Genomic DNA, 144,179 nt, shown 5'->3' on the forward strand with positions numbered 1-144,179 from the left:
AATGCATTTCTGAATGCAGGCGGCGCTGGGGCCGCCTACTATTATACCTATAACAACTATATTGAATGTATGTACGTAACTCAACTCAATTTCTACGTTTTTTCAAACACAAACACACACGAGCATGCTGAAAAACGAGAAATGTAGAAATCCATATACCAAAGTTATAAAGAAAATGTAAAACTAAATGATAAAAAAATATAAATAAAAGAGCATCATACTATGTTTATATGTAGATATATATATGTATTTAAACCAACGTAATATTATGCGTGTAACTTGTAGACGAAGTTTCGTTTTGTAAATTTCCCCCTCCCCCCTGAATTCAACTGTAGCAAGGCAATAGCAACAGAAATATACTACGAAATACTACCCAATAGTGACAACATTTGTGATTCCATTAAAAAGCGCAAAGAGAAATGTAGGGCAGACCAACAGCCAAGTGTGGTATTCAAAAAGATTGCACCATAGATTGGCGAGCGAAAATATAACTCAATCCAGATACGTAACTTTCGGCCTCATTCTGTAAGAAACTAAGCAATTAAGTTTCACAAAATAAAATAAAAATCCATCAAAAAAAATATGAAACAAAATTTATTGTAGAAATTCACGAAAAACAAAATTCATATACGTATACATATATATTCAAATAAAAAATATATATATGTATGTACTTAGAAGAGAAAAACGCACTCACGTACATTTCACGGCGAAATTTTTGAATGCAAAATTAAATGAAATGAAAAATGGAAAAATGCTAAATAATGTGTTGTAAATAAACCCTAAAATTAGTGTAAACAAGATGAGAGAAGAGCTGCAAAATGCAAATGCTAAAAACAAAAACTAAAAAAAAAAAGAAACAGAAACAGAAACCAGCAGAAAATGCATAAAATTATAATAAAATTACAAATGAGATTTTGTTTTTATTTGTAATATTTATAATAAAATATAGTATTTAAAAATTTAAGCAACGCTTGTATTTTTTATTTTTGTGGGGGAGCCTACATGATTTTTCTGCTTATATCCATAAATTATAGTTGGAACAAACTCTGGTGCCTATCACTTTTCGCAAAAGGTGCGTATTTTAATAAAACTTATTGTCTGAAGTTAACCTGACTTAATATTGCAGATTTCCATTCGAACTGCCTGCTTAGACTGTGACCACTCTATTTTCTTTAATCTGGTACGTATTTATATAGATATTTGATAAAACCAATTATTTAATTTGAATCTATTTTGCAGCCGTCTATTCCAATAGTTTTTTTGAGGCCGTTTGTGCTGAAGAGAATTCCGTGTCAGAGGTAAGCAAAAGTTGTTGCTTGTCGGATTCATGTGAATAACATGTTTGTCTTTTTTGGACGCTTTGCAGAGACCACAAAACGTGCCATTTGGAAAACGATCTTATTAATCTGACATCATAATAAGCCATTAATCAAGTGGCATTAACAAAACACTGACCAATGGCCACCTGAAACTGAGGCCAGACCCAGACACGACGCTCGGATCAACATTCGCCAGCAGCGATTGCGAATGCCACTGCGACTGCGACTGCGTCTGGAGCACATGAGACCATTGCCAACACACTTGGAGTTGGAGCTGAAGTTGGAGCTGGAGGCGGAGGCGTACTCGATCTCTGGCAGCAGCTTAAACAAATTGAATTCGCATTGTTCACATAATCGCTGGCCATTTGTAAACGGCGTACAGAATGTGCTCACGTTTATGTCACAAAATCAAATTAATAATTTGTGCGGCATTTTTCTCTGAATTGAGACGGCAAGCAAACTGTTCTCAACAAAACTGAACGTCTGGCACTTGCAGCAGGCGCGAGAAAAGGCCTCGAGCACATAAATCGTTTTTCCGCAAATGCTTAGAAATGTCAACATTTGATTGCACCACTTGCCCCACTCCCTCTCCCCACACACCAGCCTGCTGACTGGTTGCGCCTTAATGGCTGCTTGAAGTACATTTCACATGTATCCCAGCATTATGGCGCTGCACGTATTCCGTACTATTTAGAGATCCACTCGAAATAGTTCTTGAGCAGCTGCCAATTTCTCTCCGACCTCCACCAGTTCGGCAGCCAACGCGGATGCGTTCCCTACATCCATTCCCTTTCCTGGGGCGGGTGCTAGATTTTCTGCAAGAGCGCATCAAGTTTGAGATCTTATTTGTTTTTCGGTCTGTTGAAATTAATTAAAAACGTTCTTGTTTGCCCAAATGAAGCACCTCAAATATAATTTTAATTGAATTCGTTACCTAGGCCAAGCAGATTTCATCTTTTGGGTGTGATGTTCAGTTTTTATGCTATATTACTCAGATATATATAAGCATCTAAGAGATAATATTTATCTAATTTCACTAATTGACTGCAAATCGTCCAAAATATGAATATGATGTGACCTCATCTCAAGCCAAATAAGTATTCAAAACTTTAGAAGCAACACTGTTTTTGTATACATTCTTACTGAAATTCGTTAATCAAGAATATATTTTTTTAATATTATATATATAAGTACATTAAATAAAAATTGAGTTAGGCATTTTTCCAACTCAATTTAAAATTCTTTTGTAGTCTAGTTTTTATTTTATATTCCAACCCAGACTCATCAGAAACCTATATCGTACTTTAACAAATATCTCTTAACGTATATTTAAATATTAAATATCACCTAAAATTATGTAAATGTAATGTAAATTTTATATATTGAAGCTATAATTTCTATCCACCTCTATATATGTACATTAATAGTTCAGCTTAACATCAAATATTCAGGACAATCATTTTCTAGCTCAAAAATAAGAAATCTATTCTATAATTTTGTAATGTACAAATAGTATTTTGATTTTTAGTCATATTTAATATTTAAAACTCTGAAACGACTTCAACCAAATTTTTGCAAGCTTCAAATTATTAAACATTGAACTATTATTATTAAGGTAATATATAGATTTAGTAATTGTTTAATTGTGGCATTTGTTGAAAAATCCCTTAAAAAATGTATATTATTGTGAGAATATGTGCTTTTTAATCTTTTAATTGATTTGAATTATTTTTATTTTCTTACTGATAATATGATTATAAATATACTGTAGAAATATTGAAAATAATATAAAATGTAACAGAAATGAGCATGAGAAGCTCAACCAAGCCATATACCATCATATCAATATCCGTAAACGAGAAATAATGAATATTCGAAAGACCGTCGCCATATGGTATTAAGCAATTGGAGAAAAGTCGGGCGACTCATACGTCTATTGCTGCTCAATAAAATGACTTATCAAGAACTTATCCTCAAAGGAAGGATATAAGCATGTGTATAAATGTAATACACGAAAGTTCGGCGCCATTATTGATGGACCAGATCCTCTCTTCGGGTTGCATATATTGGAGTTCTACGCCAGTTGGAGACTGACACACGGAAAGAATCATTAATAATGAGTTCTATGGAATTGAGACAGCACTCGGCGAAACGTGAATAGATCATTAATAACGTACAAATTGAAATAGGCAGAAACATGAACGCCATAACGAAAAACAAAACAAGATGTCAGAAATCCACTCGAGGTACTCGTAATGATGAGGCTTAGACAAGTGCACGCTCATCTCGATGCCTCACTTCCCTCTGTCGCTGCCGGTTCACACAATCCATCAATCGATCGACGATCCATCAAGGTGATATTGAGGCTGGTTACCCGCTGGCCCCCTGGCGCAGCAAAGGCAAATGATAAATTTAAAATGGCCAAGACATAAATCATTGAATACGATAATTAGCAGATGCAGACGAAAAACAAAAAAAACAAATATAAATACATAAAAACACCGAAAAATAACTTAAATTGAGTTGTACAATCTATTAGAAAGAGCGCTAGAAGACAAGGAGTTAGTAGGGTATTTGAATGAATGCCAATGCCAAAGCCAATCGCCGTTCAACTGACCCGGCAGAATGTGAAACGGCAATCGCTGGAAAATTGCACTAGTCATAGCGAGTATCCATATCCTTGATGGCAATCACACAAATGAGCCTCTAATAGAATATTAACTCCCGAAAAGCATCGATGGCAGCCGCAGCCACGACGGCAGCAGGTAAGCCTCAGCTTGAGTTGGACTAGAACCAGTTCTGGGACGGCGGCAGCCTCTCCGAATGCCCGTACGGAAGGTGTGAGAGCATGCTCGAAATCCGGTTTGAGCCAAACTTCGAAAACCCACACACACCTAAGCCAATCGATATCGAAATTCGAAGATCTCGCCGGCACCAATACCAATGCATTTGCCACCAATACACTCTCAATTTGCGAAAGAGCGAGCGCTCGCAGCCCTCGACCTGCAACCATCGTAAGTTTCGAAATTCAGTTAGTTTTCGAACACAGACCGCTGCAGACCATGGCCAGAAATTCCGTAGCACAGCGCACGCGCAATGCGTCCACTCACAAGGGAGATGAAACATTTAACGCATTCGCTTTTACTGTCCTCTCGCTCGCACCCGCATGCGCTCTTGATGGCGCCGCTGACTCCGCCCACCATTTTCGAAATACTTGAATGATTTTCAATATGGCCGCCGTAGCTAGCCCTGTGGTTGTTGTTGTCGTTGCTGCTGTTCGCTTGACTGCCAGATGCGCCATGCGGAGCCACCGGCTACGGGACCCTACACATGTTTCGTTTATGATATCATGCCGGCGGTGGTTCTAATAAATATTTGTGCTTAATTTTAAATTATGGAAAAAATAGTAAAATGCTTTAAGTTTTTATTTGAATTTATATTTTATTTCATTTTATTAAGCGGGCTTTTTTTTATATATTTAAAAAGGTAATTATATTAAATTTATTTCATTTAAAGAACTACTAAGTAAATAAATATGTTTAAATGCAGTTTTATCTATCAGTTAATTGGTTGCCGACCTTTTTAATTCTCCGTTGCTAATTAACTTTGGAAAAACACAAGCTTGTTGTTGATTAGAAAAAATAAAATAAAACTATTTGAGAAAATGTTCAATCGGTGCTTATACGTATTATATATCAATCCAAAATATGAGCATCGTGAATGTAGCGTGCTTCAATGGTATAAATGAGTTCTAGTATACAAGAGACTTTGAATTTGCAATAAAGTCTATGCTTTTATTGTAAGGGATTTCTAGAAAGATCTATACTTTCTGAGAGCAATATAAATTTAATAGTTATATAAGTTTTTTTTAGTATAGAGTGAATGCTTTATAATCCCAACTTACAACATCCCAATCTTGAAATACTCTGTTTGTTGGCCAATTATTCAAATATATGTTCCCTATTTTCGGATGCTATAATAATGGTAATAGCTATCCAAATCCATTTAATTTTATATGTTGTCCATAAATCAAACTAATTTTATTACCGTTTAAAAGTCAAAGAGTTGTCAAAAATCATTTAGTTACTAAACATCTTAAGCTTCTGGGGTGTTATTGCCAGCCATCGAAATTAAGTAATTTGAAGACAAGCGGAAAAATATTGTCACAACATTTCAGTAATTACCCGTAATGCCTAGAGAACACGACGACAACTGCTCAGGGCCGCTAATGATCGAATCATTTCGGATAATGTGCCCAAGCAGCGAGAGGAGCAAGAGTCGCAGTAGCAGTAGCAACAGCAGTAGCAGTAGCTGTAACTGTAGCAGTAAGTGTGACCATAAGCAGACCCAAAGAAAACCAAAAGACCAAAACTCGAGGCAAAAGTCAAACTGAAAATTGAGCTGCAGATGTAAGTAAATCAAATAAAATCACGTGTCATTTGTCTCGGCGGTTCATTGAAAGATAAGATTCTGGCAGCAGCAGCGGCAACTGCAACCGCTCTGATATGAGTGCGACGAGTGTTGGCCATGACTTTGGGGCAGGTTAGTTAGCTTGGGACACATGAGTCTGAGACTGGGCTAAAAATGGGCTGCGTGGCAATCAATCACCAACGCTTTACTAAATTTAATATGCGGTTAAAAGTGCTAATGACGCTGGTCTGGCAATCGTTTAAGCCTGCCCCTCGCTCTCGTCCGCGTGTTCGTCCTGGTCAGGACCAGCTCTCTACGCCCACACAGCGACCGACAGTAACCAACAGGCCGACAGACGAAGCAGTACATAAAGTTTAATGAGAAACCACTTAACACTTTCAGAGCTTTTTACGTTTTGCTGTCATTAGAATGATTTTTGCCACTAACTACGATGCTCGACTGTCGCTCGTCCCAGCCCTCAACCGGCATCAGCCTCTACTCGCTGCCCCTGCGGCCTTTAGCCAGTGCACACATTTCCTTCCGAGTCGTCGTTGTCGTTCAGGCCGCTGCCGTTGTCGTCATTATCCGGCCATGTTCGCAATATTGCACTCTCTGCCCCGCCCACAAGGCAGCAACCTGGCACTGCCACCGCCCGCATGGGGCATGCGGCATGCGGCACGAGAGCCTCGCTTTCAGCTCGAGGGCAGCGCAGCGCAGCGCAGTGTTCCGCATTGGCGAAGGCGTCAAACTCAAAGGAGAGCGAGCGCGTGTATTTCCAAAACAAATCGGCAACAATTTCATTAAATGAGTATCATATTAAATTTAATGATGCAGCCGTATTTCAGTTTTCGTTTCGGTTTTTTGTGCACACCGAAGAGTTTTTGTTTTAGCCCCGACAAGACTGGCAGCGGGTGGGGGTAGCGGGATCGGTCCGGGAGTAGTCAACGGTAGCTGGCAGCAAATCTTCAACTCAACTGGGCAGCAGCCAGAACTTGAGCCTGTGCCCGTGTCCGTGTCCGTGCCTGTGCCCGTGCCCTAAGCACTAAAATTGAAGTGTGATGCACACTTGTCAGCTTGGAATTTCTATTCGAAAAGTTATCCATATTCCACTTTTCCTGCAACCTGGCCCAGGCCCTGGGCTGGCTCGTGTTGTGGAGTGTGCATGATGAAGAGGTCGTTGCAGAAGCAATGTCGAGTGACTGATTGACAGCGAAGCGTTCAGCGATTATGGATTGTAATACATCTTAAAAGTTGTATCCCCAACTGATGTTTATCTTTCGAGCGAGTGTTTCCCTATATTGACTTTTAATTATCCCCTGCCAGGCAATACATCAATTTACTGCTCAAAATAAACACATTAGCTATTGAGATTAGTAATTGGGAAGCGAAACATTGGGCACATATTTCCTGAAGAGACATATCTAAGCATAAATAAAACTGTGGCCCCAGACTGACTGATTGGTGATCAGCGCACAGTCAAACCGTTCCATCCGAATTCTACGCACTAAATATTTTCTTTGTATGTATATAAGTATATGTACGAGTGCTTGTTCTTTTATGCAGTTCAGTTCAGCGTACTACCTGCTGCGCTGCAAAGAAAAGGTAACGTTAAACATTGCCTTACTATGTGATTCTCAAGAATTTAAGTAGCACATAAAAGTTTCTATGCCCTTTTTATAAGTATTAAAAAAAGGTTTGTTGCCAATCAAATAAATTGTATCGTTTCCCATACTTCCACTCTAATTAGCACAGCTACACTCTTTATCTGCCTCTCTCCCACTCTCACTCTTTTATTCTCAGTTCTTCCTCTTTCTTACTTCAAGTTCTCTTACTAATTAAGTATGTATGGAAAAGACGGTCTCCATCTAACTAATATATGGAAATAAAACTGTTGTGTGTGTAAATTTGGTAATATAATATTAATAATAATAACAATACATTAGTGTTATTAATAACAATAATATTATTACCTTTGATTGAAATAATTACAATATTGAAAACAAAAACAACGAAACAAATAACAACGCAATAGAATTTAAGCCCACGAGGTCTTAACACATTTTTGGAATATATATGTTCTTAATGAAGATGACGACCTGCACATATCCCGATATATTAGATAGGATGACAATCAATTTTGTTATATCCATTGAGGGATTATATACAAATTTGCACTTATATGCTGAAGGTGAGAAATTAATATAAACTGTGACTGTAAGCAGCTGTCCAGATCAGTAGCTAATAAATGCAGGCGCATTAGCGGGGTTAATTTTTGCTAAACTTTGTCTAATGACCCGCATTGTACTAAAACAAGGTCATGCAACCATGTAAATGGCAAAAAGCATCTTAAAGTAGAAACATATAATTGCTAGAAAGTGTTAGTCAGGCTCCCTTCAAATAGGCTCATGACAAATACAATATATAAAAGTATTAACAATATGAAGTCTAGTTAACCCAAGTCGTCGCTAATAGAATCAGCAATTGTTGTTCTAATTTGTGTTTGTTTAATTTAATGGGCACTTTCAGCTGAAGACCGAAACAATTTTCTTAAAAAACCATAATGGAGCGGAAGCCAAGAGCGAAAACAGTGTGAGAATTGAGAGGACAAGGAAACTGGAGTAATGCATAAGCTCAGCCAAGTCCATTACCAGAGCCAGGCATCGATTGATGGCTGCACAACAATGGCTGGGGGAAATTAACCAATTTATCTTTGTTTTCTGCACAGAACACAGCACAACACACAGCCAAGAAAGAGCAGAGAAAAACGACAACAAAGAATCTCTCTCCCGAAAGGAAAAAGTTTATAATAAAAAGCAACGCTGAGGCGAACCAAACAACAATCCGCACGACAAAAGCAGCTCCAACGCGTAGGAGACATCAAGCAATGGCGACAATGAAGAAGCCGAAAGGAACCCAAAACAAAAAAAAAAAAAACTAAAAGAAACACCAAGTAAAACAACAGGCGGGGCAGGAGCTGCCCTGAAAGGATTCAGCCATTACATTTGAAAGCATCGTAGTGGATCAGGGGTGCAGGAGATGGGGACGGGGATGGGGATGGGATGGAGTGCGGATGCGGGTGTGGGCGCTTGTCGCCAACGTGTGACACATTTCTGCTTTTAAGGAGGATTGCATTTGTTACGCGTGCGTTGCTCCGTTACGGTTCAGCGGCAATCGATCAAGGGTAAACATTTCGGTTGGCGCTGTTCCCTGCCAGCGAAAGGTCTTCGAATTTAGTCAGTCTGAGTGAGTGCAGCCATATATTACACAAGTGTCTCAAAGCCGTACACTATTCGCTTTTTGCATTTGCCTCTTGCCACATGCGTGTGTGTGTGGCAACTCTTTGGTAATGGGAGGAACACGCATGCAAAATGCAAATGGAGCGATCTCCTGCAGTCTAACGGCACACTTCCCATTCTCTTATATACAATGGATTCCCCTCCTGCTGTTGTGCCACGCAATGTTGCATGAAATTTGCTCGGGTCAGGCTAGGCGCACTTTCACTTTTTCCCAGCAGCTATCCTGTTTAGGTAGCTTCTGCCTCTGCTGGCATTAGTCTAATGCTATTAGGTCGCTCGGTGGTCGCAGGGCCATTCTTCATTTTGTTGCAGATGTGCTGACAGGCTGCCTCGGCCGCAGTTGCTGCCATAACGAGAATGCAACCGGAATATTACGTGTCGCACTTCAAATTTCTCTACCATCCTTTTAGCATGGTTGCATTTGGTATGCGGCTGAGACTGGGTCTGTCTCCTCAGCATATCCCTGTACCGAGAGCTACTGTTGACACACTACACATATGCTAAACAGCGCCACCCACACCCAGATATTCAGCAATATGGGCTACTCTAGTCGGATGCACAAATGGATTCGGCACGGCTCGACGCCTTGCATGGAGCAGGCAACAGCTCAGGAAATTAAAACCCATAAATCTTTCGTCGCTCATAAGTTCATGTCCTGAGGGCGCGCCCGGCCGCGAACTTTACTATCTGGTTGAATTGTATCTCAGCTGGCAAAACACAAACATAGCTAAGCCTGGGCTGTGTGTGCTTTTTAATATCATAAGTGAGGCTGCCAAGCAACAGGTGTTGGAACTTTAGATGAGATCGGAAATGCGTGCAAGTAACAGGAAATAGTTTGAAGGTCTTTAAAATAGGGGAAGCCAATCGGACGAAACTTAACATATTACTCATAAAACCTTTGAGTCCTACTTTCTTTTGAAGAGGGTTAGATTTTTCGAGAAGTGTGAAACGAGACTCAAATGAGTTTTCATTAAAAAATTAGGACAGAAAATTCGTCAGATTTATAAATATATTTAGGTGTATCTCTCGGTCCTTAGGGCTAAATCTCTCAAATATATTTTCACAATCATTATTTATATTAATGCATAAACATATTTAAGTTAATGTACATAAAGTTTGTTTACTGTGTTCTTAAGATTGTCTTTAATAACACTATCGTTTGATACGCGTTTGATCTCCCCTGGCACATCGGCACAGACCAAGACTCCAACGCGGCAGCTGCGTCGAAGACGGAGGCCTGATGGAGTCGGCAATGGTGCCAGCAATTTGGTGCCGCTGCCAGCGGCCATCATCATCATTAGAAACTGCGAAAAATCCTCCAAATACCTAACCGGTGGTGGCCTTAAGTTGTTTTTGATGTACGTCGCTAACAGCGCCAGCAAACGCCAAGGCGACCACTCGGACGGAGGCAGAGGCCATCAGCGAGGCAATTGCGACCCACCATATAAGTGAAGTAGAGGGAAACGGGGGCACAACTGCGGCTATGGCGAAATCAACAATAATAACAACAACAACAACGGATCTGGTGAATGCATGGAATGGTACTAGGCATTTGTTATCCACGCACTTTTGCGGCACCATTCGATGATCTGCAGGTGCCGATTAAGGCACCGACTGCAACTCCGAACCGTACTCGAATCGGGCTCCGTCTCCGGTTGAGTCTGTGTCTCTGGCAGGTAATGCAACTTTAATTGCTGATCAGTTGTTAATTGTGGCAAATTATAAAAGAAATTGCACAACAGACACCAAAGCTACGAAAAAGGCAGCTCTTAATTGGTCTAATTAATGGCAACGCTTTTGCGGGCCAAATATGGACCGTACACACATCTCGACTAATCATCTTGTACTAAATAATTGAAGAACAAAAACTTAAGTCGTGCTCAAAGTAGTTGATATGGAATTTGTATGTAGCACATAATTATTAAAAACATAATATAATTGCATTTTGACTGACCTGACGTTACCTTAAACTCTTTAAGAAATTCATATTTATCATTAAGCTGCTAAATCCAATAGCACATAGTATATATAATATTTGCAGAAAAGCAGACAAACATCTTTGTTAGAAACAGAAGAATCTATCTTTGTATAAGCTAGATGCGAGAATATATATTAAATTATCCGTGAAATTTAATAGCACATATAATTGTAAATATGCTATGATAAACAAAAGTAACCGACCCGCAAGGATATCTGTTATATAGATTCGAGTTCCTTACAGAATTTTCGTTAGACATGAACGTATCTATATAGATTATATACCGCATGAGTAAATGAGGGTTTCCCTTGTATCTGTGACATACAATCTCATATTTATAGAGATACAGACGGCTCGGTTAGGTATTAAAGTATTTATAAATATATAGATAAAAAATCGTAATCAAAATATCTTTTAGGAAACAATTAGCACTGAGATCCACTTATATCTGCGAGATACAATTGAGTTTGTGTGTGAGCAAATATCTGTAACATTCCATAAATTTAGGAGTTGAAGAGTATAGATACTAAGGAAGTAACTTTGGGTTCCACTTGTATCTTGGAGATACAATCTGATATTGGGTGATATCGAAGTTGCGGTTAGATACAAAGGATCTATAAATATTTAATAAAATATCATAATAAAAAGATCTATTAGATAGATAGACTCACTTGTATCTATTGATACCGACGTTTCGGTTAGATATAAAGGGTCTATAATTAAAGAATCTGTTAGATACAACAAAATATTTTTGAAATACATTTGTATCCGAGCAAACCATCGAACTGCGATCAAATATCCGCAAGACTTCGAAAAATTTATTGATTTTCAAATATAGTTATGAATCTTTGAAATAAGCTTATGTTTAATATTTATAATACATATAAATAGATATAGGCAACAGAACCTGAAAGATGATAGGAAAGATAAAAAACTGAACATATGGAAATATATAAAAATTAGAGTGCTCTACCAGAATCCCCTTAATGAAACACAATTTTCAGCAATCGGTTTTGTTTGATGTTCGGTTATCGAATTAATTTGCTCTTTTTGATTAAACTGCAATTTAATGCTCCTGATATCATAACTGTTTCGCATATCCCATGACCATGGCACACCTGTGCCTGGAAAGAGAGAGCCGCAAAGCCAAATGCGGACTCCAGCTTCGACTGGGCGTTTGTCCGGCACGCTGAATTTTAAAAGTCCATTAATATTTCAACGCGTACTTAGATGAGTGGAAAATTGCAACTGTGCTGTGTGTGTGAGTGTGTGGTTGGGTATGATTAACAAGAATGGTGGCAATTACAGGAAATTGTTTCCTTGCACCTTCCTTCCGCTCATGCGTGTGTGTGTGTTTTATTATGGCATGAAAAATGCGGCTGCACTTTTTACTTAATCACAAATTTGATGCATACAAAATGAAGACATTGCCGCAATCAGCTATCCCTCCCCGCTGCTTCTGCCGTTGCCCTGCCATACTAACCATAGGTGGAGAGTACCGCTCATTTTGCAATCACTTTAAAAGCCATAATAAGGGTGAAACTTTAATGACTTCATTATGGGGTTTTTGCGAGAGTCCGAGTCAGTACTAGAGACTGAGAAGGCGCGGAGGTTGTAGCCGTTGCGGCTGCCCTTTGCTGTTGACATTGCCATTAGCCATTGCCCGTTGCCTGGGCCGCTCCCGAAGCCCGTTTAGTGCGTGTTGGGCTTAATTCGCATGGACCGTCTCATGTTTTACAATATAATTATAAGAATTTTCTTTTAAGTGGTTCACAATTTTCGTGCCGCAGTCGCCTTGGCTGTGGCAAGTGGCAAGTGCATTAACCTATTTCCAGCCATGTGTCCAGTGCGCAGCGCCATTTTGAAATGCATCCGCAGTCGGGATTGGAACGGGAACGGTCGCATAATCAAAGAAAAATGCCTGTTTATCTTGGGTGCCATTAAGGTAGCCTCATCAATTGACAGGTAGAAAATTTATCGACTGCATTCTGGTGTGGGTCAATGCGGTGCGAGGCGCAGGGGATCAGAGGTCAAAACTGGTTCTCAGCTGCTCACCCACTGTGAGGTCAATGGCTGATTTGGGTTTTTTGTTTTCGGTCGAATTTAATTACAGCGCTTTACTGAAATCTGCATGATTTGAATAAAAGGTGTGCTTAATTTGTGTAACCTATAGAAAAATATTCAAATTTCAGTTTGTAGTAGGTACAAAAGTGTTGGCCCAATGTTGAATATGAAAATAATGTCCAAAATTCTAAAAGAGACAAGATCTTTTTGTATCTAAGATATTGCTATCATTATACGCCCGATATATATTTTTTGTATATACCAAACTACTTCTATATTCTATTACATATAAAACATATTCATGTTCTTTTCATCTATGATGAATTCTTACATCTCTGACGGTTTATTTTCTGGTAGACACCCATACATTTACATATAATAAACAAACATTAAATTATTTAAATGGGGTATGTTATTATGCGTTGTTGTACATATTTATAAAAATTAAAACCCTATTTTTATATACTGTTATAAATATTTTTGAAACACCAAATGACAGTTGTAATAAAAATATACGAGTAAAAGTCCACTAACTTAAAAATGCATTATATTTTGTCTCCCGAGAGTGTCAGGTGAATTGTAAAATTTAAATATAATTCGTTTTAAAACATTCTACGAAACAAAAAAAATATAAGCTAAAAAACATGCAATAAACTTTTCGCGAATACTGTACATACGGTTATTAAAATGTTCCCGAACTAATTGAGAGTAATTATTATGCTCATAATTAAAAGCAAATTAAATTTAAGCACAAGACTCACACTAATGAATATTTATTGATAATTACTATCATTATGCAAATGTGCAACATTTTCACGCAACGCGTCGCGATTCAACTCACAGCCACCCATCCCCCTCGCTCACATTAGTAATAATTGGCCTTTGGTTTTGGGGTGCCGTCTCGAAGCGAAAAACAAAGTGAATGCACTTGATTGACTGAATGACTGTCCAAATGACTTCCCATCGAAACTTCTACTGGCAAACTGTAAGACTTAACAATCTGAAAGGGCAGACAAATTTAATTGCAAAACTGTTCAGACCTTGAGGCGATTTGCATACAAGTATTCTGTATATACTTATATATATTGCTTAATATACCTACCTTAACCAACTGACTCTTCAGGTGGTTAATTTGCTGCATATAAGTCCCTTCTTAAATCAGCTGAAGCACAAACATTTAACGTTTGCTCAATACTTTAAGGTCCACTCTAACATTTGCTTTCCATTCTATTTGTTTTGCTTGCTGTGTCCTTGACATTTTCCGGGTGCGTAACGCTCTCGCATATGCAAATATTTGCACTACAATTGTTCGGCAATCCTTTGTAATCCTTGCCGTAGGTAGTCCGCGTCCGGGCTAGTCAATCGTCATCGATGACCGTCATAAAACTTCGCCTCTCGCTGTGTGGGTGTCTGTTTGTTTTGTGTTTTGACTTGTGACTTTTGACCATTTATCCTTTGTCTGGCGGCTCAGTTAACGTCTCTTGATTTATGACATCCGACTTTGGCGGCCAGTTAAGTCCATGTGCCATGTGTATTGGATTTGCTCTGCATCAGTTTCAGTTTCGATTTCCATCTTGACACAATCAGTTCATCATCTTCTACACACAGTCTGCACCAAATTTGCTGTGGCTTGAAATTTGAAAAATATTGCTGGAGCATAGACGGAAAAATGTGAGTAGCGTTGGCAACATTCTGAATACTCTAGAATTTAATTGAGTCTAGTCAAAATATGTCCAAGTATTACAAAAAAAGATATAGATTACGATATTTATAACAATTTCATTGTACATGAAAATTTCTCTTTAAGTATTTAAAATATTGTAACATTTCTGTTAACAAATTGGGTCCTGAGATGCTCCCTTTTAATGATAAAAAACATATTGAATTCCGTATTTCGAAAGAAATTCAATTAATTGAATATTATTAATTGAATTTGGCGTTGCGTGAGGCCATAGCTGAAACCGATTCCATTTCAATATAATACGCCTCAAATGGAACACAAGCGCCCAAAAACAATCAACTACGACACCACATTGAGCCGCATACTGCATTATATTTAATTATTTTTTCATATCCATAAACGAATTCTGTTAATGGAAGTTTTGCTCAGTTTAATTGACTTTGGGCCGCGCGTGACGATGATCGATTTGCGGCAAAATGCTGGCCAGGAGCAGCAGCAGCCACTGACAGGATGATCGTGTTGCGAATGGATCGAGCTTAGGCCAGAGTAGAGCCAATGCAACCACCGGCACCACACCTGTTTGCTACACATATTGCGGTGACTGCCTCTCGTTCCAATGGATTATTAATGGCTGGCGATCGATCGTGAGGCGATCGAGCGAATGCGCTTACAAAAATAGCCACAGATATTTTGTCTGGTAGCCGGCACGAGGCGAGGCGAGGCGTTTAGCGTTAACGTTAACTCAATCGACCTGTCATTTGCGTTTCAGTTGGCTCCTCGCATAATTGCCACCGTCACTTGAAGCTGTTCCCTGGCACATCATTTGTCAAGCGGTGCCCAGCAGCCACAGCGACGCGGCTCCGACTACTATTTATACGCCTGCTTTTTTTTAGTGGAGTAGAAGTCTTAAACTCCCAGTGCATAAGTTCGTGCTCGTGTTAGAGATGGTTGAGTGTTTGAGATATTTTATCATGCCACGATACGGTCACGATGCAGGCGTCGAAAAAAATGAGGTGTCTTTGGTGCAATAGAAACTTACAACTAGCTGTCGTCTTAGGGATGCCCGCGTGTTGGATTTGGAATATGCAATGCACTGCCACGAGCACGAATAGAAGTTTAAAGCTCTAAACTTTGGCTTCAATAAATGTCTGGTATGGAATGAGATATTGCAGATATTTATATATTTAAAAGTGTTTATTTTCGAATGAAAGTTCAAAGGCTTACTAACACGAAAAGTAAGTCGTAAAATTTGCCAACATGCACGACATCACTCATGTATATGATATACACACTATATATATCATTATGTTGAATATTTGTTATGCTGTTAGGGTTTTGTGAGCTCGTCAAGTGTTGAGTGCCATTGGACTTAAGGTGCGTCGTGTTGGGTCGTGTTTGCTCGTGTCTAAATTTAACACAAGTCCCATTCGAATACTAAAAAGTAAAGACTGAAAACTAAATTTGCATTGACTGTCGTTGTGGCAGCGTATTGAAAATCATTTATCAACATTTAATAGAAATTAATTACCACTCGGTCGGGTCTGTCTTTAATTCGATTTGTATGCGATATCTTTGGGTGTGAAACCACGTTTGGAATCGATTAATCATGCGCGCAGCTCCAACGAAAATGGATCAAACAATCGCAACGTGTATCCACAGCCACTCGTAGTGTCGACACGAAGTCTACTAGTCCCGATGCAGGATACGCTGTGTCTCTGCCAGTGCAGACAGTGCGGTTCCAGATCCAATAACAAAAACTGCCTTTGGAAATGGGTGGCCCCGCCCTTCGCCTGCCCCCGCTACTGGGCCAATTCGCTGCTCTGTCATCGGCACACTTTTCAATTGTTTATGCGTTTTGCCTTTGTTTTGGTTTACGGCTTTCTGTTTTCGGTTCTTGGGTTTGTTTTTAATTTGGGCATGCGTTTCAACAAAACTTCATTAATTTTCCCTATAACATGCAGGACAGCAGCACAAAAGTCCAATGCCCGGTGCACGGTGTCCATTCCCAGAGCCTGTTTCTGGGCTGGACGCGCGTTTAGCACATCTTCGAAGGCGTTATGCCTGCTCCCGCTTCTCCCTCTCTCTCTTGCTCTCTTCTTTTCTCTGGGCCAAAACGTGGCATTCATTAATTCAATTCCCGCAATTCCGTCTCCTCGTATTTTGTTATTAATGATGTTCAACAAAACGGCGGCTTGTTGCTGGGTTCATGTTGGGTTTCATTTGTGGCCATCGATGACACTCGGCCCACTGTTGATTTGCGGGTGGTTCCTGCTTATTTTGCCTTGTAGCTCATGATCATTGTACGTCTGAGCTGTTAGCTGTTACTTGGAACCCCTTACACGTTCCGCTCTTCATATTTTATAACAGTTCCCATTCGCAAGGGCTCGGAACTTGGCTCAGTGCTTATCATTACCGAATGTTGAATGATGTCGAGTGTTTGTTTTGACAACGAATGTTCTTAGGTGCTCGTTATTAAACATTTAAACGTTTGATTAATGGCTTTCCAATATGCGATGTTTATGCTCTTAACCTGTGGTCTGACAGAGGGCAGTTGTTGATGAGGATTAAGGATAATAGTTGTGCGCGTTTTGTGTACGTTGAATTTGCCGTGATTATCTTAAAAGAGTCATTAAGAAGTACAAATTGTTAGCTGGAAAATTTTTCTAGGCCCTTGTTCATTTCAAAATGATGAGAAAATATAATATAAATGATTAAAAGAATTTAGAAGCGGACTGTCTGAGGCGATCGAAACATATTGGTAGAAGTAAAAGTGATTGCGTTTGCACAAGAAACCGACCTTGAGCCAGCTGAAAACCCAGCTACATAATAAAAAACAATCAACAATTGAAATTACTCTTTAATTATTTTCTAAATATTATTGATGAAATATTTTCACGGATCTTTTGGCAAAAAAATATATAGAAAAATCCTATTTTAATATGCACTCTGTAAATACATTAATATTCATTATATTATTCTTGTTCTTATTCTTATTATTAATATTTTAAAGCATTTCAAAATTAATAGTGGACTAACCCGTTAACTGACTTGTCATATTTTCTGCACTTTCTGGATTGCATTTTTCTTGTAATTCGTGGCTTAAAAAAATACCATATTTCTAATTATTTATTTATAAATGTGTGAGAAAATAATTTATAACAATTGCCTAACTGTTTTTTTATAGACTGGCTGCAATTAATTTTTGCCAACTTGCTTTAATGAAAGAATGCCAAATCTAATCAAAATAGCCATGCCATTTCCAGATCAGTGCATCCACATCACTCAGTTAGTTAATATAGAAAAGCCAAGCCAATAAACGCCGCCCCTTTAGACAACACTCAGCTAATGGAGGGGCTTGACATGAATGCAAATATTTGTGAATCGAAAACACTTAACGCAAACACATTTAGTGATTCCCTTCAAACCTATTCGCATACAATACCCAAATGTGGGCAGAGGGGGAAAGCAGCAGAGGGTGCGGGTAATTTTGGTAGTAGCCACCCCAGCAGCGAGCAAGTGCCCCAAGGGGAACGGGGACGGACGCGCCCAAAAGCCAATTCTAATTCCGAGAAAATGCTTTTTATAAAAAAATGAGGAAAACAACGAAAATATTTGACATCAAATTCGTCAAACTCATGCGTTGGCCGCCTTCCGTGTCTTGTGGCACAGCCTGGAGCTGGCGACTGTGTGTGTAGGGGGAGGGTGCGGGGGGCAGTGGGCTGGTCGGCGCTAGAATTGTGGGCGTTTGCTGGCGAGGGCTGACTTTTTGGGCAAGTGACTTTAAGGGCAGCGCCAGGACTCGCTGTTCCTTTGCCCGGCACAGACAGGCGGCGCGCTCTCGCGCACTCGCTCCTGCCCTTTGAGGCTGAAATGGAAAACGAAAATGTCTGACATTGACAAATGTCATCCGTCATTGCGAACACAAGATTGATATAGATTGGAATGTGACACAAAAATACGCACAACTTCCACCACCACCACCACCATAACCATCAGCACCACCACCACCGCCAGCCCCTGTAGCAACCACTGCTGGGACAGGCAGCGGCGGCTCAAGCCAAAGACACAATGGCGGCAAGGGCCGTTTTTGTTTCCCGTAGCCATACGCGTCTGTATTCCCCCTCCACATCTCTGTCACAACGTTCCCATACGACGCACAATTGTGCGTAGCTGACGATGGCACAAGATGACGAGCGTTGATGAAAAACGTCGTCAGCGTCAGCTCCGTCGACGTCTGTCCGTCAAGTCACCCTCGTTTCGCTTGCTTCGCAAAAAAAAAAGAAAAAAGGAGCACAAAAACCAACAATGGATTCCTTTTTTGGGGATGAAAAGCTGCATTTTTTCACGCTTGTCTTTTAGGGCTGCTCAAAGCGTTTCCACTATTTTGAAATTCTTGTGGTTTCTGAGATAATTTTTTTAAATATGGAATCATTAGAGTGGAAAAGCTGTAATATTTAGAGAGTAACTAATTTACTTCTTCCAAAAACCTATACAATAATATGTATTAAAAATATAATAATTAACACATCAACATAATATGTATTCGGTTAAATAAAGATATTTCCAAAATGAATTGGTAAAATAAGTAAATATAATTTTAAGTCAATATATTTTTGGGCACGTTTACTACTAGTGAAAAATAAAAAACAAAAGCTGTTTGTATTTTTAATATATTTATATTATCTTCTATTATATTCAAATATTTAAAATATTATTATGGGATTATTCATTTTATCATTATTAATTTTATCAAATCGTATTCAAAGAAAACTTAAACTATAAATTGTTTTTTTTTTTTTTTTCTTTTTTTCTTATATTTTATAAATATATCTAAAAAATCTGAAAAGTTAGTATACCTGGATAGATCAACCCAGTTTCAAAGCCTTAAAAATGTTGATCAATTTTCGTATAATATCGTATAAACTTTTTAAACTTCCCCATGGCAGAGCAATATTTGTGTGTGTGTACATGTGCATGAGTGTGTGTGTTTTCTTTTGTAGCCCAAAGTTTTATGTGCGTGGCACATAATAATGGTGGATTTTCTTTGTTTGACGTTAATTTTTTATTCTTGTTGCTTTTGTCTCAGCTTCTGGCGCAGCGCCCTCCATTGCCCTCCACTGCCCGGCAGTGCCAACAACGCCCGGCAAGCTGCACTTAAGTTTATTAGAAGAAACAATGACGAACAGGACCGTGCGGAACGGGCTAGGCATCCCGCCAAGAACGTTAAAATTTGATTAATATATGTTTGCATTAATCTTGCGCTGCAACTATGTTAACAATTTGCATCCAGAACGTTCGTTATGCGGCTCCCTATGAGAGCAAGTCCCTCTCTGCGCCTCCTTTGGCTGCTGCTGAGAACGAGAAGGACCAAATCTGTTTTTAGATTGCAACGGAATAGTTGAGAAATTAAACCAATGTGTCCCCGGTTGCAACTTAAGCGAGTCAAGAAAGTTTCGGCCAAAGTTTTCCGTCCGTGCTGAGCGCTCCCCGAATAATAATCAAGTGTTAATTATTTTATGGTTTTCAAAAGTTAAAGTTTCGTCAAGCTCGCACCGCAAATCATCATTCGAGATACGCATCGATTTCAAGCTGCCTGGCAAGTGGGGGAGACTGTGTAAACTCTGAAGCGTGGGCAACTCCTCATTTCCTTCTGGCAACTGTAATGAAACTTCCGCTCCCAGTCTCCTCCTTACCCGTGTGCCCGTCCAGCAGCTGGCAAACTAATGCGCTGCCATCAGTTGACGATGGCATTCAGATTAAGCTGCTGGCAATGAATGAACTCGATGCGGTGATAAAAACATTTATCAAACAAAAAGACGAATAATCATTCGTGCCAAGCCACGCGGCACGAGCTGCTGCTGCTGCTGACTGCTGCTGGCGAAAACCCTTCCTAAGATGGAGCTCAATTCTGCGCTGAGCCAGCAGGCAGAAGGCAGGAAGCGGGGCACATCCTGTAAGTAGAGGCTCGACTGTGCCTGGGTCTAGCATGGCTACGTTCACAAGATTATGTAATTTGTACGGCACTTAAAAATCAATTAAAATATCTTCGAAAGGCTCCCATTACAAATAGTTAAATACACATAAGCAACAATATGGAAATTGAATTTGTAAAGCTAATCCGCTTGGAAATCTTACATTATTGCACACATTGCACTAAGCCCGTTCTAGATTTACAATAAAGATCACGTCTCTAACATCAGGGAGGACATAAATAGAATTGTAACTTGGGGATTGTATTTTTTAACAATAATAAAGCTGCGTCCTACTCCAGCAGACTGCTTCTTCTCAACCTTCCGTCGTTAACCAACCGTAGGACAATTCTCGGTGTTGTCCTTCTACATAAGTTGATTATTGGCGACATAGATTCTCCTTTTCTGCTAGGGCGTCTTCAATTCTCTATTCCGGCTAGACCAACCAGAAATTATCGCCCCTTTTTACTATCTACGTGCACAACAGACTACGCTATGCACAATCCTTTTCGCGTGCTATGTAAAAATTATAATAGTTTGCATCACGTTTTCTCTACCGAACTGTCTCTACCCCTAATAAAATCGTTGCTTTCAGGATACCTTCGGGAAGTCGCCGACCATTCCCAGCTATGAGCAGGGACATAGCTTGCCGGACAGGCTGAAAAATTGTCCACCACCGGTTCGGTGATTTCCCATTACTTTTCTCTTTGTCCTATCTACTTAACACTCTTTATCTAACTTACATTGCTTTACTTTATTAACAATCTTCTTACTTTCATTTTTCCTATTTATTGTATTTTCTTTATTAATATAGCAAATTAAGATTATTTTAATGTTACTTGAGAACACTTTTTTCCTACTTACAACCTTCTGCTTAGATGTAGGCTCTAATAGTGTCACTGACAAAATTAGCTGTGAAAAGGGGCACAGCTGGCCGGACTGGCAAATAAAACACCTCCATCGGTCGGTGATGCTATTTAGAAAATTGTATCCTTTAACTAGGCTTTTAGCATATAATTCTATTGTATAATCTATTGAATAATGAGGAAGACACTCGTTTTGTCGACCATTAATAAATAAATAAAATAAATAAAAACACAGTTAGGTATATTAGAAAGTATACAAATGTAAAGATGAGTGAATATTGAGGACCATGTATAACAGCCCACATAATTAAAATAAATTTAAAAATGTTAATGTGTTCATTAAAAAAAATATATATATAATATAATTATAATATATTCTTTTTTAACCATGTGCACAGGTTATTTTTATTTAAAAATTTGTATTAATATTTATTTTATTCAAAACACATGCAGCTAATCCCTACAAGACTCAGCTCCATCCTATACCAAAAACAAACTAACTTAACTCAAAGCAATACAAAAAAATCTTCCAAAATAAAAGAAAGACAAAGCATAAAATTGTATATTATAAATGCTTTGTCTAGAGGATTATAAGTTTAAAAGTTTACAAATCGGGTTGTCTCCAAACATGGACCGCTCATGGGCTCATATAGCGATGAGCAACAACAAAAAGATCAGACGCAGCCAAAACTAAAACCGAAACCGAAACTGAAACCTTTTGAAGAAAAAGACAAAATACATAATTCGGAACAAGATCTTCGCTTTAGCTTGTCATCGGAGACGGGGGTTAGCTGGGAAGCGGCTGTGATGGGCATTCGGTACCCGGTGCCCGGGAATTCTCGAGTCGAATGCCGCGTCCCACTGACAACGGTTATTAATCAGTTTCCGATAATGCAGCTGAGCGAGACAAGAGTTTTGAATAAAAACACTCGCGGACACCTTGCCGCGCCCCCGCAACGCCATCTCGCAGACGTCTCGCCATTGTCGATGATCTCAGAGAGGTGTTCGAAACAAAAGTGTATATGGGTATAAGTGCGAGCATGAGTACGACTTCCATCTGAGTGTCTGTTTCGCCGGGTATGTGTCATAGTCACACTTTTGTTGTTAATTAAACGTGGCAACTGCACGCCTGTGCATCTGGCGCAGGTCCATGTCGCGGTGGTTGGATCCCGCTAATGCCGGGATCTCATGATAAGTGGATTCATGTGTGAGTCTGAGAGCGCTCGTCGAACTATTCATAGCGACGTTGCCATTGGACCTTGCCATCGTTGCCAGCTCTTCCGGCAATTGATTAATTGCCGCGAGCGACGCACTTTTGACGCCTAAGTGGCAGGAACTTGAACTATCTGGTTGCACATTGCAGCCAGAGCCAGCAGAGGTGAGAGAAGTCCCAAATCCAATTCCAAACGCGGCTCAGTGGCTGTGGCTGAGGCTGTGGTAACAGTAATCGCTCTTGGCCATGCTCAGGAACAAATAAGCCAGAAGCCGGAAAGCAAAAACCCAGAGCGACGAGGGAAACAATGTAAAGAGAGATTCACAAAACTGTTAGCTGGCTGCTTCTGCTGAATTTTCGGTTGGTCGTCATGTCCATCGAGTGATTTGATGAATTGCTGTCATTAATCTATGACGTACGCAACTACCAAAGGAAATGCCATCATCATCAAAAGCAGCCCAGGCAGCAGCCGGGCTGAGGGCTCACGGCTGAGGGTTCAGTTCACAGAGCTCGGGGCTCGGGCTCAGATCTGGGCACAGGCAGCAGTGGCCCGCAGGGAGCCGGAGTCAGATACTGGGCAGAGGGGGCTGCACCAGGGCATTGGGAAATGCGTAGCAAGCCAATCCGATCCAGGGGCTTTCGCTGGCGCTGCTCGAGTGGTGAGCAAAATATAACATTTGGGAATTTCAGAAGGTTTCGCTTTCATTTTGCAATTTAAAGCTTTGCCCTCTGCCGGATACTTTAATAAAAAACTGGATGCAATAAGTTTCAGCCTTTCTTTAAATTACGATAATATGTGGAAGGCAGAAGATTCATATTTAATGTATATTTTTTCCATTTTCAGATTGTGATTCCAACAAATATTGCCAAATCGAATTTCCCAAAACAATTTGAAAAAATGTTATTACTATTGTTATTAATCTAATAATAACTCCTATTATTTTTATTAATGTACTCTTGATAGACTTCTATATGCATAGAAGCATATGTATACATAAATATGTATGTATATACGATATCTTTAAGAAAATTCGGTAAATCTCTATATGGAATATATCGTAGCTAGTATGGGAATGTTTGGTTTAAACTAGGGTGCTTCTATGGAACATTTTTGATCTTTCAAGATAACCTGAATCAAATCGGCATTTTCGATTTTCTTTTTTAGCTACTGCCATCATAATTATTTTCCTAACATATCGAAAATAATGCTTTAATATTATAGTATTTCTATATTTGATCATAAATACAAAATGTTTCTTCATGAAAATAGCTCTTATTGCAACTACAATATTGTTAATAAATTTACTATATTGAAGTTATTATATTAATAAATATTAAATCGTAGCTGCTTTCAATCTTATCTCTGATTAATCGCTGTGCAATTTTAATCTATTCATTCGTGACATTTTTTCATGCAATTCAAATGATTCCTACAACTGAATCACGCCCAGCCAATAATTTTCTAGTGCATTTTTCCACGGCGGCCGACCGGGTGCGGGGTTGGTTGCGCATATATTTTTACATTTCAACATAAATGCATTTCATGTTTACATTTTTCCAGTGACAAGTGTCTGAATCACACTGCAACGGGATGACATATTGAGGCAGGGGAAGCCAGCGACACTCAGCCGACAATCGATTAATCAGCGAAAAATAATAAGAAACATCTCCCAGGCAACTGGCACTGCTACGGGGGAAATGCTTGGAGGATGGAGAACTGGGATGCTGAACCGAGCCAACTTGAATGCGGAACTGACTCTGGAAAAATGAGCGACTTCAGCGTCTTGGCAGCCAAATAAATACGAAACATCAGACGACAGACAGAATTTCATATGTTTAGACGTTCAACTAAATTACAAAAATGAATAATAAAAAAAAAGAATATATATATATATATATTGTATTCGCTCTCCTTCCCACTGTATTTTTTATTTTCATTTATATTTCAAAAACCAATTCGAATTCGGTAAGTAACACAATCCCAGATACAAGGGAAGTCGTTTGCACTCGGAGAGAAAAAAAGTGTATAACAAAATTATTCGGAACGACCCTCGGAATAAAGACAACAATGAAATGTCAAAGCCAAATGACTGACCAAAACTCATTACAACAAAACTCAAAATTGCCCAAATTAATCTAATTTTCAGTTGATTGTTGTTATTGCTGTTGTTCTTGTCTTTATTCAATGTCAATGAGTTGCGCGCGTTGTCAGTTGTTTCATTCAAATCATTTCTTTTTGTTTATGTTTTTTTCGTCGATGTTTCTCGTTGTTGTTTCTCACACAATTCTCACATAATAGAAAATTGTGTATGCCATTTGTTAGCCTGTTCCTTTCAATCAAAGAACTCGAAATGAAAGCGTAAGAAATGCCGAAACTTAAGGCCATCAGTCAAAACCAACTTGATTTTTAGCGGCAAATATGTTAATTGTGCAGCTGATTCAATTGGACTTATAGATTAATTAGAAAGGGGTGCCACATTGGGGGAAACAAACTATATTTATAACTAAATGGTTAAACAGTTAGAATCCAATTAACAGTTGTAGATTAAACTGAGTGGTTTTATAAAATCATACGTTTTTTCTAATAAATAAATATGTTCATTTCTATATTTTTCTTTACGTTTTCAAGAAGCGTTTTTCTAAAAAGTTTATTTAAAATTTATATTAGATTATAAATATATTTATTAATAAATATTAATATTAATTAGACCCCAACAGTTTCTCATTTTAATTCCTTTTGCTCAACACTTTCTAAATATTAAATACCTAATTATTTCTGATTTGATTGAAGTTAACATAATTTGATTTCTCAGATTTCTTTTTGACATCTTATGACGAATCAAAATGGTCGAGCCCTGCAAATGTCGCGCCTTGGCCCGCAGAGTCAGTCAAATGAGGAGAGCGCAGTCAGTGCATTTTTTTGCTTGCCTCCCTTTGATCTGTGCAGCTGGAAATACGCGAGCATCTATGTATCTGTGTATCTTTGAGTTTGTATCTGCTGCAGAACTATGGCTGCGTCGCGTTGTCGACATTATTAATTTGCGCCTGCTTGCATTGCATTTCACATGGTGAATTTTTATACGCCTTTTGGTTTGGGCATATGGCGCGGTTTCATGGCGCTGCCACGGAGACGCGTCCCCCCTGTTGCGATCCCCACCCCATGTCGTTTCATTTTTATTTTTATTTTGGCATCACGTGCGCCTGCTGCTGCCACTGCTGCTGCTCCTGCTGCTGCTGCTGTTATATTTGACATATTGCCGACATTGATAGCATGAGACGTTGCAATGAAATTTGTTGTGCTCGTCAACGAGACTCGCGGCCATCACTCAAAAGGCTCAACAACGTTGCGTATTCGTTTACGCAGGGCTCTTTCTTAGGTGCTATAAAAGTGTTGCCAACCCGAAATAAGTAATTAAAGGTCCACTCTTAATACGCTGAAATTGCATTCGTTAGTGATTAAGAGAACAATATTTTCTTACCAAAGCTAAAAAATGTTCTAAAGCCCCCATCTGCTCTTGTACTCATTAGTTCAGTTGCTATATATATATATATATATATATATATATATATGTAGAAATTCTATTTTATATTACCAAGCCCAGTATTAACATTCACTTTGTAACATGTGCCCAATGAGCACAATTATTTGGGCGAACGTGGGTCGCATTTTCACTTTTCGATATACAAATAAGTGCGTAATTTCCTTATTGAAGCAGCCGGGCATAAAATGCAATTTTTCACTTTCCCTTTTTCACAGCGGCAACTTCACACACGCACACACAGAGAAAGATGGCAAGGGGGTGTTGGCTCATCGAACACTAATTACAAAGCAACATCAAAATAATTATGGCCACTTCGGGCATAATAACTAAAGAATTTATACCTGCCAGTGGCGGGCAGTTTGACTAGAGATTTGCTCAAATTGCTTTCACATTAAAAACACTCACACATTTCACCCACCAGCAGTAGCTGGTCACCACTGACACCACTGCCACCCTTGGCACCACCAACCTGTGCTGTTCTCTGTGTGGCTATTCCATTTCTCTAAGGCTGATCGGCCTACCTGGCTGCCGGCATTGGCAATTAATACCTTTCACTCTGGCGTCCCGTTTGATGTGCCCTGTCCAGCCTATGTCCAACTCCTAACGCCAGCTCTTGGCTCGACTCTGACTCCGCTCCTGGTCTGCCATTGACCGGCGGTCATTTGTTTATGTCAACGCTTGTGCGCTTGATGCTGCACGGATTAGAAAGTAATCAGTGCCGATAAGAAGCGTCGAGAGTCTCTGGAGACTGTGTGGGTGGCTCTGGTTCTGGAGGTGGCTGTCAGGGACATGCTCAAAACTGCGTGGACGCTCGCAATTTAAATTACAGTGGTGAGGCGGCTGCGACTGACCACCGCCCAGTCCCAGCGCCATTGCTAGCCACTCCTGGATCCCGGGCCAGGCATTGGGCATTTTGCAGTTCGGTTACAAATGTCCATTGGGACTTTGCTAATCTGTCATTCGCCATGATGTGTTCCCGAAGGCGGCCTTTCGTTTGGGGTTGTATAGTGCCGTTGCCCCGTCATACACATGTGCACATACACATACACATACAGCCCGTACACCCACACACCCACTAAGCAAGAGAGACACCAACTGGCAATGAAAAAGGACGAGTGTTCATATAAATGACCAAAATGCCACGCATTGACCCACGCAGAGCCGGAAAACCTCACTCATCCATGCCTTGTTCCCCACATCCTCGCCCGTGGCATCGACGACATGGCAGATAAAATGTTTCAATGTCCAATCGAGTTATTTGTCAAAATACTCGCACCGGATGGACATGGACATCCGCCTGGGCAGGGACACGAGCATTTTGATTTTGCTGCCAGGATGAAATGTTTTTAGCTTTTTGTTTTTGTTGCTGTCGTTGCATATACTATCTGTATGTACTCTGATCAGATTCGATCATATTCGACACAACGCACTATTTAGATTGGATAATAATTTCAATTAAAATTTCTGATTTTCAATCTAAAATATTGATGATAGTTTAATTACAATTTATATCGAAACAAAATGAAGAAAGAGAAAAGAAAGATTTTAGATACTTACTTTTTCATAGCTTAACTCATTTCCATATCTTCTGCAACGAGTTTTTAAAATTAAGTTATTTTTTATTATTATTTACTTAATATTAATTTATCCTAGTTATACTCAAATAATTACATCAAAATTAAATCGAAAATGCTATTTTATATACTCAACGATTTTGATTATTTATTTTTGATTTTCGAAGATTTTTATTTACTCTCATAATCGGTAAATTCTAATGGGAGTATCCCTAATGCTTGGATCTGCACACAAAATAGCTCTTATTTATTGGAATAGAATATGCACCAAGAAAAATATTTACAATATAAAATATAAAAATTTACGAAATTATAGCTTTATATAAATATTTTCTACAATTTATATATAATTTTAGTGATAATTAAATTGGAAATTTCTCAATAAAGCGCTTATTTTCGTCAAAGTTGTGTTAAAACGGGAATAAAAAAAATGTAATTCTTCTATAACTTATAGCTTTAATATAATATATATATAATTTGATCACGATTCGAATGAAGAACATGAATTTGAATTATAACCTTCTAGTGCTGAAAATGCTTTACTATTTCATATATTAATACATTTTAATTACACGCTTCGGTTGATGGGCTAGGCAAATTGCGGGGATATTTTAGATTTGTTCCACGCATCGCTACGTGTATAAAATATAATGAAAGTTTCAACGCCAATGATGACTAACGTCGGTCTGACAGCACTGACGGAATGCTGTCAGACGGTCCGACAGTCTCACTGTCAGTGCGACAGTGTGACAGTCGGATAGATAGAAAGATGGCTGTGAAGGGAGCAGGGCAGCAGGCGCAGCTTGACTGGCGGTCTGTCGGGCCGTCAGCCTGTTGGCCAGGCTGCCTGCAGCGTGCACACTCTGAGTATCCTTTTCGCTTGTTCCAGAGCCTCCCTTATGGGCGTACATGATAAATGGCGACGAATTCGTCAATGTCAAAATCAGACTGTTACAAACAGCGACGGCGACGGCGATGGCGATGGCAGCGCCAGTGCGCAATGTTGCGTAGAGGTAGAGCCCTGGAACTGGCTCTCAATGGGTCTGGGACCAGGACGCGCATCCAGGAATGTATTCAGAAACAGCACAATAACAACAGTTAGATTCATATATGAATACAAACGAACCGTCTGCTCTGTTCTGCTCCTCACGCGTTCCAATGACAATATTTCCTCCGATGCCAATGTCCTGAAGCTGCACGAATTGAAGTCACAGCGTTTTAATATTAATGCAAATTTCTTGTTCTAGTTTTTGCACATTTCGCAGTTTTCACTTATGCAAATTCGCATATTTGGCGTACAAATTTATCTCGCCCCCATTTGGCATTATGGAATATTATTGAGTGCAAATCTCGTTGACTAATTGTTCGACATTTGCCAACAGATCCAGGACGACACATATTAAGCATGCTAAAATTTGATTGATTTGCTTAGAACATTAAATAGTTATGCCAGATCGTTGATCTGATTGATCTTTGAGGCAACTTGCAACTTGTTTACTTATATTTAAAATCATTTTTTGAGTCTCCTGGTGGTCGTATATCAATATCACAAGATGTTCACATGTAAAGTTAAATTAAAATATGAATCCGGAAGATAACGAAGATTTACATTTTATGGTAAGCGCTTAATTTAATTTTGAAACAATTTAAATATAGTAGATAACCTATTAACCAAAATATTTAATTTATTTTTATGTCTACTTAAAAGCAAAGTCACCCGTTTTTTGTATATAAAATAATTGCAATGGAATCTGACCCTTGTCAGCGGATTCCTGAATGACAAAACTTAGAGTTTTTCCTCGAAATGAGGAACCAGTAAAACCTGTTAGCTCTTAGGGACTTTCTTGCAACTTAGGACATGCAAACGAGCCAAATATTAATTAGCTTGTCAACTTTAATTTTTCCCTTTCATTTCGTGGAGACTTACATTTAACAGCTCAATTAATTTGGAGCCAACGTCGCACATGTGAGCGGGACCCAAAGACCGGGCCCAGACTCTGATTTGAGTTATGCGATCCATTGACATTATCTGCGCCGCGCTCGCATGTGACAAGCGGCAACTGATTCATTCTGCGATCGAAGCTGGAGCTATAGCTGCGACTGGGCCAAGGAGGAGACTATCGGTTTCGGAGCCGATAAAGATCTCAAAAGGATCTTGCTGACTGTTTTGTTTTGTCGGCAACAAATGGGCGCCATTACAGCGCGACAACTTTTAGTTGTGGTGAAAACGACTTTAAGTCAGTTTTAAACTGAATAATATTAATTTGCCTGATACAGCGGGTGATCGCAGCCATTAATCAATTAATTAGTTTACCTCTTATACAAAAGGCGACTGTCTCTTTGTCGCCATTGCAATAAAGTGAGACAGTACTACAGAGAAAAAGAAAGATATAGAGAAGCCGAGTAACTGAAATATAATTGTCTTAGGAAGGGCGTAAACGTAAAATGCAAGCACAAACAAAAAAACACAGCAAAACAAATGTAATTAACGATATAAAAAAAAGGTAGGAAACGTTGCTTTGCGGCACTTTTATTAAATTTTTTTTTGTTTTGCTTTTTAATGGCCAGAGAACAAATAAAAGAAAAATGTCGTTCTGATTGACGAATTGCGTGCGTATAATTGTATCTTCCAGATACTTTGTTTACTTGCGCCATATTCGTACAGCGTTCAGTGTGTGGCTTTCGTTTGGTCTCCTCCGCTGGCTCACACTTTAATTGAGCCACAACTGTAGATACGCTCGCACACGAGTGCCACAAACTTTGCGGCTCACGCGACCCACAACAAAATGTCGGATATCTTTGAAGCTATACACAATGGTAAATATAAACTAACTATATATATATATAGATATATAGATACATTTATATTCATATCTATGAGTGTAATTATGCTTTGTATTGCGTGTAGCTGCGAAAACCCATTCATGCGTTGTAATTGAGAGCAAGACGAAAATGAATAAAGAGTGTAGAGATGACTTGTACTTGATTTGGAAAAATCTGCCTGAATCATTAAATTAATGTGTTTCTTGCAAAAAAAATATTATAACCACATCAAACAAACCTTAAGGTTAAAATATTTTTACTTCTGAGCAACCTTCAAGTCCCTTCTCTGGCTCATTTTATTACAGAGCATCATTTATTCTAAACGTAAAGCTATCAAAACTCCCCTATTTAGAAGGAAACATCTTTTGAAACACGGATGATTTTAATTTATAAAAAACTTTGAGCTTTTATATATTTAAACTATTTATAAATCGAATTATAAATTAAGGCACAATTTAAACATATAAAAACTAACATGTTCGGATAATGTTTACTTAACAAATACAAATACACCTACAACAACAGGAATATATAATTCCAATTTATTTAATCGATTTGTCTAAGACATACATTGTTTTGAACATTCATCCGAAAAATAATTTACTATTAAAAACAAATTTTCATTTGCAACGTATTTCATTACCGCCTTAAGCAGTGCACGGGGATATTAAGCAGTGTTCCCAAAAGGTTGCACTGCTTGCTGCCCAGGAAAGTTCTTTATCCGCTGTGGTTTCTGTCTCGGCTGAATGGGTACATAACTGCAAAATGGAATCATGTAAAAGCCGGAAAACGCGAGTTCCAATGGGAATATCTACCCAATTTGCAAAAAATATGCATTGAATGATTTTGATGCTTACCAAATTGGACGCCAGCTGGCGTTTGGTGTACCTATTTGCATGCATATATAAATTTCACATTTCTATATCCCAAATATTATGCCAAACCGAAATAACATCATGCAACGTAACGCTCAGTGCCCGGCATATGTTTTTGGCGGCCTCTTTGACGAGCTCTGTTGCCGCGTTGTGGCCTGTGGAAGATGGTCCGCTCTTGGTTCTGGCTGTGCCCTTAAATCATTTTATGCTGCGCTGATTTTATGTACATATGTTTGATTAAAAATTAAAATTATCATTTACGGCCCATTTAAACTAAACCGACCAGAGATTTTTCGCATGTCGTTCTCATTTTTGAACTAACCAAATATTCTGTGGCAACAGCATGAAACCAAAGCTAGAGGATGCCATATTGTTGTTGTTGCTGCGTGGACTACCTATTGTAAGAATTATTTCAAATGTGTGCTACTAGAAGTTTTATTAATAAACACAATAAGCATATGTATATTTAATAAGTATAACCTCTAAATTGGCCATGTGAATATGAATGAACGCTCTGTGCTTTAAGATAATATGTATTTTCTCATTCAAATGATATAAGGCTTTCTTCAAGTTGGTTTAAAATTGAAATAAGTTTGTTTTGTTTTATATTCATGGATTTCAATTAGCTTACAATTATCGTAGATCGTTCATATCTTCGTGTTTTTCTAATCGCATTTCATTACACACCAGGATTTAAGTCTGCCTTTGTTCCTTAATTTTACCAAATGTTGTCAAGTTATCTACGCCGCTGGACCTCCTATCCTCCTTGTCTTCGGGGAAACAGCGGAATAGTACCAAAAAAAAAAATAATAAGAAAACAAACAAAAATATTGTGACAGTTTTTGAATTCTAGGTCCAGACCTTGACTATCATAAAGTCAGTTTCTACAAAAATCCCTGTAAAAATACTGCTCAGCCCAGATCTGGAACAAACAAAAAATAAAGCACACAAAAAAATGTTTCAGTTCTAGTTTAATTTTGAGAAAACCTCTGTGACCGGAAAAACAAAAAAATGGTAACAGTAATATGCTTGTAGTATAATAAAAAAGATATGCAATAAAAATGTTTTAGAGCGAATTCGCTTTGTGTCGCGCATTTTTGCCATTGTTAAAAAATTGAGCATTTTTTTCGCCGGCGACCTCATTTTTTTCCTCTCATTTTCCATCTAAAATGCAGGGCAGACAAATGTTTTTACGGATTTATGAGTTTATCGCTTTACGACTACGTCTTAGGCCCAATAAAAGTTTATTGAGCTGCCTGACGGTCGCGGCTCGAGTGCTCGAGTTTCCGACCGTAGACCTTATTTGGTAGCCGCGAAAACTGTAGCAGGGCCATGGCCCACATTCCAGCCTCAGTGTGTGCACACAGGACTTGATCCTGATCCTTGGCCGTGCAGAACTCAGTGCGAATCTGTGAATACTCCGACTCAAGGACGTGCCCGGTTATGCAAGTCTATGCAACGGATGGGCTTGCATAATAAATGCAAATATTGGTTTTAAGCCGCCCGCCGAACCCAAATTGCTCTACTTCACATTGTTCAATTGTTTACATAGTTTACAATCAGCAACGCCCACGAGCCGAGTCAATAGAGCGCAGGTCCTTGCACTTCTCTTACACAATATTTCACAATATGCGCCTAAATCCGGGGATTAGTTGGCTGTCTTCCGCCAACAATGATGCCTGTCTGTCGACAGTCGATGCTCTAATTTAAATTACCAGGTCACACTCTCTCTCATCGTCTCTCTATCTCTTTTTCTCTATAGCTCCGAGTGTGCCCGTTCTATGGCTGCTTAAACATTTCCTAAAAACTTACCCAGTTTTTGCCGCAGACTTTTGTTTTGCTAGTTTCGTGCTCGAGTTTAGATATTTATGACACAGCTGAAAGTTCTGCGAATTTTTATTATCATTTAGTTTGCTGTGAATACCTATAGTTATTTTTGTTAAAGATTTGCCAAACCTACCCATGCAAAATAAATAAAAATGAACACCGCAGAGTTCTGGAAATCATCAAAAAGCGTGGCCTACTTCTAACAAAGGCTTTTCGATTCTGGGAATGATAATGTTAACGGGATTATTTTCTCAATCGGGTTGGTTTAATGGAAAATAACAGCAATAATACCTAACAAGAAAGACAAATCCTGACGGGTTTTCAAATATATATGGAGCTTAGTGAAGAAAACATGAAATTTTGTCATGCTAAATCCAATTTTTCGACCTATTCTTTCTATATAATATGCTTCATATGTATATAAACAAGATTTGATGAAGTTATCTCAAAACACAAACGAATTATTTATACAAGAACTTCCCTTTCAACTGATCGTTCTTATGACAGCTATATGATATAGTAGTCTGATCTGGCCCATCAGCAGACTACGACAAGTTTGCATAAAAACAGACAGAAGGACGATCCCATAAGGGAAATATATATTCTTGATCATGAAGAAGAGTTGATCTAGTCATGTTCATCTTTCCGTCTGTCGGTCTATCTCCATCTCGGAAACTACAAATCGTACAGACTTGAAAGTAAACGAGAAAGAAAGGCTATCTTCGGCACGCCGAAGATCTAATACCCTTGCAGACACAACCTTTTCATAATGCTTATAGTGCTTTGCCCGTATCTAAGAAGCACAGTGAAAATAGTTAATGCCGAGTTTAGGCAAGATATCTTGATAAGCAAAATGTCTTTTCATACAACAACTTAATTTTCGACCGATCGTTCCTATGGCAGCTATATGATATAGTGGTCCGATCCAGCTGGTTTTCGCATATGTGCTGCGTGCAACAGAAATAGAGACTTCTGCAAAAATTTCATTAAGATAGCTTTAAAACTGAGAGACTAGTTCGCATAGAAACAGACAGACGGACAGACGGACTTGGCTCTATCGACTGTTGATGCTGATCAAGAATATATATACTTTATGGGGTCGGAGATGTCTCCATCTATGCGTTACACATTTCACGACAAAATTAAAATACCCTCTGCAAGGGTATAATAAAACATATATTATCGTTAAACTTATTATTTATTTCCGCTCGGGTTTTTAAGCATAATTCGAAAGTTTTAAGAGCTAGACGCGTCAAACTTGGTATATAGGCTCTCGTGTAGTACATAGTATAGACATAAAATATTTATCATTATGCATACATATGTCTCCCATTCACTCCTAAATTGAAAAAACTCAACTTCATTTTGGTGTATGCACACTTTTTAATATATTTTATTTAAGCCCTTCAAATTGCATATCACGAACGTATTTATGCATCTGCATTATTTCAAAATTATATTTGTAATTATAATAGTTATAAAACGCAAAGAAACAGTCAGACCTAAAAAAAAATTGTTATATATGAATGAATTGTGGAGTAACTTCTTCTTCAAATACAAATATAATTTTCAATATTACATATTGAGGAGTATATTTAAGGTGAATTTCCTTTTTAGATAAGCTTTACCGGTAATATAAAAAGTATATTCTTTTTTTAGGTTAAACGGCTAAAAATGTGTACTATATTTATATCTTAAGCATTTAACATAGCGTTAGCGGGCGTAAAATGTGTATAGAGTATAAACAGAATCCGTTCGTCTTCGCCTGGTCCGACTGGTCAATCAAGGACTACCTGAGAGACGCGTGTGTCTCGTATTAAAATGATGTCTTGTTGACGGACCTCGAAGGACGAGGCTCGCGCGACTCGACTCGTCTGTTTATGGAATGTAAATGTACCGTGTCATGGGTCCTTAAACATCTTAATTGCGCACGTATCCTTCGCCAGCGACGCGCAATTGGTTTCCAAGGCGGAAATATTATTGCCACGTCGTAAAACTATAAAACTGTCCGCAGGGGGCGAGACGCAGTCCAAACTCAGATGCCCAGTAGAGTCTTCTAGGACACCGAGCCAGCTCTTCTGCAAATGGAACTTGCGATCACCATCAACGAATTCGCTGAATTCAGTCAACGCGCGCGACTCTTATTCCCGGGCGTACGACTCGTCGACGAAATTGCATTGATAACTTACAACGAACTCGTAGGTGGCTCATTGTATTCCATGGCACATTTTAAATAAAAACAATCCTTATTAGCTGTCGCTAGGTGCTGCGATACAAAACTCACACTACGTATTTCCCATTTTAGGCACATTTTAACTAAGGGAAATATTGAAAAATTACAGCCAGATATCAGCATTCTGCAATCTGATAAAAATGTCTGTAATCCTTTATAATTAAAAAAGAATTTTGTAGTTAGTTTAATTTTTCATATATTTTTGAGCGTTCCTCATATTTGTACCCTGAACCCATTAAAAATGCGTATAAGGGTATATTGTATTTGTGCAAAAGCCAAATGTATGTAACAGGCGGAAGGAAGCATCTCCGACCCCATAAAGTATATATATTCTTGATCAGCACCAATAGCCGAGTCGATCTAGCCATGTCCGTCTGTCTGTCCGTCCGTCCGTCCGTCCGTATGTATGAACGCAAGGATCTCAGAACCTATAAGAGCTAAAGACTTGAAATTTTAGATGTAGATGCTCCTAGTTCCCGCCCAGATCGAGTTTGTTAATCGATAACTTACTCCGTTTCCAAGCAATCGATAATCGATGTCGATATCGATATCCTGTTTTTTTTTTAGCAAAAAATAATAATAGATAAATGAAATTGTATAGTATTAATCGATACCTTCCGTGGTTGCTATATGACAACATTATCCAATACTGCGGAAGCATATGCATCTAGAAACGAGAAAAAAGAGCTATCTTTGGCACGCCGTAGATTTAATACCCTTGCAGAGCGAACCATTTCATTATGCTCATTATGTTTTGCTTATATCTAAGAAGCACAGGGAAAATAGTTAATGGCGACAATAGTTATGTTATCTAGAAAAGAAAAAAGTTTTCCATACAATAAAGTTTTTCAAAATTATAACACTCTTTCTATTTAAAGTTTCTTCGAGAGACAACGGACAGTTCATTCTAATCATGAAGGTCGAAAAAGTCCTCTTTCTATAAGCATTTTTATAATTCCAGGCAGGCAGTAGGGTAAAAACCCATCGAATTACATCTGCACTGACAGTATTTAAGTACACTTCACAAGAGTACGCCAATAATAATAAGTAATAAATATTATAAAGTAATTTAAAACTATAAATCTGTAATTTTTGCGCATATCAAGATGTTGCCATTACCACACAGAAGGTGTTATCACTGTCGATTGATTGTCACACAATTTATTTAGGGTCATAAAAAAGTACAAAGCGAGAGCTCACTGTAAATGCATAATTCATTCCATTGCAGCTACTTTACGAGGACCTCATTACGATGAGAGCGAAACAATGCGAATAAGTGTGACAGAAGCAATTAATGCGCTAAGGAAATGTCAACACGGAGGATGACATTGCAGGCAGGATGACATTGAGCGCAAATATCCTAACGACAGCCAAATAAAGAGAACAGAAGCCGGCGACGACGACGACGACGACAGCAACGATGAGCCAAGGACGCAAGCGACGCGTGACGCATTGAGAGAATGTTTGTACACACAGCATAATAAGGAGAACAGCCGAGAGGTCCTTGGCAGTTGCCTTGACTTTGATTGGTGCCGTGCTCCGATCGTGATTATCCAAGGCCAGCACACCCACGCTGGCTTTTCCTATTCGCTCATTCAGCATCGAAGCGAGTGACCTTGACAGGACTTTGGATCAAGGCCAGTGAAATTGTCCTGAAGCCGAATGAGGCATGCCAAATGTGGCAGCAGCCCAGGCAAACGAGTAGCCAAAGCTGAAAATTACTTCATCTGGCCAGGGAGCGTTGCTGGCCAACACCTGCAGCGCCTGGGCCTGGATATAAATGAATATTCACAACCCAAATCGAGACGTGTGCATCTTAATTGCTAAATCAAACAAATTTTAGGAAAACAATAATTTTGCCTCTCTTTTTACAAATTAGCCGTCGATTGAGGCAATCAAATTGATGGCATTTCAACGGGTTGGGATTGGTCCAAGTTTTTCGATTGGGGTTCGATTCGTTATACGGCGAAAAGCTCACGCTGTGCTCAGATTAGACGCTCTGACGCTTATACTATATATAAATCTGACTCCTAAAGTGTACAACACCTCAATATGCATGTACTTTAATACCCTTACATAGGGTATTTTCATAATATCACAAACTATCTAACGCTTTAAAGACAGCATCGGAGTAGCAGCAGTCTATACATAAATTTGTTATATTTAAAATACTTATTAAGTTAAACTTTGCACAGATCCTTCCTTTTGATGTTGGCAGTATCTATGCGGCCGAATTGGATATCTATATCATATAGTCCTAGGACTCCAGTCTGTAAAAAACATTTTTTATTATAGTGTATGTTGTTGATGAAATCTTAATTAAACTTTGCAATAAGAAATCGTGCTATTCCCAACTTTACATCTGTATACTAATTATGAGAATATCATAAAGCTCCCATAGAAGCAATCTGTTGAATACAAAGTTGTATGAAGAAATACTACATAGACAATCCATGCAGGCCTAAGTTCTAAATGATACGTCTGTAAGGGTATTACAGCTTCGGTAGCACGAAGATAGCTTTTTCTTCGTGTTGTTTGTTTTGTTGTTGCTGCTGATAATTTTTCTCAGCTATTTTCGTTTTATACGCAGCTTGACGCCGCATGTTTCGGTCTGATAATGAGTGGCGATGTTGTCGATTGTTGTAGTTGTTATTGTTGTTGTTATTGTTGCCGCACAATTAGCATTTGGGGACGGCGTAATGAGCACTGAACTATCTACGACTCCCAGAGGAGGGCCAAGCAGCAAAATTCAACTTCAAAGCCACAGCATGTGACCCTCGGCCGAGTAAACGAAGCCAGACAAATAAACAAACAAACAATCGCACGATTTGGAGTATCTTAAGCGATACTTATGTAATGCTCCAACAGAGAGGGGCGCAAACAGATTTCCAATTTGTAATATTATGTGAAATCCTTTGAAGTTTTTTTTTTCTAGAATTTGTGTGAACTTTTTATCGGAATTGTACACCTAAGAGCTAGATATATCTTCATTATCTGCAGTATTATATGATAATTATTAAAATATCCCTTGGCGCAGCTGATGATATTAACAGCTCATCGCTGGGTATTAACACATTCGCCTACTTCAGGCGCGTGCCTGTTTTACCTTTCCTTTACGTGTATATATACATTCAATGTCCAGATTATATGCCGCATCTCGACTGAGCTAACCCTCATGAAAGTGCAAGGAAAGGGGATGTGCCGTTGGACTGCAGCGGGCAGCGTTCAGGATGGGGTACATACACACACACACAATGGGATGGTCCCGATTCCACTGTCAAGGTAATTTATTAATTCGGCAATAAAAACGCGCGAAACGCTCGTCCCCTGGCTACGGGGTGTGTTGCGGTTGAAACACTCGCATGTGGGCCTTACAACTCAATTATTGTTGCCAAAAGTTGACTTCGGCTCGCAATCGGATTTAGCAGCATTTCGTTGCGTTATTCCAAGTATTTCATTGCGATTATCTAATCAGTTGTGTGATAAAAGTCAATCGCCCAGAAACGAAACGTTGAGTGTCTGCGGTGGCTACAAATTTAAACTGCACCTGATACGAAAATCCGATAAAATATGGGAAACGAACGAAGATTTGGTCAAGTCATTTGACAAACTGACGAATTGCTCAAAGAGATTTACTAAGCCCATATGTAAAGCTGGCAGATGGGCAAACTAAACTATGCAAAATCTTTTATATTTTACACACAGTTAATTTTAAATAAATTTTGATGATGCGAGCGCTTAAATTTAGGTTTTTATGTAAACTATATTAATTATATAGGTGATGAGATGAAGTATTTATAAATCAGAAAACGGTTATTAATCTGTCATCTTACTGTCACAGAATTATTTCCTGAGATAAATTTGAAAATTATATTACGCTTTAAAAAATATTTTACAAATATATAAACCATATTCACACTCTTTTTATACCCTGAACCCATCAAAAATGGGTATAAGGGTATTTTGTATTTGTGCAAAAGCCAAATGTATGTAATAGGCAGAAGGAAGCATCTCCGACCCCATTAGGTATATATATTCTTGATCAGTATTAATAGCCGAGTCGATCTAGCCATGTCCGTCTGTCCGTCCGTCCGTCCGTATGTATGAACGCAAGGATCTCAGAACCTTTAAGATCTAGAGACTTGAAATTAGATATAGATGCTCCTAGTTTCCGCGCAGATCGAGTTTGTTTCCGATAATCGATAACTTACTCCGTTTCCAAGCAATCGATAAAAATCAATATCGATATCCTGTTTTTTGGGCAATTTTGGTAAATAATTAGAGCTAGAGTCACCAAACTTGACATATAGCTTTTAAAATATTTAAAATAGAATATTATATGCATTTGATGTTGGAAGAAGAGGGTTCAGGGTATTCCCTAATCGGGAGCTCCCGTCTAGAACCTCTTACTTACTTTTACATTGTTTTTAAAAAAAAATCTTCAAAAAAATTTAATAATATATTTTATTAATTTACTTCCCTCAGATGAGAAGACTAGCTCAGGGATTCAAAACAGATCTTTTATTATTATTACCATGGCATAATAGTAAATTTCTTAGTTCGCTATTCAAGTTATCTTAAAAAGGTAAAAAAAGCTTTGTTTTTGACCAACAGTTTCTTTGAAATAGAAATTTGTTCCACACGACACCTACATTTGAGTATACCGCCTGAAGCAAAATATAGATTACGTCAAGTTTAATTAGATATAGATCAAATTTCTTAATCATCTTTCTGAAACGCTATCTAAAAAATGTAGTTGAAGATAAATGTAAGAAAATCAACATGGCTGATATATTCTTTACCAATGTCCTTTCGCAACACACATGAATACCGCGCGATTTATTCGAGTATTTGTTGCAAACATCGATGCCCTATCTATAGAGCCGAAAGTGTTTATAGCAGGGTCCTGTACGCTAGAAAGTGGGTTGTCGTGGGTCGTGGGTCGCGCTCGCCCGAGCAGCGGCCTGTCAAACTGAAAAACGCCATAAATTTTGGCCCGGCTGTCACCGAACGTGCGCTCTGCAGCAACAATAACAAAAGGAGAGGTAAAGCAAATGTCGAAGGCGAGCGGAGCGGAGCGTAGCTTGGGCAGGGACATGGGCAGGGGCCGGGGGTAGCCGCACAATTCGCACATGCACAAACTGCACACATATGCCATTCAATTTATAGATATCGGCTGATAAGGGTGCGGAGGGTGGGCCTTAGATCAGAGTCGGGGGTGGCTGTAGCTGCTCCGGCCACTGCCTGTGCTGATTGCACTGTTGCTGGCTAAGCGGATAACAAAGTCGAGTAAACTCGCCTTTTGGCCAGTCAATTTAGCTGAGCGGCTTACGGGTCAGCTATGCAAATATGCGCAAGAGTCCTCGAGGACACTTGCCTAGGCCGCAAGGAAACCCTCGCGAGCAAACAAAAAGCGCAACACGCGACGCAACAAAGGATCACTGAAGATGGCAACGGGCTGTCAGAATGGGATTGGAAATGGGTACGGAGCACGCGCAATATTATCCTTTCGCAGCCTTCCCGCCCTTGCCTTGATACACGCAACCAGTTCCAACTCTAAGGCTTCTATCAATCCATGCTATCCGCGCTGAAGCGAATACCTTGACGATTCCTAGAACGAATGGCAGCAGCTACGATACAGGCCGGAGAAATTTTTACGAATTTGCTGCTGCCGCGCGGCGACAATAAACGGGCCACAAGGAAAAGCCTTTTGTGCCAACCGTTTTAGCAAACGTTTACAGTTTACAGTTCTGTTTATGTCTTTATGATTATTGCAATTAGAGGAAAGCAGCAAAACATCACCCATCCCGCTCACCCACCTACCCGAGGCTCGACTTAATTATGCGCCCGTGGGACGTCCTGCGCACGTCTCAAGGCAACTCAAGGACACGGTCCGCGTAGGGGAAACGCTAGAGCGCGGATAACTTGCTGCAACTCGCGATGATAATGGGCGCGATGGGTAGGTAATAAGCTGCGCAGCAGGTAGGCCGGCCATGAGAATTCGCTACTCGGTCGGATAAAACGTTGCCCGGCCGGATAAGCGCTGCCCTACCCCTGCCAGCAATAAATCTGGCTAGGTCCTGGTCGGAGGGGTAGTGCACGCAGCATGTGTCAAAGTGTCATGCGCAGGGATATTTATGCGCTATGACGAGGAGCGCGTGTGCCGTCCGCAGTCCGCAGTTCCACGACTCTGGCTATATTAAGGCAGGATCAGAGCAGAGCAGCTCATTCGCAAACGCAGCAGCGCCGCGCACACATCGTTCATTCTGCTCAGAGGACATAAGACACAAACGCAATGGCAGCCACCAATACGCACAGCCACAGCTACTATGCCGATAGCATGTACAACATGTATCATCACGCCCTGCCACCCACATACTACAATAACACCAGCAGCGGTAGCAGCAGCTACTACCAGAGCAACTCCATGGCTGCCACAGCTAGCTGGCAGCCGGCGAGCTACCAGGCAGGCAGCTACGCACAGTACGGCCCGGAGAGCTACAGCGAGAGCTGCTACTACGCCAACTACCAGCAGACTGCCCTGCCACAGCCCGAACCCGCTGCAGTGCCTCATTACCAGCCGACAGCAGTCGCTGAGCCCTTAACCAAAGCCAACTCGCCCGCGCCTGTTAAGAGCCGCAAGCGCAAGGCAGAGGAATCCGCTGCCGATATCATTGCCGCCGTGGAGGAGCGTCCCAGCACACTGCGCGCCCTGCTCACCAATCCCGTGAAGAAACTGAAGTACACGCCCGATTATTTCTACACGACAATCGAGCCCGTTAAGAAGCCCAGCAAGAGCATCTCCGCCGGTGAGCTGTCGCCCTGCTATGAGCAGGACTATGCCGTACCCACGCCCTCCACACAGCAGACGCACATGTCGCCGCAGCGCAGCACCAGCGAGGATGTAGACTATCTGGACGTCTACTCGCCGCACAAGCAGGCCAAGCATGGCGACTTTGTTGCAACGCCGCCGGCTGCCACCACGCCCGCGACGCCCGCCTCCCTGGTCGATGGCATTGGCATCAGCACGCCACCCCAGTCGCCGGCCGAGAAGTCAAATGAAATCAATCATCGCATTGTGACAGCTGCCACGGGCAACAACGAATTTAATTGGTCGCACATTGAGGAGACTCTCGCATCAGGTAGGCATCGCACTCCCACCACCCTCTCTCTCTCTCTCTCAATCACTCTCTCAGTCACACACTCTCCCTCATTTACAACTCTCGTACTTACTTTCTGCTTTTTATCTCGGACTTTTTGCAGATTGTAAAGACTCTAAACGCACTAGGCAAACCTACTCCCGCTACCAGACGCTGGAGCTGGAGAAGGAGTTTCACTTCAATCGATATATCACACGCCGCCGCCGCATGGACATTGCACATGCGCTCAACCTGAGCGAGCGCCAGATCAAGATCTGGTTCCAGAATCGACGCATGAAATCCAAAAAGGATCGCACTCTGGAAGCCTCACCCGAGCACTGCACCAACGCCGGCTACGGTTCGCTGTTGCCGCCACTGGATGTTACCACTGTGCCGCCACAGCCACAGCCACAGTCGCATCCACAGGCTGCTGCCATGCCCTATGCCGCCTATCCCGCTTACTTGCCCGCCACACAGCAGAGCTATGATTACCCGCAGCAGTCGCCGCCGCTGCCACTACCGCCGCACTTTGGCCAACAGTACGACGCGCAGTACACACCGCAATATCATCAACAGACGCAGCAGCAGTGCAGCTACCAACAACAACAGCAACAGCAGGAGCTGAGCACCTCCAACCAGGCGCTGTATCATCTGCCGTTGCCCTAAGTTAGCCCGCACACACACACTGAAACACACACACTGAGACACACACACACAACCGGAACAAACGCGCCACAAATTCTCGACCATTTGCCGGTGACACGCAAATGTGTAACGAGATGCTGCGCAGTCGCAGTCGCTGCACCGCGCACTCCCTACGGTGCCCAGAACACAAGGATAGGACGAGTGCGCATGTGCATAGGCCGAGGCCGAAACCGAGACCGAGACCGAGGCCGAAGCAACTCCTCGATAACCTCTGATACCTCAAAACCCAGTGGCTGGCCATGGGTTACCCGTTGTCTGTTGCCTGGAGCGCTCGATTATCATCGAGCCCAGGGACTGTGGCCGGGCATCGATAATGCAACACATCCTCAACTTGGAGACTGATTAAAGTTTTGTTTCTATTGTACAGCTAATATATATAAATCGATTACATTAGTCATATTTATTAAAATATATATTCAAAGTACTTGTACTTGATCGAATTTATCAAAAAGACTGCGCGTTTTTCTTACGAGTTCTTTGATTCAAAATACTCAAATAGATGAATTAAGATTAAATAAATAATTAATTATTTGTCTTCAGAAAATATATGGAGATTATTTAATTATATTTCATTTATATAATTATATCTCATACCATTTGTGAAGCAAAAGGAAAAGATAAATTATGATTTAATAAATAATAGTTGATTTATTTAATTTTCATTTGTGTCTAAAGTGTGTAGGATTCAAATCCAAATTATATAGGAAATAAATAAAGATTATTTCAAAATAAATAAAATGTATTAAAAAAACGTTAGTTGTTAATATTTAATCTTACACTGTCCTTTATATCTAATATATTTTCGAAAGTTCCTAAAATTATTATTACCTGTTATATTCATTTTCTCAATTTCCGAAAATTCGTTAATACACAATTTAAAATTCGAAAAAATTGTATGCATACACTCGATTTTTAGGTATTTTGATTAAGCACCGATTTTTGTCGCTGGCTCCATTAATTGTTAGACAAATTTCTTTTTTGGAATTTTGGATCATTAAGAACCCTCCACAACCACCCAAAATTGTCACGCTTAAGCCAGTAGACAAACGTTTTTGATATCAACTCTAAATTTGAGCAGCTGCAATTTGATGCTCCCCTCGCCCTTTCGTTGACGACTTTTCTATAAAATGCACTATTTTCGCAATGGAAAAATGTCACATTTTGGTCGGTTTGGGTGTTTTTCAGTCAGGAATTGGCTGCCAACCACCACCGCCAGCAAGAGGAAGCGCCTTTCGCTGTTTGCTCATCTATTGAAGTGAGACATTGACTGGTCATTTTTCATTGCTCTCCTTGACAGTTATCGGTAACGCAACCGAGGAACCATGTGCCGTCGCAGTTGCCGGGCGGCATTTATACGACTCATTAGATGAAAGTGGACAGTGGATAGCAGCAACTATGGGTAGCTGGCAAGTTAGCCAGGGATAACTTTCCACAAGCGTTCAGATGTAGAATCGATCTACCAAAAACTGAACGAAAACGTTTTCCTCATTTACATCGGCTCAGCTGACAAAGGAGTTAGGAGCCTAAGCAAAATATTCAATATGAACTACAAATCCAGGTTTTTATCGGTTCGACATTAACGTTTATTTCATATATATGAAGTGAGAAGAAATGTTGCTCATATTGCATTAACTTTAGGCAGATAATTTCCTTGGCAGCTGAATAATTTGATGTAACATAGTATTCGAAGTACAAAAGCTTGGCAAAAGTGTTATTAGATGTGTTATTGAAGGTTGTGATTAGTGAGTTTACGTTGATTATACTTGAATTGAAATTTTAGTTTTTTAGAATGTTAGAACAACTAATTTTAGAAATCAATTCATGAAACAATATAAAATAAAAAATGCCCAAACTACCAACTTCATTTCTATGACAGTTGGACTATAGGTACTATAATAGGCTAATGTTAATAAGTTTTGGCAAAAGTGTTTTGATTTATCATACTTGAACTCGAATTTGTAGTTTTTGGCACTCTTATGTCGATGAGATTTTGCCTTTAAAGTTGATAAGAAATGGTAAATTTCTCTAAAACTGGGAATTAATTCCTCAAAAGAAACAAAAATAGTTAAAATAAATTAAAATCAATTTGGCTTTTTTAAGAATCTGTAGTGATCATAATACTCTCTTTAGGCACTTGAAATATAATTAGATATTAAATTCCCTTAGCATAACAAATCTTAAGCTAATTCCCTAGGATAGTTTATGCATCTTCTTAATTTCCATTTATGTTTTGCAAAACAGTTCTACGAGTTACTAAAAAAATTAAATATTTATTTAAATTCCTGTCTAAAATGAACAAAAAAAACATTTCCTAGATTCTTGTCTAACATTAAGTCTGAAGCTATTGTCTTAAAATTTTGTAGAAATTTGCCAAGAGTCAGTTTTGTGGATTGTTCAGATTTTTACAACTTCTTGGTGAGTGGTAAAAGGTTTACGTGCAAGTTGCGAAAGAGTTACGTTAACTCTTCGACGTCCTTCGGGGAAGTAGAGCCGTTTCATTTGCTTTTCGTTTTATTGAAAACCCAAAGGTCGCTTTTAACTCATTCGCGAACCATAAAACCCGCAGTCGGACGAATTGGCAAGGCGACCTAGGCAAGTATCTGAAGATTCGCGGAAAACTTCATTGTGGGCGTTAGCGTCTGACGATGCAGACGAGACTGCAGTCAAGGCTGCAAAGTCAATCCTTTAGCGTAATCCTTTAAATAGTCAAAATAAAGCCCGCCTTTGTCAAAACAATTGTGCAGAACTGGTCACTCCTTTGGCCATCGTCGGATTTGCAGTGCGAATAGGCGTTCTATTGTGTCCACTTAGCCGGACACGGTACCTGCCTCTGCGCGAATAACGATCGTAAAATTATCCTTTCGCAAGCACGAGCAAGCGCAGCCGCCTTAGGACGACCGTCTACTGGGCGAAGGAGTTACAAAGTCATAAAAACAAAACACCTTTGTCGCAGCATTGTCGGTTGGCGAATTATCCCTTCTGCGCCGCTGCCGTATCCTTAATCCGCATCCACCGTACGCTTGCAGCCAATCCGCAGACAGATTCGCAAATGACTGACGTACGGAGTAGAAGAGGTGCTGACCTCTTAGCTGGAAGGGATTAAATTACATTATCCTTATGTTTAAGATAAACACAAACAGCAGAACTCTCTGATCTCGGATGTGGCATGGCTTAAATTAACGTTCGCCATGACGATAAATTGGCCTGTTATAAAGTCAATGTTAATGGTCCCAAATCTGTGTCTGTTTACTAAACTACCTAATCGTATGTTTTCATTAAATTTTATGATTTACCTTAGAATTAAGTTAAGTTAAGGAGATTAGAAGTTACTTGTAGGCAAAGCTAACCTTCATTGGGCTTTCGAGGATTGGGCCCGCTAATCCATCTTAGGAGCTTAAAAAGTGCTGAAGCTTAAAATTGTGTAAAATTGTTGTATAAATTTGTGACGAAAGAAGGAAATACATTTATATAATATATCATGAAAGTTAGCTGCTCTTGTAAAAATTGTGGAATAAAAATAGTATTAATAGTATAAAGTCGTTTTCCTATTTACATAAATAATGAGAAAGTAAGGTTATCTTCGGCACGCCGAATATATTTCCCTTGTGCAGATATGCGAGAACAGTCATAAATGGTGAGCTAAATGAAAATATCTTGGAAAATTGAATAAGTTGCCTTACAAGACATTACTTGCTTAGCGATCGTTGCTATGACAGCTATATGATATAGTGACCAGACGGCTCCGACATATGTAATGCCCGCAACTGAATGCAAAGAAGGACCTAAGAAAAGTTTCATTACAAACAGACGGATGGATGATGCTATCGAAGTTCTTGTAGGGTCGAAGATGTCTTCTTCTAAACGTAACAAATTGCATGACAATTGTATAATAGCCTCTACAAGGGTATTAAAACGAGAAAATAAATATAATATTGTTGTTATTAAGTACAAACGAGTCTAGCCTGGGGCTCGAGCCTGAGCTCGAACTATCGAGAATAGTGAAAACTATCTTGGTCGGACAGCGTCCGTCGGTTGAATAATATAGTTTTATTAAAATTTCAGATTTTAAGCTTTTAAACGCATTTTTGTCTGCTCAAGAGGGGTGTCTGCTCGTTAAAGGGACAATGGTTGTTAAAGAAAATGATTTGTCCCCCAATAGGTGTATCTAATGGTAATGTTTCACTGTATTCTATATTTCAATAGACCAAAAATACAGTTCCTGAACAGTTATGCTTAGTTCCTGAGCTCTTGTACATGCGAAATGAATTTTACATTCCCACAGTCTATGTCAACATTTGCTACAGCAACAGGTTTCCTTAAGCCAAACACCGAGGCGATATGATAATTATCCGCACACCCGCTTGAATTAAGCGTGTGCCCGTGGGGAGGTCACAGCTGCGGCTGTGCCCTTTGTTGTGATTACCACGTTCGACGCTATATTTATGGCGCTCGAGAGCCAATTAATTGTGACCCAAATCAACAGTTTTTCGAATGGTTGGCAACACCAGTGCGCCAGCTCTCGGCCAGCTCTAATGGCCCGGCAAATGTGGCCGATCGCCATCAGGGCAAAGCGCAGAGCGTGTGAGCTGTTCAGGCACACAGGCGATGGCGCTGACTGCTCGAGCTACACATGAGTTATGGCCAAAGCGGACAAATGTCGCTTTAAATGCTCCATTGGCATGCATAAATTTCGATTTACAAGCCCCGTCGCGATGCGTTGTTCCACAGAATACCCGGCTCATCCCCCAGTGCCAGATGAAATCAGCGCCAAAAGCCTCCGATCTACGAGTAAGCGGTTCGGCGATTCAGCGATTCAAAGGTTCAACGAGTGGCCAACGCGTTGGCGGCTAGATCAGTACCCCAAAGCCGCCAACTACCGAGCCGATCCACCAACTAGCCAAAACATTAATATGTTAATGCGCGGATCGGGCCACGGCCGGGCGGCGGCGGGACGGTGGCTAACAACGACAACGACAACCGCCACCGTCCGTGGGGATTTATGGGTTCAACAAATGCTTTATGGCGTGTCGCTTTGACTAATTTATCTGAGGACTGTGGAGCGGGCGACTGTGTTGGCCACAAATTTATTCTTAATTTATGATTAAGCCGATTGTGCTCGAAATGGTTTCTGGACTCGTTTTCTGTTTTCTTTTTTATATACTTCTTTGCTATCCTTTCATAGACATTGCAATAAAAGTCGGCAACATCATTTGGTCATCTTCTTGTTTGCGTTGCAATAATCTCTATTCTTAATTCCAACTACTTTTCAAAATTATTAATAAATAATTTACCAAAACAGGTCGTTAAGATTAAAGATGTTTTTTTCAAAGATTAGCCTTAAAACATATTTTTTACAAAAACAAATTAATATTAATAAATGCGATACAAAACGACGATGCTTGAGAAACTTAACATTAATGAATAGCTTTGTCAAAGTACAGTTTGACAAAAATTAACAGTTAATAATTTCAAATATTAATATTAGAGGAATTTATATTTTAGAATATTTTGTGTTACATTTTATTTTCTTAGTAATATTTACTTATTTTTTATAATTTATATAATATTTGCGCTTGGTAACATTCGTTAATAGATTTCTTGTCGAGTCTTAAATGTTATCAACAAAAATTATATGAGGCTGTATTTTCCCACTACACATATCCAATCTCATAAAGTATTCACATACATTTATGTATATAGTCATTATCAGCACTAAGAGACAATCTAAAACAATCTACCCATTGATCTCATGTAGTCTAAGAGCTGGAGATAAATAATATGGTAAGTGGATTATTGAACACACAAACAGCTAGTCTATCGAATATATCAATCTCACTTTTTAGTCACTATACGTTATACAAATTACAATTAAAATTATATTTGTTGGTTTTTAGTTTGCAAAACTGGACTGTACATAAACCCCATATCTGATCCTATTCTATCTATCTGTACCTCTAACCACCCATCCGGCTGTTGCCCCATTTGATAGAACGTTTTGGTATATGGGCTGTTGTATACCCTGAGCAAGTCCAATTCATTTAAGATTGACTGGTCTTGAAGTCTGATATACCATTCAATTAAGTATATCTAACTACTTCATACAATCGGTTCTCCTGGCAACTATTTATTCCATAGTTTTGCATATTAGGTTGGGTTTTTGTTTTTAGAATTTCAACAGCCGCGTGCAATATGCGTTTTGCTTGGTGCTACAAAATTTTGAGCCACGATGTCGTTTATTAAAAGGCATAATTGAATTTCTTGCAAACAGTTGTTTGTTTGTGAAAGATGTGGCCCAAACATGCAAAAAAAGCCGACCCCAGCTCCGCAGTAGGGGTATCCGGCTGGCGCTGAAATTTCGAAAGTATGAAAAAAGCAATTAAAACTGAAATAATGAATTCTTTCTTTGCAGTTTGCCATGTTGCTGTCTGTTGTCTAAAGGCCTGGGCCTGCGGCTTTCATTTGGAGCGTGCGCTGCTTGGCTGCCATTGGGTGAAGGGATCGGTAATGGTATCGACCTCGGAGCTGGCGCTGGTAGCTGGTAGCTGCTTGGGCTGATTAGCATGAGGCGTAACAGTTTTTAATTGAAGCCACATTTGACGGCGCGTCGCAATATGCCAAAAAACAGCACTTATCTTGCCATCAGAAAGTTGAAAAACTTTTACCCCCCTATACAAACAATTTTTTTTAATAACAATCATAAAAGTTGTTGCACAAATGTTATCCATTTTGTTTGTCGCTCGGTGATTAGCTGAAAAAAGAGCAAAAAGAGAGATAACAAATTTGTGGTTTTGACAAGTTTGAGTTTGGGCTCGTAGGGCTTTTTACTAAATACTCTCATAGTAGTAAGTAAAATATATCTAAAAAAGGTATTTGAAGGCGTTCGGAGAATTAAGTACTTTTGAATATATAAAAAAAAAATTGTTACAGTTTTATTTATTAAGCCAGAAAACAAAATAAGCTAAGTTTAAATTGTTTTGCTTTCGGTTATTTATTTATTTCATTTATTTTTTGATTTGTTCTTGGTATAGATCCACATTGTTCTTCAAATATCTTTTTATATATATTAAGTATGTAAACAAAAATACATTTTAATTTATGCTACGTATAGCATATAGAAAATAGCACTCCTATTTGTTATTGCTTGCATTTGACCTATTTCCCGGCAGAATTCTTAGTCAATTATGCACACATATATATACATTTTTATGTGCATATGGCTTTGGGCCTCGACATAGGTGTGTGTGAGCGCCGGGTCATTAATTTTGATCATGCCCAAATATGTGTCAGTCAGCAGTCAGCCAGTCAGTCAGTTCGTCGGGCAAGTTGCCACCCAGCCAGTCCGTCGCCAGTCCACGTCAAAATTTCCATTTACATTCAACCCGGCCTACACACACACACACACACACACACTCGCACACATAGAATCTCGCACGCCTTTCTGGGTGCATACTATATTCAAATTAGGCAAGCCGCCAACCCCAACCCTAAACAGTCGTTTCCAACCCCATAGCCCTTGCCTCTTGCTCACCCGGAAGCAGAACTCACTTGCCGCAGCTGCTACGTTTGGGGCTGCACATGTGCCGAAGTGTGTGGCGGAATTTTCTAATTTATTTTTTAGCAAATGGTTCAAGGCCCTTCACGTTCTGGGGGCGACGTTTCAAGTTCGAGTTTGCCGGCGCCAAACAAATTGGTAATGGAAATTCACGCGTTTCGAATTATTGATTTTTGCTGCTGAGAAAAACTTACACTCCTCTCGACACACAATTGACATTTGAATTGTACAAATTTGACGTGAATGAGACGATGACGATTAATGGCCAAGGTCGCTGTTAGCTTTGACAGCTCATTGTGGGAATGTACGGAAATGTTGCTTAAATTTAGTTATTTTTGGGTCCACATTTAAACTCATTTAAATTGACTTGAAGGACTTCAAGGATTTCTTCTTTAAGGAGTACAGCAGCGACCTCTGGAAGGATCCGTTAGCGAACAAAATCAGATTGCCATCAGGCTTCCAGTTGGAGTTTTCTTGCAGAATTTGGCTAATTTTCCGATTAGCTGCAAATGCAACTGGAAAGTGCACTTTTCTCTGGACACAAACCAGAACGAATGCATTTTGCCTAGCTGGTTGGTAATGCAGTGCAACATGCACTGCTTGTTAATTTGGACAAAATGCACTGCTTGTCAAATTTGTGCTCCAGCTGCACTGACTAAAGTCTAAAAAGAATTTTAAAAAATTAAATAATTTATATTTTTTTGTCAATATCAAATTTTAAGACGACTAAGTGTCAGAATTTTTTGGTAAGCAATTAAAAATCAGGCAAATTTCAATGTTATTTGATATATGTAAATGTTCACTTAGCCCAGTGCTATAATGTTGAATACTATAATTAAAACTAAGTAGTATACACTAATTAATATATAAGTAACCAGTTTTAGCAATGGGAATGAGGCGCTCGCAAAATAATTATCTATGAGATCTAAAGGTCTTCAAAATATATTTAAAGAAATTAAATTTAATTAACGATGTTTTGTACGAACGGCAAATTAACTTTCTAGTTCAAATGTATCCTTAAAAATTAATAAATAAACATTTGCAATTATAATTTATTAAACTTTGGCTATCAGTTATATCCATATTGAGATGTGTTAAGATATTTTACTTAATAACATCGTGTATGAAAGGAAAAAGTGAAAAAATATGTATTTAATTAGGTTGTATACAAATAAATATCAACAAAAATTATGTTTTTTTAAGATACTTGAGAATGGAAAATGTCTCAAACTTAAAGAGCTTCAAAGCCTGCTTACATCTAGTATATTTATAAACGATTGTTCATTTAATACTAAGTTCCATAAAAACTGATCGAAGGCATTTCAGTTGACATAATTGAAGTGAACCTGTTACACACAGTATTTTAGCGACCGTGACTAAAGCATTTCGTGGCAAATTCAAATTCCGACTTTAATCCCAGTTACAATCACAGTCGTTTAATGTGGCCTTCATGAGGTGAACTAATTAAAGCGGCGCAACCAGTGGGAACCAGCCCAACTAGGAAATGTCCGCACAGACACATGCAGAGCTAACCCATATACAAGTGAATGCCACATTGTTCGCACGCATAATGTGGGCTAAAGGATTTGGCGGCGCGCCGCAGGACGATAATGAACACAAATGAGCCGAGCAAAAGGAGTTTTTGCAAGCGCTCACGAAATGGCAAACATTTGCCAAAAACGAAACATATAGAACCATGGGCAATGCCGGCGGACCTGTTGTTCCTCTTGCTGCAGAAGGACACGACCTTGGCGCAGTCTTTCAAGAGCAAAGCCAGTCGACAGTACGTCAGCCAGCCTGCCAGACAGCCAGTCAACCATTTATAGAATTTGGCTGAGTATCTTTTGTTGCAATCTGATTGATTGCTGTCATGCGGATGGGAAAATATATCAAAAGGAACCCCTATATGTGAGAGTTACGGCAGCAGCTGCCAAATGGCTTCCTCAGACTGCACTCGGCGACGCCATTTTAGATCTGCCTATTATAGTCCTGGTTTTTGCTGCAGAATTTAAAACCTTAAAGTGTCCTTTTTGCTGCAGCTTGTAGGTGGAGCCACTTTCCATTTTGCCGCCCTCCCCACCGCCCCACCCACTGGCAAATTAATCATACGGATAAGTACGCAGCTTGTGGCCCAGGACATGCGCAACAGTCGTCGTCCTCTGGCCAGCAGCCAAAGCGAGAGGCAAATAGCAGCAGAGCTTTCCGCAGCGAAAGCTTCGTTATCTGGCTGGCCACACGCTGTCTATATAATGTGTACATAATGGCATAGGGATATGTGTGGAAAGCAAATCAAAATGGCGTCACAGCCAGAATAATTTTTGAATGCCTCTAATGATGGATTCAGTAGCTCGCGTGTCGCTTTAGCTCAGCTGTTGTCCCTGCCGAAGCAGCAGCAGCAACAACAACAACAACAACAAAGAGCACGCCTAATGGCCTCCCAATTTTAGCTACAACTCCAGCTCGTGGGGCGCCATCTTGGCGGCTAAGTAGTTGATCGCCTGACAGCTGAGACGCGTTTATCATAATCAAATGTGGATGGACTCTGTGGCACAGGCAGTGACACTGACACTGACTGCGACTCCGACTTTGACTCTGACTCTGACTGCGTCGTCAACTGCGACAAAAAGGTTGGAAATTAATTTAAATTGCCTTTTGATGTAAATGCATTCCTCAATGCAGTGGCAGCAGCAGCAGCACAGCAGCACCAGCGGCGGAGGCAGCTCATCCTTGGAGTATGTGCTCCAGATTTGTCTGTTTGCAGTTATCATCGTTGGCTCTCTAAGTAGCTGCAACTTTTGCGCTGTGCGTGTGTTTGTCCTAAATGGCGCTTATTTATCAACTGCCAGGAGCAGCTACAACTGCAAACCCCCCCTCCCCTCCGCCTCCCTCACTTCGGTTCCCTACCCTCTGCAGCCTGCTGACCATTCACTAAGCTGGTTTTAGCTGCACTGCGTGAAGAACTCAAATGGCAGGGTATTAACGAATTGTCGTGAGTTGGTCCCCCGCCCTGCCACGCCCCGCTTGTAGCACTCTTGTGGCATTCGTATTGAACATTTTTCTTGGGTCGATGGCACTGTATTTAATTGAAAACTGCTGCAGTTCCGTTGAAGCGTGTTGCACAGTTGCATGTTGCATGTAGCACAGTTGCACAAGTTCTATGCCCACATTTAATTTGAAAATTCCTCTAGTTTTTTGTTGCTATGCAGCAGGCAAAAACAAAACTACAAACGCTGCTGATTGTTTCATATTAAAAGCGTGTGTGTAACAGCAGCAGCAACAACAACAACAACAACAACAACAACAACAACAACAAGAACAACAATATTAACAACATACGAGCGATGATGAAAAATCGCCAGCAACATGTTGGATGCTGCTGGGCAAAGCTGCCAGCCCGTAAGGCTGGGGCTGAGGCTGAGGCTGAGCTGCGGCTATGCGGCTCCCATCTCCGGCTGAACATTTTTACTGCCCGCTGGCAGCTCCGACATCAACTCCAATTACAGAAGTACACGCAGGCGTCTCTCTTATGATTCCTAGTTTTCTTCTCCTTTTTTTTACATTTTTAATATGGTTTCCCTCATGTCGTGCGGGCTAGAAAAGAAGAGTAGAAACCCAAACGAAACGGTTGCATGTCGTTATGGAATTGTTAACCATCTGGAAACCAAGTGCAAGCAATGACAACGCAGCCAATGAATGCAGATACATGTAAAAATTGTTTACTACAAGTAAGAAATTGATAAATAGCAATACAAGAGTAATTTTGATTCAACTCAAAAATGTTTGTTATCGCAATGAAATCTGAATATTATGCATTACATTTTAGTATTAATCAAATTATTTATACAAGTGCGCTTTTCCTTTTAAGTTTTTAATTTTGTGCGCCTATTAATACATTTTTTTAATACATTTATTTTTTTTTTTAAATAAACAATTTTGTCAAACATTAATGTTTCTTTCAGCATGTTTTAAATTGTGTCTAAAGAAACATGTCTTTTAGCGGGCATATACAATTTCTTGAATATATAGACATAGACAAAAATTGTTTTTTTAAGGGTTACTTATTTATTTAAGGTACAAATTCAATCATAACCAAGATTGATAAATTTAAAGACATACTTTATCGGAGTGTATTAAATTGCTTACAAAAATTCCATAATAATACTTGAAAATAATAAAATCATAAAAATACACGTATCTATGCATATTTATTTGATAATGGTCGATAAAAACGAGTGTCTTTCTAAATACTTAAAACATTAAATTATGAAAATAAAATGTTAAATGATAAAGTACTGAATTATACAGTCTTAATTCCGAAGCATGTATATCTGAAGAATTGCTTGAATTTATTCTCGAACATTATCGAAATTTAACAAAAAGAAATTTTATCATAATTTCGACAAAATATTGCTCTAACTTTGTTAAATTCATCTACACAAACAATAGTTGCATATTTATTAACGCAAATATTGATATACCCATTTTGAAAATATGTTAATTTATAACGAATAGAATATGGTCATAATTAGAGTTATGTCAGAAAGTTTCTTGAATATACTTGCATATGGAAGTATTAAGTTTTACTCTTGACATAAACAATTTATCTTAACGAATTCAAATGTAAATCTCAAACAAAAAAAAAAATGAATATATACTCGTTTGTGTATTTCTTGTTTTGCTCTTTTGGAATTTGGTAGCAGGTCCGAAATTGATTTTTAATTAAGGCATTTAACCAAACTTGATGCCAGAGCCAGACCCAGCCCAAAAGCTCGTAACCCGAAACCGAATGAATCATAAGAACCCCAAGACGTCGCCAGACAATGTGGCCAATAAATTTAAATTCCGATTCCAAATCAGATTCAAAACTCGAGTGCAAACGAGCTCATTTTAAAGAGATGCAAACAAACCAAACCTTGAAGCAAGGTAAAAAATAAAAATCTCATTTGTCGCTTGTTTTATTTTATTTTTATTTTTTTTAGTTTTCTGGAACATTTCGGTGGTAGAGGAGCGCTGTAAAATTTTGAACGCAGCCAATAAAAATGGAAATGATGGCGCACAGAACGAAACGTTTATAAAATAATAATGCGAAATAATAATGTGACGGTGATTTAGCGGAACAGCGCCACGATTGAATACAAATAAAGTGCCTGGACGCGCAGGAGGAGCTGGGGGCTAATGGTGGGCATAGGGATGGCAACTTTTGGGGTAGCGGGACGCACTAATCTAGGATGATTTCAGCCTAATCTGGAGCAAAAAACAACAAAGCTGCTGCCGAGCTCAAAGAGAGCGGTCGAATTGAAGAGGCGTGCGCGGGGTAGCTGACGTTAACGTTGACGTTGACGTTGACGTTGAGTGGCAGGCAATCATCTGCGTCGTCCAGCGTCCAACTACCTGTTTCTGTGCCGTTTCTGTTTGCCAGCTGTGGCTGGCGTGGAGCCGCCGCCGTCGCTGCTCCGCCATAGGCCGTTGGTCCAGGCCGTGCGGCACCCCTGAAGCATAAATCAAAGCGAGAGGCGTGGCTTAGCTGAGTGCGAGCGAGCGCGACTGATTTTCGAACATGCGCACACTGTGTGCAGCTCACTCGCACTCGCCGTGTGCAAGCTAAATGATTTACAGTTTTCGAATACTCATACAGTCGCATGCTCACTGGGACTCGGACTCCACTCCGGCATACACCGAAAGGCTCTGTCAAACGTGAATCGAACGTGGCGCACTCAAGTACGCCAGCTGCGCGCTCGGTACCCGGTTAAATTTAATCAAACTTCCATTTACACACTGGAAATATTCGTATTATTAGTCGCGAAGTACTACACGTAGCTTTCAGGCGTCGGCAAAATTGCACAAAACTTATGCTATCAATGGAATATTTCGCTTTAATCACAGTGAATCTAAGGGATAACTAAAAGGAACTCAGGCCTGAGGATATATGCAATACCAGAAATACTAATATTGGAATTTCCGTAGTTCTTATACAAGTGAAAAATTTTAAAATCTTTAAAAATGCCAATAAAATTGGAGAATGTCACGACAATTGCGTAGACTAAACAAGTCAAGTGTTTTAATGTATTCAATACATAAATATTTTTGAGTGTGCTACAAAAAAGCAAATACAATACATACTTTAAGTGAAGTGCTTAATAAAATTAAGTTTTCGAAGCAACAACACTCCCGATTGGATTTCAAAACTATAGGTAAGCAACAGTCCCAATATATAACAACTTGTATGGGGAAAACAATAGCAAGTGGATCAATAGATTGGCTATGTAGAATATGAATTCTGAAATTCATCAAAAATAAGGTATAAAACTGCGGGGGCGTTAGTCAATAAACTTCTTTAGAAAAAATTCATAATAATAACAAAAACAATTCAAGATAAACACGCAAAAAAATATTTATAAACAAACAATTTATTCTGCGAATCTTATCGAGCTGAACTGTTTATGTTTGATTCTCAAAAAAACCCTGAGAAAATATTCAATTTGTCCTTTAGTGCCTTTAAAATACATTTGTTTTGTTTGGCAATTCAACGCTGAAATGAACTTTAACTTTCTCGGCTGTTATCAAACTTTTTCGGCTGCACACACATACACACACTAGCCAGGTTGCCGAATTCGAAGTTCGAATTTCAAGCGATCCCTTCGTGTACGTGAGACACACGTACAGTGTACGTGAGATCAATAAGAATGTTCGTGAGCAAGTCGAAATAGAATGCTTTCGCACTCGAAGAGCGTAAATAAATTCGAACCGGCTCTCTTTCGAACTCACACACACACGCTCTCACTGTTGTTTGCGGCTACACATTTCTGCGTCCGCAAAGGTAACAACAGCAGACCAGCAGCAACGAGTGCGAATGAGACAGCAGCAACCGCATTTAATGCTGTCTGACTGCTCTAGCACGCATGACCCGTTCGAATTTAGTTTTTTTATACGCGACTGTTTAATGAATGCACTCGAATGAATGTGTGTTTGCCACTGCCATGGCATAGCAGTAACTGTGTATGTGTGTGTGTGTGATTGTGTGCGCCTCTACTTGCTCGTACTCGCAGCTACAATTGGCGGCGCTGGCGCTGCGCGTTGCATGAGTTTTTTATTGATGCTCAGATATTTGAATTATGCCCGAGCAGTCAAAGTGAGACATTGGCGCTTCGAGCACGTATTCGCGGATACATTCATCGAAATAGAAACAGAAACAGAAACCGAAAACTTTTGGCCGTGGCTAAACAATCCGTCAATCCGTCAAAGCATTCGCTAGCTCCGCGAATCGTGCGGCTCTCTGCCCAGCAAATACAATAACAAAGACGCGCATCCGTTGGATACAAGAACAGTCGCGGATACAGATACATTGCACGACGCGCAGCGCTGACTTTGAGCGATAATAACGGAAGATGGATGGGCAGCTAAGTGTTTTCAGTGCCAGTGTTTTCATCGATGACGTTTAAAATACATTCGCGCTGATGGATACCATAAATTCGGCGTGAACTACTCGCAGATACACTGCGAATCCTAATGAGATTTAACTACGCTCTTCAACCGGCCGCAGCCCAACTAGAACTGTGACAAATTACGTGCCTGCCCGCTGCGGCTAATTACGGTTTTAAAATCCGCCAAACGTCAAGTGCAAAAATAAACTCACAGAACTAACAGCAGGTAAAAGTAAAACCCCGCCAAACCTCGGTATGCAAACGGATTAACCTGAAACGATGCGGGCTTAATCGGTATTTGGCAATTAGCTAAAGGCCAAAAGTGATCGAACACGGAACTGTTTCCGCCCTTAACTGCAGTCATCGCAAATATTGTTAACAATTTTTCACAATTTGTGAGGTGAATAATATACAAATAAAAATTGCCTACACTTACGCCCCACTAAATGTTTAACGCCGTCGGATAAAAATTGTTGAAGTGAATGCACTTTATGAGACTAAAATTGATTCTACAATTTTAAGAAAGCAAAGGTAAAATTCACTTCCAAGTGTTTGAAAATGAATACTTTAACACATTTTATCAGCAGTTTTTTTTATTATTATTGAAACGAAGTGCAAAAAATGTATTTAGTAATAGTTTTGCCCACTAAGGAATCTGCCGTAAGGTCTGTTTAATAGTTTAACCTAAATATAATATATTTAAATTGATAGCTAAAGCAGAACTCAAAGCAGATATTTATTTTTCACGCAAAAATATAAGAATGTAAAATTCTAACAATTCTTTGAATGGTAGACGCCTATTTATCCAAAAATTGAACACTTAAAATAAAATTAGCCTTGAAAAAATATTAAACAATATAATATGTATATATTTAACATATGCATATTTCTTCGAATTAAAAGAAGGCATGCATATCTTTTTTACCTTAGTGCTTTTCAACTACTTTTAATGTCTGTCTAATAAAATTGGTTAGTTGAATGTAAGAAATAAAATATTATTTATTCCAATATAGTAAGGTGCAAATGCATCCGATTTAAAAAATCCAATGTACCCTATCTATTCCTTATGTAAAGTTTATTGGTTAACAACAAATATATATAGATTCTTCAAAACTTATTGGAATCAACTTTTTCTTCTTCAGAAGAAAACAAAGCACATCATTTGACAAATATCTTTATTGTGTGCGACAATCATTGCATCTGCTAATCTAAATTTATATTTTGCTGAATATTCTTGTGAATTAGAAATTTTACAGTCTATAGCTTTCTTCGGCAGTCATATTTAAATGATATATTTGAAACAAGAATATATATATTTATATATAAATAGCAGCATGTAAATGTGCATTACTATCGAATGGAGTCGCATCTTGTAATAAATTCTTTAATCTTTGAACAATTAGAACTAGTGAAAATATTTTTTTAATATCCCATTCTTGTATGAACTGAATTGAATCTTCAAATCGAATTGATGTATTAAATGGCATACAGTGGCAACCTTCAATTAAATTATGCTGGAAGCCCAAACAGAACTCCTCAGTGCTTGGTCTAATCCAATTTGCTGTTGTTCTGTTCCATTTTTGTTTTGGGTTGCGTGCGCGATATCAACGCAAAGAATTTTCACTTCATTAAAACGAATGCAGCCGTTTTTGAAATAATTAAGAGCTACAAAGGCGAAATGTCACAGCGAATGAAAAATGCCTAACAAGCAGCCACAAACTACCTACTATACCTATCACATATAAATATATATATATAAATATGTAGCTATATAATACATGATGTATATAGCTGTATGTATCTAAAATGTAAATAGTTTTTGGGAAACCACAGACGTTATACATAGGAATTGCGTGCCCAGCCATCACATGGCCGGGAAGTCATGCTGACCAGACCGAAACTCGAATTATGTTAAAATGTGACTCTGAGCTGCGCCCAAGAACACGTCTTCCTCTCACTAGACGCATTGATATGGAACGCTAACAGAGACCCATTGAGGGTGCCCACCGGGCGCCCATGGTGCGCCTAGGCCAATTTCGCTGCATGTGCACTTCTTTTAATCGCTCCGATCCCTGCCCTGATCCCTCACACATGGTAGCGGGCCAGTGAGAGTGGGTGAATCGTATTGCCACTTGATGTAGGTCACTTTCATTTGCATGCGCTCTCCCAGAGGGTGGTCGAGCAGATCTAAGTGCCCTCAATGGGCTGTTGCATAATGTGGACACAACACAAAGCCTGCTGCTGCTTGTGCTGCCCGGCGAGTTAATTGGCTGCCTAGTTGTGCACACACACTCATACTCACACACACACACACTGGGTCCAGGTCCAAGTCTGAATTTGTCTGAAGTTTTTGTTTGGCTTGTCAGCGCTTGAATTTATGCCATCATCATTCGCGTTTGGCCTGCGCCTGGAGCTCACATTCATCATGGTACTGGTCTGCGACTGGGACTGGGACTGGGCCATGACCCAACAGCGGGCTAAAATGTCATGATGATATTACAGCTTTACCTATTTATATTTATAAATCAAAATACCGACAAAAAATAAATGTATGAAACACGCAAACTTTGCCGCGACTACAGCCATAACAACAACAACAACAACACCAACGACAACAACAACGACAACAACAATGCCTGCATAGTTGTTGATGTTGTTGGGGAGTCGTTGATCTATTGGGGCGACGGCAGCCATTTGCTCAACTTTGTATTTGGATGTGTAGGTACAATAAGTGCCGGGACACATTTATTTTCGACGACTCCGGCAAACGGCAGAAGGAGACGTCAACTTTTCATCCTGGCTGATTTCTATGCCGTGCACCTTGATAACAAATTTGTGATTTACTTCTTCTTCTTGTTATGCATTCACAAAGCGATGAAATTTGTTTATCTAATATAAAATGTTGAAGGTATGAAAGCTAGAGTTCAATATAAAGCAACACTTGAAAAGGTAACCTAAGCCTTACCTAGATTACATTAGCTGGCTTACGAATCCAGATTTATATAATGCTTTGTATCGTATACCGATTATATTGAGCTCAAAAATATAACAAGAATGAAGGGAACGCAGATAAAATACCCTTGTAGACATAGTTTTGCAGATAAGTGTAGAGTTTGTTGAACATTTCCTAAAAAATTGATAAGCTTTTGCACGGATACAATAAGTGTAGTGAAACTAGAAAATGCTTTGTTTCGTCAAAAAATCTTGTAAAAAGTTTCATGACTATAGTCTAAAGACTAAAAGAGTATTGTTTTAGAATTGAAATACCTTTTGAATATTCATAGTTCCCACTCTTTAATTTCACGCCACACATTTTTTATTTACGGTATGATCTACATAATATATCAATCACATATATAAGTTTTAGAATATTGCTGCAGCTTTAGTAATCATCTCTCTAAGGTCGCATTGAGATTAAATGTAAGCGAGCAATATAATTAGAAGCTTTAATGAGCTTTCAAAGCTCGCTTTTAAAATAAAAGCTTTTCAAATAAAGTACGAGATTAATTTAAGTGCTAGCCATTTGTTATCCTCTTCTTACAACTCTCACTATTATTGTTCAATCCTGAACACCTAATTCAAATAAGTAATAAGCAGTAGCCAAACCAATTGGGTTGTCCTTGGCTCTCGGATAGAGGTCAATGTTTTGTTTAAGATACAACAATTACATAACCGATCGTAAATGATGTGTATAACGTTGAGTGCAAGGACACAAAAGGCAAACCGCAAACATGGGAGACGACGAGCACTTTTGAGTACGTGTCAAAAGGTCAACAATGGCCGCTTGCAGCGGGGATCGAGGCAGCTCGAAAAACAAATCAAAAACAACTCATAAAAATTATGAGTACCGCAACCGCAAAACAAAACACAGACGAGGGTTGAGGCGAGAAACTGTAACAATAACAACAACAACAGCAGACTGAGAGAAAAAGAGATGGATAGAAGTGAGCGAGAAAAAAACAAATAATAATATTTATGACTACTTTTATGAGGTGCTTACAAATTTTTATGAGTTTTTAATGGGCCCACTTGCATTCGTGTGCGTTTGTCGTTCCTTTTTGGCTCATTGTTATTGCTGTGCCATAGAGAATGAATGAAAGAGAGACAGAAAGAGAGAGACAGAGAGAGAGAGAGAGATAGGCAGACCGAGTTCGAGGCATGCCAATGAGTGTGACTGCGCGTGCGCAAATACCTTTTAGAATTGTGCGACTGCGACTGCGACCTCGTCCCGTCTCGCCTCGCCTCATCTCGTCTCTTGGGTCCCTACTCGGGCGCTGGCCTGTGGCACTTTTTAGAAGCGGCATGTTTACATATACACGAGCTACGCCCATGTTGACAACAAATATTAAAAATTATGATTTATGACCAGACCCGGCCGGGTACCAGAGTACCCCGGCCTACAAACAACAACCAAACAAGGCGCGCTCGAAATCTGTAATGGTGACGACGTTGGGCGACGACAACGGGCGACATTTGTAAAAGAAATAACTGCTTAAGGTTTTGTTCGTTTCATAATTAAGAGATGGCTGGGATATGGCCTGGCCGGGATGATGATGATGATGATGTACTTGCCAACGACTGCAAAGTGCCTAGAAATGGATGACAATCTAATAACTCATATAGAATGGCGTGTAAGAAATGTTAGATTCAAAAGAAAGATGAAGTACGCAACAGACTGGTTTTGACAGCATACAAAAGATTACCTTATTACAATATATATGAAAAAAATGCAAAAAATACTTTATATATTTGAAATAGTATATAGTATAGTGGCATATACTATATATTACGAACTATTCCTATCTTATATGGTATGGTATATATTACGAACTATTCCTATCTTATATGGTACGAACTATTCCATAAATTCCTTTACTAAAGGTGAAATATGCTATGTTAGATTGGTTTCTACTTTTAGCGTGAAATTAAATGCACTCTTCTTTTAATGTATATTTCAAAAAAAGTACTCAAAGGCAATCGTTAAATAGTATATTTTAAATAAAGCGAATCATTCCTTTAAATTAAAGATAAGGTATGATTGTTAGATTTGATTTTACTATGAAAAATTATTGATAAAATATCAAGCTGCAGCATCCTTATAAAATGAAATTAATTTATTTTAATCAATTCTCTCGCCTATACGAGTTAGACGAGTTAAAGTACGGAAAGGGCAATTAGGCAAATGTCAATCAAGTTTAATAAATCCCAAAACTAAAAATGTTCTATACAAAGTGTGAACAGTATCGTTTTATATCTCTCTTTTCTATCTTACACATCGATTATGCAAAAGTTAATCATCTTAATTACAATGGACAGCCCCGATCATAAGATCGGCACCTCGAAACGTCTGCCATTGTCCTGGAGTTTTCACGAAAAGTTCCCAAAACAAGAAACCCTTTTCAGCTGTCGCATTGGGCACAAATTGATTTATGGTGACATAGAGTCGATCTGGGGGAACGTCTAGAGCTGCGCATGTGCAACTCAATTGCTGTTTATTTACTCGTACCTTCCGCTTCTTCTTCTTCGTCTTCTTCTACTTCTGCATGTATGCAGCAGCATTTACCTGTGCCGATGTCGGGCCAACATTTGGAAAGGGAAATTCGTTCTGCGGTTTAAGTATCCGTACAAGAATTTCACTCCCGTTTCGTAGGCATATTAAAAATGTTTATACAAAGGTGGCCCCGGGGCAGGGCATGGGTATAAAGGAAAATGCCCAACCGCGACGCAGACGACGAGACAAAGGAAAGTCGCTCAGTTTTGCCCGGCTTGTTCGCTCCCTCGTCTCAAAAATGTCGCTGCCCGAAAGAATTGCCATAATTTATGGCTTTCTTATGAGGCGACAATCAGCCCAGCGACCGACGAATGAGCCAGACCAGCGCCAATCTATGTATCCACTTTTATATACATATCCATATGTGTGATAATTTTTTTTTTATTTTTGGAAAGCGCGGAGAGAACCCGCAAATTCGGTTTGCGTTTTCATTATTCATGGATTTAATTAACACCAATTGAACCGCTTGTCGCCCGACTCTTTGGAAAATAATTTCCAAACTTGTATAATTTATGGCCTTTATTTATTCGGAATTTTTAATTTGCCGTTAAGTGATCGAAAAAATAAACAACCGGCGCCGCCAGTTGGGTCAACACGCATTCAATTAATTGTAGATTTAAGATGGAACTTCCATTATCCATTATATTGCAGATAGAAGAGGTTCGATTATTCGCAGCCTAATCAACGGTCATTTTAGATTGATTATTTAGGTAACTTGCGATTTAATATGATGAAGATGAAGTGATCTGTGGTTTTCCTCACTTTCTTACTTACAATATTTCCATTTAATTTTTATTTAAGATTATTCATGTAATTCCGACTTTAATGTCTTCGATTTCATAACATTGAATCTTGCCTTCCAGTTCTTGGTTTGATTTGATCTCTAGCCCCATTCCTTGGAGCAACGTCTGCAAGTCGTAGGGTCAAAGAAGTTGCTTATCTAAGCGTATAATTTGGATAATCAAATTGTTTGTATGTCGTTGGGCTAAACAGCTTGTGCTGTTTCCCGAGGGCTAATCGAAAATCGAAACTTAAGCGAAATGCCGTTACAATTGCTTTAAACTCCATAATCTTCAAATACCCAGGGCCGTATGCGAATTTACAACGTTTTCGGGAACGCTGCTCATCAAATAAATCTCTGTCGAGCATTGGCCCAGGCCACCGGTTGCCCAGTTGTGGCCAGTTTTATCTGAGAACCCGCCAGGCCAAGCCGGGCCAGGCCTGGCCTGGGACAGGTATAGGACCGGGGCCAGAGCTCAAGTCGAGGCCCGTACGGCGATTTAATTTAAAGCTTCAACTCCTTTCATTTGGACAACATGCTAAAGGGTTAAATTGCCCACTGAATCAAAATTATTGGTTTCATACGAAGCGCCCAACATGAAGGAGAAGCCGAAGCAGAAGAAGAAGCAGTGTAGAGAATAACAAGAAGAAGATACTGAAGAGAGCAAAATATTTGCTTGCAGAGGTCGTTGCATTGTTTTTGGGCAATGGTTTCTTCATCCTCTTCTTTTTTTCGGCCATGTTCATGCGCTCCGTGCATTGGCATTGGCTTCCTCGTTGCCTGCTGCTGGCCTGGTCCAACACTTGGCCTGGTCTCTGCCATTGCGTTTTGTACTTTTCGGCTTTGGGGCTATTTTGTGCCAAGCTGTTGTTTCGATTTTTGGCCTAAACAAAACGTTGCAATCGTGGCCGCTTTTGTGGCTATCTCCGCTGCAGCGGCCCGAAATACAAGTTTTTCTTCATTCAAACAAACACTCTGCCAGCCAGCCATACAGCCTGGCCAGTCCGCTGTATCAGCGATGGTGTCCAACTCCGAGCGGGCCTTTGTTTGCGCCCAGGCCCGGGCACAAGTGCAGCCGCAAGTTCGCGCAAGTGTCCAAGCAACGAGAGTGGGCGGGTCAGGCATTCCTGGCCTGGGCCGAGCTGTGCCACATCAAAATTGCATGCACGTAATGCCAATGCTTAGGCATATCCGCGCCTGCCCATCGGCTCAAGTGAAATCCAAACAGTTTCGCCCCGCGACTCCCCCACTCCGGAAGCAGGCAGCACCCAGTTGTTTTGGCCAAGGGAAATTGGGTTCTTAGCCGCTTCGAAAATAATTGTAATAATGATGCTCAGTAGGAAATAGCAGCTCCATTGAAATTACGAGCCCTAAGCAGAATACTTATTACAATCTATAAAAGAGATAATCATTTTCGAGTACAAATCTTTATTTCAAATAAAAATCCAAGAAATTATTATGTTTTTTGACTACTTTTTTATTTTAAATAAAAAGTTGAATTAATTTAACTTATGAGTTAATTTAAATTTGAAAAAAGACAGTTAAGAAAACCCAAGCTAAAAATTATATATTTGTGGTAAATCGATGGAGCTCACCTTTCCTTTTCCCAAAAATACACATTTAACCACGGTGCCTGCAAGAAATACACAGTTTGTTAATAAATGCGAAATAAGATTATTTTAACTTTATGCTAGGTCTCAATACTATTCTTATCTGCAACTAATGCAAATATTGAGAAGGCACAGAAGCTCTTTGAGCAGCAAAGCTAATCGGGAAGTGGGATCTGCATTGGGCGGGGTTTAGTAGACTACACCTAAAGCCATTTGCAATCTGTAGTGTGCATCTTGCCGCCCCTGAGCTCGAACTGGCACTGGAACTGTTGCTCTAACCACTGCATTTCATTTCAGATAGAAATCTTAGTGTACCGGCCACAAAATGGATCCCGACTGCTTTGCCATGTCCTCGTACCAGTTTGTCAACTCACTGGCCTCCTGCTATCCGCAGCAGATGAACCCGCAGCAGAGTCATCCGGGCGCCAATGGCAGCACTGGCAACAGCGGAGGCGCGGGCGGTGCGAACGGCGGGCAGGGTAACTCGGGTGCGGCGACGCCGGGGGGCAACGACTACTTCCCAGCAGCAGCCGCCTACACGCCCAACTTGTATCCGAACACACCGCAGGCCCACTATGCGAACCAGGCGGCCTATGGTCTGGGCGGCGGAGGCGGGGCGCCGGGCGGTGGGCAGGCCAATCCCGATATGGTGGACTATACGCAGCTGCAGCCGCAACGGCTGCTGTTGCAGCAGCAGCAACAGCAGCAGCAGCACGCCCATGCGACGGCCGCCGTTGTCGCCCAGCAACAACAACAACAGCAGCAGCAGCAGCAACAGTTGCCGCAACAGCAGCAACAACTCCCGCAACAACAACAGCAACAGCAGGCGAGCATTAGCTGTAAATACGCCAACGATCCGTCGACGCCTGTTGGCAACAACAACAATAACAACAGCGCCAACAGCAACAACAACAACCAGTCGCTGGCCAGTCCGCAGGATCTCTCCACGCGCGACATCTCCCCCAAGCTATCGCCCAGCTCCGTGGTGGAGAGCGTAGCCCGTTCCCTCAACAAAGGCGTGCTCGGCGGCAGCCTGGCCGCCGCCGCCGCCGCCGTGAGTCTTAATAACAACCACAGCAGTGGCAGCGGCGGTGGTGGCGGAGGCGGAGGCGGCGGTGGCGGTGGCCCCGGACCCGTCAATGTGAATGTGAACGTGCCCATGCACAGTCCGGGCGGCGGCGACTCCGACTCGGAGAGCGACAGCGGCAACGAGGCGGGCAGCAGTCAGAACAGCGGCAACGGCAAGAAAAATCCGCCACAGATCTATCCATGGATGAAGCGAGTACATCTCGGACAGAGTAAGTCAAAGAAATTGATTTATTTATTTTTAAATTTTTACTTCCAACAACATATAAAACACAAATATTTCAGTTTTATTTTAAAGAAAGGTTTGTGTTTTGATAGATTTTTTGCAAAACATTTTTCATATATATAAGGTTACACTGATTTTAGGGATAAAAGCTGTAAATGGAAAATTCTCTTTGTGTTGTAACCGAAAAGATTAAAGAGCTTCTTTGAATTATTTATTTATGAATTATATTTATATATAAATATGCTATACATACATCTGTACATAAATATAATTAATATATATAGTCACAATTAAAAAAAACAAGTAAGAGGTTCTAGTCGGGAACTCCCGACTTGGGGATACCCTGAACCCTCTTCTTCCAACAACAAATGGCTATATATATTCTATTTTAGAAGAAATATGTCAAGTTTGGTGACTCTATTTTACCAAAATTGCCCAAAAACATGATATCGATATCGATTTTTATCGATTGCTTGGAAACGTGGTACATTATCGATTATCGGAAACAAACTCGATCTGCGCGGGAACTAGGAGCACCTACATCTAGTCTCTAGCTCTTATAGGTTCTGAGATCCTTGCGTTCATACATACGGATGGACGGACGGACAGACAGACGAACATGGCTAGATCGACTCGGCTATTGATGCTGATCAAGAATATATATACTTTATGGGGTCGGAGATGCTTCCTTCTGTATGTTACATACATTTGGCTTTCGCACAAATACAATATACCCTTATACCCATTATTAATGGGTTCAGGGTATAAAAATTTTCAGTTTTTTAATTTGATCACACTGGTGTAAAGATTTTTTACAATTGCAATATTTTAAGTCCGATTTTGTTTTGGATATATTTGTTTTTTAGATTTTTTGAATATATTTTTTCTCAATTCCAATGTGTACTAACCAAACAGGATTACACATTGTAATCTTATAAACAAGAACGCTTGATTTGGCTTTAACTGAATATTATAATTAAACAAAACGAAGAGCCAAACTTAAATAATTGCTGAGTTACTTGACTTAATAACTGATTTAAATGAGTGTGTTTGAACAATTACGAGTACCTGTGCCCGCTTTGCCGCACTCATTCGTATGAGTTTTGTAAGCGAGTCACATGACTGGATGCGGGGGCAGGGGCTACTCGGAGTATCTCCAGCACCAAATTGTCTGGCAAACTGAGCGCGCGGGGCAGCTTGTCAAAATACATAAACAATAACAAAAGATTTCCCTCACACTAACACTTGCCCATTTTTCTTGCGGCGCTGCGTGAAAACTCGACCGCGAAAATCGCAGCGCGTGAAATTGTAAACAAACGTATGCCGCCTGTTCCACCCCGAGCAGATCGAGCTCCCCGCACACGGACAGCCGGCACCCGCGGCTAATGCCGACAGACTCCCACAATAACTCATAATACCGAATACCTAATGCAGATACAGATAGAGATACGGCTGGAGCACAGATACAGGCCGAGATACTGTTGATATGAATCTCGCACCTCTCGCTCCGTTTATATTTAAATTCTCTAAATTTCATGAAAAATTGTTACGCCTAATGCTGCCTAGTGCTAGAGACTGTGCATTCTATAGATACACTCTGCTCTCCGCACAATAAAATTGTGAGACGAAAAATTGTTCAGCGATTTTTCATCATGTCAATGGCGCGCACATAGATTTTTCGTTAACACTCCAAACACTCCCCCACCCTGCCTCCGCCACCAGCCAGCTTTGCTGACCCCTTGGCGGGGAAACTCACGACGAAATTATTGCTGGTCTTAGGCATCATCGAATTTATTGACGCAGCCACAAACTGCTGCCAGAGTATCAGGTGCATGGGGTCCAGTAGGTCGCAGTGTTTGAATCAATCTCAGTCAGCGGTAAGCGTCGTTCGGCTCTTTTGCTTTGGCTAAAATCAATTAACAATTTCTATAATTTCCACAAACTTTTATTAATATCCATTGAAGACCTGTCATCGTCGCCCGACTCGGTTCATAGCTGATTGCAGCCAGTTGGCAGGCCTGGCTAATTGCAACTAGTTGGCAAGCTCAGACACACCTCTCTTTCGCTTTTGTTTTAGATGTGGCATTAATAAACAATTAACTGAAATATTAAACACAGCTTTTTTTTAAATGCTGCAAACCAGTTTTGAATCGAACCGGTTTAATGCATGGAATTCCAATTATATAATAACCATGAACCAAGCCTTAAATCGGATTATTTGGTTAAAGAACAGTCAAACCTAAAATTCAACCGAACCATATATTAAAAAAAAGGTTTGAAACAGCGTTCAGCGTTGGTAAAGCATGGATTTGAACCCGCAACCAAACCAGCGAAAACGTTTTTCGGGCTTGCAGCCTTGATATTCTTATTATATTCCACTTAATCGGTATTTATTTAGCCTTAAGTCTCTAATGACTTTATATAACTAGCGAAGCGTTCGTAACACAAATTGGCATCGATAATTGCCAGTTGCCGGCTGAAAATTGCATTTGCGGAGGCAAACTTGACAACCCAAAATCACAACATGTCAGCCAATTAAAGAGTCGTTGAAAAGCGCCAAGAAATGCATTTGCATGCATAAATACACAAGCCAACAAGAGCAACAAAAACAACAACCACATTAGTAAATACATATTGATTAAGCAGCAGAAAAAACGTTTTGCGATTTTCCATTTGTACAAAAACTCGTTTCATGCCGTCCAAGTCCAATCAATGGGGCATATTGTTATTATTATTTATGTATCTGTAACTCATGGCAGCCAACAGCTACAACAGCAACAACAATGAGGGGAACCTGGAGAACAAGTGCACATAATAATTATAGCGCAGAAAAGTAAAGCGAATTGCCAAGATGCGTATTGCTCGTATCTGGTAATTGAAGAACATGAATGAAGCCAACTAAATGCACACGCAGTCTGCCATTTTTAGCATCGACAAACACTCAGATACATTTGCATACGATCTTGGGCATGAATGTGAATTATATATACAAGCATGCCTCTGTTTTATGTATCTGTTTTTATGCATCGATGAGGTTTAATTACATTCTATCATCTGCTGTTGAGGGCAATGTGAAGCTCACTCAGCTATGAGCATGTGTATGCGTACTCTTACGAGTGTATTCATGAATAGCCACGTTGCCACTAGTAATTAGCTGCCAACCCTTTGCAGCAGGTATAACCCATGTTTACTCTTGAAATCGAGTGTGCTGATGTGAATGGGTATGACCAGTATTATGTTAAATATGAAGCAAAGATTAATTAAGTTATAAAGAAAACAAGTAGAAGTGCTTTAGTTGGGTGAGGAGATTCCCTGAACCCAGCGCCGAGTTGCCGCTGTAAGCAATTTAGCCTCCTTCTATGTATTTATATATATATATATATATATATATAGATATACGGCAGTCTTTTCATACTATACGAGCAGCCACCCAAAATTTTGTATATCTAACTATTATAGTTCTCGACTTGTTTTGTCTCGTGTCTCAAAATAGATTTCTATCGATTTTTAAAAATAGGACGAGATATCGGGATATCGTGTTACGTATGGTATACGAGATGTCTGTCTATAGCTCAACGGACACCCGGACGGACACGACTAAATCGATGCACAAGCCAATATGAAGAGTATATTGGCTTGTGCATCGATTTAGTTGTGTCCGTCCGTACCCATTTTTAATAAAAACGAGAAAGAAAGGCTATCTTTCGCACGCCGAAGATTTAATACCCTTGCAGACCCAATCTTTTCATAATGCATATAGTGATTTGTTAATGCCGAGTTTGGGCAAGATATCTTGATAAACAAAAAAGGTTTTTAATCAAAAACCTAGTTTTCGACCGATCGTTCCTGTGGCAGCTATATGATATAGTGGTCCAGTTGGTTCTCACATATGTGCTGCGTTCAACAGAAAGACGGAGTTCTGCACAGTTTCATTCATATAGCTTTAAAACTGAGGGACTAGTTCGCATAGAAACAGACAGACGGACAGACGGTCAGACGGACAGACGGACAGACGGTCAGACGGACATGGCTATATCGACTCGGCTGTTGATGCTGATCAAGAATATATATACTTTTTGGGATCGGAGATGTCTCTTTCTCCTGCGTTACACATTTCACGACAAAATTATAATACCCTCTGCAAGGGTATAACAATTTTCAAGCAATTATCGTAAACAGAATATTTGCCTTATAGTTAAATATTCAATATTAACAATTGTTTTAAAATATCTTATATTGATTGATTTTCAGTTGCTACGCAACTATTTTAAGTAAATTCTAAAGCAGTTTCTTTAAGCAGTAGTCGACACACTTATTCTTTTAATTGGGATTATAAAAAAGTTGGAGGTTTCATAAGCAAAACTTGCTTTAGCAACATATTTATGATTGCCTTGAGGTCAACATTATAAAAGATATCTTAGCATTTACAGCACTCGATAGGTAGAATCAAGCCTATAATTATATTGTGAGTTAAACTGGACCAAATAGGTCCATCAAAGAGTGTTTTATATATTTATGTGTGTATGTGCCTATATCATTGTTGAAACGTGCAGAGTCAATAACCTTCTGGGCTTAAACAACCTGGTGGCCAATTAAAATCAGTTTCTCGAATATTTCTTATCGCTTGGCGCTGTTTCACTTTCGTGTACAACTTAATTTTCGATGGCAAATGTCTTCATTAAATGCCAATGCGCCGGGTTCTGGCATATTACCATTTGAGTGGTCACATTAAAACAACAAACCCACCCAATTCAGCCCACTAAAAAAACAGAACTGGTATTAGCGAAATATTATTAAAATGGCTCCAGGTGGCAGGCAGAGCAAATACTAGAGAGTGGCGGCAGCGGGGTACTAGCTGCAACTGCATGTTCCGGCGGCCAGAACAGGCCCTGATTAAAATCCAGCGGCAACAACAACAAGAGGCATCACGACAATTACAACAACAGCATGTTAACAATTATGCAAATTTGTGTGCATGTTGCGGCGAGTGGCAACAACAACAACAACAGCCACAACTACAACACGTTGATGGCATATAATCACGTCAAGTTTTTTTTTCTCTATGGCCACCATATTAAAATAAAGTTAAACGCCATCTTCGAGACGCGCCTCAATTAGGCGCAGCACGAGAGAGATCGTCAGGCGAGAACGAGAGAATTCTGCGAAACACCTTTTGCAGCGAACACCCCTGCAGTCCTCCTTTCTCTGCCTGCGACGGAGATTGAGACTCAGTCTGAGCCTGAGTTTGGGCATTTGCATTTTGCATCTAGTAAAAAAATGTGTTGGCTTAAATGAGCTTATAACGTCGCCGCACGCCAACAGTAGCTGCAGCTATGGATACACCTACAAAGCGAATAAAGATACAGATACATCTGCAAATGCAGATACGTTTAAATATCGCATGCAATCTTGTGAAGTTGTTGTCTGCATTTCTCTAATTGACAAGACCAAAGCTGGCGACTTTCCAAGCAATTTCGTAGCAGATCATCAAAGGTCTTTGCGCTTCATCGTCCGCCCACAAATTGAAAGCCGAACGCATCTATGAGATACACAAACGTGCATACCTGCCTGGCGTCTACTAGCCTACGAAATTTCAAATGCTTATTAGATGCAACAGGCCGCACCCCACTGTCCCCGGCCCCATCCACCCACAAGACTCTATTGCTACAAATTGTCAATTTAATAAATTTGTGAAGCGCTCCGCAAATGCAGGCGGTCGAGGGACGATCGCAGTCGGCCGACTGCACCCTAATTAGCGGGGCTTTATTTATAAAATTTAAAAAACCAAAAATTAAAGCAATATTATGCACATTTGAATTAACAAAGCCAAGCAGGGCGGAAAATAAAATGAAATAAAATTTCAAATGTATCAATTATATTAATTTCGGGTATGCATTTTTTTGTTTCAATATATCTAGTTAGTTAATACGAAAGATTGTTCATTTTGTGATCAGAAATTCATTGAAATTCTATAAAAGTGTGCAATCTTTTCTAATCGCAAAAAGAAACCAATCGCATTTTATCAAACTCAGGAATTTCCTTATGATTTTTTCTGGTAAATAGATTAATAGACTTACTTACAATCATAAATTCATAAAGAACTTTTTTCAATTAATAATAGAAAGTAAAATTCGAGGAACTAAATACATAATAATTGATTTCTGATTTGCTCCCTTCTAGACTCAAATTGATTTATAAAAGATACATTTCTTAAGTTGAAATAATTGAATAAATTCTGCAGATTCTCATAGATATATACAAAGGTTCTACACATAAAATATTTATAAATGAATACAATAGATTTTTGGCCTTAAAGAACTCACCAAAACTTGGTTAAGTTGGTCTTATTATAGAAGCACTTCAGCTAGCTAACTGTATTTCAGTTATTATATTCAAAATGTGAAGCAAAATTGCAATTGCCAACTCAAAAAGCCATTTAAAGTTTCGTTTAACTTGTTTGTGCCGTTCAACCCGAAGGCCACATTGAGATGCAGGATGTTATACAAAATTAATAGTTCGCAAACGAGTTGAATGCCAGATATGCACAAGATATGGCAACGATGGCTGCAAGGCAAGAAAAGCAACAACAATAACAATGTTTGGTCTCTTGCCGTGAGTCTGTTCTGGGCCTGGCCATGGATCTGAGTGTCTGCTGCCGTTTCTACTCCTACTTCTGTCCCTTTACCCTGCCTGAGTGGCCCAACGCTACTCGTCTATGTGGGTCTGCTCCTGCTCGCGATCGTCTCCACGCGAGCCCCATGCAGCAACACCAGATACTAGAGACCAGAGACCCGAGAGTAGACCCCAAAGACCGGGCCCCTAGAGACAACCGAGTGCCAAGTGCCGGAGCAGGCCCAGTTGCATTCGCTGGTCAATTACATTTTCATTAACTTGGGACACGACTTTTCAAATAGCTGCGTTTAATCATAATGATTGTTATTATTTTGGTGCCCGATCCAACTACTTTCTAAGCCTCCCCCTATCCGCATTGTGCCCCTGCATTCCACTCGCCTTCAATTTTATAAAATACACCTCAGCGAGGGGTAATGCATAAACTCAGCGCAAGGTGCTGAAAACGTGGTGGAATATAAATTAATTTTCCGGCACAAGGTGTTGGTTGCATGGCCAGTTACCAGTTATTGGAGTACATAAAATGTAGCTATACATATATATAGTATATGTAGTATCTCTTATGCAAGGGATCGCAGCTGAAGCATCTCAAGTATTTCTAACAAAGCGTACAACTTTTGGCAGCAGGCAATGAGATATATGTATATAAGAATATATATAAACATATATACGCCATATAGTATATGCATATATGCATATGTGCCTATAGAGAATTTGTGAGCTGCTTTCTTGTCACATCTGATTGTTCTTAATGAATTCTGGTCTCATTCATTCCTGCGGCTCGCAGAGCATGAAGTAAATTGTGTCGGATGTGAAACTCATCACTTTGCTTGAATTAAAATTCATTTGCTGCGAATGCAGTGCGTTAGGGGTATTCATGAATTGGGAAAAATTAAAGATTTTATTATTAATTTTCTTTCTTTTCGTTTATTTATTATATTATTAAGAAATTATATAATTATCTTAGCTGCATTTTAAAAATTTCCTTTTTTATTTAGTTTTAATGTTCGATCATTATTCCCCATTTTTTGGGCTCCGGTTGGCGGTAATACCCATTTAAATTCGGCTGCACTTTGAAAAATATCACTCATCATATTGCCCAAATCAACAACACACTATTACAGTTCGATTCTTTAACCCATTCTGTAAACTTTCTGCTACCAAATGCCAAAAGCTATTGTACAAAAAGATGAATGATTACCCGAAGCGCAGTCGAATTGTTTATGCTTATAAAGCAGCCCAAAACTTTGATGCCGCTGATGATGATGTCTTCAAGTGGCTGCAGCCGCATTTTGGCCAAAGTTAATAAAAGCGCATAAAAAGCGGGAGACACTAACAATGGCCAGCCAAAAGAAAGCCAACAAGAAATATAAAAAGGAAGCAAAGACAACAACAACAATGGCGCCACTAATGACTGATGATGTGCCAGCGCTGATAGATGCAAATGCAGCGCATATAGCACATATACCCAGCAACAGATTCAGCTATATATATATATATCTAGCTGCGTGCAGTTCTACAAATACGCAAAACTGTGTACATCAGTTTATTAGTTCACCATGTCGATGAGGTTCTAATGGGACGCCTCCTGAGCATCGACTTTGTTTATTTCGCTATTGTTTAGAGAGCAAACAGCTCAAGCGGCGCAGTGATTCCTTTTTGTATCTTACAGATACGGCGATTGCAATCTGCGCGCGTATGGGGGGAAATTAAATTGCGAATAAAGCAAAGTAATTGCGATTTGAATGGTGAAAAAGTGCGAGCCATAAATTTAACTGAATGTCACGCAGCCACTGCATGGGAGTTTATCAAATTCAGGCGCAAATTGGCGCACATCTGCAAATTGGCACTGGCCGGTTGCCTGGTTGCCCAGTTGCCCCTCAGCTCCCGATCTCCCCTCTTGTTGCTCCCCGGCACCCTTCTGATATCGCCGAGATACGCATAGAATATTAATCTCTGGCGCATTAACTAAAACGAAATGACGCAATGGAGATAAACGCAAGGCGCACAGTGGGCTAAAAACCAAGGTGAAAGCTGTTGCTTTAAATAATAAATAAGAATACGAGTGAAATACACAGTGTAATCGAGTAAGTCGATAGCTTACATTGCCACATAAAAAAGTAAAGGGGTAATGTATATTTATATATATGTGTAAAGCTCAAGAATAAGATTTCAAATCCCATTCAATTTCGCATTTTTCTCCGTAGTTGATAACGCGATTAAGCCAAATTGACTATTTGAATAAAAGATAAAGTAAGATTCTATTTACCTCTGAATGCTCAGACTCGTTAAATAAATCTAACATTATTCTGTTTCAAATTTATTCAAGAAATATATTTTTTTTTTATTTACAATTATTGTTCCAAATTTATTCTATTAATATTGAATGAATTTGCTTGAAATTAAATAAAATCGAAGTCTCAGGGGCAATCATTTTATCTAATTGCATGTTTACGTATGGTAAAAAGAAATCTGTAGCAGATTAACAGTTAAGTCGTTGACTAGTTGAATTACTTCCTAAAAGCTTTCAATTCTGGTCCATCAACCATCTAAGCCATACTCACTCAAATGTATATATTTTGTGTACAATTTATGCTTGCAGACTCCACTGTACCAAAGTTGATTTCTATAAAAAAAAAGTGAAAAAAAAATAAAGACTAAAAAGAAAAACCGAAAACAGCAACAGGCGGCAACGCAATGGAGCGCTCGGGGAATCGTCTTAGCTCGGCCAGAGCCAAAGTGAAGTTACCTAAGCGAAAACCATCACAAATCGCATACAATTCCAGATGAAATTGTGAATTATTAATGCAGGCGGCAAACTATTTGACTGAGTAGACAAACCCACGACCCGTTCCCATTTCGCCCAGTACGTGAGCTGCTTGCGCCACCCCTTCCCCCTTGCATTTTGTCGAGCTGCTTGTCCACCATTGAAAATTGAGTTACACGCGTGGCCTCCAGTCGTCTATGTGTATGTGTGTGTGTGTGTGTGTGTGTGTGTGTGTGTGTGTGTACTGCCCCCGCTTAAGTGTGGCAACATGTATCTGGCAGATACTTTGGCAAGTATTTGTATCTGACTGCTGTACGTGCAGCACGGGCTTACATTTTGCAGATTAAAACTACACACACACACACAACTTACTCACAAACACACAGAGAGAGGCGCTGCCACCTCAAGCCAATTCGATTTAAATGTCTGGCATTTCCACTTTGCTTTTCCTGGCCATAATTTTTCGCAGTCTTTGCTTGTTTTCTCTGTGCAGGGAATTAGCAATGGCTTGCATATGAAATGAAAGGATTGTTGTGGCTGTTGTTGTAGTTGTTGATTCTGTTTATAGTGTGTTAAACGAGCCAGAGTTCAGGGGGTCAAAAACTAAAAACTGCAATGAAGACATGCAGCCACGAGGCCACACCGCATATAAAAACTAAGCCGCCAAACCGAAAGAGAAACACCAAGCATATGTGTTGAGGTTGGGTGTGTTGTTGTGTGTGTGTGTGTGTATATATGTGTGTGTGTGTGTGTGATCCCGTGCCTGGGTCTGGCCACAAAATGACAGCGCCAATGCAATGGCAACAATTGCAATTTGTTCGCAGCCTGCCCTTGGGCCAGAGCAGGGCTGCAGTGGAGCAACTGGAACTGGTGCCGTGGAGTACAGTGGGATGCATTTGGCTTACTTTACTTTCAATTTTGCCCTCTTTCGCATTCGCTGCACTTCGCGCTTCATTAAAAGGCGGGCGGATGCAACCAACAGCAGCAGCAGCGGCCCCCTGCGACTCCAGCCGCCCCCCTCCAGACACCACTTGCTGACGATAGCAAATTTGCAGCTCGGCAACAAAACGATGCGATGCGAGCAAAAAGTTGAAATTAAAAGATTTTTTAAGACACCTTTGTAGCAAGTTTAAAACTTGTTCCGCGCCTGACTTCACCATCTTCATCTTCATCAGCGCCGCAGCCGCAGCCACAGCCTTAGCTCTTCAGCTCCTCTGTCTCTCAGTTTTCGTTGTTGTTATTTTTGCCAGTTTGGGTTTTTTTTTGTGCTTGTAGATGTTTGGCTGGCAGCCATGTTGAATACTTTTGTTTTTAAAAAGACGCTGCAAACGTTTTTAAGTTAAATTTCAAGTTAATTTTGATAGCGCTGTTGTTGTTGTTGTTGCTGGCATCGGAAACAATTCTCCACATGTACTGTAGTTGTATTTCTAGTAGTTATATATATATTTGTATTTGTTTCCATTTAAATGTCTTTATTTAAATGCGAGTGGGTTAAGCAGAAAAAACCGGTAAAACTTCGGTAGACTCTAGCTAAAATCAAAATTAACATATTAAGTGATAAACAAATCGTCCATTTTTTATTTTCTAATCAATCTCTTAAAAACAGTAACAAATATTTTTATCGAAAATAAAATAACAAATCAATCTTGTGTATCATTGCCCTAGAGGAACTTCCCTGCGTCCACCGAATTTCTATATAGTTTTAGTCACGTGGCCGAACATAAGCAGAGTGGCGCAGTGGAAGCGTGCTGGGCCCATAACCCAGAGGTCCGAGGATCGAAACCTTGCTCTGCTATGTGCGTGTGTAATACGGAGATACTCGATATTTCTATTTTTTTAAATTGAAAAAAGTATTTATCATTCATTTATAAATAAAATATTTGCAATTTGAGTAAAAAGATATTTATTCGATTTTTATCTATAAGTAAAATTCGAATTTTGATTTCCTACTAAACTATTTTTGAAACTTTCACAATTTATAAATGCAAAAAATCCAATTTTAATATTGCTAAACATCATTCATTGTATTTCATTATTTTAATCAATATTTATGTTGCACTATTTAATTTATTTCCGTTTTATCATGTTATTCGCAATTATTCATTACACTTAAGAATGGTTCTTTGCAGATTTCAGACAGGTGCCATTAAATTACCATTAATATTCCTAATTGTCAACATAATTTGCTAACGAACGTAACATAGAACGGAGATTGATTGTAGTTATTGTACGGCTACATCGCGCCCAAGAGCCAGCTTTTGTTGGCCAGGCTAAGCTAATATACTAATTATGCAATATGTTTTCATTGGCCTTAGAGATAATTTCATTTAAATGCATCATCGAAATCGTATAAGCTGGCAAATTAAAGACCATCGGTCAAGCGCCAATTGAACAGACTCCGAGCCAAGACTGTGTTTGATGGATCGCAAATGGATTGTGAGTGTGTGGGGAATGTGGGGAGGGGGAGCTGCCATGAGGCTATCTGCAAGATACATAATTAAAGCTAACGCCATTGACGCTGACGTTGAGTGGACAGTAGCTGGCAAATGCCGGCAAAGACCGGCAGTTATCTGCGAGCGTGTGTGTGAGTCTGTGTGTGTGTGTGTGTGTGTGTGTGTGTGTGCATTAATAAAGAATTCATCACAATTACAACAATTGCCACAGGATGCAATTTACAAAGGAAATTATTAATGGAAAGTCAATGAATTCTTTTTAAAATTCTGTTTCGTGCTTTTGATTGATTACACGCTGCTTGCTGCCTGCTGCCTGCTGGCTGCTGCCGGCTTCTGGGCGCTGTCTGCTCAGCCCTGAGTTCCTGCTTCTTTTCGTTTTTTTTTCTTGCTGTTCAGCGCCAGTCAAAGACCTCGCACTTAATCATGGACATGGCGAAAATAAGTCCAGAAGCCCAGACGACGGCGGCGTTCATTCAACTGCAGACGACAGGACACTCATTAAAAATGGGTGCACAGGTACTCGACTCGGTGGGCCAGACGACTCTTTAACCGCTCTTTACATGGCCCAGCTAGCGGGGCACGGGCGGACTTTTGTAGCAGCAGAGAGGGGATATCTGTAGAACTGGTTTTACTGGCGCGTCAGCTAATTTATGTGCGCATGCGCGACGCTCGCTCCCTACTCGGGAGCCCCATAATTAACTGAGGTAGTCATTTTGAATTCGAACATGCACAAACACACACACGCACACACAGAGGGACACAGAGTGAGACAGCATCTGCCGAAACAATCAGCGAACGCGCTTCTGAGAGGTCCTCTCCTTAAATCAAAGATAAACGATAATTATCTGCGCGAAAATGCGCGCATAAATAATTTGCAAGAAGCCACATTAAAATTGTATCTAAAAGATACGCATCGCTTGATAACAACCGCACACCACATCAAGCTCGGGCCATGTCCAACACACAGGTTGTCGGTTGGGTCCGCACTCGGCCAGAGAATAACGAGTACAAGAGTTAAACAAACTTTCTGTGGCATTCGTCTGTTTGCAGTTGGCGGTGCCAGCGACGCGCCATTAAAAATTAAAAGCTCATTAATTAAGCAGATAATTCATTTATTATAATTTCAACACAATGCCAGACACTGCCACAATTTGTTACCCAGCTCATTATGCCTGGCCTGGGATTGGGCCAGGACCAAGAAGAGCTGCCAACTGTTTCGAATCGAAAACAATTATTGCTGCTTCCAAGTTCAGCTGCTTAAGGGTGGTTTCTATGCGGCCCGTCAACCCGCTGGGGTGTGAGCCAGCCCAGACACGTGCCTCTTGGGGAGCTGTCGGCTGTGTAAGCCCCCCAAAAAAAAAACGAAGCACTTAAGTTTCAAGTGCCAAATTCACCTGTTGAGCTTGACTTGGGGAATTGAATTTTAATTGTGACAACAGGGGTCTATAAATAGTTAAAATACATTTTTAAAAAGGGCTTTAATGATTTAAGTATTAAATTATTTTTCAAATTAAAAGAAAATTAAAAGTAGGCCATTTAGAAATGTCGATTTAATATTGAATCATATTTATTAAACTGTTTTTATAAGTTAGCTTAGCAATTAGCTTAAAATATGTGAAACCATTTAAAGTTGTATTTTAATTTATTTAACGAATCAGTGCTACTAATACATATAATTTCAACCTCAATAGCAGCTGAAAGCTCCTTAATTTTCCATGATTATTTGCCCATTTATGACCACAGTCTACCCCAGGCGTGAGCTTTAAAAGAACCACAATTGATTTATCTGCTTTCTCACACACTTTATGCCCAAACCTGCTGAAGCCAGCAACTGACTTCATGCTCCTGCAGGCATTTGGACCAAGTGCTTGGCACCGGAAACCATATGCTGCCAATTGGCTGCGGCTCTGAGGGTTCAGATCGTTTAATTTGCTTGGGCATCAGCTGTTTGCTCTGGGCGAGAAGTTCGGAGCACATGATGTCATTTCAGTTGAGTGGCTTTTGAAAAAACGCAAAAACAAAAAGAGAAAGAACACAAAAACAAAAAATGAAAACAACCGCCATGCAAAAGGCAAGCAACTATTGTTAATGTTGTAGAAGCTGTTGTTGTAGCTGACGAAACTGAATGTGTTGGTGTTGACAACGAACACGGAATATAAATTGAGAAATGCTTTAAAGCGAAATAATCAATTTACTTCTTGACATAATTTCCATTTTTCACGAAACCAAAGGCAGCCACGCGAGCGAGAGAAAATGCGAAAAGACGCCGATGAACAACCACAACAACAACAACCACAACAACAAAGCCAATGACGGCACGCACAATTCGCACATAAAAACGTGGCCCAAACGACATGCGGCTCAAATAATTTTTTGAGGGCAAATAGGCAAATGCACAGCATGGCTGGCAGGATGAGGCCACAGCAATTGCTACCGTTTCAGAAAAGTGTTTCTCTCTTTTTTTAATATATTGACCATTTTTTATGCTGCTGACCACCGTCTGACGGCAGCGCCTCGCTTTATTTGGGCTGTGATTAATGATGGGCCAGATACGAGATACTCTCACACGGCAACAGATACAGCTACAGCCATAGCAAGAGCAATAGATACAAATACAGATGCTTCGGGCTGTCGCCTGACAATTGTAACTACGATTTAATAGCATTTTAATGGTGTGTGCGAACAACGAATTATCCTCCAGCAGCGATAAGAGCGAAACACCTGTTGTATTAACACACACGCACTCTTTCTCGCTCTCTCTCGCTCTGTCTCCCTTGTTCTCGGTCCATCTATCACTCAGTCGTATCTATTTGTAGCTCGTGCTGCTGCAACACTTTCATTATCACAAATGTCACATCATTTGTCGCATTGCACAAAACTGCCCGCTCATCATTTATCACCAAAGGAATGCGACACACACACATACAAGCACATACGCTCCATAATAGCGGGCATATTTGATTAATTTTCCTTTTCCGAAAGAAATTAACCCGCTGCACATGTCGACCCCAAGCGGCCCCTTTGACGCGCCCCTCGATCGCTGGCGACCGCCGGCCTTAAGATTTATCTCTTCCAGCATAGCTCGAGCATGGCCAACATGCCCCCTGTTGCCGCTCACGTAGTCGTCTTCCAAGCCAATCCCTCCCGCTCCCCGTTGTCCATGCGTTGGCTCTGTCTCGCAGTTATTATCCGTCGCCTTGTCGCCGTCTCGCAAGTCGCTTCTTGATTTATTTATAAATTTCTTAAAATCAAACATTTTTTGAAAGTTTAACTCCACTTTAGATTGACTGAAAACCATATCTAACATTTAAATAGAAGTGTAGTTCAGGCTTCCCTATGGGAATTACTAGAATACCATTTGCCATTGCATAATGAAACAATCCAAAATTGTGTAAATTTGAAAAGATTTTTATATTAATTTTCAAATATCATCATTTAAAGTCTTAGGCATTTTATTTATTTTATTTGTCATGCTCTCAACTCGGTATCGTATCTAAAAATACATAAATATTTAAAATAATGTTTATAATATCGCAATAGCTTAAAAAAAATTTTAAAAAATGTTTTAGCGCTCGTTTTTTTTTTTACAGAAATTTTAAGATGATTCTTCCTTATCCATGTTTCAGCTATTTTATAAATAAATAAATATTTATAATTATGTAATATTCCAATTGATGCATAACATTTTTCGAAAATGCTTTTTCTAAGATTTTACCGAGAAATTTTCTGTGCTTTGTTATACCCTGAACCCATTAAAAATGGGTATAAAGGTATATTGTATTTGTGCAAAATCCAAATGCATGTAACAGGCAGAAGGAAGCATCTTCGACCCCATAAAGTATATATATTCTTGATCAGCATCAATAGCCGAGTCGATCTAGCCATGTCCGTCTGTCTGTCTGTCCGTCCGTCCGTCCGTATGTATGAACGCAAGGATCTCAGAACCTATAAGAGCTAGAGACTTGAAATTTTAGATGTAGATGCTCATAGTTCCCGCGCAGTTCCCGATAAAATCGATAAAAATCGATATTGATATTCTGTTTTTTGGGCAATTTTGGTAAATATTAAGAGCTAGAGTCACCAAACTTGACATATAGCTTTTAAAATGGAATATATACATATATGCATTTGATGTTAGAAGAAGAGGGTTCAGGGTTTCCCCTAGTCGGGAGCTCCCGGCTAGAACCTCTTACTTGTTTTGAATTAGTTTTATTCACCTTGACATCATAAAAGCAAAAACAATTCTTAAAACCAACTAAGATTATTTTCTAGCTAGTTCCCATTGGCTAACAAGCTGTTATGAATTAAAAAGATAATTGATTTTGTTATTATATATATTATATACATATTTATAATATTCCATTAAAGATGAAAATGTTTTTCTTTCGATCGTTTTTATTATTTTGTAAGATCCTAATAAATACAAATAAAAATCCAACAATACCTATTCCACACATTTTCTATCTGTTAAAAGAACTGTTAAATAATTAGATAGATATATGTTATATATTTTTGCAATGTGTGATTCTTATCTAAATATTATATAAATATATAGTTAAGCAATTCTTTTATGAATAATGTTTTTTTTGCCAGTTTTTTTTTTTTTGTTTTTGGTTTCAAGAGGTCCTATCCTGGCTAAGTAGTTTCTATCAGCCAACAAACTGTTATCAATGAAATAGATAAATGTTTTTATTATGACAGCATTTCTAACACTTTGAAGAGCATTTCTGTTGCCCCGCAGCGACCACACTTGATACCCTTTCCAGCGCTCGCTTATGACAAATGATCATTTGGCTGCATTTTGACACTGATAATGGTTTTTGGTAAACGACTCATTAGCTGCCCGTTAAGTAGCCGACGCAGCAAGTCGCAGTTATGGCAACACCAACCACTGCACCACTGAGCCACTGAGCCACTAATCACTGGTTACTGGCCGTTGGCCACTTGTGATCTTGCGTAATCGGAAGTGCGTTGATTTATGAAGTTTTAGTTGTGATCTCGAGCGCAAATTGCTGATGCTGCAATTCCTTTGTTGTTGTTGTTCTTCTTCTTGTTGTCGCATTTCGCCGTAACAGCAACAAGAGCAACAAGTCAGCTTACAATGCTGCTGTTGTTGTTGTTGTTGTTGTTGTTGCTGTTGTTTTATTTGGCCGATAAGATCGAATCCGAGCCGCCAGATGCAAGATGGAACGTCTTCTGTACGGCTGACGGTGACTGGGCACCGGTGAGTTTCGTGCCGCACACGTTGTGCGGCTGATTACGATGACGATGTTCACTTTTTTCTCGTTTTTTATTTGAGTTTTTTGTATTTTTTTACTTCAACCGCCGCCAGTGCGGTACAGACGCCGGCCGTTGACAAATGACCAGTACAAGTGTTTGTGACAAGCCGCAAGCATTTTTTTTATTTATTTCTATTTGCGCCTCAAGCCGAAGATGTTGCAGCCGAAGCAGAAGACGCGGCGAAAAACAATTAAACTTTGAACTGGATTGCAATTCCAACTCGAAGCTGAGCACCAGCTGCGCCTCCTGTCTGCTGACCTAGGTCAAGGGTTTTGAGCTTAACTTTGAACCTGAACCTGAACCTGAACGTATGCTAATCTCGCGTCAATCACAACATGATCAGCTGCCCCACAAAGCCCCTGGCTGGGGTATGCAAAACGTGGCCGCAGACAATGGCAATTTGAATTGCAGAATTGCCACGAATCGAATGTGGATGCGTTCCGCAGGAGCCGCAGCCAGTTTCTGTTGTGTCACTTAATAAATTCTGTTGCAGATTTTTGCATGCACCAAATTTCAAATTTTCAACTGATATGTTAAGCGGCTGTCAGCGTTTGACTTTGACGTCATCTTACATGAAAATGAAATGCAAAAGATCAAAACAAAAGACCAAACAAAAAGACAACACACACACACAGACACGCGGACACGGACACACACTAAATTCCTCATTCACAGCGCGTCGCTTTTCAAATATAAGCACGAGTAAAAATATATATATAGGAATATGTATGCAGAATCCAATATGTCTATATAGTATTTCACGATCTGGCCAGACAGAGCGCGAAATGGGCACAAAGTTGTAAAACGCCTCGGATGTTCGCTCATTGGCGCTGTCAAGAGTCGACATGCCCATGCCCCATGTCCCATGCCCATGCCCATGCCCCGACGATAAGTGATATGACATGCCAGGTGCCAGTGAAGCTGGCAGTGCCAGTGGCAGTGCCTCAGCCAAACTGCTGTCAACTCATGGGGCTTTGCGCCTGGCCATGACGACAAGCGACATCGATGCGCCACTTATGTAGCTATGTAGTTAGTCCCAGTCACACGCCCGTTCTCCGTTCTCCTATACACGCCCCACGCCCCCACACCCCACACCCCGCACCCATGCCCATACAGATACCCAGTGTTGACATTTAGCAGAGCCCTCAACGGGTTGCCGGGCAATAGGATCAGTTCGGTTCGTATTTGGTTTAGATGTGTGTTGATCTTTAGCTGGAAATTATGACAGAAACGGTGCAGCAACAAATGTTGCCCACTCTCGGCTGATTGAGACATAAATAATACTATTTGTTTATTAAATGGAACACACTCGACTCCAAAATGAGATTGCAAAATATAGCTTAGATCAAAGAGAAGAAAAGAGGGTATTATCCAATCCAATCAAGGGATATGCCATTACATATTTCATTTTGTCTTCCGTTTTCACGGGTGCTTGAACCCTAATTTGCTAATCAATCGACTATAGTTTTATTTTTTATAGAAGTAAAAAATAATGAAAAAATAAGTATAGCTATGTTCCTGGGAATAATCTACAAACGATGTGAACTAGCAATAATATCAATTGTTTAACATAATTTGATAGCTTATTAATTATATCAAAAAGGAATTTAAAACTTAATTTGTAGTAGTTATGCTAACAAAGCATTGTACTTTTTTTTCCCCGCTTTCAAATTAAATATTTCCATGTTTTCTAATACTATAATTGGGAAACATTTCTCAGCAAGTCCCTTGTGCTGCTCAGCGCAATCGCCAATCCCCCAGATACTCTAGCTACATGAACGCATTCTCTCAGATACTTTTCACAGATACTTTTAATACCCGCTGCCGCTGCGACTGCGACTGCGGCTACGAGTGCAGCTGTGAGCGTGTTGCATGTGTAAACAAATTGCAACACCAAATGACAGCAGCCTTTGACAATTGTAAATGGTCGGCGGCGGCGCAAGTGCTGTTCGCCCTGCCCCAGAACTTTCAGAAACACAAAGTGCAGCAGCTAAGAAAATGTCCGCCAACTGCACCGCAACAGTTCATATTGATTTTCCATGCACAGTGCCAGATGCTGGCAGCAAGGTCAGAAGAATATGACGAACAATAAGTGCAACCTGAAGCTGCGTCTGCACTTCATGCATCAAATGCCACTGAATGTTGCATGAAGCCGTCTGCAAACTTTGACCCGACAGCTTGCACCTTTCCGGCATGCTCTAATGGCTTGCGAGAGATATTAGTTTTCGAATTCAATTTGATGGTTGATAAGCTGACTGACAGCGCTGCTAACTGACCGAAATGGGTCAAGACTCGCGCGCTTAAGGATTTGGCCAGTTCCATTTGCCACCAAACTGTCGCAGTCGCACTCTCTCTCTCTTTCTTTTGCTCTCTCTGTCTGATGACGGATGAAGCTGATGTCTTTGTCTGGTTACTGTCTGCTCTGCTGTTTACGTGGTCATTAGTTTTAACCCGTTTCAGAATGGCTAAAAGACAACCAACAACCAGCAAGCGGAGCCCACTAAGCGCACAGGGACGTAGACTTTTCAACGTGAGTGTGCACAGGGCAAAAGTGCTTCTGAGTTCTAACATATGTGTGTGTGTCTCTCTGTGTGTGTGTGTGTGAGGGGTTTTTGGCGAACGGCGCTTCGGCATTTGCCACACTCAAATTCACTTTAATTAAATGAGTGGTAATTAATTTCAAGTTTAATCAGAAATTCCATTTAGATTTCCTACTGATTGATGTGACCCGACATCTTCCGACTACGTCACGTCGACCACTAAACCAACAAAATCCGACTAAAAAACAAACTTTCGTGTCGCGCATCCTCGAGGCAGACAGAGGCAGGAAAGAGAAAGAGAGAGAGAAATACGTGCGAAACTTTTTATTTATTGCAAATTTAAAACTGAACAAAAACTCGAGCTGAATTTTGCTAGCAACGCTTTTTTAAATTGTAATTTTTTTATTCTATTAAATCCTTAAATAACATATAAAAGCAGATTTTTATTAATAACTCGAATATACGAATTTCTCAATCCAACAAAATATCAGACCAGACACTTAAAATGAATTCAGGGCTACGAAATAATATTTTTTTTTTATTTTATACATTTTTAATGTGAAAAGTTGCCACAACTGTTCCTTGAAGAATTCTTATTTATAGAATTCGGAATTTAAACCTCATATTTATTTGAACAATAAAGTTTGGTTATCGTTTGTCCAAATTGAATGCCAACATGTAGAGTTAAATAAACTGAAACTCTAAGCCAATAATTCAATAAATAAGCAATATTTACGTATCTCGCACAATATTTGTATATTTGTAACCAATGCGTCATCTTTAAAAAACATTTGCATCCGAGCAATGCAATTGGCGGAAAAGCGACAACAACTTTGTAGTTCCAATTGCCGTTTAGCAATGGGCCATGACCCATATACGCGCAGTGGTGCGCTGCAGAACGTGGCGACCAAGGGGTCCAAGATGGAACGTTTGTCGGCTTTCCCAAAGTGCTGACAGAAGCGCTCCTCACTTGGCCTGTCTATCACATTGACTGACTGCCACACATTTCACGGGCCAACTACGCGCATGTGTGTATGTATGTGTGTGTGTGTGAGACATTGTCTGATTCTCTTTTTGTATTTTGTTGAATAGCGGGCGAGCCAATTGACTTGGCCATAATAACACGCCACGGTAAATGGCTTTTAAAAGTCTACTTTGCCACAGTCCGCCCCCTCATTATGAACGACGCGTTACGAACGCCCTCGCGCCAGCCCAAAAGATGACAATAGTTTCGCGGGGGGTGGTCGGCGCATCGGTTGGGGAATGGGCAAATTGTCATTATCTTTGGCCATCGGCAGTGGGAGGAGGACAGTGAAATCGAGCAGCGACAGCTGTCTAGGGTCTAGAGTCTAGAGATTGAAACTTCACGTACAGCCCCGACAAGCCCGCAACCCCTTGGCCTTTGTTGATTTTTTTTTTGTTTTTTGGCTAACAACAACAAATAACAAATAGAAAATCTTTTCGACGGTAAACAGCAAAATTGCAGCTTGACACGTCATATTTATGAAATGCGCAACGTTGCAGAAAATCAAAAAATAAGCAAGAAAATTAACTATTCCTGCGGAGGAAAAAATTCAACGGTCCACTTCAACGTTTGTCGATTGCCTAGAAACGCCTTCAACGAAAGTGTTAAAATTTGAATAAAATAGCCAGACTATTAAACAAACTATTAGGTACTAAAGAAAATCATAAGCACTCAAATAGAGCTTGCTCGACATTTGACAGTGCAAATTCCATTTAAATCTACCGAATAAATTAATGATATATTTGTGGGTTACATTCGAATTTTTGTTGCACTTAATACAAGGAATAGCTATTTCAAGTCCGGTTGCAGATGGAAAATTACGGATTAATGATAAATCTTTCTTTTATAAAGTACTTCGTTTAATGATATCTTCCCCAACTTAGCATTTACGAGCCTCTCATAATTCCAACATATGAGTAGAATAATATCAATATTAAAATACCAGATATATGAAAGCTATATGTTAAGAGTCTGTTAAAAATATTGAAAATTCTTCTGCTTATGATCAGCAATAACGGGTTTCACTGTTCGCCCATCATTAAATGGGTCTGTGTTAGAGCCTTGGTATAAAAGCTCTTCTGGGCCATAGTATATATGTCTACAAAGGTATTTAATGTTCGGCCTACCGAATGTAGCCTTCTAAGCAAACGGTCTACAGAAACATTCAATGCCATACCCCACTAATGAAATCCTGATCTTTTGACTTTTGCAGGCACTGTGAATGCCAATGGCGAGACGAAACGACAACGGACCTCATATACCCGCTATCAGACACTGGAACTGGAGAAGGAATTCCATTTCAATCGCTACCTGACGCGCCGGCGACGCATTGAGATCGCGCACGCGCTCTGCCTGACGGAGCGACAGATCAAGATCTGGTTCCAGAACCGGCGCATGAAGTGGAAGAAGGAGCACAAGATGGCGTCAATGAACATTGTGCCCTATCACATGGGCCCCTATGGCCATCCCTATCACCAGTTCGATATCCATCCGTCACAGTTCGCGCATCTGAGCGCATAGGACGCGTGGCACTTTTCGGGTACTGGTTAGAGACTCAATCAGTTGTATCAGGAACCATATCAGGCGGCGGCAGCGGCCAGCGTGGCCGGCGGCTATCAGTCACAGGGCTCTCAGGATGCTACCGCGGCGGCATCGGTGCTAGGCAGCGCCAGCGTCGGCGGCGGAGCTGGCAGCAACATTGGCGCCGGAAACGGACCCAACTCGCTGTTCAGCTCCGCCGCGGCGGTGGCCAATGCCAGCAATACCAATGCCGACTGCATCAAATATCCTCAAGAGTTCTGATCTCAGGTTATCATCAGGCAGCAGCAGCAGCAGTCGCAGCAGTCGCAGCAACAACAGCAGCCACTCGACCAGCTGCTGACTGACTCGGACTGTGAGCCCGACTCGGAGCTGGGCCTGGAGCTCGAGCTGGAGTACAAAGCGGATATTGTGGGCTGCAATTTGTTCTGCTGCTGAGCCGGTGCCGGTGCCGGTGCCTGCGCCATTGCCACTGCCTTGCCTTGCCTTGCTCCGCATACGCATACGCATCCGCATACGCAACCACATCCGCAACCGCAATCGCAACCGCCGCCGCCGCTGTCGATCAACCAACATCAAAGACGATGCTTCTTGTTTGCAACTGATTCGTGTTAAGCTGAGAAATGAGCCGTTGCTGGAGCGCGGCTCGTTTGGGTTTATGATACTGGAAGTGGAACTGTGCGCGTTCGTCTAGTTCTTCCAGAGCCTTCCCGCAGACGCCACCACCCGCACAGACACACACACAAGCACACACACAAGCACACACACACGCACACACATGCATCACATGAACACAGTTCGAGCATTGGGCTCGGACTTGGGCAGGGCATCTGGAGTTCGCTTATGATAGCTTCTTTCGAAGTCGTTGCCATTGGACGTCCAGTATGATAAACCTCTTTCTCTAAGCAGTATTCGAAAAGCTATTAGTTTTAAGTGTAGCATAAATTTTAGGCCTAAGTCCGCACAGACGAACAATTTTGAAAAACAAAAATAAAAACAAAATCAATTCAAATTGAACGTAATATTTGCAATAATTTCAAAGTGATTTCTATTAAAATTAGTTTTCGTATTATAATTAATTCTAAGTCGAATGTCCCCGGGGATAATTCGCATTCTCAAATCTGTACTTAAAACTTAACAGTCATACATACTATGTACATATATGTGTATGTATATGTATGCATAGCTACCCATATAAGGCTTTGTTTAGTTTGTAAATAGCAGAGCGCCCCACTCTCATATGGCGCCTTATTATGTTTGTGTTTCATTTTAAATATAAATTGTTTTGCTCGAGAGCTACTTAACAAACTGTGAGCCGAAATGTTCAGTTTTATTTTAATATAGATTTGTGTTGTTGAAAGTGCTTTAGCAGCTTGGCAAATGCTTTACTAATTTTATTCAAAATTAATACATACTAAATACAAACTCGTTTTATTTGCACCCCCACCAACCCCCACAATGATGAACAAATTCGGAGGATAAACAGGAAACTTGTGGCCCAATTGCAACCATTTAGCACAATTTCTATAGCAAAGCCACTGAGAATTATTTATGGCTGGTGCCCGACGCCAGATGCTCTCTCAATATTATTATTTCGAGTCGAATCAAGAATTTTTGTGTCTGTAAATCAAAATCCTATTACAAATACAAATACATATTGTCTCTTAGCGTAAGTGTGCATTAAAATTCAAAATATTGAGCAATGCGCAAATTGTTAAAATCTAAAATTAACACAAAATTTAAGAAAATTAAAATAAAAAAAACACAACAACAAAAACATTAAAACAAAACCTATACGTAAATGTAATGTAATTATTTATGCTGTACTTTTTGCTAAGCTAAGGTTAGTGCATTCTAGAACCTATCGGTAGTCTATGTGAACCTAGCTCCTAAGCCTAAATTATATGTATCGAATTAGCAAGACAAATTTTAGTAAAAAGTAAAATTACAACAAAAACCAGCGCATTAAGAAACGAAAAAAAAAAAAACAAAACGAACAAAATAAAAACAAAATAATAGCAAGCAAACGCAAATAAGAAAAGAAAAATACTTAGCACAAATTAATTAATTAATTGTTTTTGTTTAACCTATAAATAGTTTTGCAATTTGTCCAAACGATATGATTTTCCAATCAAAATGCAATACAACGTTTGTAGTTTTCGAGATAGGGGGTTACAATGTGCGCCAGCGCAAAGAGTTTAACTGCATTCCATGTAAAGATAAATAACATAACTAATTTTAAATAAAATCCGTACTTATATAATGATATGGGTTCAATTGCGTAAAACCACAAAACCATACAAATATAAATAAATCAAAACAAATGAAAACATATGTAAACATGTATGACTATGACATTAAAATAAAACTATTTTAAAATGTACAATTTATGATTTTCTCTTTTTTTCTTAAATGGTCACATTCGTGATCCTGTTCTTCCGACTTTATCAGCACGGTTCCTTGACATTGGATAACCACATGCCCGGGTAGCTCAGTCGGTAGAGCATTGGACTTTTAATCCAAGGGTCCAGGGTTCAAGTCCCTGCTCGGGCGAGCTCTCATTTTTATTATATTTTTATTTAGTGATGGGTGGAAAAATGTTATATATATTGTCTTTGAATAATCAATAAATCAACTAATGGCTATTTCTTTTTTATTTATTATTATTTTTAATGAGTGCAAATTTGCTTTGTCTTCGAGGCACGCTATATTCACAGTATGTGAAGAAAGCAGTTTAAACAAAGCAGTGATTACGTGAAAGCAGTACAAGTTAACGACTTCAGATGAAACTAAGCAGGGTACAACAAAATTACTGACAACTGCTTTGTCGGGAGTGCGAAAACAATTTCACAGCAGTGGGAAAGCAGTTCGTCGGTAAAGCAGTGAATCAAGCCAAACTACTTTGCTAAACGTAGACCTATAATGCTCGTTTAGAAATTTGATTTTCGACTGGAAGGTTGGCAGCTTCTGTAATCACGCTTCTGTGAGGTCTGATTGTGGGATGGCCTGAGGCTGGGGATCACTGTGTAGTGGACCAGCCATGTTGACGGAACGTCCGCACTAAGCTTGCCATCAATATGGGTGCCGCGGAGGAGTCCACGGCATTCAGGTTGGCTAAGGAGGGATGAACCGGGCCAGGGGTGAAAACCAGCAGCCAAGAGTTCCCGTGGTAAGCAGTAGTGGGATAGCGTACCGGAGTGGACTGCCACTATCAGCCTTGCCAATTGTTGGACCACAATCTTTTGCTACACAAAATATTTTTTAATTTTTTGAAAATATATTTATGTTTGACAATATTTGGATTTCATATTTGTCGCGTGTTCTTATTCTCCAATGAGTCACATAATGTATTATTTAATAATGATACCCTCAACGTAGCAAAGCATTTGAGCTTTTTGCCTTGCCAATTATTGGACCACAATCTAAATATATTTCGAATAAATATATAGGGAACAGATAACCCGTCTTGTTTTTATTCCATTCGATTTTATGTTTGACAATATTTGGATTTCATATTTATCGTGTTCTCATTCTCTAATGTTCTCAATCTTTTGCTACTCAAAATATTTTTTAAAATAATTTTATTTATATTAGAGATAACAATCAGTTTTTATTATGTAATTGCGTAGTTAAACCATTTGCATACTTTGTTTGAAATGTCCGAACCAAGTCATGTCACTCAAAACCCCGTGAATCATTCCACTCGGAATGACTCATTCCACTGATTACCCAAAGTCCTACATATGTATACACAAACTATGAGTATATTATCTGCATATTTTATATATTAATATTTAAATTAATAGTCTGAGAACAAGAGAAGTCTCTCAGCAACTATGTATTTTCAAAAAACGACAACTTTGAGAATCAATTTATACACATTTGATTGCCAATACACATATGTTATTTTATTTTATTTATTTATTTTAAAATTATTTATTAATTACTTCTTATGCCATTCATATATTCCAATGATTGTAAGACACTTGAACGTAATAAAAACTTGAAAGGTTTTGTTACCCATTTCATTTGTACACATTCACCCGAGTTTTTCGTACATTTGGGACGGCCGCAGACGATGCTAGCTATTTCGATCGGCATCGCATATAAGAAACACTTGTCTATTGTAGGTATGGCAAATGTCCACATAAAGAGTATAAGAAGTCCGACAGCGACAGGTCCAATCATCTTGAGATTTCACTTAGCGCGAGTGTTGCTATAACATATTGAGCCCAGACAGAAACTGAAACCACAGTTTAACTCACCGCCTGGCTTATTCTCATTTATGTACTATGTGTATAGATTACTTGATAATCCTACAGATAAGTCGGACCTCTGTTTAATCGAACTTGGCATATACTATAAAATGTGTACATCTGTCTGTGTACTACGGCATTCACTATAATCAATATGTCAGTCTGACTCTGGAATCAGCGCAACAAATATAGGGCTGACAGCTGGACATTTCTATTGAGCCCGACCATTTAAAAGACTCAAAATATTTATTTATCAATTGGAGAGCCGAAGTGTGATAAAACTGAGCAGAGCCTGCAACCTATCTATATCAGCTGTATATCAATAAATGTCTGACTGCACTATATATCGATTATATTGATAACATTAGTATAACATTGTTACATTAAACAATCTTCTTTGTCATGCCTGTCAATCATAATCAAAAGAGTCATTCGAAAGAAATGCTTATTGTAGTTCTTCCATCCTAAAGCAATTTTTTTATATTTTATGCATTGAGACCTTTCAATTCTCAAGCTCTCAGATCCTCAAGTACCAAACCTGAATTGACTATAGTTTCTTCTTTATATATAAAACTGCTTATCCCAATTGACTGACTGACCTACTGATCTAATGACTGACAGATTGGTGAACAGCCGAGGATATTATAATTTGGTCTCGAAATTTGTAACGCATAGAAGGCGACAGCTCCGACCGCATGAGGTATATATATTCTTGCTCAGTATCAACAGCCAAGTTGATATAGCCATAACCGTCTGTCCGTCTGTCTGTTTCTATGTGAACTAGTCTTTCAGTTTTAAAGATATCGTCACGAAACCTTGCATTCGTCCTTCTTTCTGTTGTAGGCCCCTATATCATAGATTAAGTTATTATATGGAAAACTTTTTGCTTATCAAGAAATCTTAACCATTCTCGGCACTAACTATTTTTCTTGTGCTTTTTAAATACGAGCAAAATGGTTCGGTCTGCAAGGGTTTTAGAAAATTCCACCCGCAATTTTATACTATTTTTTTTACCATCTAATTGACTTCCAACACGTTCTCACTCATCTTTTTTTAAATTCAATTGAGAGGTGTTTCAAGGGATTTGGGAAATACCCACTCCTTAGTGGATGGCTGATACGCTTTTCACCAAATGCACAGCTCTTACATGGGAAATGCGCCACTATTGATAATAATATTGGCTAAAATGAGCAGACAACATTGATTCCCAAAGTTTGAGGACAACATTTCGATAGACTTTCAACTCGTTTTCAAATACCTGTGTAGATGTGAAGTTCAAGATAATAAACTTAAATTATTTGAGGGTCGAATATGACTGTCTCAAAATTTGGATGTGGCAAGATCAATCGAGAAATACCAGCTACTAATGTAATAAGCTACCCTATCAGTTCAGTTATTCCTGGAAATACGCTTGCGTAGCCCCTATATGGTTTAATTTTTCACTATTAATATTTTTTATACACATATTTATGACAAATGAATCAATAATACTACTTTAGTTTACATTGAAAGCCCGATGAAAGCACATCACGGAACACAAGAAAGTGGCAAAACTGAATTATATAGTTAAATTTAAAATAATTTAATTTTACTTCCACGCAATGGGGAGCTTAAGCCGGGCTCTCCTCGTACTCGGCGTTTTCTTGGTCCAGAGCACAGCAGATATTCCCGGCTGCAACTATTTTGATACCGTCAAACTGACAAAAGAGCAACAACTTGAGAATGGATCGTATCGATATAGAAACGTTATAATTCCGAAAGAGAAAACCGGAATATACGACTACAGAATATCGCTCGACGGCAAAATGCAAATGGCCTCCAATTATACGAGGGGTTGTGTCTGTCATGTAAAATCGTGCGTACCTTTTTGCTGCGACCCACACGAGTTCCTTGTTGACGCCCTCTTGAACGTAACCCTTCTCAACGGCACGGAGACCGAGATAAATCTACGCAAGGACTTTCTCGTTCAACCAGTCTATGAGGAATTTTGCGACTTAGTTGGTCTGAATAACAGCTTGGATCATCAGTGGACTTTGTTTGAGGTTTGATGGGGGCATGATTAACACTTCATTGGAATATTCATTTTTCGCGTTGTTTATAGAATGGCATTCTGTTCAAGCATACCCATAACCACAATATAAATAAAGGGCACTATTGCCTGGTGCCGCTTGCGGTCAACGATGATGTCTACAAACTTGGTGCCCACTATTTAGCCGAGAGTTCGAGCACAAAAAGCACAAGTTAGTTTATGATAGAGTCAAAGTCGAGTCAAGTCAATTTGATGTATGAAAAACTTTCTTCCAGTCACTCTACCTGATGCATTGCGAGTTATTTCAATATTCTGTATGATTATTACCATTGCGACGTATCTGTACTTTCCCAAATTCCGTTCAGTGTACGACAAATGCTGCATATGCTACTTTTTTTGCCTAGCCGTTAGCTTCACGTTGCTGTGGTGCGAATCGCTCTATCGAGAGAGTATTCCTTTTAAATGGATGTGCAACTTTGTTGGTATGAATGTATAACATAAAATAATGTTATAAATTTTAATAATAATAATAGATTATTTTTTATATTTATCTCAGGTTACATTGGGTATTACACTGTTATGGCCACATTCCTTTGGCTCTTGATGATCAACTTTACGCTGTGGAAGAAATTTAAAAACCTTGGCATTGGGTGTAATTCCAACTTTAAGAAATATAATATCATCGTTTGGAGCGTATCTGCTGGGTTACTTGGAATCACACTTTTGGTTGCGTATCTATTTGAAATGGACGAAAATTTTGACGTCGATAATAAAAGCCAATGGCAGCCTAGAATTGGATATTTTTCCTGTTGGATCGAAAGTGAGAAGATCAATGGTGAATTTTATGTCAAAAAAATATTTAATGTGATCAATTTTCTCGCTCACAGCTGAGGATTATTCGGCAATGATCTACTATTATGGTCCCATATTGTTGGCCATACTTATCAACATATGGCTTTCTATTGTATCGGCAATGATAATATATAGAGAGGACCAGAATAATTGCCGCGTGTGGAGTAACGCCGAGAGTAGCAACAAACTTGCACATCAAGCCAAGCAAGTGATTTTTATTGATTTGCATGTTTACAGATTTACAAGTTATTTTCATTTAGTTTCAAATTATTCTTCCGCCTATTCGCCATAACAGGCGTGTCATGGCTTCTGGAGATAATTGCGTTTCTATGTTCAATCAACAATTTTGGTGTAACCCAGCTTATTGACATAATAACCTCTGCTCAAGGCATACTTTTGTTTTTTGTATCAGTCTTGAAGAAGGAAGTGATAAAGGCTTTTAATGAGCGGTATGGTACCTAATACTTTATACCAATGCACACTTGTAATTAATGCGACATTTTTCGATTAGGGTGGAAAAACGAAAAAGCGGAAATCCAAATGACTATACCATCGCGAGCTCAAATCTTGACTCCTAAAGCGATTTGTTTATGTATACAAATAGATTTGATATATATATATATATATATATATATATATATATATACATACAATTGGATATACTATTTTATGTTACAGCATTATAAATTTATATGCGAATGATTATTCAGGCACTACATACTTGCATATCCGAACAGGCTTGTCCACCTGGACTAAACGCAAATTTTGAGTAACATTTTTACTGTCATAAATTATTTGAGAAAAGTCAATTTACTTTGCCCTGTTTTATTTGAGTACACATAAACTTTGATGTTACCCTGCTATAAGAAACATTGGACATTGGACACACAAATTTAGGTTTTTAAATAAACTAGTTGTTTTCTACAAAATTCAGCATATCCTGTTTACGACATCTAAATAAAAGTTATACTCTATTTTCCTCTTAAATGGATTGTAATTCAATAATTTAACATTAACATTATTCTTATAGAAGAATAATATGCTTTTGATTGGGTTTTGGCGAGAGTTAATCACATGCCCGGGTAGCTCAGTCGGTAGAGCATTGGACTTTTAATCCAAGGGTCCAGGGTTCAAGTCCCTGCTCGGGCGAGCTCTGTTTTATTATTTTTTTTATTTATTGATGGGTGGAAAAATGTTATATATATTGGCTATGAATAATCAATAAATCAACTAATGGCTATTTCTTTTTTATTTATTATTATTTTTAATGATTGCAGCAATTTGCTTTGTCTTCGAGGTACGCTATATTCACGTATGCTAAGAAAGCAGTTTAACCAAAGCAGTGATTACGTGAAAGCAGTACAAGTTAACGACTTCAGATGGAAACTAAGCAGGGTACAACAAAATTACTTACAACTGCTTTTGTCGGAAATGCGAATACAATTTCACTGCAGTGGGAAAGCAGTTCATCGATAAAGCAGTAAATCAAGCCAAACTACTTTGCTAAACGTAGACATATAATGCTCGTTTAGAAATTTGATTTTCGACTGGAAGGTTGGCAGCTTCTGTAATCACGCTTCTGTGAGGTCTGATTGTGGGATGGCCTGAGGCTGGGGATCACTGTGTAGTGGACCAGCCATGTTGACGGAACGTCCGCACTAAGCTTGCCATCAATATGGGTGCCGCGGAGGAGTCCACGGCATTCAGGTTGGCTAAGGAGGGATGAACCGGGCCAGGGGTGAAAACCAGCAGCCAAGAGTTCCCGTGGTAAGCAGTAGTGGGATAGCGTACCGGAGTGGACTGCCACTATCAGCCTTGCCAATTGTTGGACCACAATCTTTTGCTACACAAAATATTTTTTAATTTTTTGAAAATATATTTATTCCTTTCGATATTATGTATGGCAATATTTGGATTTCATATTTGTCGTGTTCGTATTCTTCAATGAGTCGCATAATGTATTATTTAATAATGATACCCTCAACGAAGCAAAGCATTTGAGCTTTTTGCCTCAATTATTAAGAAAGCTTTTCCTGCACACTTTATCGTACAAAGCTTTTTCTTTCAGTTGCAATTTAAAGGGCTTTTGGCAAAATTGGTTCAACTGCCCGGGTAGCTCAGTCGGTAGAGCATTGGACTTTTAATCCAAGGGTCCAGGGTTCAAGTCCCTGCTCGGGCGAACGTAACATTTTGTTTTTTTTTTTAAATATTTTTATTTCTTATGCTCTTACAAGATCTTTTTTGATCATAATATAAGTGCCCACGTAATCGCGTAGAAAGAATGAAAGAATTTTAATGGCTAGGAAAACGTCTGGAACTTTATGTGTTTTTATTTTAACCAGACCCGCGACCGACAATAAAATCTTGAATTCAAAAAGAAATCGTACAGCAGCCTAACGTCTAATTAAACCCTCATGAAATTAGCACCTTTTATTTGCTTTTCCACTTACGCTCACGTCGTGGATATACCCAAATTGTGTGAAACATACTCGAACATCGCTATCTGTGTCTTTAGCTGAGGCCTGCATATCGCTATCTGTATCTATGTTTTCTATATACTCAGCTATTTGTATGCATGTGTGTCTGTGTGTCTATTTGCTAAACTACGGCACATAGCCAGCCAGTCACAGCCACACAGCTCGGTTGGGCATGTGAGCAAGGTTTTGTTCATGGATACGCCTAAGAATTTTGACACACTTTGTTGCCCTGGCCATGCGGCATACGAGAACACATTCAAGTTGAACGAATACATAGAAACCAGCTAGAGTTAGAGTAGAAGAATAAGATGCCCTGGCCCAATATGGATGCTGCCTAGCTGTTGGGTGCCAACTGAACTAGAAAACGAATGCGTTTAATTAGCATTCATTACGACAAATCATCAAATTGACTCAGCTGAAGCGTTGCAACAATAAACCCAACGACGGCCACAGCCAAGAAACCGAACTAGTTACTGTACAATACGTTCGCGTTAATCTAAAAAATAAACGCAAATATTTGTATGATAAACCAGAGCCAAAGGTTTTCCAAAACTGTTCCATGACGTTGCCACTAGACGAGAAAAGAGAAATCGACCAGTTGCATTTCTCTGACTGTACACACAGTATATCAAGGCTACGTTTAATTTTCCAAAAATAAAAGGCATAATGAAGAAAATCCATTTTCTCTGCATGCCTTTGGCAATTGCAGCAATGCTTCAGGTAGAATTACCAAAAAAGAACATTGCAGGAAATATGGGCCATAAATTAAAAAATTACTAAACAATGGTTCAAATATTTCTCGTGCTCGGAACAGCTTGCTGCTGTTTTTCTTCTTCTTGTATTTTACCGAGAATCGCAATGGTTTCCAGCAAGCTCGCAAGGCTGCGGAAAATTTGCAGTTAGACGGATTATACAACTTTCTTAAAGCTAGGCAAAATATTTAAATTTATTTGTATTGTCTAATTTTGAAAATAAGTATATGTATATGTGTATAAAACAAAAGTATTGAGAGGGACTGGGTCCGCGCATTAGAAGCCAGTATTTATTGCTTACATATGCCTTTGCTTTTGGGATATGTAAATATATGTTATCTTACAGTGTTCCATCGTTATTAGCATCATGTAATTATCAATGAAACAAATTCGAACTTAATGAGCGCATTAACGCTCTCAAGTTGAGAGCCTCGAGTTGTGGGCCACTCGACACCTCGTCTGGTAGCGCTGCCGAGCTGGGGTTTACTTGTGGATAGCAGCAGCCTGATTAATGAGGCTTTAAATATCCCACTTTGATTTCATTTTGAAAGACGCGGAGCGTGCAGCAAAGAAGTTTCATTGACTCCAGTTTTGGTGAGCAAGGCTACCGAAGGCTACAGCGATACGCAGCCCCGTAAATTCTCCCGCTCCCATTGCCTTTCTGCTCGGCGAGAGTCCTTGCAGCGCACGCACACGCAAATGTATTGGGCAATTCAATTTGGAAACAAAATCCACAAAGTCTACACTCATCCATTGCTGCTCTGGGTGCTCTCCTCTCCCAGGCAGACACGCTCAAACACACACAAATATGAGCACATGCATACACATGTACATGTACATGTACAAGGAGGCATGTCCTGGAAATTGAATGAATTTGTATACACTGTGAGAAATATGTTAGTCATCCTCATGTATATATAATCAGCAAAATGAATTTATTTAAATCGTTAAATTATTATTATTATTATTGATTGTACCTCATGTTAAGTCTAGTGCTAAATTTTTTTAAATTTTGTATTAATTTAAAAACGAACCTACCAACGAGGCGGTTCATTTAAATTCCTTTCAGTATTAAGCTAAGCCCTGAATCCCCTTAATTGTAAAAATCCTATCATTGCAAATACCTTTCCAATCTAAATACCTTGTAAGCTGCCAAACATTGTCAATATGCTCTATTTCATCTATCATAGTAAATTCGCTTGGTTGAAATTACAAGGTTTTGATCATTCCAGCGCAGAATAAAACAAATTGAAATTAAAAAGTCACCCAGCAGACCTTTTGCTGCATTAAGTTCTGATAGATAAATCCATTTCGCGAATATTCTATATAACTAAGATACTGAAGCATATCAATCGGGGATGATTCGAGCCCTATAAAAGCTCTCGACAATTTTCTCTATAATAAAACTGCTTTTAGTAGTTTTTGACCTGCAAATTAATAGCTTCACAATGTTTCCACATGCTGAAGTACGGTAATCTGCTTACATGCATTTTTTCTGAGTGTATTCATTCTCGCGCTCTCCCACTCGCACTCGCTCTTTAACGCTAGGTGTTAGGTGGTTGTGTTAGTCACACACAGACTCACACACACAAATACACACCAGTTCACATGCACGCACACAAAGGCAACAATATGGCTGTTATCAACTTTAGCAAAAGCACCGTTTGCCTGCTGTTGTTGTTGTCGTTGTTGTTGTCGAATACCGCGCGCACCCAGCAAGAAATTCAAGCATGATAAAATGCAGGAAAAGGCACATAGTTTGTAACTTGCTTGGTATTTAAATATATACATGTTTTTTGTATGCATATAATGTGAAAATCACGGAGAAATCTTTATAAATAAAGAAAAAAAGATAATAAAGTACATGGAAAGAAGTTAAAGTTAAACGCATCTGAGGTACATTTCACACGATACTGACATTTAAACTTACAATCTGCTGAAAACTCATGTACTTTATATTTTTATACAGCAAACACACTCATGCACTTGCTTTTTCTTCATAATTTCCACAGTTTTTTTCTTTAGAGAAGAGCCCCTCTAGATACAAAGCGCGCAGATACAAAGCGCGCACTCGCTTCACACCACATGCCCGAAATTTCCAGCAGGGTAACTGAGGCTTGGAGGGTCGCATTCTCACTGGGTTTTAGCTGCGGCCATGCCGGGCCAACTGACTTTAGTTTGAAATTTGACGCCGAGCGCAGCAGTTCGCTGAAAACGAGAGCGCGGCCATTGTCGCTGCCTCTGTCGCTGTCGCCGTCGCTGTCACCGTCAGCGCCGCCGCCGCCGCTGCCGTCGCTACAAGCATATCCTGCAGCCAGCGGCTGCCCAGGATGCTGGCAGCGCGTTTGAGACTCAAACTTCAGCAAAGCGCAAACTGTTAACGTTAAATCGAATTGACGAGCTTGTCGTGTACTTAGTCAGCATGCTAAAAAGCGGCCGAAACAATGGCTCGGATGGTCAGCTGGTGATTTTGTATTTGCATCGCAACCAGGTAAACGGCTCTAATGGCCGCAGGTGAGTGCTTTATTAAATTGCTCGAGTGCAACTAAAACACGAAAAAAGAGAACATATAAGAACAGGAGCCCAATTTTTAGTTTGGGCCAATGCGATGCTGGCCATTTGTTTGTACGCATGTGCCAGAATTGGGGCTCAGTCGTGGTGCTGCTGCTGCCGCCGCCCCCCGACCCAAACTTTGGACAGACCGCGTCTGTCCTCATTTTGACTCGTCGCCACTGGGTGTGTGTGTATGTGTGTGTGAGTGTGTTTGTGTGTGTCGCGCGCGCCCGGAAATGTGCAAAGCAGCCACCGCCAGCGCCTTTCATCCACTTTTCATTTGCGCAGAAAGAGCACCACAACCACCCCCACCCCCACTCCCAACCCCTCTCCCAGCTCCGCACCACGCCGCAGTTTCAGCTTCGTTGTCGCGCTATTATCAGCAGTAGCAGCAGCAGCAACAACAACAACCACTTGAGGCAGCCACCCCCAGCCTGGTTCTATTCGCGCTATAAAACACTTGTCCCGCCATTTAAAGCATGGGTTAAGTAGTATACCGAAATATTAGTGGCAATCGGCAATTGCCAAACGGCGACAGCTGCCAACACCCCGCACCCCACACGCACACCCACACAACCACACGGTGACCCGCTCGAAGCAGGCAGCAGGGCAAGTGTTAAGCTTGGACGCAGTCAAAGCAGAGTTGCAGAGATGACGATGACCCAACCCGAAATTGCAACCCTGCGCTGGCAACGGCTGCATTTAATGTGTGTCTCTGTGTGTGTGCATAAGGTGCGTGTGTATGTGTGTGTGTATGTGCGCGCAATATGGCGCAAAGCCTGAAACCCACATTTGACTAAGGTCACAGGACTCGGGGCAACGGCTAAAGAGTCCCATTTGCTGCAGCTGCCAGCACTTGGACACCTTCTCTGACTCTCCGTCCTGTCTGTGTGTGTGTGCGTGGCAATCTGGGCGCCTTGTCCGCGTGTGCATCTACACCAATTACGAGGCACTTGGCTAAACGGCGCCTTTTGTGCTCCCAGCTTTCCAAGCCATCAGCTTAATGTGTGGAAAATTATCCAGTTTCTGGCAAAGCTCAGACAGCCCGACAATGCTGCCAACTGAATTGTGGCGCTTTTTTGCGTTATGCAAATTGACCAACAACAACAACAAAATAAAAAAAAAGAAGAAGGCAAACCCCGGCACCTAAACAATTAAGTTTGTCACTGGGCCAATCGCTTTTATGGTTATTTTATGCATTCGCTCATCTAATTATTGAACTCTTTGGCTTTACGAGTATTTTATGACAAATTTAGTCTTGACGCCAACTCGCTGCCGGCTAAAGATTCGAGGCCCTCTTGCTCCTCCTCCTCCTACACACCCTTTGCCATAACTGACTCTGTTTGTTGACCTGAATCCGCTGTGTGTGTGTGTGTGTGTGTGTGTATTCACACACAATATTATGAGTATGTTTTTATCGTTGTTGGTTATTCAAATATTAACATAGACCACAAAATGCATGCAATTCCTATGGATATGGCCTGAATTCTGTGTACCTATTAAAAATACAAAAACATGTCGTACAGCATGTGCCTTTTTTTATTGGACCTGCTCATGCAAGGGCATACTAAATGGGAAATTTCTGAAATTTCTGAAATTTTGCCGCTGTATCCCCTTCTCATGAGTCACATGATAATGGGGAAAAGATTTAAGAGAACAGCTTGTTTATTTTAATAAATGAAAGGCTAAAATGATTTTATTTTTAAATTTATGACTTATATAATCGGTTTTTTTTGGTTGACTTAAAAAGTAATCAAATTATTTATGATAATTAACACATTAGATTGCGTATAAATGCCAAGAGAAATCATTCCAAAAGCAAAACAACTCATTAACATGTGGTCAGGTGTTCCTGAGAACACTTTCCATACGTATTTTGTATGAGGAGGATTTCTTAATTCTTTTAACTGTTGACCGCAGCTAAGAATTCGGAACAATTCTATGAGGGCTCTGTTGTAAACAAATTTATTTATCTTTCTTTATCACTTTTTAAATAAATGTTGTAGATAGAGCAGCCAGTCGTGTAGATACTGGATATGTCAGGCTTCGTAAGTTTGCTAGATTTTTCTTAGTAAAAGTTATCAGAACTACAAATCTTTAAAAAAGAAAGGTTACCTTTAAAATTGCAAAATAAGCCAAAAAATAAATGAATGTCAAAGAAAAAAGCCTATTTAAAGAATACCTCCTAAACAATGCACATTTAAGAAGTACAGAGTTTATTTTAAGAGATGACTGAAAACGTTAAGAAGCTATTAGAGCAACGTGTAAGAATGCACGACTAGAAGATACCCTTCAAAAGCTTTAAATTTATGGTAGCATCATGATAAAATTTATTTTAATAATTTGAACAAATCTGATACTAGGTTCTTAAAAAGTACAGTCAAGATCGATTATGCTAGTCAAGAATGTACATATATATACATACATATATATACAGGGTCGCAGATGTCTGCATCTTTTTGTTACAGTGTATGAAAAACACAAGGAAACATCTAAAAATCATTTGAAAAGATATCGAATGCCATGCAGTGAGAATCGCATCCCTATTTAGAGGGGTAAATGAACCACTGAATTTTTTAGCCCCTTCAAAACAGTGGGAACTGCCTTTCGGTTGCACTTTTGGTTGAATTCCTGGCAGACTGCACTGACATATTTATTTGAATTTCATGCAAATTTCGTGGGTCGGAACTGCAGCTGCTCGGGAGAGCTTGTTCAGAGACGCGACATGGGTTTTTCTGGCCTCCCAGTGCGCGGGCTCAAGCGTTGCGCGCGCTCATTTTCATTAGTAGCTCAAAGATATTATAAAAAGGCAGGCGCGTATTTTGTAAACAACAAACAGGAACTTTGGCAAAGGCACCGCCACGACCAACGACATCATCAGCAGCGGCAACCGGTATAAGGCTACACGGCGTACAAATACAGATACAGATACGCTGCACATATACAGATACAGATACAAAATGCCGCAACTTGCAGGTTGAAAAATAAACAATACTAACGCAGATACAAATTCAACTACAAATACGGCTCTCGGGTTGCCGGCTAAAGGTGAGGTGAACCGTTTTGAAATTCTTTTATTTCTCTTTAACTACTACCTGCACCCATTTTTGTCCACTTCTCGCGTTCAACAACAACAAACACAACGAAAACAGCAATAACGAGAACAACATCAGTGAAATATTTCGCGCTCTGAAACAGAAACAGAAACCGAAAATCGAAACGGTAACAAAAACAACAAGACAAGACAACAACAGCAACAACCTTGGCCCTAAGCTCTTTCTCTCTCTCTCTCTTTTTCTCTCTCCTCTCGCTGGCTTTCAGATCCAATCGTCGAGATGCAAACAAATAAATGTGGTAGGAAGCCTGCAATTCGCAGCTAAGCACAGTGAAGCAAACCATTTGGAAATGTGCATTAATTGACACTTTCCGAGTGATTCTTTAGCTCAGGGACACTGTCGCCTGTCGGCCGTTGTATAAATGATTCCCGTTCCCCGTTTTTGATTTATGTGCGAAGTCGTCTTCTCTCTGTGTGTCGTTTAATTCGCCAGTCATTGCCCCGTTTTTATTTTTTTTGCGGGGCGAAGGGCGCATTTTTGACTTACCTTTTGTGCACTTCCGTTCGGCTTTACGGTAAATGCATTCAACGAGAAAAAAGTGAGATTTGCACAATGAGAAGCACACATTCTCATATCACACAGCTATTTACTTAGTCTGTACTGTGTAAATTCGTATATGCATGTATGTATGTATGTGTGTATGTATTTATGCATGATAAATGCTTGTGCATTTGTGAGTCACTGATAAAAATAATAATTATCAACGCAACATTGCCAAGTAAATTCCACCTTCAATTTAATCTCTCTCTCTCGAAACTTAATTCGCTTCTATTCACCATGTATATCGAAGATAAGAATATACAATAACATTGGGTATATTCAGAAATTTCATTGTATATACGAAGTAATCACTGTTATTACCTTTACGTTACGTTTTTGGCTATCAATCATTGGATTGGTTGTGTGTATTTATTAAACTTAAAATTTAAATATATAAATTTAAGATTTTACATAGTGTACAAGAGAGTATTGAGTTTGAAAAAAGTGCAGCTAAGATATATATAGAGATATATATTGCATATATATATATATATATATATTTTTTTTTTAACACCACATTGCATTAATAAATTATTTTAAATGAAACCCAATTTGATAGATAGTCAAGATTAAAAGTGGGAAATATCGAGATATTTCAGATAAATATTAAATATTACCACAAGGCTTTTCGAACTAGAATAGGAAATAGAATTTATTTAACACACATCTTAAACGTTACGTACGCTACTATTTACGTTTTCTATTAAATATTTTGTTTTTAACAAAACGTGACTGTTTAATTTCGACGTTCAGATTACGCAAAACATAAATTAACAGCTTCATAAAAAACAGAAACGCAATATTTGGTGACGTAAAGAGTATATTAGGTCTTGAATTTTACTGGGAATATTTAGTTTAAAGAGCTTAAAAGTGATGAAAGCACAATCAGATCTTAAGAAATTATATTCATATTTCCCTGAAAGTAGTTCTTGAATTAAATATTTCGTTCCAGAAAGGAAAAATTTCTGAATTCTATTGGCAATTTTACTGTTTGTCGATTATAATTTGCACAAAAAAGCCGTCGACAACATTTACATTGACCGTCAGAAATTGGAAACGCAATTGCCAGTATTAGCCAGATCCGAATAGTGTTAACAACGCGTTCCACGTGAAATCAATTAGCATATTAAACGGCAATGGGTCTGCGGTCGGTCGGTCGGTGGGTCGGTGGGTCGGTCTGCGGTCTATGGATCGGTTCGGGCGGTTCGGGTTCCGTGTGGTTGGGGATGATGTAATGCATTTTCGCAAACTTCAATTTGGCGAAGATGCGTTAATTTCCCAAGGTTAGTTAATTATTAGTATTTAGAGCACTGCGCCAGTAGCCAGAGGCCAGCGATATGAATCGTTCTCGTTTATCCTAATGTGCGGCTCGGAAACCAACCACCGGGAGCAGTGCAGGACGAAAGGCAATGGCAGCAGCCCCTGCTCATATAACCAGCTGCTACACACCCTGTTCCTTATAGCTCTCTCTCTCTCTCTCTCTCTCTCTCTCTCTCTCTCTCTCTCTCTCTCTCTCTCTCACTCTCTCTCTTTCTTTGGCCTGCTTTTGTGGATTGTGTGTATACAGTTTGGAGAGGCAAAGAGAGAGAGAGAGAGAGATTGGATTAAAAAAAAGAGCGTGTGAGAGAGGGAGGGAGGGACAGAGAGAACGCAGCCATGGAGGCTGCAAAAAGGACAAAGGCAACCACCAGAAACAGACAAAGAAGCAGCGCAGTCAATGAATAGGTGTGCGTGTGTGTGTGTGTGTGAGCGAGCCAGCGAGATAGAGAAAGAGCGTGTGTGCGAAGGGTGTTAGAAGTCGTTTCGCCTGCCTTTGTTTACGCAAGATTTGTTGCCATTACAGGACCTAATCCGGGGTCTCAGTTGCTGCCTACAGCCTAGCAAAGGTTTTTGACTTTGCTGGCTTGACTTTGGGCCCAGGGGCGCGCCCCTTGCTGCAGCTTAGGGGCGGCTTATTTAAGTTTAGTCCTAGGCGATTAGGGCTAATGAATAACGTTAAAAACTCATTAATTAATTGACTGGAAATCGCTTTGCTTCACAGGACACACACACACACGCACACACAGGATCAGTATCCATATATTACAATACCCAACGACCTTGCACAATGGCAATGATTTGTTCCATATTTCAGTCGCGCGTCCTGCAGCTGTCCTCCTCCTCCTTCATTATTCAGCAGTATTCCGAATGCTTATGCTGAATCATCACTGACAGACGTGGCGAGCGGGTGTGGGGGCAGCAGCATTAGCAGCAAAGGCGGTGGCAAGTGGCGCTGTGAGGCTTACTAAAGGCTTAGCCTCATGGCGCCAACATCGTCGCCGACTGGCCTAATCGACGCTGGCGTCTTTAGAATGCAAACAAATTTGGCTGTAACTGGAATTGGCAGAGCTCCCCCTAAGCTGGACGTATGGCAGCTCAGAAATTACCTGATTGATTCGTGGCCCCAATACAAATAATACGCACACGCTCACACACACACACACACACACACACACAGATACACCTAATATCTATCTATCATTCATTTAATGTGTTTCTTTCTTATCACAGACGCTGACAACAACAAAAAGGCAAAGTCTCCGATATGCCCGGACTCGATATCGATATGTAGAAAGTGCCTCTAATCCGCGCCCAATCAATTAGATACATAAAGCGCTAAGAACATGCACAAGACATTGGAAGACAGCGTTATCTTATCGAGCATTGGCAAATAGATTTTTGGGGCCGGGCCGCCTAATCTTGCGCCTCCACCTGGCCGGCACTGGCAACGGAACGCCTTCAGTTGCTGCCCCGCTACGCAGCTGAAGACAACACGCCGCAAGCCAGGACACACAGTGCATGTGGCTGCTCCAAGGACTCACTCGCTGCTCTGGCTGCTGCTGCCGTTGGGGTTCGTGACTGCGCCCCACTGCGGCGACTCGGAGCTTGCAACGTGCTTCAATATAATTAGCGACAAGCACACACACACACACACACACAGAGAAACTCTGTGAGCATTGTAATCATTTTTATGGATCATTTCATAATTTGGCATCACGTGTGGCACGACACACAAATTATAGACGCAGCTCTGTTCAAATTGTTCCTGCAAATTACAACTCACTTTTTACAGGTTACACCTGTGTGTGCATATATATATTGCCACGCGTCTAGGTTTCACTTTGTTCCACGTCCACCCTGTAGATCCGAATTTGTTGTACACTAGTTTTAAGGACAAATTCGGTTCTAGAGAGGTTTCTGTGGCTCACTGTCCAGCGAATATGTGAATAAGTGAATATTTAATATGTGAATATTTAATATGTGAATAGTGAATATGTGAATAGTGCATTCAATTAAGTGTCTCAATAAGTGTTCTCTATTCGTAAGACATAAACTTTAACAATTTCAAGGCCCCATTGATTGATTGGCTATAGTGTATATATCTCTTTGTACGATCTTTAGATAACTGTTCTGATTTGCTGACGTTTTTACCTATAATAAATTGTGGTGTGTCGGTTCCAGGTCTAAATCTATAGATAAGAAGTAAAACTAAGCAACTATACACTGGCATGCTCAATGATTATTCAGTAGAATATACAAACTGAATCATATACTATATTATTCAAATAAAAATTAAAAAACTACAATTATTTGTGTATATTGCTAAGGTCTATATTATTTATTATATTATTTATATAAATCTTATTTCTAAACGAGAATAAGCTAAATATCTTATCACAATTCAAGCACTTGATTTAAGTTTTATTTATTTATTTTTATTATTATTTATTAACATTTCTAGTGTAAATAATGTATTAACTATCGTGTATTACCTTTGTAGCTGTGTTATCTTCTTAAAGAAATGAATAAAATATATAATTTATTAAAGAATATTGTATATAAAAAATGCTCTAGATAAGACAAAGTTACTCACTTTAAAGGTATTTGAGCTTTCGTTGAAATTATAATATGTATTTCTATATACATAACTATGCTGATTCCCACAAAAAGTGTTGCATTGAACACACAAATATCAAATTTTTGTCGAGTGTCTTGCAGTCAGTATTTTTCAGCTCTTTTGCTGACTGCAATTTATTCGCTGTGCCGCTTGAATTTACATATCACATTTTGCATACAAATTGCCATTACGAATCGTTTGGCAGGAGCTGGCGAGGAGTGAGTACCCGATTGAGTAGCCGTGCTCGGCATTTGGGTCAATCGTCTGCCGATGGCTCGTTTTGGATTTTTGCTGAGCTTGTGCAAATGGCCGTGCACTTATTGCCATTTGCATATGCCGCCCGAAACCACATCCTGCGAGGGACTGGTACCATCTGCCCTGCCAACGACGACTGTCGACTGCGGACGGTCAGCTCAAAATTGGTCGAGTCGCAGGCATAAGACGCTTGTCTAGGTAATCCACGCGTTTCAGCCAATTATAGATTTTCACATTTTAATATACTTGTCTTTCGGTTCGTTTCGGTGACTGTACACATGTTACCTGAGCGCGGAACAAAGGTGTTAGACAAGTAATTTAGATATCGAAGAAACTCCCGTATTATTAATTGTAGATAGCGAACTTAACTGATGGGCCTCTGTTCCCATGACACACAAATAGTTCATAATTATTTGATACGCGTTGATATAAATAATCTTTTTGTCCACTTTTGATAATGACCAAAATGATAGAAGCATTGTGTAATATTTTTTTATAATACAAAAACGAAAACCCTGCACATGGCAACACATGCAACAAAGCACCTGAAATTGCGTGTTGCAGAATATTAAAAAAAAAAGCAATTAGCCTTTCAATTGAAGTTGATTCCATTCTCAAAATGCTAATTAAAGCATATTTATTTGATTTTCATCTATACAGCCTATCACATAGATGTGAATGAAGATTTTAAGTGCCGTTTGTCACCTCGATTATGACGCAAGTAATATTTTATATTACTCATTATTATACTATATGCTTTGGCTCTAATTACAAAAACAAACAGTTCGTTATATTTAAATGCTGATATGATAATTTTAATTTCGAAATTTTCGCTTCACATGCTGCCATATAATTTAAATTAGGCTAATTCAATTAACATTCAACTGCTAATTGGCTGTTTCCCGCAAGCGACTCCCCTAAACTGGGGTCCCAGAGGGAGGGGCTCACCAATATACAATTATTAAAGTATTACTAAAATTTGTATAGTTTTGAATTTATTTTCTTGTACTTTAAGAACTACTTATGAGAATAGACTGAATAAATGATGGGAAGCGGTATTACCTCTCTAAATTACTTAAAAATTACAAATATTTATAAAGTTTATTTTCCCTTTTAATTTTTATCTTATAAGCACTATTTAAAAAATCAATATGATATTGTACTTTTCTTTCTACTTAAATTTTATACAACGACGAGCTAGAATATAAACACATAGAAATATAAGCTGGAAATGAATTGTCTGATACTTTAACCTCCGCAGCAAACTTTCTCTAGTTCTCGGCTAGTTTACTGACAAACTGTGGCACCCATCTGGCGCCATACAGATCCGGGGCTTGTCTGCTCCTTCTAACCGAAAAAGAGTTCAATCTCTTCAAAGCAAGACTTTTCGCCGGATGGTAGGCGTTCCATACTACGTGCGCAACAGCGCCGTCCACAAAGATCTGCAGATACCCTGGATCGAAGAGCAGATTAGGACTCATTGCGCCTTATATAACAACCGGCTAGTTACACACGTCGATAAGCTCGCATCCTAGCATCCTTCAAGGTGGCCGTCCCATCAGGAGACTTGCCCAGATACTTCCTCCCCTATTCCGCCCACCCATCCCCGGCGCTACGCGGCCACCTCCCCTCAGGCCGGTTAGCTGATAATTTCATCATAGAAAAGCTGTTTAATAAAAAATATCTAATTAAAAACAAAAAAAAAAGTTAAAATTTTTCTGAATGAACTAGCTTATCAACTATTTTAAGCCTTAAAACTACAAGCATTCTACATAATTTACAATAATAATAATAATAATAATGGATTGCTTGGATTACCCATCACAAATACATTTTTCATAACATATCGCTGTTATTTTCAACAGAAATTCGCATTTATCGATAAAAACGTAGATTTGATAGCCGATAAGCAGGAAAGAGACGAGTTTAGTATATAGAGCAGTGCAGCTATACTCGTGCACATGGTTGTTGTCCATGCTGTGTACTGTGGATAATATGTACCCCGTTGCTATTGGCCAACAGATGGCGCTAGAATCGCTACATTATTAGTCAACTTTTAATGTAAAAAATATACTCTATGCTAAAAAAAAAACGAGAATTTGCCAATGCAAATGTTCTTAAAAGAAAAAAGTATGTATATTTGAAATTATGATTTATTAACAAATGTATGGCCAAAACATATGCATTAAAAATATATCATATATATTTCTCTATTTAAAATTCTCCATGGAATCGCGATACCAGCTTTCCGATGATAAGCATAAACATATCTTCAATATATTTTGCCGAGTCGTATGTATTGAAAATATATCTAAATCTATGCGATAATAATGTAAAGAAAGCTGATAAATGTAATATGAAATTCTAATTTTTGGATATATATTGGCTTAGAATGGGATATGGATTCATAATAAATTTTATATATTATATATACATACTGGTAACAGCTTATTGTAAAACGTAGGCTTTTCGTTCTATAGCTCATATCTTTAATATAAGGCCAACCTAGCCGACAAAATGCGTTGTCTTGGAAGACTTGGTTAGTGACGTTGGCCATTTTGGCTGGCAGCATCCAAAAGAAATGGAGTTGAGTTGGGTAGAGAAGGGAAGAGGAGAGAGAAACAGTTGGCTGCTAGTGCGAACATCTTGAAAACCTGTCAGTCAAATTTGATGAAGGTTTCGAACGCATTTCGCCTTTTAAATGTTTTCGGCTCATTTCGTTATGTTGTTGTTGTTGTTGTTACCAGGGTTGTTCGTGTTGCTGATGCCCATGCTGTCCGTTTTGGGCCAACCTACGTTTCACGGGCTTAAACGCATTTTAAAACAGGCAACGGGCGCAACAGTAGGTAGAGCTGATAGCGGAATCATTTTTCTAGTTTTAAGACGCACAACTCGACACTTTAAACACCTAGTATCCAAGCGCCCACCCCCGAATCTCTGCACCCTCAAGCCTAAGTGGGCGGCAGGCATGCCTGTTATTTTAGCCCAAAGTGGTCACTATTGGCTCCTGGAATGCGAATGTGAATGTGATTTGCGCGACCAGTCCAGTGTCGACATATGTCACGTCGTTCAGTCCTCCCCCCTAACTCTAAGGCAACCCTCATCTGAAGCCCTGCTCCAAATCTAACTCCAACTTCAACCCACATGGCCAGTCCCTCGCCGGGTTCGGCTGCTGTCCGGCGGACTTGCGTGCTCTCAGCAACTGCTTAAGCGCTAATAACGAATGGACATTGGTCAAAACTCAACTCGTGCTGAAATTAGTCAGTTTTGTATCCCGTTTAATTACTTCGGTACATATCAACACTTTGTCAAAGTGCCTGCCTGTCCCATCAAGGTGTGGGTGTGAGTCCCAATGCGTGTCGCACCCACAAGTTCCCGTCCTGGTTTTAATTGTCATTGCCTTTGGAAGGAGGCAGCGCGGATGCCACGTGTGAAATGGCCAATGATAATTACTTTCCTACTGTTCTTTTATTCATGAGTCGTGCTTCCCAGTAAGCATTTGTTTTCGTTTAATGGATTCCATTTGATAAGTCAAAGTGCACTTGACGGAGGGTTGGGTTCTGTTAACTACAACTTCCCCTAATTACTTCAAATGCCCGACTCAAGGGGCTATAAAAAGAAAGCTAACTACATTAGCTCGATACATAACGGATCTGTCAGTAATCTTTAATAGAATTAATGGGCATTTCTTGAAAATCTAATATTACCTTCTTTTTAAGCTGTTTAAATTTTTATTTAAGTTGGTTAACCTTAAATAAATGCAAATCTTCTAAATTTAATTCTTTCTCTTAAAATAATTGTAGAGAACTGCATTCAAATGAAATTTGTTTCTTCACTTTAATAATTTTTCTTGTATTTTTCAAATTTATTTATTTTGTTCTAAAAGAAGAGAACTTTTCTTTTTCTTTAATTAAAAACATGTAATGAAATTAGGAAATTATTAAAAAAATTTACTTGAGCAATATTTTTGAACGTATGATTTTTGCAGCTTGAATTAATTAGAAACAGTTAGAAAATAAATTTTTTTAAAAATATGGGAATAGAATAAAAAAGAAAATATTTTTGGCCATGCTTGGGACAACTCCAAAGAGGAGTTCTAGACTCTTTTTCAGGGTATTGAATTTTTTAAATTTTATTTTAAATTGGGTTAACTAAGTCAAGACTTGGTATGCCTTCCATTTGTATCCCTAAATTGCTTATATGTTCCTTACAATGCCCGCCAATTCTATCTGCAACTTGTTGGTTTATAACTAAAGGAAACACCAGGTACTGAAATAACAGTTTTAGTATGAAATTTGAACTAAAAACAATCAATGTGCAGATATACATAAGTATAAATATGGCTTAGTCGGACTTTTTGACACATCAACACATCAATAAAAGTTTAATATTTTTGATTAAGAGTTCAATACAATTTTAGCTTTTTGTAAAAGTATTTTAATAGAAATTAATTTTGATTTATAAGCTAAAAGCTTTTTAAACAATTTTTTATTTAGTTAGTTAAGTTATTTCACACGTCTAATTACCTTAATTTTATTTAATTTGATTCAATACAATAAACGTTATTAAACAAGAAAGAAGTAATAAATTAGGTCATAATACCCGAGTGCCTTAATAACTAATAACTAATAACGTGGCTTCTATGTATGTACCCCAACTGTCATGTTATGGCCAAAATCTGTTGCAGATTCTTGGTTAAAAAAATTAAAAAACAAAAATTATTTTTATATAGACCTGTAACGCAAACTTCTTGGATTTATAAAGCACGATGGATTAAGGAAATCTAAGAAATTAGCTAATGGAATGCGCATCTATAATGGAAACATATTTGGTCAACCTAGCTGCTGACAGTGGATTGGAAACTCAGTGAGGCATTGTTTTCACTTGAAAACTTACTTTACGCAAAATTGGACTGAATCGGGTGTGTGTTTGTTGTGTTATGTTGTGTTGTACTGAGCTGTGTGTGTGTGTGGTGTGCCTGCTGGCGCAGAAATGGAATTGAAACGATGGGGACGAGGCGGATTATGTGCCCAAGTGTAACTAAAGAGAATAAGGGCGAAAATCAACGAATCATTAATCAATCCTTTCATGATGTGACGCGGTGCGTGTCCTTTTATGTGTCAAAAAAAAAAAGAAAAAGAAAAACCGTCGAGGAAAAATGTGGGGAAAATGAAAACACGCTCGCACTCACACTTTCAGTCGCACAACGGAGAAAGCGAAAAGCAGCACAAAAATAAAAATAAAAATAAAAATAAAAAGAACAAAATAGCATAAGAAAAAGAAAAAGAAAAGTATCTTTTTGCATGAGTTTGACAGACAGAGCGACAGATACGCAGGCTGGTGCGAGCGACGGGTGGTGAGAGACAGTAGAGTGGAGCGGAGAGAGAGGGCGAGAGAGAGAGGAAAGTGGATGAACTGGCACAGGGATGAGCCGCGTGGCAAGTAGAAAATGGCGACAATATTTGCCGAAGGATGAGCCTATTTACATTTTGAGGTCGTGTTGATTAGCTGAGTGCGCTTGGAGTACCCCCTCCAACCAGACCCAAGCCCCAAAGCCTGCCCCCAGCCCGGCCAACAGACAGCATCTCAGCGGACAACGCCACACGCAACTGACAGCGCGGGCGGTCGATAAGAAATGGAATTATGCTAGAGCGGGCGAGGGATGGGTGACAAAACGTGGGCTGTCAACTTGGTGGCTTAAGGTGGCCCAGCGAGCGCGTGTGAGGATGAGTTATGGTGTTTGGCTGCTCGCCTGTCCGCCAGCTAAGCAGATGCAGCTCCTCTCGCTCGCTGGCAGATGCAAGCGTCTCGCAGCACTCACATGTGCCAAGCAACGCTTATCGCAGTGCTCAGCGTCTGTCCAGGAAAGTCTTTCTTTCACGTCTCGTACGCACATCACGTGGCCGAGAGATAGAAAAGTGACAGTTGCCGGAACAGAAGACATGGTGAAATCTCAAATCTGAAACCCAGGCAACAGCAGACGGATGTGCAGAGATGCAGGCGTAGAAACATCGCAACCGCCGGACAGACCGAAAACTAAGAGACGCACGATGGCGATGGCGACAGAGACGGAGACGGAGACCTACACCAATGCGTGAATATGGAGCAGATCATTAATTATGCGCAAGACGAGAAGACAACGGGCCGGTTCAGGCCAGGCCCGACAAAAACAGAAAAACAAACGTGCATTTTTAAGACCGAGGGCGAGCCGATTTATCTGACAGTTTCGTATTGAAAAGTTTTTGCTCTTCCTGTGGATTTCTTGAAAAGTGAAAGAAGTGCCCGCTAGTAATTCTTTTTCCTCCTTTTTTTTTGATTCCCTCGAACTGATCATTTATTTTCTTCGAGTTAAGAATCGAATATATATGTACATATATATATAGTACAGGCATGTAAGCCAAGAGCACACCTTCCAATGTGCACTCAATGGACACAAACAATAACAATTCGATTTGGTATTATTTCAGCTCTTTTTCGAATTTGTAACGATTATTGATAATTGAGCTGTAGCATTCAAGAGTTTTTTACAGATGCATTCATTTTGACGGGAATCAATAGAGCTTACTTAAAATAATCGAATTATATAATTTATATATCGCTGAATATTTTTACTAACGGTACGAAACTTGATTATGTCAATTAAAATTAATGAATCAATTTTTTAAAAATGAGGATCCGCAATGGAGTGGAAGGTCTTAGCTAAAGCCAGAGGCGCTTGGGTTAATAGCTTGTAACCGTACTTAATACTTTTAAAATAATTCTAAGAATTATAATATATAATAATAATATAAAATAAATATACTATAATATAAATATATAATATAATAATAGTGATAAAAGCAATCATAATTCTAAATATTACAAATGAATAACAAATTTTTTAATTATAATTATAGTAAAAAAAATATTAATACTAATAATAAAGCTAGTATTAAAAATAAATAATAAAAACAATAATAGTAATAGCTATATCAATCATATTAAATAATAGTAATAATAATAAAATATTGATATTAATAATTCAATAAAAAAAACTTTAATTTGAATTAAAAATTAATTTTTGAATATCTAAAATTCCATGTTCTAAATTTGAAGTAAAGATAAGGAATTATAACAATGAATAAAATATATAAATAAATAATTTAATATAATATAGAACACGAGCCAAGAATAAAATAATATTCCATTTTTATAAAACAAGAAAAAATCTAATTCAAAATGTTTGGTGAATTTAAATTTAAAATTAAATTTTGATATTTAAAAACTTCGCTTATTTAATTTGCCCACAAAAAAGATGATGGGGTACATATCTCTAAAAGTGATAGAAAACAATGTGCTTGGAATAAAATTATAAATAAATCAAAAATAAAGATTTTATAAAATTATATCCCCATATTAAGTTGCTCAAATAGAAATAATAATAGAAATGTTTTGGCCCGAGTCGGATATTTCTAATTTTATGCCAGGCCATCAGGGCTTTTTCTAATGAACAGTGCACAAATGTAAAAACGTTAAAGTCCGTCAAATTGTGAGCTGTCATTAGTTGATAGTCTTGGTCGGATTATATAAGGTTTGTAAGCCTGTTAAACTTAAGGGGTGTTAGTTAAGAGGTGTAAAAATAAATGTGAAATAAAAAACCCCCCGAGTTAATGTTAGCGGCTGTCTAGTCTTGAATCGATTAAATCGACTCAAATACTGAATCATCAGGTGCAAATGAATCAGACGGAAAAGTAAAAATCACGGAAAATGCTCAAGTTCGTGACTTGTGCAAGTGCAAAAAGTGCAACTTGGCCAGAGAGCGATTAGGCATGCGAAAGGCAAATTTCTGTTCATTAATTAAGTGGCAAGTTGCGGGTTCTACAATCTAAATACCGGCTCGCATCATCATTATGACAACAGACGAACACCAAATTAATTGCTCAATTGTGCAGCTTAATGATAATTACGGGGAAGTGCTAAACTAACTAAACGGCTTATGCAACTGCAACAGGGAGTCGCGAGTCGAGAGGCCTTTCGGAAAGCCTGGCCAGCAAGTGCAACTGAAGCTGAACTTCGGAACCTCGGCTGAGGGGCCCTTGCACACTTGCCAGTCAATTAAAAAAACATTTATTAGCCAAGCCACTGCACAAAGCTGTTAACAAAGCCATTTTGGCCATTCAGGCCGAAAATGAAAACCATCCCGTTCTCAAAGGTGTCTAGGCCCCAGATGTGAGAGTCCAGCTAGAGGCTCAGCTTGTTGTCGAAACAGAAAAGCTATAATTGATGATTGAGGCAGGACACACACACGTACACACACACACACACACACACACGTTCACGTGAGAGTGCAGCTAGTCGCTGCTGGACAGCATGGAGCCCACATGCAACTCCGGTCTCGATCTGGGCTCTGTTGTTGATTTCACGCATGGAACTCAGTCGGCGGCCGGTCTGGCATTGGCCCAGTCGCAGTCGCAGTCTCAGTCGCAGTCGCAGTCGCAGTTTCCCAGTTCCACATGCTGTCCCATGTTTCGAGTCCCTCCCGGGCAATACATAGTAAATTCGAATTGAATTTTGGCGCTGGATTCATTAATCATTATTTCAATCATGATCACGAAACAAATGTGCTCTTGGTGCTGATGTTGTTCTCGTTGCCAGTGTTGGGCTTTGTTTTGCGTCTTGTGAATTGTTGTGTCGAAGCGTATCGATACTTTTGCCCCGCCCCTCGAGCAGCGTCCCTCGCCAGTCGACTCTGCGCGAGCTGGACTCTGCTGGCGATGGCGATGCGCTTCAAAGATTGATAATCTCTTGGATATCTTTAAATTTAATTAGTCACATTCATAACAGACCGCCAGCAAGCTATGCTGGATGCCGGGTGCTGGGTGCTGTTGTTTCGGGAACACCGGGCCGCACCGCATCCGATGCCATCCCAAATTACATGTTACAACAAACCGTGCGTCGCTGTCCATGGCCTCCATGCTCCTCTTTCGCCATCTCCTTCGCCTACATGCGCCATCTCCCTCTTGCGCCGCATGGGTTGGCTGTGGCTTTGGCTTCGGATGTGGCTCGTTACAAGACCGCGCCATATACCCTTCTTGAGGCGTTAGAGTATAATGTTCTTCTCTTCAGACTGGTAACACATGGATATCTTGCCAAAATATATTTACCTTAAGTTCAACTGATAAAGTGGATGGATGCTATTTTTTTTTAATAGAATTTCAAAATATTTAAAAACAAATTTTTTATTGTTGCTCAACACTTAAATTTATTTTATAAAACCCCCCACATTAAATTTAATGAATTTTTTTAAATTCGGAGAGTTAGCTCCCCAAACATTAAAACGGGATTACATTTGTATGGATTTTTCTCTGTGTTTTCTAAATATTACTAAGATCTTAAAATAGTAGTATTTCTAAGCAAGTGAAAACTCTCTTGATCGGACAGCGATTGTCGTGTTATTTTTGTCCGCTCAAGAAGAGTGACCAAATTGAGGAGGAATGGGTAAATACGACTTAATATAAAAAGAGTTAAGCTATATATTTTACATGTATAAAACATTTTTTTCCCCCTGATATCTAAATGAAATGCCTGTTAGGGTATTTGAGTATCAACTTGATGTGAACATTTAATATTTATAGTTGCGTTGTAAAACTGGTAAGAAAACTTGTTGTTTTTTGAATACCAACTAGAGCTCCCGAGCCACGCACATGTGTGAGAAAGTCGGTTCTGTGGGCATTCCAATGCCGTTGTTGTTGTTGTTATTGTTGTTGTCGTTTAGGTTCAATTTTTGAGGGTCTTCAATGAAAAATCGACGTTGTTACTAATTATGATTGACATAGACGTAATTGGAAATTTGAGCAGAGCTTTGGGCCGATTGGCATCAACATCGGCATAGGCAACGGCAACGGCATCGGCATCGGCGGTCTTCAAAAGTTTCACTAAATTAAAGGGTTTGCTTAAATACCTTACCTAACTTTCTTTGATGGATAAGCGCAAGAGGCGTGAGGCCCTCAAGTTCTCTACAAGCGCAGCTTCAGGAGTTCCATTTTGGTGTGAATATATTTACGAAAGTTTTGTAAATCAATAGGTTTTTAAACTCCGTGGAGCCATGCAGAGTTTGGCAGAGAAATTTATAATTTTCACCGCGGTTGCATGCCTCAAAGAACCCTATATGAATAAAGTGCCCCAATTTTTAAGAAACTATGCAACAATAGTTGAGGCTCATATTTCGATTCATAAATAATCCATATTAAATTCTGATAATTTAAACAAATATTTAACATGTTTTTATAGTAAATATTTAATCCATGTAAGTAAGCTATATCTAGATATATTTTTATTTATGGTGGAAAATGTATTTTTAAACCCTGAGAAATTTTGTTTAACTCGCGTTGGCAGGCAGGCAGAAAGGTAAGCTGCGGCCATCATTAAACATAATTTTAACAGTTTTCTTAAATTTCGGCTAATGTGAGGCAATTACGGAACCATCTTTCAAAACATGCGCGCATTTAACATTTAACCAATTGGCGGCAAAAGGCGACCCAAGTCGAAGTCAAAGCCAAAAAAAAATTGAAGCATTTTGGCCCCAAGCCAAGTTGGTTGGTCCATATGTGCTGCAGCCGCAGTCGCAGCCTTCATTATGGCCTGTGCATGGGCCAAAAACGAAATCAATCAGAGATAATCTGTCATGGATAATGGGTACCTGTGCCATGTCCCCGTCCAGTCCAGCTCAGTCCAGTCGGAGCTGCGCCGAGAACCGCGACGTCTTCGCTCCCCCCGAGCGCTGGCCTCAGCTCATTTAAGCTGTTCGTGTAATTATTTTAAATAGCCGCAGTGTAAATTTTGGTTAAACACTCGTCCCGCACTTAAGTGTATCTCTATCCGTATGTTTGTATCTGTATCTGTAACCGAGTCTGGGTCGCCGATTTGAGCATAATATGACAGCAGTTGAGACAGTTGATAAATGGAAAAGCGTTTCTTCTCCTATTGACAGCCAAATGAAATACATTTAATTGGCCCTCAGACTTGGCCATAATGCACATATCTGTGGCTCAACTCCTAAACCCGAGCCGTTAGACGAGCACTTGCCCAATTGGGAAACTTTCATCCAAATCATGTTCGAAGTTTCAATTTAAAGTCAATAAAAGTCACACGATGCATGCCTCAAGCTTTAATTGCGTCGGCAGTGATTGACGCAAACGGCGCAGTCAATCATTAATCACTCAATCAATCATTTGAGTGCGCCGAGGCCTCCTTAATAGTCCTGTGACGCACTCCTGGCCCAATACACAAGCTCATCTCTTTAAATTGGCCCGATCCACAAGCTAATCAGCATTCGGTTCCCATACTTGTCGCCACGCTCAATCTCACTTGTCAACATGTCGTTAAACCAATTTACATGCTAAACAGATCGCTGGGAGTTTGCCATTTCGGCTGAAAGCTCACGGGTTTGAAAAATCAATATTGAGTGCCTTTATAAATTCCTTTTTTTGAAGATGACAAAAGTTTAGCATAGGCATTTGCTAACTCGAAAATATTTTTCCAGTTTTTGAAATAGATATGAGCAAAAGAATTTGCAATCACAGTCAGCTTGCTTAGAGAAATCAGTATATATTTAGTCTGAATAATTATTAATCATTTTTTTTGTAGCAGTTTTCGAAGTTCAGCTTTTGACTCAACTGAAGCTGCGCACATATTTGAATCTCTACACAAAACCACATAAAATACTATACTAATATGATTTACATAAATACTAATGAACGAGAAGTAGTGATACGTTCGGCATGCTGAGTTTCATGAATATATCTGGAAAAAGAAATTATTTTTGAAAACAAGAACGACAAATTTTCATATGACAGCTATATTAGTTATAAGTAGTCTACTCTGTTCGGTTTCGTCATATGTACTGCCTAGCAGAAATACGTACCTATGCAAAGTTTCCAAACGGTGGCTATATTAAATCGGCAAATCTAGAATTTATATACTTGATGGGGTCGGATATGTCTCAACATATTGCAAGCCAAGGGTAAACATGTATATATATATATATATCTCCAAATATTTATAAATCATAAATCTGAACGAGCCAGTTAAGCCAGTTTAAATGAAACAAAACTAACTATCGCTTACGACACGCCTAAATTTTGAACCGCTTTTCGAAATTTATTTTGTAGGATTTCTATTCTAAAACAATCCTACACCATATTTAATCGAGACAAGGGGCTGCATTAACCCAGAATTAAATATTTCAATTTAAAACAAAGTCGAGTTTCTTTAAATGGGAATCTTAAATCGAGTATTCATTTATGCATTAAATTCTAAATTCTAAATTTAAGTTTACATAACTTAAAACACTTGCCCGTTTGCTTTAATATGACAGATTAAATCTTATTGTTTATCAGGCTTAGAAAATCAAATCATGTAAATTAAATAGGTAATTAGATATGTTTGGGCAGCGCCCATCTACATAATTTACGCTAAAAACCCAATAAAAAAGTATTTATGAACGGATTATCAGGTTGCTAAATTTTATATAAAAAAAATCTATTTGAAGGGTAGCTTAAAGGCGAATGGAGCAAAATGAAGATGAAAAAAAAACTAAATAAAAATGGAAAAAGAGACAACAAAGAACGGCAATACGACTACGAATACGAATGTGAACCCAAGACAAACAGCGCCTCACGACAGGGCACACATAATGTGCCCCGCATGGAACCATTAATCACATTTGCCTTGTGCAGCAAGTGAACTTCCTTTGCCGCCTGACAGTCGCAACTGATTGCTGGCTCTGAATTGGGATTTGGAACTCAAACGCTGCGCCAAGCAGCAGACCGAGCAGCCACCCACTGCCCATCCCCGCGTTGAGTTCCACACCAGAGACAAAGCTCTCAGCGAACCACCCGCCTGCCTTTCAACGCATTCTGGATACGGGTAGTCGGTCAGCCTTCTATCAAGGAGCTTGGCATAAAGTAAATTCAGTGGAGCAGCCACTAATGCGGTTGCTCCTTCCAAACTTCAAAAACATCCCAAACAGAAAACATTCTTAAGTGCTTGTCAAACAAAGAGTTGTTATTTTGTAGTCTTGCTTAAATTTGCATAAGTCTTAGAAAGTTTTTGCAAAGGTTGAAATAAAAAATTTCTTTTCATTTATTGTGCGATGTTTTGCCACGATCAGTGTATTTCAGGAGCCAAAGATAAAGAAAGTGGGATTATTTGATTCTTGTAAAGTCGGGTAGTTTAGTAATACTTAAAATGCAAGTCCTGTCAGAAGTTTTTAAGCTATTTGGGCTTATGATCTTTATGATTTAATGATCTTTAATTATTTAAATATGTTTACATATACGATTTTTCAACAATTAATTCAATTAATGCCAATTAATTCCTCTGTTAATTATGTTAGTTATCTATATACAATATTTATAACTGTTTGGACCGTTTGGGGTTTTGGAAATTTCACAAGGAAGTGTGAAAAATACGCGGAACGTGGTTGCATGAAACTATGTTGCTTACCATTAAATCGGCCGCAAACTCATTTATAAAGATTTTTGCTAAAACTTATTTGAGAGGCGTTTCACACTTTTCGCAAAAGCTACCCTTCTTCGATGGATAATGCGGGGGTCAAAGGCTGCATGAGTAAAAGTTGCATTTTTGGCATTAAGTTCATGTCATTTCTTCATTGTTGTTCCCCCCACGGGAATAAAATGGGCGGAAATCTCGTAATTCCATTAACCTATCTGTGAACTATATTACATTTTTTACGTGTTAATAAAATCTAAATTGTGAGCTGGATAATACTTGGGTATATTATAGATATTAAATAGAGTAAATTAAAGAACTTCGTGTTCACGTCTAATAATTATGTGCACAAATCTCAGCATACTTTAAATAAGTTCTCTTGCTAACATTAATAATTCAAAGAAGTTAACTATTAACAAATGGACAAAAGCTATTGTCGGACATTTCCGTGAGCCTATAAATTTAAGTTTTATGCACTTAATAGTCCTAATGAACTTTTGATAGTGACCATCAAAATCGAATCAGTTGGAAGTCGATTAATTAGTAGTCTCTCACCCACACACACAGACGCAGGGAACACAGACTGGTCTGGCTGTTTAGTATAGCACGTGTGCTGCTCTGGAATGGGTTCAATTATTCGGTAATTAGACGGTCGCAGGGCTCACCCACACGGCCCACAGATAGGTGTGTATATGGAGGGTACATGGCGGAAGTGTGGCTCGCATAATAAACCTACAAAGAAGCATAAGCCTCATTAGATAAAATATAGTGAGGCTGCGTTTGTTGTTGTTAGAGTGTAAAGAAAGAGTCTAAATATTTAGGTGTAAAAATATTAAAGCGTTTAATGTTCGACCTTCTTTATGTGCATTATACAACAATCATTCTATCGATTTTCCATGTGTGCCCGGCTCATTTGAATAAATGCCAGTCATGCTCATCATTTCATCAACATTTTCAGCAACAATACAAATCACGGTAGTAATGATAACAACAACAACAACGATAACAACAATAGCAACAGCAGCAGCCACAGAATCCCCCTCCTTTCCACTAACCACAATATAAAAATGAAACATTGCGCCAAGTGCGGTGATATTCATTCAACATTCAATGGCAATGGGCAAATATTGCAAGTCAGCCGCTGCCTATCGAGCTATGTGTGTGTGTATAGTTGTATTGTGTGTAGTACTCGTAAATATGTATTTAAGTAGAGCCTCTCAACTCGGTAGCCAAAGACGAGCAATTCATATCAACACCTCACACAGACCCGGCCCTACGATCGATACGACTGTAGTTTGCAGTTCCAGAGACTGTGTTGCATCGGTTTTTAGATTCTGGAAAATAAATGGTCTCTGGCCTGCCATATTCGCACGCGGGATCGATGAAAGGCATAGTGAAAAGTGGGCGGTGCTTGTTGGCCACGCACGATGCGAGACGGCGAGGGCAGTTTTCGAGTTTGAGCGTGCGCCATGGCCGAATACCACAAAAGCAACACACACTCGCACTCACACTCACGCTCGCTCAGACAATCGTCAACAGTAAACAGTCAACTCCATTTAAGTGTATACGCATACGTTTAAATGTGGTTCCCCTGATATTACTGTATGTATTTACACTGACAAAATACATACGTTTATAGAGTAGTGGATAGAGTGAAAAAAATAAGTCATGGTTAAACTAAGAGAGTTTATTAAAAGTCTGCAAATAAGAAGAAACAACATTTTGAAATATCTCTGCTAATTATAATAATTGTCTCGATAAATAAATAAATAAATTCGTAGAAAGTTGGTTAATATTACTTCCATACTCAATATTTCAGCCGCACCTGTAGCAAACGCAAAGCAAGCGGCGCGGCATCGAATGGGTGTGACTAAATATCGTGTCATCTCGCTTGCACAATAGCTCTCTGCACTCTACCAACACATTCGCTGCTCGGTGGTTGAAAATGGCGTGCAGCCATGGCTACGGAGCTCTCACTCCGTGTGGGCTGTCCTTTGTACACTGTTGTTGCTTCCCAGTGAAGCCAAAAACAAAACTAGTAAATCGAGTTTCGAAACTCGACGACGTCATCGCTAGCTGTCAATGGCAATGGCGATTTGTACGCTGCGTTTCGGAGCGAACAATGAGAGAAGGAGAGAAAGAGAGAGAGCGCGCGAATGAGGGAGAGCGGCGAAAAGCAGTTGAAACAACTGTGGACAAGGAAAACAGAAAACAGGTTCGCTCGCGCTCAGAGCGTTCGTTCGTGTTCATAACAAAAGAACGGCTCGAATTGAACGGTTCGCATTCGCACTCGTGAATCGGACGCGTCGTCTTTTTGGTATTTTTGAATGTTTTCTGAACGCCGCTGTCAAATTGTTTGGAATTTTTGTTGTTTACGGCGCCGCTTAATTTCAACGTTTTTTACGCGCCGGTTGCGCGACATTCGCGCTGTGTTCAATAAACAGAGCCCCCGCATCAAAAATAATGCTGGCCACAGTCCAAATAAAGTGATCATAAAAAGGCAAAAAGTGCAACAAAAAGTGAGTGCCAATAAGTGAAGATTGAAATGAAATATGCGCTCAGCGAGCAGCAGTCGTAGAGCCAGAGCCTAGCAAGAGTTTTAGTAATCCACCATAGAAACACAGAAACTACGATGAGCTCATTCCTCATGGGTTATCCACATGCGCCACACCATGTCCAGAGCCCCATGTCCATGGGTAATGGCCTGGATCCGAAGTTCCCGCCGGTTGCCGATGACTATCATCACTACAATGGTCACTATTCCATGACCGCATCAACGGGGCACATGGGCGGCGGTGTTGGTGTTGGTGTTGGTACTGGTGGTGGGGGTGCTGGGCTTGGTGGCGGCGGCCCTGGCATGTCTGGTCACCCGCACGCCACGCATCCGGCGGAAATGGTCAATGATTATATGGCCGCCGCCGCGCACCACCACAACCATAACCCGCTCTCGCACTCGCACCACCACAGCAACAGTCCGCTCTCTGGCCACCATCACCAGAATGCGGGCTACGCGACAAACTATGCCACAACGCCGCCCACGCATCATCCGCATCCGCACCAGAGTCTGGGCTATTATGGCCACCATGCCGCGGCGGCAGCCGCTGCGGCTGTGCACCATGCGCCCGAGTACATTTCCGCCGGAGTGGTGCACTCGGAGGCGGGTTACGGACCGCCGCCGTCGGTGAACGTGCCAAACAACAGTAGCGCAAATGGCTCCAATGGATACTACGGCGGCTACTATGGCACCACTAACGGCAGCGTCGGCAGCACCCACTCCCAAGGCCACTCGCCGCTCTCCTCACAGATGATGGACCTGCCACTGCAATGCTCCTCAACGGAGCCGCCAACAAACACCTCATTGGGTCTGCAGGAATTAGGTGAGTCGCATGAGACTTCAAATTGGTCAACTTTAACTTCAAAAGCTTTTTTATGATTACAAAATTTTGCTTAAATTCAAAATATGTTCTTAAAGCTTAATATATAAATTTTAAATATATAATATTGCTTGGTTATCAAAGAAATTTATCTATCTTAGCAATTTATTTATAATTATATTTTACATAGGATTTTCGTACGATTATCGACATTGAAAAATATTTATATCTAATTTTAATCTAAACTTATCTTTGTCAAAATTTATTTAAAAATGTGTAGGTTAGCTTTTCTACTCGTTATTATGTAGTTGAAATTGCAGATCTTATAATTTTTCAGAAAAATATTATTTAAATCTGATATAAATGCGATATATCCTTTTTTAGTGAGCTTTTTATATAAATGGCAATATGGGAAAGTTAGTTCCGTCAAAATCGTAATTTCACTTTTGATTAATCGATTAATAAATTCAGTGGATGGAAACTGAATTGTAACTTGAGTATTTTTTTGAAGAAGTTCACCAAGAAATTTTATTGATAACAACACTAACAAGACTAAAGGGCTTAGCATTTTATTAACCAAATACTATAATTAGTAATCACTTTTTTAAGCGCCTCAAATTACGCCCATTTTGCAAAGTTATAAACACATACTTGGAAAAGTTTTGAACTACATTGAAATTTGTGCATAGAGAGCAAATCAAACTTTTATAATGTCGGCGAATGATTCGATTATAGGAAAAGGATAGTCATATACATAGGGAATATATAAAGAAATCTTACCAGAGGTTTTCTTTTTTCTTGTTTTCATTAAAAATGCATTTTTTTTACAAATTGTTATATTATGTTAGACAGTAAATTCTTGAAAATGTTTAAAATGCTCTTTCAATGCCAAAGTTTGTAATTCAAATTAAATTTTCAATTAATGTATGTGCCACATTAAAGTATTTGAGTTTTGAGTATGGCAATCTAATCTAATTTATATCAATATGAGAATCAAAAAAACGTATTTAGTGAACTTTAAAATCTCCACCAGGCCTAAAGCTAGAGAAACGCCTTGAAGAAGCCGCACCCACTGGTCAACAGCTGCAAGAGGTGCTACACTGTGATGATATGGGATCGGAAAATGTAAATAAAAACAAGCAAAAAAGTGTGATAAATGCCAACGAATAGACTAATGCAAAATACCTGTTTTCCATGCAGGATATGTCCGAAGAGGATCGTCTGATGCTCGATCGATCCCCAGACGAGTTGGCGTCCAACGACAACGATGATGATCTGGGTGATTCAGACAGCGATGATGATCTGATGGCCGAGACAACCGACGGGGAGCGCATCATTTACCCATGGATGAAGAAGATTCATGTAGCGGGCGTTGGTAAGTACTGCTCCACACACACAAATACCTACACGAAGATGCACCCATAAAGCACAGAGTGTGCCCCATTTTCGTATGCTAATTAAATTACTTGGCTGCCAACACCCACGTGATCCACTGACAGACTTCGTAATGCTCGACTTTGGCAAATAACAAAAACTAAAAGACCCAAAAAAAAACTCTGCTCGCTGCTCATTAATCAAAATCAAGAATGGCGCGCCTTCTGCTGAGGGCAAAAATGTATATGGCGAGTGACATATTCATACCATATGACTATATACAATGTACATATTCATATGGCTGTATTTGTATGCAACTGCCACTCGACTAAAGTAAAGCCTATTCAGTTCTCTTTCAACACTTGCTGTGTCTTTAAGTGGATTTGTCAAATCTTATGCTTGGTGGGGAAACAATTGTGTTACTTGAATTTGTATTCCGCGAATGAAAATAGATTTATAATTTCATTGCTGCAAGCCAAATCCAACGAAGTGAAATTCTTCATTTAAGTTCATTAAATATTATTAATGAATCGCAGATTTGATTTAAATTTGCAAACATTTGGGAATTTTGGGGTTTTCAACTGGGATTGGGTCTCGTGAACTCAGAAGCTTTTTGAATGTGATCATTAAAGTAATAGTCCTTTATTTTATAGACTATTTTCCTAGAAACTTAAGCTGTTTGCTGGAAACCACTTGTTGTTTTTTGATTCTTATGAACTCAATTTTAGGGAAGTATTCAAACCTTTAAGATTATATACATACATAGAATATATATACTTCAATATATGCATTAATATATCTAGAATACATATCAGTATATTTAATAGTACATATCAGATTCAAATATGGTGTTTTACAGAAAGTTTGCTTTTGGGTTTTTTTTTTCAAAAGAACTTTCGTAAGGTATTCCTTTATTGTTTCTTTTTATGCCCTTGCAGAGGGTATTATAATTTTCTCATGGCATTTGTAACGCACAGAAGCAGATATATCCGACCCCATAAAGTACATATATTTTGGATAAGAGTTGATTGAGCCATCGTCTTGAAAATTTGCACAGATCCGTCTTTCTGTTCAGGCAGTACATATGTCGGAATTGGCCGGATCGGGCACCTATAGCACATATCCCAACGGTCGGTCGAACAGTTGGGTCTCATATGGAAATCTTTTGTTTTAAAATAACTTGACTATGCTCGGGATAATTATTAGTTTCATTATGATCGTCAAATATATGCAAAATCTTATCAACATGGGACCAATATATCATTTAGCTGCTATAGGAAAGATCACTGGATGAGTAGGATATGACAAAATATTCTATTTTCAAAAATATTTAAAAATCTCAGCATTTACGAACTTCACTATTTTCACATGTCTGCAATAGGGTAATGTCTACAAGGGTTTTAAATCTTCGGCGTGACGGATTTTTATTTTACTTTATCTTTTTTTTATTATTTTTGTAAATCAATTAGAAGTCCACATTTGGTTAGAGCATGTTGGAGTAAAAACAGACTATGAGGTATTCCTGAAATTAGTTTATATTATATTTTACAGTTTATCTATTAATTGATATCATCTAAGGCGTTATTATACCCATGCCTCAGAAAATAAAAGAAAACACCAAAATTAATTAAGAAAACCTTAAAGGAGCAACTGTTAAAAATAAAGTTTCGCCTACAATTACTCGATTGGCAGGGAACACTAAAAAATTCCATTCCATTTCCTCGAATAGATATTCGGTAAAAAAATAACGACTATGATTCCTTAAAAGCTTAGCTTCGTCAAATCTACTAAAATAATAAAAATATATTAAAAGTATATAAGTGTCTATTATTTCAATAAATAAAGTTCTTAAAATAATTCTACCTTAATTCAAATATACGTCAGATTTTACAGAGCTCAAAAACATGAAATTTATAAGGTATTATAGACGTATAGATAAGATTATCAATTTTATGTTTGCCTTTAAGAATCTCTCTTTACATATACCCTAGATTAGGCAGGAAATGAAACTCTGAAACATAAGTACTCAGTGAAGACAGCCTCTAACATAGCTCATACATAAACTTTCCTTAGCACATTTCTTCTTTTTTTTTAATGCACACCCTAGTTTTCGTAACGAATTTTATTCCAATTGCAAGTTTCATGTTTTTTTTTGTTTTTAATATTTTCCCACCACACACCGACTCGAATGTGGGCTGCGGAAACAGGTTTCCATTCACTCTTCGATGAGCGAATGAACTTGGCCACCAATACCCAGGTGGTTGAATATATATATATATATATATATATATATATAGGTATATGTACATATATATATGTGTACCTATGCGTGCGATCGAATCCGAATGCCAGCTTCGATAGATAATTACCATTAATTGTCGCGCCGGAACATTAACGCGCCTAAAACCATATTCATTGAGCCATGTGTTGAGTTCGATTATCAAAACGCGTCGCGACGTTTGTCAGCGCTTATTGTTTTAATTCTACCAAAATTGGCTACCGCATCTGGTTGGGACCAACTGGACATGGACATGATGCCCCAGGGGCAATGCCAGCTGGCCGGCTGACAATAAATAGGGCTGACAGGTTCAGGTGGCGAGTGAATAACAATCGTATGCGGGGTGGCTTTGACTCGGTCGGCAACTGGGTTAGCTGATAAATTGCTTTTTAATTAGCATATATACTTGCTTAGTTCCAGCGACTATGCAGCGCGCTGATGCACTCCAATTAAACATAACCTTGACCCTAATGGGCAATTATATCATTCGGTTGCGCCACGCGCTCTCTTCAAAACCCACTCCAGAGACAATCTCGACGTGCGACACCGACTCGACTCTACTCGACTCGACTCGAGGGGATTAACTATGCTGATGAGCATCAAATCGAAGTAGTTCGGCAGGCAGGCAAGCGGGCAGGCAGGCAGACAGATGGACAGACAGACGTTTGAGATCGCTCAGGGGCAACAGACAAAACTCCGACTGAGTGACGGATGGTCCGTGTCATTTGATGTTAATGTTGTGACATTTATCATGAGCGTACGACTACGAAAACAAGACGAAACTTGATTATCGCCAGTGCATCATCTCTCGTTAGGCGGAATGTGGTTGTCCCCAGTCACCGCCGCAGCCACAGCCACAGCCCCAGTCCAAAGTTCTCAGGCTCAGTTCCAATCTTGTTGCCTGTTGAGCCGGTGCCTAGTTCTTGTTTGTGTTGTTGTTCTCAGGTCTTTTACAAATGACTTACACTCGGTTAGCGCTTGCCTAGCCACAAAATATTACTACATGAGTTGGCGTGCGTATCAGGTGGCGTGTGGTCCAAAAACGGGCCCATTCAATTTGTATAATACGCCTCTAGGCAAAAACAACAACAACAACAATCAAAATAAATAACAGCTAAAAGCAGCGCTATAATTGGCCAAAGTTTATATATTTAGGAAACAATTTGTTTAATAGTTGCAAAGTGTTGACAATATTTTTAGGTCAATTATTGAATTATGGTGTGGAACTATAATAAATTTGTTTGGGTTGGTACAAATTTCTTAATATTATTATTATTCTTGCTATTTAAACTCATTATAAGTACTAAGGAATCTACCTGCTCAATACATTACTGATTACTCTTTACGCCCTCAAATTTGTTGCTCTCTTTTGCTTTGCGATTCCGGACAGGCCGTAGCATTCTAGATTCAAGAACTTTTAATTCCTATTCTAAGACCTTTTAGAGTTTATCTAAAATTTAGTTCGAAATATACTTGATTCAAAAATGCTTAGCTCGATTCGGGTTTCATAACCTTACAAATATTTTTGCAATCAAGTACGAAAAGTTTTGTCATTTGCCCGCCGTTTTTCTTTCTGTATATTCATGAATAAATGATCAAATTTAATATCGATTAACTTTGATATTACTTAGCTGTCTCTAGCTATTAAAATCTTTTAGATTTATGCATCAACCTCAATGATAAAAGGTATAGATAAAAGGTATAGAAATGCTAGAAAGAACATATAATATAAACAGGTCGTAGATGGGCGCCTCTCTCTCTTTCGGAGATGGTATACCTCGCCTACCATTATCTGTCATATTCATATAAATGCGTAAATTAAGCAGTAATTAAATATTTATTAATTATTGATTGTATTGTTCTTTAAGGAGCGTTAAAGTGTTATATACATTTCTATAAGACATGTCAAAATTATATGTTTAATTCCTAAATATTTTTTAAGAAATCAAAGAATTTTATATTTAAATTAAATATTTGTTTTTTTTTGTTTTAAATATGTCTTAGCTTTACAATAATCTCGTGATTATGCGAACTATTCGAAAATGTTATTTAAAAGTTTAATGCTGATGTAATTATACATTTTAAGTTATTCATTTTGTTTTCATAAATTGGATGTCTAATTTTGAAGCATAGTTAAAAGTAGGTATTCCTCACGCCACACTTCAGATAAATACTTGATTTCGTGTATGCTAATCAAATGGATGCACTTGTGTACTCACAGAACCACTCACATATTCAAGAATATAGGTAGCATGTACGCGAAACATTGATTTCATGCACGAGAGCTTAAAAGCTTAGCTAAGTTGTACTTTATGCTATTACCAGACCATGCAGATGATCGGCGAGTTCACGTTCCATATAACATTCAATAACAACAGCAACGCACGCTAGTATTCATATTCACACTCGCACTCACACACTCACACTCGTATTCACATTTATGGTCATAGTAAAACAAGCACACTGAAAACGTGCCCAGCCTTGTAACTGAATTTCAATGGCAAGTCCACGATTAGGTTTCCAATGTGCCGCAGAGGCCAAGCCAGGCCGGGCCAGACCAGACCAGGCCAGGCTCACGGCTGGCAGTCACAGTTACCCGATGACTTGCGAAAAACCTCATCAGCATCTCACCTCTGTTGAGGCGGCAAAAAAAGTGCAAGCCCAGACCCAGACTCAGACCGAGATGCTGTAAACCCAACACTGAAACTGAGCAGCCTTTGCAAAATGCGCAGAGACGGAGGCAACCAGAGACTCGTCCCGTCGCCCCCATCCCCCCAGCAGAGGCCCAAGCCCAGGGCATGACAATGATGAAAATGACGCAGTAAAAATTAAGAAGTTCGCCTTTTATGACAGATGGGGCACGAACAGCTGAAGCAGCCGCACCAGCTGGATCTCTAAATGTATCTGTATCTGTATCTGTATGTCCACTCCGTTTGTATCTGTTGGCGAACAAAGCGTAATTAGCGTCCCAATGGACAACAACAATCACAGAAATGTGAATGGAGCCGAGAATTGACAGAGTATTTACAGTTTCGCACACTCCCTACGGCTTGCGCTCAATTTGCGCCAATAAAACTCTGGAGCTCTCAACTTGTGCGGAATTATTGAAATTGGCATTAATTAGCGACGCTTTTATTGGTCCAAGTCGGCAACAAGAATCATGCCCAACTGCAGCAGTCAAAACTGGCAGTCACAGTCGTTTCGTGTCGTTTCTTATTTTCCATTTTATTTTTGAACAAAACGTAGCTTCAAGGTCGCGTCTATTGTTAAAGACTTTAAAGTCGTGAGCTTCTTAACTTGTTACTGTTTGTCTTTCGGCTTTTGGTCAGAGTCTCATTTTTGTTTCTCGTATTATTTGCAACTTATTCAACTTAAAAAATATATCTTAAAATAGTTTCAAGACAAGTGCTAGATTCCGTTTCGGCGAGCAGTCAGTTTTTGGTCATTAGGTTCGCTTCTGGTTGTGCGGCTATGGAAAGTGAAAATCTATTGTGAATGTGCTGCGATTGTTATTACTCAGCGCGGAAGAATAAATAGGTGCATAGTACAAAAGAAAAACGACAGTTACCTGACTACACTATAGACTACATTTAAGACAAGTTATTAACTTTTTACTAGCATATGTTCATTAAATGAGGTCATCCTACACAGAAACTAAAAGTTTTCCTGTATAGTTCACTTCAAATTCTGGGCATATATAGATTTATATTTCTTAAAAAAAAACAAGAATAGAAAGACGGACCTTCAAGACGATTGCTATAGAACTGAGAGTCTAGCTTGCATAGAAACAGACAGGCCGACAGACAGACGGACAGACAGACATTTCTACGTGCTATATCAACTCATGACAAAATTATAATAACAAAATTATTTTCATGATTAAAAAAAGTTTTACGATTTGCGAGAGAAATTAACATAATAATAATATTTACATTCTTATACGTTTTTAAATAAAATTCTTCATGTTTTAAAATTAAAATTTGAGAATTATTTGAAAAGCTTTCTTGATTCATATAAATTTTACATAGAACTTTCATATTGAAGTAACCTTTTGAGTTTAAAAGAAGACAATTTGCATTAAAAATGTAAAAATAATTGAATATCTGATATCTTAATTCATTTATTATTTTTTATTATTTATTATTTTTAAAAGAACCTAGAAAGCGCCTAGGTCCGATCAATTAATTTTACGATTTTCGTAATAGATAGACAGATTTAAAATGAAGTAAGGCCTAAAAAATAATACAAATAATATTTGACTAATAAAGGTAGATATTTAAAATAATTGAAAGTATATAATTTTGCGAACGCAAAGATTTCGACATTAATATCATCGAATGCAGAAATAAACCAAAAATGATAAACTTTTTATTGTTAAAAAGAATTCGTTTATTCTTTATTTATTTCTTTTTATTTAATTTTTTTAATTTTAAAGTAAAGAACGTACGTCTCCTGTTATAAACAATGCAAAACCTGGGACCATGTTGTAGTTTTATTTATGAACAAATTCTGTTTGGGTTGACATCAATCATTTTGATGTCTTCCCAAAAACATTTTTATCGAGCGCCTTCTAGCTTTTAAATAGAATTTGATTTGTTTTGTTTTTATTTACTCGCAATTCGTGAGCTGGAATTAACATATTGTTTAAAGTCTGTTTTTTTAGTGCAGCTAAAAATGTATTAAATTGCTGCGAGCAAATTAACATCTCGAGTTGTGATGCAGTCTCCCAGCAACAAGTTCAATTGCTGCGGGTGCTTCAGTTTGTAACTTTATAGGATTTGTATGCATGTGTGTGTGTGTGTGTGTGTGTATTGAATTGTTTTGTAAGTACATGAGATTTGTGGTACGCATGCTAGGGGCTCTGCTGTGAGTGTGTGTGTAAGTAGCATGAGCTCATGTTTATTTTTATTTGCCTGCCACAAATTGCAAGTCACTTGACAAGCTGCTGATGCAGCTCCCGCTGTTGTTGAAATGCTGATGTTGACTTGCCTTTTTCCATGAGCTCATGGCACACACAAAAAAAAAATATAAATAAGTACATTTACCCACACACAAGCTGCCGGCAATTCACAGTTGTTGGTAACATCAATACTAAACTTTATAAAAAAAAATAAATAAAAACCTGAAACAGAATTTAGCTTAGAATTCAATTGACGCTTGCCAACGCGACGTATGCGCAATATGCGCCTTGCACTCACTTTTTGCCAACCATTCATTAGGGCCAACAAAATATTAATTTATTGTCATTTGATAATGTTTTACCCTCAATGTTGCTAAAGAAATTTAACGCCGGTTGAGGAGAGATTTTTGGTTGTTTTGGGAACGGGTTTCGCGTTGCGTTTGATGAATGAGCAGCTAAATCAAAGTTGACAGACGTAAAAATTATTTTCTGCTTGGCACGAGTCAAATTTCTCGATCACAGGTCGTGCCCCGGCCACATATCCAAAATATTTACACACTCTCGCAGTATCGCAGCAATTAATCAAGTGGAAGCAGTTGGCCCAGTTACTCGAAGATTGCGAATGAATGAAAGTGTAGTTAAAGCCCGGAAGTTGCCCAGATGACCGCACCTCAAAGGCAGCGATCAGTTTTTGTGGATTAAAGCGATGTGGAGCATATCGCCGGGCCGGGCCTCTGACTGGGCCTGGCATTGAATATAGGGTTTTGCTCAGAAATGTAGCCGCCACCGACACAAAAGATTATGATTATTAAGTAACGTCTGACATAGTTTTTTTTTTTTTGGAACTAACGTCCCTCGTCTATGAATGAAATTGTGGAGTCACAACTGCATGATAAATCATGCGATGGGACAAACATGCCGACAGCCGTGCATGAGGCAGGGCCAATTATAACCTACACATGATATGGGGTAAAAGCAGGAGACTGTGCGAGAGAGAGAGGAAGGGAGATAGAGAGGCAGCTACCTACGCACTAATATGTTTAAACATTGCCGCCAATCCCCCAGAGAGCGCCAATTTTCCCAAAAACAAACATCTCGCTCTTTAGCAGTTTCACGCTACGTTCCTGCAACATTGCCTGCCCCTGCCCCCTCCCCCACCAACGGCATTTGTTGTTTGTGCAATCTTGATTTCCTTGGCCTTGTATGATTTGGCATTTTCATAAATTGGCTGCCAGGCAATTGCAATTGGCACTCTTTTGGGCAAGCGCTCCGCAGCATGACGCTGCACTTTTGGGGCGGCGAGACGACTTTGACTTGGACTTGGAAACCCCCGGCCGCAGCTTGAAGGCCTCTTCCTGGACATGGACATGGACATGGCAACCCGCTCAACCCGGCACACTGGACATTTCGTTGAAATGTTGAAATGAAATGATACGCACTTATTAAAAACGAATTAACGCAGCATGCTGCCAACGCCGGCTGCAACGTCAGCTGCGACGCCGACGTCAACGTCAACGTCAACGCCAACGCCTACGCAGCAGCTGACGTCGCGTTGTTTGCGGCCATTGCCTTCATTGGTTTCGTTTTCATTGTTCTTGTTCCTTGTCTCCTTCGTTCGTTCCCGTTCCGCGTGCCGCCTGTTCCTTTCAGGCTTTGTAATTGATATTGTTTAATTTTTATGTTTGTTGTTGTTGCTTCTTTTATTCACAACTTTATCAAATCAATAACTCATTAAAGAATTTGTGCAGACAATTTCTAAAGATTGTGAAGAAGTCTTGACGAATCGACGTGATGATTTATACATGAAGGAATTTTATACGAATTTTATTTTTTTTTCATTTCATTTCATTTTTATTTTGATAAGAGAAGAAGGAAAATTACAAATGGGCATCTTTATTTTTATAAAAAATAGGAAAATGTTTAACTTATTTTGTTACTGAAAGGTAAATGGAAATTATTAGCACCTAGAGAAACTGAACGAACGAACGGAGAAAGAAAGAGAGAGAGAGAGAGAGAGAGAGAGAGAGAGAGAGAGAGAGGGAGAGAGAGACTGAGAGCATGGGAACACAATTGTATTCTCTTTTTTTTATCCGGATGTAAAATCATGAGTTGAAAAATTGAGTCCATGAATGTTACAAAAATTGGATTATTGTTTATTTCGCTAAATATGTAAATATCATCTGTTATAGTGTTCTACTGTACTGTACTGTACTGTTGCTAAAGATATTCAACAATAAGATTATCTGTCGTTTTCCTATTCAACCCAAGACATTGATCAAGACGCTGCCAACAAGCATATAGTGATAAACTTGCATTAGCTTAAACAAATTGTAAGAGGTTAAAAGCGATTAACAAAATATTATTGAATTAAAGCTGACACACAATTAAATTAAGTTCTTGGTTCTTTGGCTAATTTAAAGTTTTTACTAGCAATACAAAAACTTACTTTAAATCATTATTAATTTAGCAAAGCCGTTAGTAAAAGTAAAACTAATTAAGTATATTAAAATTAAAAGTTAGTTTACTTAAACAAAAGCTACAATTAGGAAACAGAAAGTAAAACTTGTCAACAGCTCTTTTAGGCCTTCACCCATTGCGACTCAAAGATGTTAAACTAAATCTCAAAAGAGAGTAATAGAGGCAGGGGGTGGGGGGAGGGGAGGTGAAACCCTTGCCCGTTCGCCCCCTTTCTTTACCCCTGCTGCTGTCAGCGGCCAGTGGACAACATCATTAATCTAGCAGCTGAGAAACGGCAGCAGAGCAGTTGGGATTGAAATATTTATATCAAATCGAAAGCTGTCTGTCACAGTGCAATGAAATTTTTATAAATTACAGCTTGATGTGCGCTCCGGATATGATTGGTCAAGTTGCGGAGCCTGCGTCAGGACCCTGGACCAGCCATAGGGATAGAGACATCAGCCCTGAGCCTGAACCCAAACTCGATGGCATTGCGATCTGGCCAAATTGAAATTGATGGTGCGAATATAAATTTGATGGGCTGTCGGCTGTCTGTTGGCTCTATTTGTTGCAGTCGTGGGTCCGATTCGAATCGTGAACGGGGACAGCAGGTGTGGCGCGTAAAAAACGGAACAGGAAAAGGATAAAACGTCTGCGGGGTGAGCTGTAGCTGCGGCGGGAAATGTTTAATTAAAGCGTTCGAGGAAAAACTAAATGCGAACGCGCAATGTTGTCCTTTATTCGATAGGCAGACGGACAGGCAGTTGTTTTACTTGATTTTGATTAATTATCCTGGACGGGCGCTGTGTAAGTGCAGCTCTTTCATCTGCCCGCTGTCGGTGGCTTCTTCTTCTTTTTCGTGTATATCTACCCTTCGGGCGGCGGCCCGGGGGTTCAAGGTGTTGTCAAAAGTTTTTGGCGCGCTTTTTGGGGTTGTCAACTTATCTGGCGAGATTTATTGAGCCTTTTTCTTGCTGCTTATTATGAAACTAAATTTGAAGTGTATTAATTGTGGCTCGTTGCGACTTAATCGGCCTGCCACTGCCCCCAGTCCATGCCCCTTCCCCTGTTCTCAATCATTAATTATGCATCTTCTCATGCTCCCACTCTGTTTCTCTCTCTGTTGTTTTTTGCAGCGAACGGCTCGTATCAGCCGGGCATGGAGCCGAAACGCCAACGCACCGCCTACACACGCCACCAGATACTTGAGCTGGAAAAGGAGTTCCATTACAATCGCTACCTGACCCGACGGCGGCGCATCGAAATTGCCCACACGCTGGTGCTGTCGGAGCGCCAGATCAAGATCTGGTTCCAGAACCGGCGCATGAAGTGGAAGAAGGACAACAAGCTGCCCAACACGAAGAATGTGCGCAAGAAAACGGTCGATGCCAATGGCAATCCAACACCGGTAGCCAAGAAGCCCACAAAGCGCGCCAGTGCCAAGAAGCAGGCCCAGCAGCAACAGCAGCAACAACAACAGCAACAGCAGCAACAACAACAAACGCCGGTGATGAATGAGGTGAGTTCCATTCGCTGCACAGCAATCAACAGGGAAGCGACTGTAGCTACCAATGACACGAGCTGAAAACAACAAATGCGAGGAATACATGAATAATTCAAAGAGAGAGAGAGGGGGAGAAAGAGAGAGAGAGAGGGGGGGGAAAGAGAGAAAGAGGGAGGGAAAGAGAAGATTGAAAAAATGAGAGAAAGGGAGAGAAGGGGAGAGGATTTTGAGAAATATACGAGTAATGCAGTTTTATAATGGATGAGAGAGAGAGAGAGAGGGGGGGGGGGAGGGAGAGGGAGAGAGAGAGAGTGAGAGAAGGAGAGAGTGAAAAAAAAGAGAGAGAGAAAGTGATAGAAAGGGATATGGACACTTATGAGGAATATATGAATAATACAGTTCTATATTGGAAGAGATAGAGAAAGAGAGAGAGAAAGAGACAGAGAGTGAGAAAAAGAGATATACATGTATACTAGCGGGTATAGCCCGGCCTTGCCCGTGGCAGGTATGATTTTGATTTTGAAACTGGTCGAATGAAAAGTTTCATACAAACATTTATCGCGATTTTTCGACACTTGCGGGTGGAATTTCCCGAAACCCCGTCTTAACAACTACAGTGAAAGCTTCAGCTTCCTAGCTCGTACTGTTTGAGCTGCGCGTTGATCACCAATCAGTCAGTCAATAATTCAGTCAGTCATTCAGTCAGGACAAACAGTTTTATATATATAAATGTATATGATATGTATGACAGTGGAAATTTTTCGCTTTATTTACAAATTTGTCATTTGCTAACTAGAAATAACATTTAGAATGGAAAATAGAATATTTAAAAAATAGTTACCATGACCAAGATTCTACTTATATGGCCCCGAAGATGTCGTTTTACAGGATGTCTCTTTACATCTTTTCACGGAAAGGGGTTTTAGGAAGTATAAAGCAATTACAAAAAAAACAAAACAAAACAATAAAATTACCATAACAAAATATAAAATAATAATTGGATATTATACAAACTAAATAGATTTGAATTAGCTTGCGACTGGCGTGAAGTGTGACCAAATTCATTTAGACATTGACATCCGCATATTGAAACTTCGTATTAAAAGCGATTCTCTTAATTCATACGCCTTATAACAATACACAAGATGAGACTCTTCATACCAATCATCGCACTTCATATAATTGCAGGCCCTCCACTAATTATAGGCAAAAATCAAATTCATTAAAAAGAAAATGTAAATAAATGTTTATTATGTTTTTCAAACGACTTTAATTTTATTTAATTAGATATATATGGGGTCGAAATTCAAGCGATTTAGAGTGCTCCGAGCGGGAGGGCCCTACTCAGAGGTATCCTGCCGTGACAAGCATTTGAATTTCCGTCTTCCTTTCTTGAATATGAAATTTTCATGAAATACTAATGGCATCCACATGTGTGTAAATACAAAAGCCTAAGGGTATAAAATATTCTGTATCTACAAACTAAACTAGTTTTGCTTCCGCAAGTTTGAATATTCGCAACAAAGCAAGTATTGCGAGGCCTGCTTGAGGAATTAAGAATAGTGTAACTAATTGCCTGATTGCTTAAGTTATTTAAGTGTTGGTTTATCTTTTACCATATATCTAATATCTAACACTGGCCCTTAGCTTTTAACGACGTCTTTGTCATTTGATATTATTAATAAATTTCTGATTTCTCTTTTCGATTGTAGTGCATACGCTCCGATAGCCTGGAGAGCATTGGCGATGTCAGCTCCTCGCTGGGCAATCCGCCGTATATACCCGCCGCCACGGAGGCGGCGAATCTAACGTCATGTGGTAATGCGAGCAATGGCAATGCCTACGCTGGATCTCAGCAGCATCAGGTGCATCTCAGCAATAACAACAATAATAATAACAATAACAACAACAGCAGCAACCTCAACAACAATCAAATGCACACGGGTCTGCACCATCATCAACAACAACAACAGCAATCCGATCTCATGACCAATCTGCAGCAGCACATCAAACAGGATTATGATCTGACGGCGCTTTAGGAGACCCCAAACACGCCCCTAACTCAACCGTGTACAATGAGTCCTTCAGTTAGCCCCGCAATACTTTCCGGCACCCACTTCCTAAGTCTTAAGTCTCAATCGTAACGAAATCCCCCTTTTTTGTACACCCGGCGATACGTCAAGGTCACCGGGCAAATTCGGAGTATACAGTGAAAAATATTACTTAGTTAAGCACAAAACCAACGACCACTGGGCGACAACTTAGGCTTAAGTAACGTCCTCCTCCCCATTCTACCTTAAAATAAAAAAGGAGAACCTTGTACATTAGTGCTACTTAATTAGATGTACGTTTTGTATAAAGCATAGCAAATTATTTGTAAGCCGAAGCCCAATTTGTCATAGTTGTAAGTGGAATAATAGTTTAAAGAAATGTATGATTAAATGTATAATTATTATTATTATTATTATTATTATGATTATTATTGTATCTAACTAGTTGCATCTGTTGTGCGTAGATATATATGTAAGTTCGTGCGTATATTTTATGGATACAACAGCAAACAAACATTTATAAGTACATAAATATACCTAGACAATATAAAAACCAAATAAACCGAACAAATTTTACTTGGAGTTTACAAATGGGTTGTTTTTTTTCAGTGTAACTTAAGGTAGCCCGTAAGTATTAATAAAATGTTAAGAGAATACAATTTTATATAAATTGTGGTCATTTTTAGTTAAAGCCAGAAGAGACCCCTTGGACATAGGGATCTTGCATCAATAAGAAGTTTAACAAAGTACATTTTTCTTTATGAAAATAAATAAATTATTATATAATAAGTTTTAATTTACAATGGCGTGAAGTGTGACCAAATTCATTTAAACATCGACATCCGCATTTTGAAATTTCGTATAAATAGCGATTCTATTAAGTCATACGCCTTATAACAATACACAAGATGAAACTCTTCATACCAATCCTCGCATTACTTATTGCTGCAGCTCCTCCCCCAATAGGCGTAGGAAAAAAATAACTTGGGATCAACGCACATTTATTAAAAAGAAAATGTAAATAAAAGTTTATTACGTTTTTCAAAAGACATTAATTGAAATGAATTTGGTAAACACAGGATCAAAATTCAGGCGAAAAAGAGTTCTACGATTAGGAGTGCTCGACTAAGAATAGCCTGTAAGCATTCGAATTTTCTTCTACACTGTGCCTCCTTCTTCTTAGGCCCCACTCTATGGGAAATGTGATCTGGAATAACTTGGGTAATTATTATCCGATCTGTATAAACATTTCAGGGCACAGATATGGCATTCGAATGTGTTTAAATAATAATTTTTAAGGCTATACCTTGAAAAAAAAACTATTAAACAGAGTACCGACTCGAGGTCATTCCAATTAACCATATATTGGTTCTTAAATAGACCGAAATAATAAGGTTTTTCTTTGAGAATATTCTGAAATGTTCCAGCCAAAATAGCTTTAAGAAATATTCAACACAGGATGCGAGCTGAAGACTCGCATTTAACGCTGATTCATCGTTCATTGTCATCTAATTAGGACAAATTTAAACATCATGGCCCCGCGCTGCTGGGCATGTGGGGCTGCCAGACGGGACCATCCTGGCGGCCTTTGTTGCGCTGCCCCGAAGAATTCAACAAGCCTTTGTTTGCAATCAGCGTCGCTCACGTGGAATGGCAGGGGGACGCAGACGAAGCGGCGACGAGCTGGGGCTCAGGCTCAATGAGGCGCGAGATGCGCTGGCAGCGATAGTTGGCAAATGCTAACAAGAGTTCTTAATTAAACATCGATTCGCAATGATTGATCACAGCCCATTGGCACCTGTTGGCTTCTGGAAATATGTTAAACAAGGCATCATCTTTCAAAGTGGCAGCCCAGCCAGCCACCAGCTCGATCCCCGAGAGAGCGCGAGCGAAAGAGTGTCATAAACTGGTCTTAGCCAGCTTCACGTCTGCGTCATGCGCAACTTCCCTGAAACGGAGCTGGGCTCCTATTGCAAATATGTCGCTGCTCAGTCAGGCAGACATCG

At 39.4% G+C, this 144,179-nt stretch overlaps 4 protein-coding genes, 2 long non-coding RNA genes and 4 other non-coding genes across 11 annotated transcripts; 8 read left to right on the top strand and 2 right to left on the bottom strand.

Annotated features, from left to right (window-relative positions):
- Positions 1–13,854: 13,854 nt before the first annotated feature.
- On the bottom strand, positions 13,855–15,941 carry LOC115765708. The gene is made up of 3 exons (XR_004018141.1): positions 15,791–15,941; positions 14,173–14,720; positions 13,855–14,070 (listed from the first exon to the last, which is right to left on the bottom strand). It is a non-coding gene; the product is annotated as an uncharacterized LOC115765708 (long non-coding RNA).
- A 15,371-nt stretch (positions 15,942–31,312) lies between these two features.
- Positions 31,313–32,450, bottom strand: LOC115765724. Of its 2 annotated transcripts, none has more exons than XR_004018143.1 (4): positions 32,245–32,450; positions 31,897–32,008; positions 31,596–31,821; positions 31,313–31,496 (listed from the first exon to the last, which is right to left on the bottom strand). It is a non-coding gene; the product is annotated as an uncharacterized LOC115765724 (long non-coding RNA). The 2 variants fall into 2 exon arrangements; XR_004018142.1 differs by having other exon boundaries at positions 31,596–31,826.
- A 9,518-nt stretch (positions 32,451–41,968) lies between these two features.
- Positions 41,969–43,478, top strand: LOC115765606 (segmentation protein fushi tarazu). The gene is made up of 2 exons (XM_030709257.1): positions 41,969–42,815; positions 42,937–43,478. Exons 1-2 carry the CDS (start codon positions 41,969–41,971, stop codon positions 43,476–43,478), a joined length of 1,389 nt encoding a protein of 462 aa, XP_030565117.1.
- A 15,522-nt stretch (positions 43,479–59,000) lies between these two features.
- On the top strand, positions 59,001–90,111 carry LOC115765747 (homeotic protein Sex combs reduced). Its single transcript, XM_030709409.1, has 3 exons — positions 59,001–59,021; positions 66,730–67,730; positions 89,652–90,111. The coding sequence occupies exons 2-3, from the start codon at positions 66,758–66,760 to the stop codon at positions 89,957–89,959; spliced, it is 1,281 nt and encodes a 426-aa protein (XP_030565269.1). The 5' UTR covers positions 59,001–59,021; positions 66,730–66,757; the 3' UTR covers positions 89,960–90,111.
- On the top strand, positions 78,865–78,936 carry Trnam-cau. The gene has a single exon. It is a non-coding gene; the product is annotated as a tRNA-Met (tRNA).
- Positions 90,112–92,457: 2,346 nt separating the features above from the next.
- Trnak-uuu lies at positions 92,458–92,530 on the top strand. The gene has a single exon. It is a non-coding gene; the product is annotated as a tRNA-Lys (tRNA).
- Positions 92,531–94,508: 1,978 nt separating this feature from the next.
- LOC115765607 (probable G-protein coupled receptor Mth-like 11) lies at positions 94,509–97,692 on the top strand. Its single transcript, XM_030709258.1, has 8 exons — positions 94,509–94,561; positions 95,733–96,275; positions 96,335–96,473; positions 96,538–96,744; positions 96,819–97,082; positions 97,150–97,318; positions 97,375–97,563; positions 97,626–97,692. The coding sequence occupies exons 2-8, from the start codon at positions 95,835–95,837 to the stop codon at positions 97,690–97,692; spliced, it is 1,476 nt and encodes a 491-aa protein (XP_030565118.1). The 5' UTR covers positions 94,509–94,561; positions 95,733–95,834.
- Positions 97,693–98,190: 498 nt separating this feature from the next.
- On the top strand, positions 98,191–98,263 carry Trnak-uuu. The gene has a single exon. It is a non-coding gene; the product is annotated as a tRNA-Lys (tRNA).
- A 957-nt stretch (positions 98,264–99,220) lies between these two features.
- On the top strand, positions 99,221–99,293 carry Trnak-uuu. Its single transcript has one exon. It is a non-coding gene; the product is annotated as a tRNA-Lys (tRNA).
- Positions 99,294–126,577: 27,284 nt separating this feature from the next.
- On the top strand, positions 126,578–143,222 carry LOC115765623 (homeotic protein deformed). Its single transcript, XM_030709273.1, has 5 exons — positions 126,578–127,612; positions 128,643–128,734; positions 128,810–128,984; positions 139,755–140,137; positions 141,835–143,222. The coding sequence occupies exons 1-5, from the start codon at positions 126,868–126,870 to the stop codon at positions 142,159–142,161; spliced, it is 1,722 nt and encodes a 573-aa protein (XP_030565133.1). The 5' UTR covers positions 126,578–126,867; the 3' UTR covers positions 142,162–143,222.
- The last annotated feature ends 957 nt before the right edge of the window (positions 143,223–144,179 follow it).

Source organism: Drosophila novamexicana, unplaced genomic scaffold (assembly GCF_003285875.2).
Source record: "Drosophila novamexicana strain 15010-1031.04,08,12 unplaced genomic scaffold, DnovRS2.1 tig00000986-arrow-arrow-pilon, whole genome shotgun sequence".
In the NCBI taxonomy this organism is placed as follows: domain Eukaryota; kingdom Metazoa; phylum Arthropoda; class Insecta; order Diptera; family Drosophilidae; genus Drosophila; species Drosophila novamexicana.

What these genes read in the sequence shown, in the direction of transcription:
- LOC115765747 (XM_030709409.1), top strand. Translation starts at nt 66,758, where the DNA reads ATGGATCCCGACTGCTTTGCCATGTCCTCGTACCAGTTTGTCAACTCA. An exon ending in GCGAGTACATCTCGGACAGA is followed by an intron (nt 67,731 to 89,651) that starts GTAAGTCAAAGA and finishes TGACTTTTGCAG; the next exon opens with GCACTGTGAATGCCAATGGC.
- LOC115765607 (XM_030709258.1), top strand. Translation starts at nt 95,835, where the DNA reads ATGGGGAGCTTAAGCCGGGCTCTCCTCGTACTCGGCGTTTTCTTGGTC. An exon ending in ATCAGTGGACTTTGTTTGAG is followed by an intron (nt 96,276 to 96,334) that starts GTTTGATGGGGG and finishes CGTTGTTTATAG; the next exon opens with AATGGCATTCTGTTCAAGCA. An exon ending in TTCGAGCACAAAAAGCACAA is followed by an intron (nt 96,474 to 96,537) that starts GTTAGTTTATGA and finishes ACTTTCTTCCAG; the next exon opens with TCACTCTACCTGATGCATTG.
- LOC115765606 (XM_030709257.1), top strand. Translation starts at nt 41,969, where the DNA reads ATGGCAGCCACCAATACGCACAGCCACAGCTACTATGCCGATAGCATG. An exon ending in TGAGGAGACTCTCGCATCAG is followed by an intron (nt 42,816 to 42,936) that starts GTAGGCATCGCA and finishes GACTTTTTGCAG; the next exon opens with ATTGTAAAGACTCTAAACGC.
- LOC115765623 (XM_030709273.1), top strand. Translation starts at nt 126,868, where the DNA reads ATGAGCTCATTCCTCATGGGTTATCCACATGCGCCACACCATGTCCAG. An exon ending in GATTCATGTAGCGGGCGTTG is followed by an intron (nt 128,985 to 139,754) that starts GTAAGTACTGCT and finishes TGTTTTTTGCAG; the next exon opens with CGAACGGCTCGTATCAGCCG. An exon ending in AAACGCCGGTGATGAATGAG is followed by an intron (nt 140,138 to 141,834) that starts GTGAGTTCCATT and finishes TTTCGATTGTAG; the next exon opens with TGCATACGCTCCGATAGCCT.